The 127,727-nt window shown below is 38.3% G+C and overlaps 1 protein-coding gene across 6 annotated transcripts; it reads right to left on the reverse strand.

The window, feature by feature from the left end:
• Positions 1 to 36,253: 36,253 nt before the first annotated feature.
• LOC127449014 (septin-9-like) lies at positions 36,254 to 103,502 on the reverse strand. Of its 6 annotated transcripts, XM_051712079.1 has the most exons (13): positions 103,132 to 103,499; positions 97,157 to 97,345; positions 90,279 to 90,537; positions 89,141 to 89,490; positions 53,963 to 54,136; positions 51,201 to 51,329; positions 50,538 to 50,619; positions 48,865 to 49,002; positions 45,439 to 45,556; positions 42,004 to 42,099; positions 40,340 to 40,436; positions 37,673 to 37,724; positions 36,254 to 37,544 (listed from the first exon to the last, which is right to left on the reverse strand). In XM_051712079.1, exons 4-13 carry the CDS (start codon positions 89,424 to 89,426, stop codon positions 37,388 to 37,390), a joined length of 1,329 nt encoding a protein of 442 aa, XP_051568039.1. In that variant the 5' UTR covers positions 89,427 to 89,490; positions 90,279 to 90,537; positions 97,157 to 97,345; positions 103,132 to 103,499; the 3' UTR covers positions 36,254 to 37,387. The 6 variants fall into 6 exon arrangements, with proteins under 6 accessions (XP_051568039.1, XP_051568038.1, XP_051568042.1 ...); XM_051712078.1 differs by lacking the exon at positions 97,157 to 97,345 and having other exon boundaries at positions 103,132 to 103,502; XM_051712082.1 differs by lacking the exon at positions 89,141 to 89,490 and having other exon boundaries at positions 103,132 to 103,496.
• Positions 103,503 to 127,727: the final 24,225 nt, after the last annotated feature.

Consider the following 127,727-nt stretch of genomic DNA (forward strand, 5'->3'; position numbering starts at 1 on the left):
ACACAAACGCTGCTGCGTGCGTCTGTCTCTCTCTCGAACTGGATATATATATGTAGCCAAGTGGAGAAATTTTATGTAATATAACTCATAAATAGTCATAAATTGGACGTGGCTCCTTTAAGAACCGGAGTTTTGCTGCATCTGTGTTTTGCGACACCCGCTTTCTGGCACTCTCTCATGTTAGAGATGTGAAAACATACGTTGTGTTATTAGACTCATTATTATTAAAATAATCAATGTATCATTATTTTATGGCATTCCTACCCAGTGTTAGGGCTGGGAAATTTAACATGTTAATTTCTGTGATAAATAGTTGACTGTTTAATGCGATTTTAAACAGTAGCAGCATTCAATTTGTTTTACATGTGTATGTAGTCTCCAATAATGCATTGGCAATGTACACTTTAGTTTCTCGTGCCAATAAAGATTTATATTAATTGAATCTGCCCATTTGATCCTATTATTTAAAAAGTCTGGAACTTTAATTAAAGCATGTCCACAGATTTAATGGCATGTATACTGTGGCAGACACGCCTCTTGTTCATCGGAAAGCAGGAAGCAGAAACCGGGTTATCAACAAAAAGACTTTTAATAAACAAAACACAGACATAAAACTGCTTTTCAGCATAACAAAAAACACGTGCGCACACACAAACACTGCTGCGTGCGTTTGTCTCTCTCTCGAACTGGCCTCTCTGGATCTCTCTCCCGCTGATTGGGGCAACTCAGCGCCAGGCGTGCATCCTCACGGCCCGGCGACTCCCTCCTCCTTGTCACATATACATATACTTCTATCAAAGATTTATCCCTGTAAAAATTAAAAATAAACTTTTAACTAAATAATTAAAATAAATGATGACTAACCAATGTCTTGCAAGTTCTCCGAGACTGTATATATATATATATACAGTATACATATATATATGTAGCCAAGTGGAGAAATGTTATGTAATATAACTCATAAATAGTCATAAATTGGACGTGGCTCCTATAAGAACTGGAGTTTTGCTGCATCTGTGTTTTGCGACACCCGCTTTCTGGCACTCTCTCATGTTAGAGACGTGAAAACATACGTTGTGCAAGAGAGCTCCCGGTTTTGTTTATCGGTTGATAATTCTTTGGGTAAATATTAGGGATGCACTGATACCGATACCAGTATCGGTATCGGGCCCGATACTGAGCTCATGTACTTGTACTCGAACTCGAAAAAATACTCCGATACCAAAGACTGATACCTCTCGTGACATAATTGACAACTTTCAGTGCGGCAGCAGCAGACAAAATGTCAGTCTTAGTGGTGTGGAAATATTTCAAAATTAATGATGACAACCCACGCATGGCAGACTGCAAACTTTGTTCTTCAAAAGTATCAAGAGGAGGTACAAAAACTAGCTCATATAATACGAGTAATCTGATAAAACATCTGAAATTGAAACACAAAAATGAGCACAGAGAATTTGCCACTAGTGGTAGCACTCGGCAACAAACACTGCAGCAAACCATAATGAGAAGAGAGCTATAAAAATAACAGAGATGCTTACCCAATTCATTATTCTTGATGATCAACCACTGTCAGAGACTGTGGGAGTAGGGCGCAAAACAGTCGGCCACTTTAAACATTCAAACCTGGCATACTCTCGGTTACAGGATATTCAGATACAGCTCGGTCAACCAATTAAAAGACTCCAACAAGATGTGCAAACTCATTGGAACAGCACGTTCTACATGCTGCAGTCTCTGATTGAGCAGAAACGGGCCATTGGAGTATATGTGTCTTGAAAATGAGCTCCCTGCCACTCTAACAGCAAACCAGTGGAATCTTATGGAGAAGGTGGTAAAAGTCTTGGCTCCCTTTGAAGAAATGACTCGTCAAGTGAGTTCTTCAGATACTTTAGCCTCAGATGTAGTTCTTGCTGTCACTGTACTACAGGGATGAGGACCACAGAATCAAAACGATGAAGAGCACTTTGCTTGCTGCTTTGCAGAAGCGCTTCTCCAGCGTGGAGCAAAACCCGCTTTACGGCATTGCAACTTTACTCAATCCAAGGTAATTGTTTAATAATTTTTTTTCTTACTGCACAGAATGAATGCTTATTATATCATCATTGTTTTTTGTTCTAGGTATAAGGATCGATTCTTCTCCAACACAGACACTGCCAGGCAGGTCAAAGAAATGTTGGTACTGGAGCTGCAAAAAATGTCTGTTAGAGAGACAGCCACTGTAAACATACCTTGGAGAGGCCAATGTGCATCGTTCAGACAAACCCTTCAAGTACTGAGCAGTTAATAATCTGCAATTTCCAGCTCTGGCTCAAATGGCACAAAAATATCTTTCAGCCCCATGCAGTAGTGCGGAAAGTGAAAGACTGTTCAGCTCAGTGTCACACATTCTGAATGAAAGTAGAAGCAGGCTTATAGCCGAACATGCAGAGATGCTTCTGTTCCTTAAAAAGAACCTGCCACTTCCTTTTGAAAAATAATTCTAATTGACTGTCTTTTAGAATTTTCACCTTCAAAAACCTACTGTACAAATGCTGTGAGGAACATCCTTAGCTTATATAGCTTAATTCTTATGAACACTACTCCTACAGTTATAGTGTTGCTCACTTGCTCACCATGATTAAACAGTACACTGTTGTATTTCACTGTACTAAACTCTTGGTTGTGATTACATTGTTACACAGTGTTATGTTATAAACATTAGTTCTGTGATATTTGTTTGGAGCTTTTGGACAACTTTATGACAGACAGATAAAAAAATGACGATGTTTTTATTTTATTTTTTATTATGCCCTTGGTTTAGTAGTGGAGGTTATTGGACACTGAAATTTGTTTGTGCTTTGACAACTTTGGGACAAGCAGATAAAAATTATTTATTTTTTCATAATGTATTTTGAGTTACAGTTGTTCATAATTATAAAGAAGCTGCCCTAGGGGCCTGGGTAACTCAGTGGTAAAATACGCTGGCTACCACCCCTGAAGTTCGCTAGTTCGCTAGTTCGAATACCAGGGCGTGCTGAGTGACTCCAGCCAGGTCTCTTAAGCAACCAAATTGGCCCGGTTGCGAGTGAGGGTAGAGTCACATGGGGTAACCTCCTCGTGGTCGCTATAATGTGGTTTGTTCTCAGTGGGGCGCATGGTGAATTGAGCGTGGTTGCCGCGGTGGATGGCGTGAAGCCTCCACACACGCTATGTCTCCGTGGCAACGCGCTTAACAAGCCACGTGATAAGATGCGCGGGTTGACTGTCTCAGACGCGGAGGCAACTGGGATTCGTCCTCCGCCACCCGGACTGAGGCGAATCACTATGCGACCACGAGGACTTAGAGCGCATTGGGAATTGGGCATTCCAAATTGGGAGAAAAAGGGGAAAAATACCACCCCCCCCCCCGCAAAAAAAAAAAAAGCTGTCCTAAAATCATTAGTCTCACTGTGCTGTACTTGGAAAACTGCCACATCACAAAAAAAAGTACAGGTATCGGTATCGTCGAGTACCAGAAAAAAAATATTGGTACTCGTACTCAGTCTTTAAAAAATGGTATCTGTGCATCCCTAGTAAATATAAAATTATACACAAAATATTGTTAAATTGCATTAAATATGTGTTCACAAGTGTCATAAGTTAAAATTGAGTGTTTGTTATGAGATATTTTAAAGGATGCATATGGATTGCATGTGTGGAGTTTGACCACGTTTGGCATTCATGCAAGGACTGGGTATGTACATTTAGAATTAATCATATCTTATTTAATGATTTATAGCCCAGAGTGTTTTAGAGTTTAGTGAATAAATATAATACATGATATATGTGAAAACATGTGTAATGAGAATTCTATTGTTTTAAACTGTTGTACATGTAGCCGGTGGTTGTAAAGAAACAACACAGGATACAAAAATAACTTTTTGGGGTTTTATTCTAATGGCTGTTTTATAAAAATAGGAAAAAAACAGTGGTCGATGGGGCCGTATTGTATATTAAAAAAAAAATAATAAAGAAAATCCAGAGACTGAAATATGCTTTAACGAACAGTAGAGGCTTATGTCAAAATAAAATACAAACAGGGAATTAACTTAACCATATACTTCAACACATATTTAATACATGCTTATAACATTCACAGCATTTTATACATTTAAAACATGCTTAAAGGAATAGTTCACCCAAAAATGAAAATTCTCTCATTATTTACTCATCCCTATGATATCCCAGGTGTGTATGACTTTCTTTCTTCACCAGAAAACATTTTAAGAAAAATAGGAAAATTTCTTAGCTCAGTAGTTCCTTAAAATGCAAGTGAATGGCGATTTCTCTTTTGAAGGTCCAAAAGTCACAGACAATAAGCATAAATGTCATGGATATGACTCCAGCTGTTAAATTAATGTCTTCTAAAGCGATGTTTTTGTTTGTTTGTCCTGTGTTTAGTAATATTTTTCTAGTCAGTTTTACCAGGGATGAACTGCTGAACATTCGGCAGCATATACCAGACAACCTTTTCCTGGTTTTTGAATATTCTGACGTTTTGCTGGACATTTTAATCAGATGTGCAGCTGTCTTGTTTAAACGCGCTATGAGACGCAGGCAAGGGAGATGAGCAGGCACGCTGGTCAGGCTCTGTTAGCGCGGTTTTCGAATAGTGCTGACGAGTATTCATCTAGCGAATCTCCACTCTCTTCCTAACAAAACGGACGAACTATATCTCCTCACCCGTACAAACAAGGACTTTTCAAACTCTGCTGCCTAGTGCTTCACAGAAACCTGACTGAGTGAAGCCATTCCGGACAGCGTGTTACATCTGCTGGGCTTTCAGCTGTTCAGAGCGGATAGCATCGCGGAGTTAACGGGGAAAACGAGAGGTGGTGGAACATGCTTTTACATCAGTGGAAGTTGGTGTACAGATGTAACAACGTTAAAGAGGTTGTGATGACCTAATTTGGAAGCGCTCTTTATAAACTGTAAGCCGTTCTACTCACTGCGGGAGTTTTACTCGTTTATTCTGGTGAGTATGTGTATCACGCCAAACGCATGTGTGAACACAGCGCTGCAACAGCTGACTGATCAAATCACAGACACAGAACAACAATACCCGGACTCAGTTATTATTATACTTGCAGATTTTAACAAAGCAAATCTCACACGTGAACTGCCCAAATACAAAAAGCACATTACATGCCCCACCAGAGACAGGAACATACTGGATCATCGTTACACAACAATAAAGGATGCATATCGCTCTGTCCCTAGAGCAGCTTTGGGACTCTCTGATCACTGTCTGGTTCATCTTCTTCCAACCTACAGGCAGAAATTAAAATCAACCAAGCCAGTAGTAAGGACTGTAAACAGATGGACCAATGAAGTAGAGTGGGAACTACAAGCCTGCTTTGATTGCACGGATTGGAGTGTTTTTTCGGCTGCAGCCACAGACCTGGATGAGCTCACAGATACTGTTACATCTTATATCAGTTTCTGTGAGGATATGTGCATTCCTACTAGGACTTATTTCAAGTTCAATAAAGACAAAGATGCTTACAGAGGTGGGGATAAAGTCTTGTACAATCAGGCCAGGAACACACTGAACAAGGAAATCAGAGTGGCTAAAAGAAGATACTCTGAGAAGCTGAAAAACAAGTTTTCATCTAACGACCCTGCATCAGTGTGGAGTGGCATGAAACAACTCACAAATTACAGGACTCCTACCCCTAACCCTGTAGTGGACCAACAATTGGCTGACGAACTAAATGTGTTCTACTGCAGATTTGAAAGTCCCGATCTCACACCCCACACCCACTCTGACCTTCACCTCACACAAACACCAACACCTCCTGCAACCCCCCTCCTCCCATCTCCTGCTACTCAACCTGCACTTCAGATCTGTGAAGATGATGTGAGCCGGGTCTTTCGGAAACAAAAGACGAGGAAAGCTTCAGGCCCAGATGGCGTCTCACCAGCGTGTCTTCGATCCTGTGCTAACCAGCTGGCCCCCATCTTCACACAGATCTTCAATAGGTCACTGGAGCATTGTGAAGTCCCATGCTGCTTCAAATGCTCAATCATTATTCCTGTCCCAAAGACACCAAAAATCACAGGACTTAATGACTACAGATCTGTCACCCTGACATCTGTGGTCATGAAATCATTTGAGACACTGGTGTTGGCCCACCTGAAGAACATCACTGGACCCTTTCTAGATCCCCTTCAATTTGTTTATCGAGCAAACAGGTCTGTGGATGATGCAGTCAAAATTGGATTGCATCATATCCTGCAACATCTGGACAGACCAGGGACATATGCAAGGATCCTTTTTGTGGACTTCAGTTCGGCTTTCAACACCATCATCACTCTGGACCCCACTCACCCTGCCCATTTCCTTTTTTAACTGTTGCCTTCTGGCCGACGCTTCAGAGCTCTAAGCACCAGAACCGTCAGGCACAGGAACAGTTTTTTCCTCAGGCTATCCATCTCATGAACAGTTAAACTGCCCCATTGAGCAATAACTATGTGCAATACACAGTTTAGTCTTTTTTATACTCTTCTGCCATTTCATTCCTCTGAAAAAAAACAAAAAAACATTTGCACTGTACATAACAGATAACAGATTTGTATTAGATTTGCACTACGTATGTGTATGTGTGTATGTATGTATGTATGTGTGTGTCTGTGAGTGTATGTACGTATGTGTATAATTATTTTTTATTTTTTATTATTATCTGTGTCTTGCTGCTGTTTTTGTATTGTTTTTGGATTGTTGTACACTGGAAGCTCCTGTCATCAAGACAAATTCCTTGTATGTGTAAGCATACTTGGCAACAAAGCTGATTCTGATTCTGATTTGGTGCGAAAAAAGTTCAATATTTAAGTAATTTTAACTATAATCCAATGCTTCAGGAGAGAGTGGAGTCCAAGCAGTCTCTAGAGTATTTGTGTTGCCATGGATACCGAGGTAATCTCACATTCTCCACTCAGTTGAGACCTCCAAGATAAGCACACAAACACACCATTGTGAGTAAAGAAATAGATAATAACAGATCTAAACCAAAATCAACCAAGCTACTGTAAAGCGTTCCTTCTTCTCGTTTGTAAACAGCGCTGCTCTTCTGGCTGTGATGCACGTGTGTCAGTCCTCTCGCGTTTCAAATGCCAATGTGATTATGTCACTCGCGTTTTCCCCTGCTGACCAGAAGCATGATTTAGAGTTTAAAAAAAGTACTTAAATATTTATATTTTTTGCACCAAAAGCGATCGTGACACTTTAGAAGACATTAATTTAACAGCTGGTGTCGTTCGGATGAAGTTTATGCTGACTGTCTGTGATTTTTGGAACTTCAAAAGAGAAATCTCCATTAACTTGCATTTTAAGGTCCTACTGAGCAAAGACATTTTTATATTTTTCTTCAAATGTGTTCTGGTGAAGAAAAGAAGTCATACACACCTGGGATATCATGAGGGTGAGTAAATAATTAGAGAATTTTCAGTTTTTGGTGAAATACCCTTTAAATCACTCACAGTATTTTACTTATTTTAACTAGGCTTTAAGGACATGTATTGCAGTTTAAAACAATAGAATTCTCATTACACGTTTTCACAAATAACACGTATTCCAGGTTTTCACTAAACTGGAAAACACTCTGGGCTATAAATCATTAAATAAGATATGATAAATTCTAAATGTACATACCCAGTTCTTGCACGTGTGCACAAACGTGGTCAAAATCCACACATGCAATCCATATACATCCATCAAAAATTATCCATAACAAACACTCAACTTTAACATACGACTCTTCTGAACACATATTTAATGCAACTTATTTGCATTTTGTGTCAAATTTGATATTTGCACAAAGAATTATCAACCCATGAACAAAACCGGGAGCTCTCTTGCTCAGCGTATGCTCTCATGTTCTAACCAGCACACGTGTGTAACACAGCGGGCATTACAAAACTCTTAAAGGGGCCACGTCCAATTTATGACTACAATTAAATTACATGAAATTAATCAATTTGGCTACATTCTCCCCTGTTAAATGTAATTGTCCCTGATGACTTAATACATATTTTTCACTTCTTTAACTGCTTCTCTAAAGAACACACTACCCAGGCTTGTTAACACCTGAGAGAAGACTTCAGGACTGAGTGAAACAGAATTGCATGCTGATTTTGGCTCATTAAATGGGTTTGAGTGTATGCCAGCATTGGCTCTTTTAGATTTTCTTTGTGCTGGTACAGCCATTTTCATCTCTGGTTCAGACACTCTAGGAGCCATGCCAGTGTCAGGCTCAACCCTCTCTGGACCAAACACTCTAGGAGCTGTGTAATTGTTATACTCTACTCTCTCTGGTAGCAAACCTTGTTCAATGTTCCCTGAAAACAGTACAGGTTCACCTTTAAGGGCTTCAGCTGCTGACACAGGGTTTTCAGGGTTCACATTCTCTGTCTCTTGCAGACTAGGATATGTGACCTCTTCTAGCACAACAAAATCAAGATCAGAATGCACAGCCTGTGGTGAGGTATCCAGTGGTTACATATGGTGTTACATTATACAGGTGCATCTCAATAAATTAGAATGTCATGGAAAAGTTCATTTATTTCAGTAATTCAACTCAAATTGTGAAACTCGTGTATTAAATAAATTCAATGCACACAGACTGAAGTAGTTTAAGTCTTTGGTTCTTTTAATTGTGATGATTTTGGCTCACATTTAACAAAAACCCACCAATTCACTATCTCAAAAAATTAGAATATGGTGACATGCCAATCAGCTAATCAACTCAAAACACCTGCAAAGGTTTCCTGAGCCTTCAAAATGGTCTCTCAGTTTGGTTCACTAGGCTACACAATCATGGGGAAGACTGCTGATCTGACAGTTGTCCAGAGAACAATCATTGACACCCTTCACAAGGAGGGTAAGCCACAAACATTCATTGCCACAGAGTGCTGTATCCAAGCATGTTAACAGAAAGTTGAGTGGATGGAAAAAGTGTGGAAGAAAAAGATGCACAACCAACCGAGAGAACCGCAGCCTTATGATTGTCCAGCAAAATCGATTCAAGAATTTGGGTGAACTTCACAAGGAATGGACTGAGGCTGAGGTCAAGGCATCAAGAGCCACCACACACAGACGTGTCAAGGAATTTGGCTACAGTTGTCGTATTCCTCTTGTTAAGCCACTCCTGAACCACAGACAATGTCAGAGGCGTCTTACCTGGGCTAAGGAGAAGAAGAACTGGACTGTTGCCCAGTGGTCCAAAGTCCTCTTTTCAGATGAGAGCAAGTTTTGTATTTCATTTGGAAACCAAGGTCCTAGAGTCTGGAGGAAGGGTGGAGAAGCTCATAGCCCAAGTTGCTTGAAGTCCAGTGTTAAGTTTCCACAGTCTGTGATGATTTGGGGTGCAATGTCATCTGCTGGTGTTGGTCCATTGTGTTTTTTGAAAACCAAAGTCACTGCACCCGTTTACCAAGGAATTTTGGAGCACTTCATGCTTCCTTCTGCTGACCAGCTTTTTAAAGATGCTGATTTCATTTTCCAGCAGGATTGCCAGCAATTCTTCTGCCTCTAATATCCTACAGATATATCCTCCTATGAAGCCATTTCTGGCTTCAAGGCCCCTTGAAGTAGTGGAAGTAGATTTTACTGTGCTTGAACCTATAATGGCAGTGAGAATGTGTTAATTGCGATTGATGTTTTCACAAAGTTCACACAGACGTTTCCAACCAAGGATCAGAGGGCTGATACCACTCCAAGATCCTTTTGAAAGAGTGGTTCATGAAATATGCTGTGCCTGAACGATTGCATTCTGATCATGGCAGAAATTTTGAAAGTGAGGTAATTGCTGAGCTGTATAAAATGCAAGGTGAAAGAAAACCCGCACCACACCCTATTGCCCTCAGGGTAATGCTCAGTGCGAGCACTTTAACAGAATGCTCCATGATCTATTACGAACACTTCCCCCTGAAAAGAAAAATCGTTGGCCAGAACACCTTCCTGAGATGGTATATGCTTACAGGTACATCTCAATAAATTAGAATGTCGTGGAAAAGTTCATTTATTTCAGTAATTCAACTCAAATTGTGAAACTCGTGTATTAAATAAATTCAATGCACACAGACTGAAGTAGTTTAAGTCTTTGGTTCTTTTAATTGTGATGATTTTGGCTCACATTTAACAAAAACCCACCAATTCACTATCTCAAAAAATTGCCAATTTTTTGATCCACTGCTCCACATCATTATACATGCCAACCCAGAAGCATCATTGCCTCAACAGGTTTAGCGTGTGCTCATTGCCCTGATGTCCCATTCAACACTTTCAAGGACCTGTTCTTTTTAGACATGAGGGTAAGAGCAGCTGTTGACATTCACAACAATGTTGGTCATTCACAATGCGATAAAGCAAGCCATCCAGTTCTCTTACATGCTTCCACTGCTTTATCAGTGACAGTACCGAGTTTGATAGACCAGATCTGTCATGAGTGTTAAGCTTTTGTTTACATTCCCAAAATGTTCTGAAAAAACTGAGATTAAGATCTTTAATTTGAAAATCCTTCAGTTCAGCTGTTCTATAATCCGGCAGAGAAGGCGTACTTCTGTGAGGAATGCTGCCTTCCTCTACTCCACACTCTAAAGCACAAATCTGTCTAACACTACAGCACTTTTCACCAGTCATCACTAAGTCAGGCTCTAAGGCTGTTCCTTTGTTTATTATATTAGAGATGGCAATACAGTCATCATATTCTGCATCTATTAGGAGTGGCAGGCTCCCCTGCTGATGACTACCAATAGAGGGCATCAGCAGCTGCATTATGCCGTCCTGGGCGATATTTCACCTCAAAATAAAAGACGGGTAATTGAGCAATCCATTTTTGCTCAATTGCACACAGCTTGGCCGTTTTTAGATGGCACAGAGGGTTGTATCTGTGATGACCACAAACTTGGAACCCAGCAGATAACCACGGGATTTCAGAAATAGTCCTTTTGAGGGCCAGTAGCACAAGCTTCTTGTCACTATAATTTCTTTCATTCCTTTCTGCTTTACGAAGTCTCCTACTAGCATAAGTTATGACTCTCCTACACTCACCCTGCTGCTGGTATAAGACACCACCCAGGCCTTCACTGCTCGCATCAGTCTCCAATGTGAAAGAAATATTGAAATCTGCATACCCTTACATAGACGTAGAAGTAAGCTTCGCCTTCAGCAGCTCAAATGCTGGTTGGCACTCCGATGACCACAAAGCACTAAACTCTCACTTTGTGGTGCAACACTGCTTGATACACAGGTTCGCTAAATCATGGAGGGGGCCATAAATTCTAGAAAACCCCTCAATGAACTTTCTGTAGAAACTACAGAACCCTAAGAATGACTGTAATTCCTTAACTGTATTGGGAATTTTCCATTGCTTGACCGCTTCAACTTTAGCTGGATCAGTACCAATACCTCGAGCTGAGATCTGATGACCTAAGAAAGTTACTTCTTGCTGCAAGAAATGACACTTTTCAGGCTTAACTTTAAGACCTGTTTCTTTTAGTCTGTTAAAGACTCCTTCCAGTCTCTGCAAGTGCCCAGGGAAAGTGGGCGAGTACATTAGTATGTTATCAAGGTACACTAGCATGATCTAAAAAATTAGATCATCCATGGAAGCCTGCATAAGACATTGAAACTTTGAAGGTTTATTGCCAACCCCAAAGGGCATCAGAGAATACTCAAAGATCCCAAATGGGGTCTTGAGCTTGGTGATAAGTTCTCTGACTTCCCTATACTGAGTGGGTGGGATACACCTGAAAGGCTGGGCCACCAGTACATCATCTACCACGTGAATCTAATGTTGCATTTTGTCTGTGAAACCGAGGTCTTCATCCTCGAGAGCAAAGACATCAGAGTAATTCATCAACAAATCACTCAGCTCTGCCTGCTGTTCAGGAGTACCACCAATTTGTAACTTGTTGAGAAACTCTTTGGAGTTGTCTTCCAATAACTGACTGTCTTTTGTGTTTACACTGATCTCTTCAATATCAGCAGAAATGTTTTGAAATCTCACCTAACACGTTAATTGGACTTCACACTCTCAACACGAGACAGAGTACCAAGTCTGGTTCTGGCCTGTAACCAGATATCTTCTGGGGAGAGGTCCACAACCTGTAAAGGAAACAACAGTTTCTATGAAGACACAAGAGAGGGAACAACAATCAGACCGCCAGGTAAGGGTGTGTTTGCTGGTCCACCATTGTGCCTGTTCCAAAACAATCAAAAATAACTTGTTTAAATGACTGGCGTCCTGTTGCTCTGACCCCCATCATCAGCAAATGTTTTGAGAGACTAATCAGAGATTACATCTGCTCTGTCTTGCCACTCAATCTTGACCCGCTGCAGTTTGCTTACCGCAACAACCGCTCCACTGATGATGCCATTGCATCTACAATACACACTGCTCTCTCCCACCTGGAAAAAAAGAACACTTATGTGAGAATGTTGTTTGTAGACTACAGCTCAGCATTCAACACCATAGTGCCCTCCAAGCTAGATGAGAAACTCCGGGCTCTGGGCTTAAACAGCTCGCTGTGCAGCTGGATCCTGGACTTCCTGTCAAGCAGACGCCAGGTGGTTAGAATAGGCAGCAACATCTCCTCATCACTGACCCTCAACACTGGAGCCCCACAGGGCTGTGTTCTCAGCCCACTCTTGTATTCCTTGTACACACATGACTGTGTGGCAACACATAGCTCCAATGCCATCATTAAGTTTGCTGATGACACGACGGTGGTAGGTCTGATCACTGACAATGATGAAACAGCCTACAGAGAGGAGGTGCACACTCTGACACACTGGTGTCAGGAGCACAACCTCTCCCTCAACGTCAGTAAGACAAAGGAGCTTGTGGTGGACTTCAGAAGAAAAGACAGAGAACACAGTCCCATCACCATCAATGGAGCACCAGTGGAGAGAGTCAGCAGCTTCAAGTTCCTGGGCGTCCACATCACTGAGGAACTCACATGGTCCGTCCACACTGAAGTCGTTGTGAAGAAGGCTCATCAGCGCCTCTTCTTCCTGAGACGGCTGAGGAAGTTTGGAATGAACCGCCACATCCTCACACGGTTCTACACCTGCACTGTGGAGAGCATCCTAACTGGCTGTATCTCCGCCTGGTACGGCAATAGCACTGCCCACAACCGCAAAGCACTGCAAAGGGTGGTGCAAACTGCCAAACACATCATCGGAGGTGAGCTTCCCTCCCTCCAGGAAATATATACAAGGTGGTGTGTGAAAAAAGCTCGGAGGATCATCAGAGATTCCAGCCACCCGAGCCATGGGCTGTTCTCACTGCTACCATCAGGTAGGCGGTATCGCAGCATCAGGACCCGCACCAGCCGACTCCATGATAGCTTCTTCCCCCAAGCAATCAGACTTTTGAACTTTTGATCTCCCACGATCAAATACATCAGCCCTGCACTTTATTACTCTTTTATCTCACACCGGACTGTCATAAATTATATTATTATTATTATATTATGTCTCTCTTAACAACTGACTATCAACCGACAGCCTGAATGTCAATACAGTACAATACTGTATATTCTATATATATATATATATATATATATATATATATATACTTTTGGGTTTTTTTTGTGGTTTTTTTTATATATATTTTAATTTTTCATTTTTATTGAATAATGTGTATCTATATAGTAAAAAAAAAAAAAAAAAAAAAAACTAAAACAAAAACAGCGTATTGTATACTGTACAGTGTATGTTATTATTTGTATATTGTGTTGTGTGTAATTATGTGTATACTAGACTTTAAATTGTGTTGTGTTAATTTGATGTTATTGTAAATTGGTATATGTCTCATCACTGTCACGACTGCTATGTTGATTGGAACTGCACCCAAGAATTTCACACACCATTGCACTTGTGTATATGGCTGTGTGACAATAAAGTGATTTGATTTGATTTGATTTGATTTGATAAAAGGAAGCCTATGAGCCATCATTTAACATACTCTTTGCTCCCTTGACATTACCATTGTAATTGATGAAGCAGGTATGGGTACCATGTATTTTCCAACTACTCTGTGTAGGCTTCGCTTCTCTAGAGTGCTGGCACCCTGCATATGCTGAAATGCCTCATTCCAATCAGACTGTAACTTTCCACTTAGGGTAGTATCAAACTCTGCATGAACCACTTGTCTACATCTGCTAATAATGTTCATGCCAATGAGGGCTGATACAGTAGAAGAGTTTTGTGAGTCTCTGACTGCTAGAAAACCACACTCTGGTATCACACTAATACCCATGGTTTCAACCTCCAACTCAAGATAGCCTAGGTAAGGTATGTCTAAACCATTGGCAGCTGTAATCTTCACCCAACCTGCTTTGGACAGCATACCTTCATCCTCCCCAGACAAGTGTTCTCTGATGAAACTCTCAGAAATAGTACTGACATGGCTTCCTGTATCAAGTAAACAAGAGGCCATTACTCCACTAATCTTTAGATTAGCGACAGGACATTTTCCCACAGCATGCTGGAGTAGTCGATCACGACAAATATCGATGTTCGCACTGCCGATTTAGCATTCTTTGTGACAGTCTGGTTTTTTTTTTTTTAGGTACAGTATGTGTCCTACACCATTACACCAGAAACATATTGGCTGGCCATCATCTGCATCTTGGTTTTACTATGAGCCATAGGTTCTGACTTAGTGCACTGCAAAATGAGTTTCTCGACAGCTTGTGTTAGCTCTCCTATAGCTTTTCCTTGTTCTGCTACAATTTTTAAAACTTCTTCAAGAGTAGAGGGATTTTTCGCTGGTACACCAACAGCAGCGCACTGAGCTTCTACTAGACACACTTCTGTTGCTGACTAATTTTGGGACACGAGATTTAGGATCCTCAAGAGACCACATAAGGGCTTCATATCGCATTTCAATAAGTGTTGACTGTGGCTGGTCTCTCAAAATCTTACGAAGCTCCCTTCTAAGGCCTGTTTCTCTAATCCCCTCAATGAATTGATCTCGGATTGCCAAATTCACATTTGATATTGCATTTGATGATTGTTTCAGGATAGAACTCAGAATTTGAGACAATGCATGAGCGTAAGTACGAACATCCTTGCCTTCCATTTGTTTACGGCTGTAGAATGTTTGCAATAACTGAGACACACTGCACCTTTCTCGAAAAGTTTTTCTCAGGTACACAAAGAGGTCACATGGTCACTTTGGTTCATTCCCCCATCCGTAAAATATGACCTCTTCTAAGGCTGCACCCTTTAGGAGGAACAGTGAGAGGTCTAACTGATCCTCTGTGGTCTGATTTCTAGCATGTAACACACTGGGCTCTATTTTAAGAGTGCTAGCATTAAGCACAGCACAATGCCATAAGTCATAAGCACAAAGTCAGTGGGCATGGCCATGAAATTTTTGTATTTTCGTGCAAGCATGCGCTAAGTCTAGGTGAAGTAGGTTTGGCGAAATTGCCTGCACAGCACGCAAATGTGCTGGATTAAGTGCAATTGAATTCTGAGGTTCTTCTCTGGGATTTCCACCATCTGCGTCCTATTATAGTCCATACCCTGTTAAGCACCAGCGATATAAACAAAGACAGCGCATTCATAAGAAGTTGGTAGTGTAAATGGACTGTATGCAATGAATTAGAAGAATAGAAAATGTGCATTAACTGTGTCCTTGATGAATACCAGGCATATTTCTATGACAGTGACGCCCCTTTTATACGCATAGAAAATGTGATTCTCTTCTGAATTTGGATGTACGCTCAGTTAAATTATAGGGGTTGTAAGTATTATTAATCATTTTCATCTACTGACACACAAATCTTGGCTAGTATTAACAGTGATTGTATCGGCACGCACTTCACTTCTACTGGTCGATTCTGATTTAAAAAAATTAAATACATGTATTCAAACAATTCAATATAAATTTGTAATGTATTATTAATGTAAAATATTTCTAAATTCATATTACACTTGAAACTAAAAGAAAATATAATCAAAATAACAAAGTGGTACAAAAATCATACCCAATCCAAAAATGTTTGTCTCTCCTTCTCTGGTCCCATTTGCAGTGACTTAAAAATCAATCTCAACAACAGGTGGAAAATTACTAGTAGACTACAAATTAAATCATAAATACAATTGTAAATATACAATAATAATAATACATATAAACAGAACGATAATAAAAATAACTGAAAAAATAAACCATGACCTTTAGAAAGTTTAATACAAATCTCAAGCGATTACCCCAGAAAAATTGCCATTGTCAGGGACATTATTTGGTGTTCTGTACTTTCCGAATTTGGACATGAACTTTATTACCACATGGTGGTGGAATATCCAAACTGCAAATGCAGCAACTGAATTTGAACTTTGCAATGAGTTAAGAGGTGGTATTGAAATGTCTTAGCGCAATGACCTATTTTTCAGGAAAATAGCAAATTCATTAATTAATAATGCATTACCAAGACCCTCGCTTCAAAATAATTAGTAATTCCTTCATGTTTATGTGGTAACATTTGACTCATTACTTATGGGTTACCAGAATTATTTAAAAAGACCACCAGCAATATCAAACCTGCCAAAGTTAATAATTTGTAATGAACAGAGATATCCCAAGGAATACACAGGTTGGACACATACATCTGTAAGCTGACTATGATACTCTACCAGACACTGTAGCCATGATTTAGCGAACTGTTACATTCATAAATTAATTCCCATAAAGAACACACATGAGGTGCATGTTTCTCTGAAGGCGCATTTCATGATCATGTTCACAATAAAAACATAATCATTCACATTTTAGACACTGTTTATGTTTTTATTAGTAATTAATAAGAAGTTATTTTAAATTAGCCATAGTTAGTAGATAGTTCTCAATGAGGAAAATCAAATTCAGTAATTAGTGATTACATAACACTGAACTACCTCAGTCATCAGTTCACTATTACTTACTGATTGGTTAATCATGTTTCCATATTAGTAAATAGTAGTAACTAAAGTGCTAATGTAGTACTACTCATTAATCCTGTATTAATTCCTGCATAATTACCTAATAATGATGGACCATTATTCTAAAGTGTTAACGATATTTTTATGTCCTGTATTTCTTTAGAACCACCGGCTACATACAGTTCATATCTGGGTATGTCTATATGTCTGTGTTTCACCAGATCCAGACTCATAATATGTAAATATGCATACTATACATAGCAAAGTAAACAAGTACACACAATAAAATCTGATGTTCACAAACAGACACAGACTTAAAGACACAGAGAGACACGTGGGCCAGAAATGGCATGGCAGAGAGCAATGAGTATCATGTAATGAGCTAAACTTAAATCGAATGAACGAATGAATTACTACGGGAGTGAATAACAGCCAATAATGCAAATAAAAAATATAAAGGAATAAACAGTATATAGAACTTCAAACACTTAAGATTCAGCAAATACATTATCTTAAATATCCTAACAATTGATTATTTTCTGTCTCCTCACAAAATCCCTATATTTGACTCTTTTCACAAGATCAAAACAGTACAAAGGCAGCGTGATGTTACTTCATGCAGGAATCAAAGCAGATTAGTTAGAAAGCCAATATTCAATCTTTGAAGCCACTTATTCATACTGTGGCCCATCCAAGGGGGTATATGTTTCCTGCTGTGCATAAACAAATAAGGTTGAAAATGTATGGTAGCCGCACATAGAGCCTAATGAAATTGTGAATTGCTCTACCTCATTTGAAAAACAGCGAGAAGCCCTTAAGGATAACAAGAAGAAATGTGATTTCTCTCCTCCTCTTGCTATTTCTTTTCTTCTCTCTTTGTTCTTTATCCCACCTTCCCTGTCCCTCCACTCTCTCCCTTTCTACCTTTTACCCCACACATTCCCCCTCCCGATTTTTCTAATTTTCCTGAGGACAGAGCAGCTTGACACATGACATTGATTCCATCAACGTTTTCCATCTCGCCATTGCCCAGGCAACCGCATTTACCTTTTCTGTCTTTTTTTGCATATTGGTGCGAGTTTTTCTATCAGTGAGTGAACAAGTGTGGAACTGAGATGACAAATGTGCTCAGGTGGGGCAGCAAGCAGAATGCATGTGTGTGTGTATGTGTGTAAGTAATAAATGGTGATGCCAGGCTGAAGCAGAGCGACACAGCAGGACTGGGGGGGAAGGGTCGAAAGGGGAGTTGGATGTCAAGATGAATTTTCTTCTGTGATTGGAGAGTGGCCAGAGGAACTCAAACACCTTTGGTACTCCATTCACTCAAAAGCACATTTCCAAATGTTGGAATCAATTCTAAAAGAGATTTGGCCTTATCTGGATTGGATTTACATTCTGTTCCAAGTATGTGTTTTCAGGATGATGACAATGAATCATGACATTGTTGATAATGGACAGGTTAATATTGAATCTGTGCCTGCAGAACTCCACAGAAAGCTCTGGAGATTTCAACAGAATTCAAAAGTCTGTCATTGATATCAACATTCTACATATTCTCTGCCCCTTGCATGTTCATTTATTAAATATTTGGGCTAATTTGACAATGCTTTCATCTATCAATAAGAGTGTCGTACTCTCGAGTTATTTTAATGACTCTTCCCTTTGTGTTCTATTTGATATCTGGGAGACCCCAGGGCCATTTTAATAACTCAAAATAAATAAATAAATACCCCTATATTTCAGGGTTCATGGGAGGAGCAGGCGGCAGGAGCTCAGGGAGCGGAGCCACAGGAGGCGGAGGCTCAAGGGGCAGAGCCACAGGAGTCTCAGGGAATGTAGTCCCAGGAGGCAGAGCCGCAAGAGGCAGAGGCTCAGGGGGTGGAGTCGCAGGAGGCAAAGGCTAAGAGGGCGGAGCAGCAGGAGGTGGAGGCTCAGGGGGCAGAGCCACAGGTGGCAAGGGTTCAGGGGGTGGAGCCGTGGGAGGCGGAGTCTCCGGAGATGGAGCCACACGAGGCAACGGTTCAGGTGGCGGAACTGGTGGAGACTCAGAGGGTGGAGCTGTGGAAGACTCAGAGGACGGATCCACGGGGGATTCAGAGGGTGGGGCTGCTGGACACTGAACAGACTGGTAGCTTGTGTCTGACAGGTTTTGACAACTGGACTGAGCAAAGGGCAGACTGACAGCTGGTATGGACTGGATTGGCTCGTCAATGGTCACAGGGGACCGAACAAGTTCGAAAGTGGCTGGACGAACTCGTTGACTGCCTCAGGGAATTGGACAGGCTCAATGATTACAGGGAACTGGATGAGCTCGTGGACAGCCTCGGGGAACTGGACAGGCTCATGGACAGACTCGGGGAACTGGACAGGCTCATGGACAGACTCAGGGAACTGGACAAAATGAAACGAGAGTTGAGCAAAGTAAACAAAAACAAAGCAAAAAAAAAAAAAAAAAAAACAAGAACTCACCAAACTTCAAAGACATCAAATAAAGCAAGAGGAATGACAGGGAAACCATGAGGGCTATATATACACAGGAACTAATAAGGGTAACAAGACACAGCTGGGATAAATCATAGGGGAACACAGAGAACAGAGACAACAAAAAACAAACTTCAAACTAAAAGTCTTGACTTCCTAGCGACCTCAAGTGGCCCCTAGGGAAAATGTCCTAAGTGTTAAAATAGTGAGAGCCAGAGGGAGCGGCGACAAGTAATCACACAGGTGAGAGGTTGATGTATGTTTATGTGTGTGTTTAGGGTATTTGTATGTGTTAGTTTGTGCATTTGTTTCAGATGCAGTGCTGATATCAGTGTAAGAACATTATAAGTCTGCAAGGTGTGTTTCGAGAGGCCAGAAGCCCACCTTACCTCCACCTCCAATCTACTACTATTCAAAGTGCAACCAGGGGGAAAATTAATTTCTGATTGCCTGATTATAGTATCAGGTTTCGCTTGGAGAGTCTTTAAAATATTCCACATCTGCATTTCACTCAGTGTCACATTCCCACATACTTACAAAAGGGAAAGAACAGTAATGGCTGGAGACAAGGCTTCCCAGTCTCAGAAATAAAGATTGGCATTGCCAATATGTTGGTTGAAAGCAATTTCCACCTGAGCTGGTTCCCTCGCCAATTTCTCCTCTTCAGAACTGTGCTGTAGCCCTTTCTCTCTCAGACATTTGAGAGTGTGTCTAGCAGGTCCTTCAAATAACCAAGACTGAATGAACTCATCAGGTGAAGTTTCCACGTTCACAGCTGACAGTTTGATATGCATCACTGAACATACTCAATGTGTAAAAAACACATCTGTTTCCAAGATCTCAAGATTCGATGGGGGATTTGAAGAGTTTTTGGAAGTATTAGAGGGCTTCTGGAGATTGAGGGACCAAATTAGGTTCCACTGGCCTTTAAAAGCACCTCACCTGCTTATTCAGTGTTGAGTTTATTTTGATATGAAGATATACTGTAAGGCACAAAATACCCTGATAAGGCTTCAGCTGGGTCTACATAAACAAATTTGTTATTACCAAATTCATGAGGAGGGAAAAAGTACCCAGCCTGGATATGAATTCCTCCTCGAAGGCAACATTCTTATTTTTTGACTACTGAAAATGTATTCCCAGCGATCAGGTTTATGAGAAAGGGCAAATTTGCATAGCTACCATAAGAGAGTAAATCTGATCATATAAATGTAAATAAGGAAAGATTTCACATAAAAATAACTTTATTTGAAACAGGAGTATGCATGTGTGTGCGTGCGTGTGTGCGTGCGTGTGTGTGTGTGTGTGTGTGAGGGAGCGAGAAAGACATATTAAAGGGTGATAAGGTTGAGACACAAAGAGCTTGAGGGGTCTGTGAATCTGTATCTGACATGTCTCATTGTCTCAAAGCAGCATGACACACTACACCCAATCTTCCACAAGGGGCAGCAGAGATTTAATAACATACGTGCCCTCATGGTAAACTGATATAGCGGCTCAAAGAACACCAAAAAATAAAAATGATGTAATTGAGCCATTGCTATGCAACAAAGTAGCAATGTTATTTAACAATTATGTAAAAGATGCCTATATTGGAAATTGTTGACACAAAGGAAGTGGAGTGCCTACAACCCATTCAGCCGTGACTATATTCACAATATGGCACAGCCTTAAATGCCTTATTTTTTTTATAAAATGGTTACCACAAATATCAAGGACACAAATGTTCATTAAAATGTTTTTTTCTTTTTTTTAAATGACATCCATTACGATATATGCTGTGTCCAAATATGAATAATTCCCTACTATATAATATGCCAAAAACAGTATGCCAATGGACTTTTATGACCAAATACTCAGTATTCATAAAACAGTAAGCGAGAAATGCCTGGATAATACTATTTCCGGTGAGATTCTGAAGTGCACATCCACTGGACACTGTTCTATCCATGCCTCGGGAGCTGAGGAGATGTCACATTCAAAATCGCAATTTGGATGGCTCATTTCAACTGTAAGTGCTATATATAGCCAACCAATAAAGTCATTTCTTGTGCTTAAATGGTGCTTGATTAACAAAATTAGAGTAAATTATTTTCAAGGTTGTTGTTAATATGTAAAATACTCAGGTCAGTTTTACCAACAATAGTACTGTTTTACCGGCTGAGAAGTGCCATGTAATCAAATGCAGTACATACTCTGACATAACGTGATTTCAGACACAGCCATGGTCTCTGACATCTAAACAGTAACAGAATGTTGCCATGCAACAAGAATAACCATCAGCTATGGGTGCTGCACAGTGATACAAACAATAGCTCGGTGAAGAGGTCACAACTGTGTTTTTTTGTAAGTAAATTGATCAATCAGCATCCAGGACCATGATCAATCAATAAATTGATTCTAATAAAATGAAAGCAAATGCTGATAGCATACAAACTCCGCTAGTATAGATGACTAGATGACAGTTTACAGAATTTATGTTAGCTAGGAATTGTTACAACTGTATTAAGGTTACAACTGCACACCAAGACGTGATTATGAGAGACGAATCGTAGACGAATGGCCTGTACGCATATAAAGCGACGCAAATGACCGCCGTTAGCACATTCACGACTTTACAATAGGTGGCGCTAATCGACAAGCAGTTTACCCTGTTACAGTAGGTGGCGCAAAGCACCTTTCAGCTGGTCTGCCCTCTGATGACGGTTTTCATCAGTGATATGCAAAATAAACATTACACCTTTCTCTTTATCCATGTGTTTACTTCGAGTGCAAGACTGGCAAACATTAATTCAAGTAAATCGCTCCCCTCCAGAGAGGAGCGGTATGATATTTCTTTCTGCTGTTGAATCTAATTAAATTTTCAGCTGTCTTTTCATCAAAACGAGGCCAATTTGCATATGGGTTGGGTAACAGCCCTGCCTTCCTTTGTATAAAGGCTTGGAATCATGCCAGGAGACAGTCAAAGAGTAAGGCCTTGGTGCGGGAATGCTGTGCATGAATGTGTTTATTAATGTGAATGGGGTGGGGAAGAGGAGGTAGAAGGTGACATGCAGATGAGGTAGAATGGGAAATCAAAATTACACAAGTGAACAAATGGAAGAATAACAAACAATATGTGCATTTGTAAAATTGCCTCAAGGGTATTGCGGACAGAGCAAGGGGAGCTCTACCCCCCCCCCCAATATATATATATATATATATATATATATATATATATATATATATATATATATATATATACACACATATACAACAGTTAGTTCCGGTCCTCGAATCTGATTGGACGAGAGATGTTCCATGAGCACTGATGGTCTGACACCATCAGCACTCGAACGCTTCACTGTGTGTTCATCACTCCGCTTGTGTTCGTGCTGTTCTAAACTAAAGTGTAAGAGCAGTGCATATGTGTTAAGAGCTACTGTTTGTATTTTTTATTTTATTTTATTTTTTTACATTACATATTTTTTTTTTTACATTACATATGTTAGCCAGCAGGTGGTGGCAAAAGATCATTTTTGTGTGTAATATGAGCCAGTTGGTGACGTGAAGTGTATCCGTGTCAGCCACTGTTTACATACAACAGTGCTCCGTGATTGCTACTACACTACTAAAGCTAGGAAATAGCTTTAAACAGCTTTAAACAAACAACTTCAGCATTACGGCTCATCACAGCTGAGAGACACAACAGACTGACTGATTACAGAACTCAAGGCGCTTAACTCTTACCGGAGTTTCCACATTGGTTACACACTTTAAAATGGGGAGGACATTGCGGTTTCTATAGTGATCGACTCTTGCTCACCGGCTACCGTGAAATAGAAAGGAATACCCCCGCTTGGATGGCTATTTTACCACTGAGAAAGCTGATCTTCAGAAAGCTGACAGCATCTCTGCTTGGGAGTGGCAACAGGTGATCGCACACGCTCCGTCTCTCTCTCTCTCTCGCTCTCTCTCTCTCTCTCTCTCTCACACACACTCACACACACACACACACACACACACACACACTTGTTTATCCAATAACTTGTTAGAAACAGCACAAGCCGTGATACTATTTCTGAAGTCACATTTTTGAATTACTAACGAAGGCTTGGACGCATCATTTGGTTTGAACCAGCAACGGCAGATTCTGATCCGTCGCGTAAGAAAGTAGTTCCATGCACATGCGTTTTTATGACCTTACTCAGTTTTATCTAATTTTTTAAAATTTACTTGTTTATTGAACTGTTGTATATAAGCAATATCACACTCGCAATCATGCTATATGACCCTAAATCAGCACTGCTGTGATTGGAAATCACATTGACACATTGATGGCCCTACATCAGGTAATCACCTGATATCGCGCTCTTGCTTGTGTGATATTGCTTATATATATATATATATATTATAACTGCTTAGTTAACAAAAGTGTATAAGGTCATTAAAGTCCCAAGATATGTAATAATGTCAGTTTTTTTGTGCTTCCATAACTCATAGTTTTTCATTATTTCAGATCTATAAGTTTACTATCACAGGATATACATTTCTTTGTTTATTACAAGACATATGAGTACTATATTCCAAAAACTTTATCACGTTGATTTTCTGTGTAACAATGGTGAATTATAAATATTCTATTCAGTATGTGTGTACACATATATATTATGCATGTTATTTCTTACTCAAGGTGGCACTAATGTTGTAGTGATTGATTTGATTTACATTTGACATTGCTATTTGACAAAGAAGCAATGTGAAACAAAACTATAGCAAGTTTAACACAAGTGCTAGTTAGGTACACAGTATGATTTGGCTATTGCCAGTGTGTACTACTGAAATTATGTAAGTTGTGAGTTTATTTAGACTCAAAAAGTGCCTGAGAATACACATGCACTGGCAGCCAAAAGTTTGGAATAGCGAACTAGCGAACTCCAGGGGTGGTAGCCAGCGTCTTTTACCAATGAGCTACCCAGGCCCCCCTCTTTGCCCACTCTAACCTTTTCTTTTTTTTTCTGTTTCAAAAGTGGCTTTTTTTTTGCAAGTCTTCCCATAAGGCCTGCACCCCAGAGTCTTCTCTTCACTGTTGTACATGAAAATGGTGTTGAGCGGGTAGAATTCAATGAAGCTGTCAGCTGAGGACATGTGAGGCATCTATTTCTCAAACTAGAGACTCTGATGTACTTATCCTCTTGTTTAGTTGTACATCTGGCCTTCAACATCTCTTTCTGTCCTTGTTAGAGCCAGTTGTCCTTTGTCTTTGAAGACTGTAGTGTACACCTTTGTTTGAAATCTTCAGTTTTATGGCAATTTCAAGCATTGTGTAGCCTTCATTCCTCAAAACAATGATTGACTGACAAGTTTCTAGAGAAAGCGGATTCCTTTTTGCCATTTTTGACCTAATATTGACCTTAAGACATTTCAGTCTTTTGCATACTGTGGCAACTCAAAAACAAACACAAACACAAAGACAATGTTAAGCTTCATTTAACGAACCAAACAGCTTTCAACTGTGTTTAATATAATGGCAAGTGATTTCCTAGTACCAAATTAGCAGTTTAGCATGATTACTCAAGGATAAGGTGTTGGAGTGATGGCTCCTGGAAATGGGGCCTGTCTAGATTTTATCAAAAATGACTTTTTTCAAATAGTGACGGTGCTGTTTTTTACATCAGTAATGTCCTGACTATACTTTGTGATCAGTTGAATGCCACTTTGGTGAATTAAAGTACCAATTTCCTTCCGAAACAGCAAAATCTGTACAATATTCCAAACTTTTGGCTGCCAGTGTATGTGTAAATTACGTGCAGCTTAAGTGTAATGTGTAGCTCAATATGTTTAATAGCCAGTTGCATCCCATGACATTTCAGTGTGGAAGTAATGAATACAGTTCTATATTTGTTGCATCATCTCTTTCATTATATATGAAAAATAAAACATAAAAATGCATCAGAATCAGAGGTGGAAAGTAACGAATTACAACTATTCTCATTATAGTATTTGAGTAAATTTTTCGACTTTTTTTAAATATAAACAAATAATACTACTTTTACTTGAGTTGATTAAAAATTAAGTATTCAACTTCACTACAGTTATTTTTCACCACAATTACAAAGTACAAAAAAAAAAAAAAAAAAAAACATAATATTTCTGAATTTTTGGGAAGAAGAAATCGGCAAGTTATAAACGCTAAATCTGTTTATAAGCTAAAACGCGCTGTGCGTGGCACGACGGAAGCCCGCAGGGCAGAGCATCATGAACTGCCACTGGTGTCCTCTCTTCTGTAGCTTCTCCAAGACTTTCTGCCCTGTCAATATACAAGAACTGTAATGCTGTGATTTCTGCATATTTAATTTTATTTTGGAAATAAGACATTCATTCAGGTACGAGGGAATCATCTGAACACGTTTAACCACTGATCAAACTTCACTTGTTTTTAAGGTAGGCAATGTTTTAACTGTGTCAAACATTAACACAATGTAGTTTGACATATATGTGGGGATATCTTGTTTATTTGCTACTATATGTCTAAAACTAACTTTTTAAATACCTTAGAAAGATACAATGCCGATAGTGTCGGAAATTAATGGGGACTCGGGCAAAAATGCCACCGAAATTGACAAAAATATACCTGAAACTGCCCACGCAACGAGTTCCAGTGTTTTATTAATAATATCATATGTAGTTACAATTACATACATTGCGATCTTCTTTTGACTTTTCACTGAACATAATTTTTTTCTTGCCATCCGGTTCCTCACACCATCGTGCACACAGACGGGCTCTCCGCTTCTATCAGTCTGCATCAGTTTGGTATTGTACCCCTGCGTTAAATTCTGTAACTGTTCGCCCCTCTTTTCCAAAATAAACTGTACTCCTGATAAATAAACTGTGCTAGCGGGTAATACTCTCGCTCACGGTGCTGTACTGTACTTCCCTGCCCTGTGCTGCTGTTTATCCATGAGAAAAGCCTCACCCGCTAGAGGTGTGAAAGGGATGGATGTTATATAAAGAAGGGATGAGAAATCAAAAAACATAATGTAACCAAATGACACAATTTACTTAATAATAATATCTCAATATGTTAAATAACCATAATGTTAATTAAGACTTTATTATTAAAACTGTAATACAATAATACATATACAGAACAACCACTTTTAGTGTTTGAATCAATCATATCTCTCACTAAACACTGTGTGAAATGTTTATTTTTGCCTTATTTTATTTAGTTGGCATGTAGGAGTTGATAACAGTTTGCTTAATAATCTCATTCCATATCTGGATAATTGCTGCAATATCATAGAGGATACATTTCTTCCTTTATGATATGGCATTATATTAGTTTTGTACAGTATGTTAACTTAGCCAAAATACTTGGACATACATGAATGAGAATAAACCTGAAATAGGAATTTCAGGTGTTTCAGTCACAATACACATTATGTAGTTTAGAGATGATTTAGAGACATTTAGAATGGCTATTTCTATTTAAATAAATGTTGTATTCTTAAAATTTTCTGTTTGTCCAAGAATCCTCTTGCCACAATGCATGTCTTTGGCATTTAGAAGCTGCTAGTTTAGGACCTGTGAGGAGTCTGTTCCTCAAACTAGAGACTGTGTTTTTCTTGTCTTTTTGCTGTGCATCTGATCATCCACTTCCCTCTCTGTCCTGGTTAGAGATTCTTTTTTTTTTTTTTTTTAAATGCATGGAATAGCCTTCATCTCTCTAAAACAATTGACTTTAGGAGAACAATTAGAATTTCAGGAGAATTGTTTTTATTTTTATATTTTCCTATTTTTACACTTGCAAGTGTAAAGCAACTTGTAAGAACTCAAAACCTCAGCAAATGGGGAAAAACCCACTGTATTGTGATTTCCACATGATAGCGCAACCATTTTCAATTGTTCTGATAATAAGAACATTTTCTTGAGTACAAAATTAGCCCTTTAGAATGCTTTTGTAAGGAATAGGTGACACAGTATATGTTTGCCATCACGGGTAAAGAAAAAAATTGAATAAATACCACTTAATACAATTATTTGAAACTGTAATAATAATTTGCAATTAATGATTTTGGCAGTATTTTTGATAAATTTGATCAATTCTAGCTCGAGTCTGTGTTTGTAGCCTGCTAGCTTTTTTAGCATCGCTTATCTGTTTTCAGGTTTTAATCTTTAGTCTATGCCATTTTTCAGCATGCATCGTTTTTTCCCCCGCATTACTCTCTTATTGCGATTCAACTGCGTGCATTTTTCCGCATGCATCCGCTTTCTATTTTTATCGCAATTAAACTGCGTGCATTTTACCGTGCGTACCCATTTTCCCCTCAGTGTTACACAGATTATTACGTCGATCTCAAAGCACCACTTATCAAGAACAACCATAACAACAAACAATTGCATGAGGGAACAACCAACAACAACAAACAATTGTGGTAAGTCATGGCATCCGCTCATGTTATTGCTTCCTGCATTACATGTCACATGTTTACTATAGCTTCTTCCGACAGCAGTGAGGGATTTACATGTGATAAAATTAAGGAATTAGTCAGGCTGATGGAGAAGAGTAATGAGTTAGAGACATGCAAACAAATGCTAGTGGAGGTCAGTGAGAAAGAGAAGCTAGTAGATACTGTTTCGGATGTGGGTAGTACAGTAAACAACACACACACTTTGGTTCCAGCTGTAGAACCCCTGCAGCAGGGTGTTTAGGTGACATCTCGGCGGCATACTCATAGGGCAAAGCAACACCACTCTCCCGTTCCTGTTAGGGTTTCCAATCGATTCTCCCCACTCAAGTGATGCACTGATTGAAAGAGCCTTAGTAATATGTGATTCTGTTATAAGGAACATGGAAAAAGAGACTCCAGCCACTATTGTTAAATGCATTTTGGGGGCTTGGGCATCTGACATCAGATCAAATTTACAAGTGCTGGCTAATGCTAAATGTAGATTTTCTAAAATTGTTATTCATGTCAGCACTAACGATGTCTGGCTTCGCCAGTCGGAGATCACTAGGGATTATGTTAAAGAGGTGTGTGAACTTGCAAAAATGATGTCAGACACAGTAATATGCTCTGACCCCTCCCCCTTCCTGGTGACGAGGTTTATAGTAGATTAGTGTCACTGAGTGGCTGTATGTCTGAGTGGTGTCCGGAGAATAGCATGGGATTTATAGACAGTTGGAAGAGTTTTTGGGGTAGACCTGACCTGCTAAAGAGATGGACTCCATCCCTCCAGGGAAGGTGCCACTCTCCTCTCTAGTAATTTGGCTCATAGATTTAATAGTGATAGTATCTGACTAACTGGGGTCCAGGTCAGGAAGCAAACAAACTTGCTAATCTGAACATCTGCTAGCTGCCTTGAGATGTCACACAGGTCACATAAACTACAACACATATTGACTGTATCACCTAGATATCATATAGAGACTGTGTCTGTTCCCTGAACTACCAAACACAAAACCCTCACTAAATTATTTAGAAAAAAATTGATTAAGGTAAAACATGAAAATAACAAAAACATTTAAGATAAACATTATATAAAGGTAGGGCTACTAAACATTAGATCTAATTTTAAAATCAACCAAAGCACTAACTGTAAATAAAATGATTACAGATCATAGTTTGGATGTGCTTTGTTTGACTGAACCCTTGCTTAAACCGAATGAATATATTAGTTTAAATTAATCTACTCCCCCATGTTATTGTTATAAATATGAGCCTCGTCTGAAGGGTCGAGGAGGCGGTGTTGCTACAATTGAAGTTTTTGGTGTTACTCAGAGGATAGGATATAAGTTTAAGTCTTTTGAAATAATAATGCTTAATGTGACACCATCAGATACAAATAAAAAATCTCTGTCGTCTTTCGCCCTTGCTACAGTATATAGATCACCCGGGACGTATTCTGGTTTCCTTGGTGAATTTGCTAATTTTCTATCAGATCTAGTAGTTACTGTGGATAGAGCTTTAATTGTAGGTGACTGCAATATTCACATAGATAATGAAGATGACACATTGGGATAAGCGTTTATCAATATTCTCAACTCTCTTGGAGTCAGACAAAATGTGACAGGACCAACTCATTGCCAGAATCATATGCTAGATTTAATTCTGCCATATGGAGTTGATGTTGATACTATAGAAATTCTGCCACAGAGCAAGGACATCTCAGATCATTACCTTGTCTCTTGTATGCTGTGATCAGCTAACGTTACTCAATCTACACCACACTATCGTTTAGGTAGAACTATTTTTTCAACCACTAAAGATAGCTTCACTAATAATCTTCCAGATCTATCTCATACACTCGTAAACCCCAAAGCCTAGAAGAACTTGATGAAATAACAGAAAATATAAATACAGTCATCTCTAGCACTCTTGATGGTGTCACCCCCCTTGGATTAAAGAAAATTAAAGAAAAAAGCCCTGCACCATGGTACAATGATCACACTCATGCTCTCAAGAGAGCAGCTCGGAAAATGGAGCGCAAGTGGAAGAATACAAAATTAGAGGTATTTCACGGTGCATGGAAGGATAGTGTCTGTAGCTACAGACAGGCACTAAAAATTGCCAGGTCAGCATATTTTAGCAAACTCATAGAAAATAACCACAACAATCCTAGGTGTTTATTCAGTACTGTGGCTAAATTGGTTAGGAATAAAGCCTCAATTGAATCACATATTCCGTCGCAGCACAATAGTAATGACTTCATGAATTTCTTTACTAATAAAATTGAAATCATCAGAAATAAAATTAGAATAATGCAATCATCTGTCAGAGTACCTTAGAAAACAGTGTCTCATAATTTTCCTCACGAGCAGCTTCAATCCTTCTCTGTCATGAAGAGCTAACAATACTTATTAAAAAAAGCCACAACATATATGTTAGATCCAATACCAACTAAGCTCTTAAAAGAGGTATTCCCTGTAATCTCAGAACCTCTTCTTAATATTATTAACTCCTCGCTATCCTTAGGACATGTCCCAAGAAACTTTAAAATGGCAGTTATCAAACCGCATATTAAGAAGCCACAGCTTGATCCTGGAGAATTGGCTAATTATAGACCGATTTCAAATCTTCCATTTATTTCAAAAATACTAGAAAAGGTAGTTTCCTCCAAACTATGTTCATTTCTACAGATAAATAGTATATATGAAGAATTTCATTCAGGATTTAGGCCCACCACAGTTCAGAGACTGAGTTACAAATGACTTGCTCCTATCATCTGACCGCTGCATTTCTCTTCTAGTGCTTTTAGATCTTAGTGCTGCCTTTGACACCATAGATCATGACATTCTCTTGAATAGTCTTGAGAAATATGTTTGCATTTTTGACTTGCATTAATGGTTTAGGTCCTATTTAGCAGACCGCTACCACTTTGTCTATGTAAATGAGGAATTGTCAAATCAAACAAAAGTTAAGTATGGGGTGTCACATGGATCAGTTTTAGGGCCTCTGCTTTTCTCCTTATATAGTATGCTTCCCCTGGGTGATGTTATCAGGAATCGTGGAATAAGTTTCCAATGTTATGCCGACAATACCCAACTTTATATTTCTTTGAAACCCAATGAAATTTCACAATTCTCCAAATTAGCAGAGTGTATCAGTGAAATAAAAGAATGGATGGCCAGAAGTTTCCTTCTATTCAATTCCGACAAAACAGAGGTACTAATAATTGGACCAAAAACCTCTAAAAATAAGCTGCAAAAATATAATTTGACTCTTAATGGATGTACTGTTGCATCGTCTTCTACAGCAAAGAACTTAGGTGTTATATTTGATACTAATCTGTCCTTTGAAAATAAAATTTCCAATGTTTGCAGAACAGCAATCTTCCACCTCAGAAATATTGCTAAGTTACAACACGTGCTCTCTGTTGCTGATGCCGAAAAACTAATTCATGCATTCATGACCTCAAGACTAGATTATTGTAATGCATTACTGAAAGGATGTCCAGCAAGTTCAATAAATAAACTTCAATTGGTTCAAAATGCAGCAGCCAGAGTGCTGACTAGAACTAATAAATATAATCATACAGTTGTGCTCAAAAGTTTGTATACCCTTGGAGAATTGGTAATATATGTACCATTTTTAAAGAAAACATAAGTGAGCAGGCAAAACACATTTCTTTTATTTCTTATGGGATTCATATTCAACTGTAGGTTATAACAGAATGGCACAATCATAAAACAAAATATGGCAACAAAGAAAAAAATGAAATGACCCCTGTTCAAAAGTCTGCATACCCTTAGTTCTTAATACTATGTATTGCCTCCTTTAGCATCAATGACAGCGTGCAGTCTTTTGTAATAGTTGTCTATGAGGCCCCAAATTCTTGCAGGTGGTATAGCTGCCCATTCATCTTGGCAAAATGCCTCCAGGTCATGCAAAGTCTTTGGTCGTCTTGCATGAACCGCACGTTTGAGATCTCCCCAGAGTGGCTCGATGATATTAAAGTCAGGAGACTGTGATTGCCACTCCAGAACCTTCACCTTTTTCTGCTGTAACCACTGGAGGGTCAGCTTGGCCTTGTGCTTAGGGTCATTGTCATGCTGGAAAGTCCAAGAGCGTCCCATGTGCAGCTTTCGTGCGAAGAATGCAAATTGTCTGCCGGTATTTTATGATAACATGCTGCATTCATCTTGCCATCAATTTTCACAAGATTCCCCGTGCTTTTAGAGCTCACACACCCCCAAAACATCAGTGAGCCACCACCATGCTTCACAGTGGGGATGGTATTCTTTTCACTATAGGCCTTGTTGACCCCTCTCCAAACATAGCGCTTATGGTTGTGACCATAAAGCTCTATTTTGGTCTCGTCACTCCAAATTACAATGTGGTGGAAAATGTGAGGCGAGTCAAGGTGTTGTCAGGCATATTGTAACCGGGCTTTTTTGTGGCATTTGCGCAGTAAAGGCTTCTTTCTGGCAACTCAATCATGCAGCTCATTTTGTTCAAGTATTGTCATATTGTGCTCCTTGAAACAACCACACCATCTTTTTCCAGAGCAGCCTGTATTTCTCCTGAGGTTACCTGTGGGTTTTTCTTTGTATCCCGAACAATTCTTCTGGCAGTTGTGGCTGAAATCTTTCTTGGTCTACCTGACCTTGTCTTGGTATCAAGAGATCCCTGAATGTTCCATTTCTTAATAAGTGATTGAACAGTATTGACTGGTATTTTCAAGGCTTTGGATATCTTTTTATATCCTTTTCCATCTTTATAAAGTTCCATTACCTTGTTACACAGGTCTTTTGACAGTTCTTTTCTGCTCCCCATGGCTCAGTATCTAGCCTGCTCAGTGCATCCACGTGAGAGCTAACAAACTCATTGACTATTTATACACAGACACTAATTGCAATTTAAAAAGCCACAGGTGTGGGAAATTAGCCTTTAATTGCCATTTAAACCTGTGTGTGTCACCTTGTGTGTCTGTAACAAGGCCAAACATTCAAGGGTATGTAAACTTTTGATCAGGGCCATTTGGGTTATTTCTGTTATCATTATGATTTAAAAAGGAGCCAAACAACTATGTGATAATAAATGGCTTCATTTGATCACTATCCTTAAATAAAAGACAGTATTTTTGCATGATCAGTCATATTTTCAAAATCAATGCCAAAATTTCACAATTTCTGCCAGGGTATGTAAACTTTTGAGCACAACTGTATTAGCCCCATTTTATCGTCGTTACATTGGCTACCTGTTAAATTCCGTATTAATTTTAAATTTTAACTACGTACAGATCTTTGAATGGTCTTACTCCACAGTACTTAAGTGACCTTCTACCACGCTATATTCCATGACATTCATTACAATCGCAAAATTCTGGCCTGTTAATAGTTCCTAGAATATCAAAATCCACAAAAGGAGGTAGATCCTTTTCCTATTTGGCTCCTAAACTATGGAATAGTCTCCGTAACACTGTTCAGGACACAGACACACTCACTGAGTTTAAATCTAGACTAAAGACTCATCTATTTAGCCAGGCATACACCTAATTTATCCATCAACTCACAATTAGGCTGCTTTAGTTAGGTCTGCTGGAACCAGAAACATTTATCATGATCTATAACTCTACAAAAAACTGAATGGCATCTACACTAATACTATTCTGTTTGTATCCCTGTCTCGGCCAGATCCAGCTCTGTTCCTGCTTGATGTTGGACTCCACTGCTACATGTCTCTGAGTGATGATGACTAAATGTGGCCGGTGCCAGCCAGACATCACTTCAATCTATTACGATGGACTTCAGAGGATGAACTGATGCCAACTCCAACCATAAGACATGGGATACTTCATATGCCACTGCCTGAATGTTGGATTTAGGATAGACCTCACCGAAATGACCAGCTGGTTGAACTGCGATGCACCTCACTCATCTCTGCCTGCATCACTTTGGTCTAATGATGGATTACACTCCTGAAACAGAATACGTAGACTATCAATTACTTGCCAACAAATGCCTTCATCAGCCAACTAACAAAGGACAATGCATCTATGTATACACCTGCAGTTAATCCAGAATGGACTTCAAAGACATTAGTCATTAATCTTACAGTTCAAAATAAATCTTTGTTTAAACACTGGCCCTTTACACTTACTTCATTTACTAATTTTAAACCATGACTTGCACTACACATAAATAAATAATATTGGCATTATATTCATGTTGTTTAGCCAGAGGGGAACTGGCCCCCACAGTGAGCCTGGTTTCTCCCAAGGTTATTTTTCTCCATTAACCAACATCTTATGGAGTTTTGTGTTCCTTGCCACAGTCGCCTTCGGCTTGCTCACTTATTTAATTATTTATTTTTGTACACAATTTACAATTACACATTGATGAATCTAAGACTTTATAGATATTACTGTTTCATTTTCTATTAATGCATGATTTTCTGTAAAGCTGCTTTGAAACAACGCGTGTTGTGAATAGCGCTATACAAATAAAAATGACGACTTGAAATTAATTCATCCTTGGTGAAAGGAAGCATCAATTTCTTTCAAGAACAAAAATGTCTTTGTGTTCTAAAAATGGAAGCGTATATACTATATATAATATACATTTCAAGTACCTTGTCACGTAATTACTTGAGTAGTTTTTCGGCAATTTACTACTTTACTCTTACTTGAGTCATAATATTTCTCAGTACTTCTACTTGTACTCAAGTGAATTATTTCTTCAGCAGCAGTACATTTACTTAAAAAATCAGTACTCTTCCCACCACTGATCAGAATATATTCTATTCTATTATTTTCTAATTGTCTTGAAAAAGTTTTGAAAATGTGACACTATCTGGGCATTTTGTAGATCTACTGTATTTGAGGTTGATATAAGTGCAGGTCACTAAAGACCAGAGTATATAATAGTGTTTGGTGAAACACATTTAAGGGTTAAAGGGCGTGATTTGGGTAAAGAAAGTGGAACATGATGGCTGTTATTTTAAAAGAAACTATCTATCACTGATAGACAATTTACTATTCCCTCCATGAATAAATATATCTGTATCTATATCTATATATCAAATGTCCATCTGCAATGAATTAAGAATTTAACATTGAATTTAAAAGATATGTAATCTGAAAGGACAGGTATTATCAGCCACTTTTGAAATAGCCTTTTAAATAAACTATTTTAAAACTCTAATAAAGAACTTAATGACTTATTTTTTACGTTCTTGTAGCTTTCTGAATGTACATTCATACCCTGAGATACAAATTAGTTAATTTATTATCAATTTCTCTCACCCTCTGCAGGAAGCTCCTGGTGAAATGACATTTTGATTATTTCATAGCTGGCTAAATAAAGGACTAAATAAATTTTTCCCATTTTCATTAGGCTTCTATACAGACCACAGTCTGCGGTATCATCTCGTTTTAAAAATTACATTTTCACCGTGGTATTCTTACATTCAATTCAGCATAATTTCCTCATGATCATTACCGCAGATAGCCTACTTGAGTGACATATTACCTCCTGATTCACAGACATTCACCTACATGTGCCGATGTGCAGTGCAGAAACAAATCACAATCCCAGCAGTCGGTTAATTCAGCCATATAATGAGTGTCCATTTTCTCTTACAACATTGAATGTACTGTGTGAATAATAATTTTTTTTTTTTTTTAAATCCATTCAATAAAGACTTTTTACCAATAACATATGCATGCTTACAAAAGATCAGATACAAAATTAGATGACAATAAAAAATAGCAACCTTTATTTTTTTCAAATCTAATATGATAACTCTGACCTTATACTACAGCAAAATACAATAAGGTGTATAATATAAAATAATCTGTTTTAAAGTACATCTCAGTCTAAAGGACATAATCAGGGTCAAACGGAACACTAGAATACTGTGAATTATTTTTGGTTTCCATTCAGTAGGGATGGAAAATAACGTGATTGACTCTAATTTTCTGACAGCCATAAAAGCTCATATGTTATTCTAATGTAATGCTATCCACTGGCCAACACTTGGTGGGACAAAATTGTGTTGTTTTGTTAGCTATCTTATTAAAAACACACCAAATTCAGGCCCTACAAAGTATGCAGAGAGACATTCTTTAAGCAAAAAAAATAATTTAGACAGATCATCTGCAAACAGGTAAAAATATTTTTTAGGTCCATAAGATGAGCCCTTTTTACCATTGTAAAAAAAATAAAAAATAAATGAAAATAAAAATAGATGGCTTATGTCCAGGACACTTTGTGATTATTAACCAAATTATTCAGCTGCCCACATAATTGTCCATGATGTGGTTTTCCACTAATAAATGCATAAAATTAATATATCACAGTGGCATTTATACAGAATGAAGAGAGGGATAGAATGGTTCAGAACTTGCTTTACTAAACACCGATAGCCAAAATAAGAAGTTAAGAGATAAAAACACAGAACATTTAATAAGTATAGGTACTTTGAGACTGAGGGTCACTGTGATGACATTCTGGAAATCTAAAGATGTGACCTACAAAAACCATACTATTACATTTGGGTAACATGATGTGCAGTATATAAATACATAATTCTTTACAAATCAAAATATGAATGTTAGCCTAAAAACAAAAGGACATTTATTTTGTTTTACACATGTAAAGGCCTTTACAAATAAAAAGCACAACAATAATTACAATAATAATAATATAAATGAACTATGCCTAAAAAACACAGAAACAAATGCAAATATGGCACAAAGTACATGAACATATCAAAAATCAGTGAAGATACCAGGGCAGAGATACTACAAAAAGGGGGCTACTAAAACTGCCTTAAAATCTGTTTACACTTGATTAAAAAAGTTTTTAATTAACTACTTTCATCAAGCCTTATGTCTGAAATGAAGTGACTGCACAGGGTCAAATATTATGAGCAAACATTTTCTACAGTACAGGACTAATACACCAGAAATAATTTCCCACGCTTGTCTTGGATCCATGAAACTATGTGTCAAATTTTTTCACAGATTTATTTGGCTGAATACACTCTAAATCCCCTAAAGCAATGGTCAATATTTAAAAAAAAAATTTTGTTGTTGTTTTTAAAAAAAATGCTCAACAGTCATACGATGATCATCAAGTTCCAATTTAACCAATGATTTAAGCTTTAAGCACTATGGGACGGTACACTTTTGACAGATGTCACTATTTCCACTCTGAGTAATTCCTTTAAATGAGGATATTGAAAAGACACACTAGCACATCTGTAATAAAATACAAAACAAATAAATTACAGAACATCACATTTTGCAGCAGGCTTAAATGTGCCAATCAGATTAATTTCCACACATCAGAAACACATTTTTTTTTTTGGGGGGGGGGGGGGGGGATCAGTGGTCAGCTGAAAGCACCAGACAGAATGATGGAGGAAGAGTGAATCAAGGAAGAAAATGTTGATGTTGAATATTTAGGGACTGACGGAGAATCAGATGGACAGACGAATGGATGGATGGACAGATTGACGTTTACATTTCATGGGAGAGGATTTCATGCTCAGCTATACCGTTGGCGTGGATTGCTGGCTGCCCATTTGTTTGTGTGTTGTTCTCATTGAATCTGCGTATGCGATACATCTCGTAATGGATGCTGCTTGTGATGTCTTTGATGTTCTGCATGTGAGTTCTGAAAGAGGATCAGGGAAACAGATGGAGAGAAGAGAGGGAAGGAAGTTGGTAGTGACCTTCAATTGAAATTCACATCTTCCTCTTTACTAACAAATGAAAAGAACTGAAATGCAGAATTTTAATTACCTGATGAGCAGGTCCCGCAGATAGGAAAACTCACAGTGTGCTGTGTTCTCAACTGCAAAAATAAAAAAGAATGTTGTTTTAGTGAATAGTGCAGCTGAAAAAAACAAACCATTAACAAATACTTTTTTTTTTTTTTTAATATGGTACATTTATTTCATTTTAATATTAATGTCTTGTAGAGTTAACTGTCTGCCACTGTATGTTTCTAAGGGGGTTGTAATATCGCTATAATGCTGGAGGGTTGGTAGCATCTTTTTTGCCATTAGATGGCAGTGCTATAACACAAAAACGAGAGATGCCGTTTGAGCAGCCTAAGTCTTCTTAAAGTAACAACACATTACATAGGGCTTTACCAAGAGCACTGTAAAAACTATTCCACTTTCTTGTAGAGCGAAGATGTGCATGAATTTCAGATTCTGCCGCATTCACAGTTATTAAAACAAAAGTTTCTAATGTGCATGCAGACACTTTAAAAGTCCCTGGAAGGAAATGAAAACCCATTTGAACATTTGAAGGGAGCTGACAGTGGTTTAAAATAAGAAACAATATTTTTTTATGTTTATTAGTGGTGGTTAAACAGCCCTGAGTCTATTTAGCAATAGAGGGAAGTGCATTGTTTTAGATAATTAGATATTATGTTAAAGGGTTAGTTCACCCAAAAATAACAATTTTCTCATCATTTACTCACCCTCATGCCATCCCAGATGAGTATGACTTTCTTTCATCTACTGACCACAAACAAAGATTTTTAGAAGAATATCTCAGCACTGTAGGTCCTTACAATGCAAATGAATGGGTGTAAAAACTTTGAAGCTCCAAACTCCACATAAAGGGCAACATAAAACCACTCCAGACAACTCTGGTGGTTAAATCCATATCTTTTGAATCTATGTTAGGTGTGGGTGAGAAACAGACCAATATTTAAGTCCCTTTTCCTTCACTTTCACTTGTTTTTGGTGATTCACATTCTTTGTGCATATCACCCCCTACTGGGCAGGGAGGAGAATTTATGATACAAAATGACTTAAATATTGACCCGTTTCTCACCCACACCTATCATATCATGTCTGAACACATGGATTTATCCACTGGAGTCTTATGGATTACTTTTATGCTGCCTTTATGTGGATTTTGGAGCTTCAAATTTATGGCAACCATTAACTTGCATTGTAAGGACCTACAGAGCTGAGATATTCTTCTAAAAATCTTCATTTGTGTTCTGCAGAAGAAAGAAAGTCATACACATCTGGGATGTGAGGAGGGTGAGTAAATTAAAAGAGAATTTTCATTTTTGGGTGAACTATCCCTTTAAGGTGCTTTGGAAGACAGTGCCCTAACGAGGTGCCAGAAAAGGCTGCCTGTGAAGTCATTGACTGACTAGACAGTAGGCAGTGAGGCAGCAATTTAGCTGCCTTAACCTTTGGATACAGCCAGAGAGTCTCAGTTTGGCAGTGAACTTGAAGAAAAAAAGACAGAGAAAGGTATTTAAAAGAACTCGTCTTTGGATTATTAATGCAACCACGTTATTTCCCCAGGAGCTTAGCCTTTTCAGCAAATCAGGTCACTCAGCGGACATTTTTAGAATGCTCCCGGGCAACTATTTTCTATGTAAACAAGCGGCATGACAGTGCAGCTCCTGTCTACTTGAATGGGGAGAGACCAACATCTCCAAAACGGTTGGTCAAGATTACAATCAAAGAACATATTTTAAATCAGCAGTAATCAGCATCTGAGTACCTCAGATCACTCTAAAAAACGAAATTTTCCCAGCTTGTTCAACTAATGCGCATACACATTCTCGAGTTGATTGACAGACGATGTCTGTATCTAAAAGGTGATTGGCTCTTTTATCTTTAGGGTGGGACTTCCTTTCCACATACGTTGACGTTGGGTATTCCAGTTTCTCCCATTCATTTTAATAGAAGTGACCCATTTCTTCTAAATAGTCTCTGGCCCCCCACACAAAAAACTATTACACTGACGCTATCAAGCAGACCGTTTCCACTTTCAACCAATACAACATATCTTTTTAACACCGTGCTGTCCATGCAGGGTTTAGCTTTCTTATTACAATATTTTATTTCTAAGAGTAAGAATAGTTTGAATTCTCATTCCTCGTACTGAATCTATCAGTGTTTTATTTATTTATTTATTTTATTCCTGATGGTATCAATTCAGATTCTATCTCCACTGTGTGATTTGATTTGCTCTTGGCAACAAGAAAAGGAATTAGGTTTCATAGACACAAACACCACAGAGCTAATGTGTGAATAATAATCTGTCCATGATGTCATTTTGAGAGCACAGCACAATTATGTGATCTGGCTCTCACTGTATGAAATTTTAAGAGTTTAGTTCAACTGTTTAAATCCTAAAAATCTGTTCAAATACAGTAAAACAAATAAGTCGATGGAGGATGATGTGGGCACGAGAATAAAAAAATCCTTACAACCAAACACTGCAAATTTAAATTAAGAAGAGGGCCAGTATACACCAATCCAACAAAGCTTACTGCCAGAGGGGATGTGCAGATGTGTGTTTGGGCAAGAGAAATTTAAAAGAGAAGAGTGGAGAGGGAGAGAGGCTGAGCACGTGTGTGTGTGTGTGTGTGTGTGTGCACGTGTGTACGTGTGTGTGTGTGTGTGTGTGTGTGTGTGTGTACACTACCTTCTACTGTCCCCCATCTTGTTTTCCTGCCCAGAAGTCTTTTTCCATTGACCTGATATTCCTGATCACTTCCCACCACAGCAAAAGGGATCATCTCCTACAACAGAGACATAAAAACAACAAATAGACATTATAGATATTATTCCTTTTTAATGATATGGAACCATTTATTTAGGTGTCCAATTACAGATATGCAGAACCCATTTTTAATTATTGTTTTAATTGTGCTTTGACAAAATAATACATAAATAAGCATTAAACTACAACAATAAAAAACATTCATTATGAAAACCTCCTTCTTATTGATCCTACTACTATTGATGATGATAATAATAAGAAGAATAGTTGCTTTGAGATATAAATCATTGCCAATTCATTTTTTTATGTTTGTTTTGGGCAATGTCTAGCTTTTAAGCTTTTAAAGCTAATTCTATCTTACTTGAAAAAAAATAGCAATGAATGCTGTTATCATCATATTTTCCTGATAAACAAACAGTGGTGTAATGGCATTTTTGGGTGCAAGTCTTTAGAGGTACACCAAATACCAGCACTTATCAGAAGACTCGATGTTGAATAACAGTTTACCAGTTAAGTGCAAAAGTGTGAATATTGGTAAAAGATCCTGATCACACTGATTGTCGACATCTCTAATAAAAATCCTAGATATATACTACTGTTCAAAAGTTTGGAATCACCATGACATTTTTATGTTTTTGAAAGAAAATAATAATTGTCTTCACCAAGGATGGTTTAAATTATTCAAGAATTACAATAAAGACTTTTATAATGTCACAAATTACTATTTCAGTTTAAATAAATGCTGTATTCTTCAAACTTTGTTCATCCACTAATCACTTTAACACTAACAGGCATTCTTACCAGCAGTTTTTTATGATATTCAAGTGAAATTTCATCCCCTGTTTTCTGAAGAACTTCTCAAAGATGCATGGACATTATTGTCAGACTTTTCTAACAACAGTTCAACACTTTGAACTTTGATTCAGATATCCACAATACTCATTTCTAATAATTTACCACTCAGTCTAAGTTATTTTGCATATTCTACCCTTTTTTCGTACTTGACAGTTTCAGATGTGGCTTTTTCTTTGAAACTCTGCCTAAAAAGCCAACATCCCAGAGTCTTCACCTCACAGTTGCAGATGAATCTGGTGTTTGGCCTGTAATGTGTCTGTTTCTCAAACTAGAGTCTCTGATGTCTTCCACTTGTTGTGCATGTGGGCCATCCACCTCTCTCTCTTTCCTGGTCAGATCAAGTTTGATTTTTTATTTTAAGTCAGTAGTGCATAGAAGAGCCTTCACCTCTTAAAAGAATATCAAGAGTTTTTAGAGAAATTTGTTTCTTTTTTGGCCATTTTTCTGACCAAAAATTTGACATAAAATAGCTATTTCAAACAGTAATAATAATTTTCAATGTTGGTAATGCTTTTGGCAATATTTTTGATCAATTTAATGCATCCTTTGTGAACAGAAGCATACATTCCTTCCAAAAACAAAAATGTTTTCGTGATTATAAGCTTTTGAAAGGTAGTGTAGCCTACAAATACAACACTTGGAGTAAAAAATTAGACAAGACAGTCCTTCATAACAGATACTATAGGAGTGATTGTATGCTGGAGTAAAAGAGATATGATATGTGGACATACCCTGATCTTCTCATTAATCATTCTGTCCTCTGCATCTTCATCAAACTCCTTTTGAGGGTAGACCTCGATTTCATTGGCTCGCAAGTCCTCTCTTATCTGTGGACACATAAACACACACACACACACACACACACACACACATCAGAGAAAATCCATGAATCATTGTTCAGTTTCTCTGACATCTATGGAAAACATGCATGAATGTGCAGGCACAGAAGGCCTAGTAATCAATTTTCAAAAACAGAGAATGATTCATTTTAGAAAAATAATGACAAAATGAGTAACTAAAAATTTCAGTGTGGTAAAACAAAACAGGTAAAGGCATTCGAGAAACACGACACTAACATTAATGACACATTCTGTAAATAAAGGGTCACCAGATGTCTGACTGAATAATTGTAACCCACATGACTTCAGACTTCTGGCAGTGAAGATTTAAACTTGCCATTGGCTGCCTAAAGAACCAATGAAAAGAACACAGATGGAGAGCTTTCAGCCAGCGGGTGGCTTTAATGAATGACCACGAATCAAAATTACACCCTTCACAGAATTGAAATGGATTCGAGCCTGACATTAAAATCAAATAAACCAGACATATGAAGCAGGTCCAAATCAATATGCTCAGGAGCTCAGGGTTGAAAATAGAGTCACCCCACTCTCCTGTCAGGTCACAGGCTGAGTAGAGCAGAGGAAAGGGATCCAAGGATTGTGTGTTGTCCACACAGCCAAGCATAACAGTTGCGTACAAGCCTGAAGAGCTTCTGGAGCCTGGGGTTTGTTCTGTTTGGCAGATGAATCAAATGTATGGAGGAATCGGTATCTTGGACGCCTAGTGAGTTTCCTCTGGCAGCATTTGCACAGGCAAAACCAATGCTGGGTGAAGTATGAGAATGATACAGTTGCTGTCACACAGGGCCATCGTCATGGAGGATTACTGGGAAAATTGTCCCAGACCAAATGATGAACGGGATCCACTAAGATCATATATGAAACAGCCTTCTCACTGAAGCCAGGGGAAAGGGGGTCCCATCCATTAAAGTTTTGTCCTAGACCATGTGATATTAAACAATGACCCAGCACTCATGCACTACCAGAGTAAAAGTTTCACTGAATAAAAACATTAAAAAGTGCACTCAGTAATTTTTTTCCTCATTAAAAATGTTTCACCTTTAAAAAAATAAATTGTACTTTTGAGAAATGTTTAAAACGCTGTGCACTCACATGAGACAAAGACTTCAGTCATACCAGCAGCCTTATAAAAGTGTTTTTATTTTACATGGTTTTTATTTTACATTTATATTGTTTCTCATGGGGGCTGTGCTTTATCTTGGTAAGCCCACAGTTATTAGAAACTTTCGTTCTCACAATACAATTCATTATGGCTGACTGCAAAAAGTGCATTTCTTTAATAGCATTGCCATTGGCAACCAAAAACTATTGCTTTTGCATGATGCTTCATCCACACCACTAGGTGTCCATGTAAGTCCGCGATGACTGCCATATTGACTGGTGCAACATACACAAAAAAAATAAAATAAATAAAATTACAGAATTTACCTTTAAGCAATCATTTAAATTGTTCCTATATATGCATCAATTAAATCATATAGAGCAGAATTCATGCCACATTAAAATGCAATCATTACAGAGGAACCATTTGATATGTAATACACTCATGACATCGCATTTTATTAACAACCTGTGGAGATTGTGCTACAACGAAAGGCAAAACCTTCATTACTTTTGTAATGCTGCCTATCTCATTATTGAAAAACAATGTATGTGGGCTTGTTTAAAAAAAATAAATAAATCTGAATTCTTGCCAGAATGATAATTCAACCTTGAAATGTAATTCAACTCTTCCATACAATCAATGCTCAGATCACTGAAAATTAACATACTGTGATACCTTTTTAGTGTTGGCTAGCCTATTATTGCTCTACACTAAAGTTACTGAGCAATGTATGCAATGTAAGGTCCAGATGTTTCCATATAAGTGTGCAGTTTTAAAGGGTCACTAAACCCACCTACTTAAGCCCCAGTTTTTCACACCTCAGACTGACAAACGAGTCTCGAAATGGGCGGGAAAATATGTAAATATGTGGGCTGGCGGGAAGAGGGAAAACGGGAGGGGGTCAGGGAATGGACTGCAGAGCGTTTTGTGGAGTGATTTCGATCTGACCATGGTGTTTAGTGTAAAAGCCTGCTCATGTCTGTTCCCCAAGTCCTGTTGAAGTCTCGTGTCTGCAGAACAGCTGTTACGTCCATAAGTTTAAATTCTCCGCTGTAATGCCAGCTCATGCATGAGGCAGCGCTGTGATTGGATGGAAGCGTTCCTTCTCATGAATGATGTGGAAAAACTCGCAGAATCTAGTAATGTAAATATGTGCTGTCCTACCAACCATAACTCGGTGTTTACGCATTTACCTCATTTTTGTGACATTGCTTCAACTTTCATTTTGAAACCGGAAGAATGAAATGGCTCAATAAAATGAAATAAATAAATAAATAACCACTTTCCCCTTAACAACAAACATAATGAGTGCTATCATTGTTTTCAGTGATGTGCAACCTGTACATATCTGTTCACATCTCAAAAAATGTGTTGGGGTTTCACGGCCCTTTAACAGCAGACCTCCATATACCAACTCCAGCTGCCCACTGCTGGATATATTCTGTAAACCTCTACCAGCCTGTGAAGTTCTGCCAAGTTATTACAGCTTAAGCTGAGGTTGAACAAAACACAACGCGCCTCACTGGCCCATGAACCCAAGAGAGTTTCAACACAAACATACTCAGACAAAGATTTAAGGCTTTTCCTGTACATAATTGTGAAGATATTATTTTATTTTTTTATTTGCACACATCGGTTCTTCAATTTATGGGTGGTTACAGAGATCCATTTAAGCTGAGAAAAAAATGTGTACTCTATTATTATAAAATAAAAAACCACTAATGGTATAATAACATATACACACATACTATTGTACCTGCCAACACCCCAAGCCAACAGTGTGGTATGTTACCCAGCATACAAAGACAGAAGCTTATACTGAAGGATTGGAAATGCTATGAAGAACGCTGAGAGGGGAAATCTAACCCAAGCAGTTCTGACCAAATTTACACCATCAGGAAGGTGATTCCACAGATGACATTATGTTATCACAGTGTGTAATGAGGTAACATGCCAGGAAACCTCCATCATCCTACTACTCATATAGCTACTGGGACAGGTGTGGCAAAATGCCTTCAAATAAATGGAAAACTTATGCCAGATGCACTTTCTATGGTGTCCGGGATGACTGAAAATACCCTCACCAGAATTTGACAAGTAGATGAATTAAAAAGATCTAATAAAAAGTGAATCAATATACAGTATGGTTGGAAAAGAGCCACCATCTACATTCTGTGGAAAAGCTGAAATGAATTGCTCACCTTCTTTTTGAAGAAGTCTCTCTCCTCCAGGGTGAGTGTGTCTGCCTTGGCAATAACAGGGACAATGTTCACCACTTTACTCAGGTGCATCATAAACTCAATGTCAATTGGCCGCAAACTAAAACAGGGACAAAACAAAGCAATAAGACCCAAAGTGGACAAACTGGAGGTAATGTTAGGGAAAGCCTCAGAAAGAGTGGTCTCTATTCCTTGCTGAAAAAAAGCAGGTTAGCTGATCTCTCAGTCTGACCAAGCTGGTCTGTTATGTTGGCTTTAGAGAGGATTGAGGCACTTGGGAACAGGTCAGGCCAGCTATACCAGCTTAAGCCAGCTAAGACCAGCAAACCAGCTTAGGCTGGTTTAAGCCATTTTTTTTACCAGCAGGGAGTAAAATCAGTGATATACCGTTTACAGTATACTGTAGGATGCTATAACCTTCAGTTTCACATTCTAACAGGTGCAGCACAAAAAAATTAACAAGGCATTAAAAGAGTGATAAGCATTTATTACCAGGTTGAGGCTAACTTGCATACCTTTCACCTGTGCTTTTGAAATGGTATCACTTTTACTTTTGAAATTATTACATTGAACCAACTGGTGTGTGTTTATGTCTGCTTGGTAGAGAAAGTATTGGGAGTGTACAGTATTCACAACCGCAAGGCACAAACAAGCAACACTAAGATCTTTATTAACTCACATGACACACAGCATTTTGCCTTTATAAAAACTGGAAAAAACGAACACAGAGTCTCTTAGTCCCCCGAACAAATAGATGTCACATTCTGGGCTGGCATACTATCACATGGAGATGACTACTGTGCAGAAGGGCTTTGAACATTCTGCTGTCTGTTTAAACACGCAAAATATACATGTGCATACAGAGAAGCATGACATTCAAGCATTAACCTCACACAGTATTGCAATGTAGGCCATTCTAGCATGTGACAGCCCAATACCAATAAGAAACACCTTTGTAATATACACTTAAGTTTATGTGCTAAAGTTTACTCTACCAAGTACAGTGAGCCTAGAGTGCATTATTAGATTTAGCTAAATAATGCCATCTTTACACTGTTAAGGCAGAAGAAAAGCTGCGTCTGAAGCAGCACATTTACATGAAAATTGTTCTTTGTAACACGAAGGCAGCATAAATGCATGTACACTGGAACTGAGTAAATAACATTATGGCATCAAAGTTTTAAATATGAAAAAAGGAAAATGTTAATATAGAAACATAAAATTACTGTTCAGTGTGTGCTACGTATCTCATTCTTTTCTTTTCTTTAAACAAGCAGTGTCATTAGGCTTTTAGTTTTGGCCACCGCTTGATGATTGTCATCATCTGCTTGTCATAACAACAATAGTTAAAGGCAGATTTAGCATTTTATTTGCACAGATCCAAAGCAGCATCAGAGCTGCTTTTGATAACAGGGGCTGAGGTGAGTCACAGCTGGCATATTTTAGTATGGCTTTTATGTGACACTGATGTTATTAATGTTTACATGCACATCAATATTCCTCTTTTAATCAGTATATGGCAATAATCTGTTTGCTAATGCATCATGTACAGCAAGGGTGGGGAACGTCAGGCCTCAGGGCCTTTTAAGGCCTGCAAGACTATTTTACCCTTCCCGCGTGGCCGTTTGAGAAATAATTTGAAAAATGTGGCAATGTTGAAAAAAATGGCCGTGTTTCAATTAACTGTATAAAAATAAATAAATAAAAAAAAAATACAATTAATGATTCAAAATATTTTTAAATGATAATGCAAAATACTGTAAAATAGACTCATAGTTATTCTTTCATAGAGAGAGTCACCATTTGCAGTGGACACTTTCGTTTTAATTCCTGTTTCCCACAAAACCACATAAAGATGGTTACCAACCAGTCTGACATCCACAAATGCGATTATACAAGTCTCCACAATGTCTCAGTTACTCAAAAAATTTGAAATGTTCAAGAACAAACTTTATGGCAATCTTGCAGCCAGTGCTAACAGCTGAATCTGAGATATGAAGCTGTTGTCATGGTTGCTATGGTGGATATAGTTCACCATGAGAGAGAGAGAGAGAGAGAGAGAGTGAGTGACAGGGGCTTCCAAGTCAAGGTGGGGGGGATATTTCAAATCATTATTATAATTTATGACAAAATACTATATAGATATTCTAAGATCAATATATTTTTTCAGAGCAAGTGTGTAAGAAAACAAAGTACTAAGGCATTAGGTCTACAAACATTATTTTTGTACGACCAAAATGCAAACTCAGAACGAGCAAAGAACATGTTTAAAATACTCAGTACCGAAGTCCAATGAAAATAAATGAAAAACAAGTAAAAAATGCAATATATTGTATCACATTTTTTAATCACAATATACTAAACATAAAAAACATTATTGTATTGCACATCCATACAATTGCAATCAATACAATATTGTATCACCAGGTCCCTGCTAATTCTCACCCTACTTTTGAGGTAAAAGGGGCTATTTCTAGGACTTAAGGAAGTTTGAAACACAGGAACTGAAGTCTGTTTGTGACTCAAGTTATGTGACATATGGCGAGACAAGCAGCTGTTGATATACAGTATCTGTACAAGCACCAGCTGCTTTGAGACAAGAAGGAAGGGCCATGTCTAATAACGGTGTGCACACATCCCAAAACACACTCAGATAGAAACACTCTCTTTAAAAGCTGGTCTTAAGAAACTGTTTTTCATGACTATTTTATAATCCACATTTGGCTGGACAATCTCAGTTTCAGTGTTGATGTATCTTGGCTTTGCAGGGCAGAGCAGTGTGCATTATCACACTGTAAAATGTAGAGAGTGTGTGTGAGAGAGTGTGAATGAATATACATTATCATTCAAAGGTTTGGACACACTCGACTGAATCTGTTGGTGCATTCCAAAACGCACACTTCTGCACTATTCTATGGCATTTTATAGTAGTGCGAGTAATTGTAATATAATTATAATTAATTATATTTATTTAGCACACATTATATATTTGCACATATATAGTGAAATTCTTTTTTTCACATATCCCAGCTAAACTGAGGTCAGAGTGCAGGGTCAGCCATGATATGGCGCCCCTGGAGCAGATAGGGTCAAGGGCCTTGCTCAAGGGCCCAACAGTGGCATCTTGGCAGTGCTGGGGCTTGAACCCCCGACCTTCTGATCAGTAACCCAGAGCCTTAACCACTGAGCCACCACTCAAATTAAGACCAGAATTACACACACACACACAAAAAAAACACTGTAACACGAAAAAATTTACGTTTGCTTGAAGGTGTCTGGCACTTGTTTAAGTGAGTTTTCATGGACTTAGCTGATTGTGGTGTTTGTGAGTAAATATGTTTGCATGCCTACACATGAGTGCACCTATGCATGTTTGTTTATGTGTTTGTTTGTGTGCATGTGCCTCACCAGTGTCCGGTAGGAGGAATGAAGTATATGCAGCAGTGGACTCGTGAGTCTGGAATCCTCTTCTTCCTGTCGATGTTGATCTCTTCCTGTAAATACTGTTCGTACTGTGCATTAATGAATTTCATGATGGGCTGCCAACTGCAAACAGATTAGACAGACAGAGATAGCAGGAAACATATGAGATCTAACAAGGCCTACATGAATTCAAAAAATAGTTGAAATTCAGTTGAATTTAGTGTTTCAACTCCATAGTAATGGACCCATATAATATTTGTCCTTCCTGTTCTGCAGTACTTTTGAGCTATGTAACATTCAAAAAATGAATATGCCTGTGATGTAATTCAAAGAAGTACTTTTATAAAAGGGCATACTAGGCTTTCAGACATACACTATATGGCCAAAAATATGTGGACACCCCTTATAATTAACAGGTTTGGCTATTCCCGATATTCCAGTGAAGAGAAATCTTAATGCAACAACATACAGTGACATTCTAGATAATTCTGTGCTTCTAACTTTGTTTCAACAGTTTGAGGATGGCCCTTTTCTGATCCAGCATGACAATGCCCTGTGTACAAAGCAAAGTCTGGTGATGATTTAGTGATTCTGGTTTGGAAGAACTTGACTGGCCTGCACAAAGCCCAGATCTGAACCCTACTGAAAAACTTTGGATTGAATTGGAACATAGAATGCGAGCCAGGCCCCATCGCCCAACATTAGAGCGTGGCCTCACTCATGCTCTTGTGTCTGAATTGGAGCAAATCCCTGCAGCCATATTCCAACATCTTGGAACATGGAATGTAGAAAGCCTGCCAAGAAGAGTGGAAGCTGGGAAGACCAACTCAATATTCAGGCCAATGATTTTGAAAAGAAATGCTCAACAAGAACATTTAAGTGTAGTGCTTTTGGTTTATCTTACATGAGGGTGTCAACTTAGGCTTATTTTGATGTATTTTTGTCCATCTTTTGATTTTGACAATATAATGGTGATTTCTGTAATTTTATCTAACAGGATAAATGCTTTAAAGTGAGTCCGACCGACTAATACCACAGAACATCACAGAACTTGTTTTTCCATAACACACACACACAAAACAATTTCCACTTCCTGGAAGACAGAGACATGAGAGACCTGGCTTTTGTTAGTTAAAGTGTTACAAAACACTGACAGAATGAAAAGTTTTTGAGGAAATTGAGGAAACCCATAAAATAATTACCAATTAAAACAATATTCCAAAGAAAACATACTTTGTTTTTGTGATTTTTGTGTGTTTTGGGGAGGGTGGGGGATTAAGAAACACATGGAATATTTCTTTATAAAAAACCAGATTTTCATTGTAGAAGTTATTACATAGCACATAGTGACAGAGTGGCAAAAAAATTACATTCACTCACATCGAAGCAGTGAAATAAATTAAAAGTCACCACAAGGTTCACTTATTTGTGATATTGTGATGAAACAATTAACTAACATGATTGTAACTAATGTGATTTTCATCAATGTGTGCGTTTCATATTTTATCTGAAATATATACACATATTTCATGAGGACGTGTACTACATAACAGCAATGCCCCCAATATTGGCCGCTGTAGTACACAGAGGCATCTGGTTTATATTGCATTGTTTCATAGCAGATATCAGCACTGACTGGTGAATAAGGAGACACTGACCAATTCTCATTGTTTATCTGGTCTCCAAAGCCTGGTGTGTCAATGACAGTCAGCTTCATTCTCACTCCTTTTTCCTCGATGTCTGTTTAAAAAACAAAAAGAGTTTGGGGTTTGAGGGACTGAATGTGCACTAAAATTCATGAGACAGTGGGTCTGTTCCAAAACCTAGTGAGTGTACTCCGGAGGCAGAATTTTAAGACGTCATAGGCACGCTCCTGATGCGAAGGCTGTTCCAAAAAGTACTGCAGTTATCTTAATTATGCTGCCTCTTAAGATATCTCGTTTTGGCCAAATTCTAAGGTAGCATCATATGTATCTTCCCCGGGTAGGCGATCCCAGAATGCACCATGATGAGCCGAATGGACGAAGCGAGAGAAATTTTTATTATAAATGTACTTACTGTATAATTCATTCACTACAGAAAAGTGTCGATAAATAACAGTTTAATATGACACAAAACTGACTATTATACCCAAAATGTTTGTGTGCTATGTGTATTTATGCTCATGAGAGGATCACGTCCTTTCTCTTGTGTCACTAGTATTGTAATCAGTTGCGAGTCGAGTCTCCCTTGCGATGCGTGTGAGGAGTGCTATATTGCTCCTCAATGGATAAGATATTAAAGTTTCAGTTTCAGTTCCGTCAGGGTGAAGGTCTATTTACCGTGGCTGATGGACTTGATCTCAATGGTCTTGGGGATTTGCTCTTCCTCTGAGGTCTTCACAGATCGGCGGCTCACTTTAGATTTAAAAAGTGTGTTCATCAGTGTGGATTTACCCAGACCACTCTGACCTGCAAACATGGAGAGATTTATTTTCTTATGTGCCCTTTTAAAAAAAACAAAAAAAAAAAAACAGATGCATTTACAATTATACAACAGTTAGTTCCGATCCTCTAATCTGATAGGACAAGCAGCATTCCATGCTTCACTGTTTGTATCACTCCTCTTGTCTGTGTTACTTTGCAGCATTCCAGACAGACTGTCAATCTATCCTTTTCTTGGTCACACAAAACAGTTTCTTCTTTTGGAACTATTTTTGTTAGCAGAGCAAAAAATTGAAAAAACAACTGGTCATATTGGGTCTAAAATATAAGTTACTCAATATTAATTTCTTGTTTACAGAACTGTTGTATAAAAGCAATGTCACATTCACAATCGTGCTGTCATACTGAATATCAGCGCAGCTGTGATTATCTGCAGACGAATCACAGCCATCTATTTAGCTCTTCAGAACAGTAACATTTTTACACATACATATGTAACCTTTCTCCAAACACACAAAAGACACACATTCAATGGAGTGAAGATGGCAAAAGAGATGCGGTGTGTGTGGCCGTAAGTAGCATAATCGTCACCCCCACAAGCTGAACTGACCCACCAGCTGCCCCCTGGTCCATTCAATGACAGACACAAACACACACACACGCACACGCACACACACACGCGCACACACGCACACATACTATAAAAGAGTGCTTAAGAGGAGGTTAAACAGAGGACCTCTCATTTGACATACATGATAAAGCAGGAACAAAAGGGGCAGCTGGGATCAGTTGAGTGAGGCAGCCGGGCAGTTGCTCTCAATATAGAGAGCAGAAACCATTTGGGATTAGTTGTTTTTGTAAAAGCATTTTTTAACATATTATTGGGCATGTGAGTTAAAAACAGTTCGCTCCTTGGACAATAATTTGCATCTTAAATCCTAAGGAATAATTAAGTGTATCTTGCTAAATCCTTCTTTGATCTTGATATCTCACTCCTACCTTTTGTACCACCATCAAGCATGTACTGCAATGGAGGTATCTGTGCATTACCAGCTTAATGATAGCCTCATTAAACCTCCGAGTATCTTGGGATGGCTCTCCTAGGAGCACTTGGCATTAAAGTAATCACACCTGTTGCATTGTAAGTTTTGTTTAGCATGTTGTCAGGTAAACACCTGAAAACCATTTCTGGATTTTCACAAACCACAAGCTTAAGAGAGCTGATCAGATTATTAAAGGTGTACAAATAGACAACAAACCTCAGTAGAGTTTTGGCAAACTCTGACAAAACCACTCATCGACTACCAAAAAAAACACAAGCCTTTGAATAGAGGGATCTACTCAGAAACAAACATTTAATGATTTAGTAAACCCAGTAGACTAATGGCACTTTTCCACTGCATGTTACGGTTCGACTCAACTCTGCTCGCTTTACTTTTCTGAGCTTGCTTTCCCACTGCAGTATAGTGCATCCTCAATGTGGGTGGGATTATAGGCAGATCGTCATAGTTGCGCCACCTCTTCGCGTCACCCCATCCAGCTCTCGTTGGGTCTTCTCCTTGGCTACTAACGAGAGGAAAATCTGCACCTTTTTTATTGACCATGGCGTGGTTTTGCGCACAGCCATTTCTTTTTACAATTCGAAAGTCACGTGAACAAATGATACTGCTATTATTGTTGCTAACTTTAAAACTAGCGGGTTGATGTCCCGTGTCGCAAATCCAGTGACGCTGGTAGTGATGATTCTCTCTGACCAATCAGTGATCTGCAGGGTTTTGACGTCACATTTAGTATCGGCTCGGCTCGCTTGGAACCTCAACCGAGGTGGTACTAAAAAAGTACCAGGCACCAGGTACTATCCACAGTGGAAAACCCCCAAAAGCGAGCAGAGCCGAGTCGGTATCGTGCAGTGGAAAAGCCCCATAAGAGACTACATACTTCACATATTCACTTCCCAATGCAGTGGATTAGAACAAGCATCAACACTTTGACTCAGACACACAAAAGCTTTTGTCTCAGTCCTCACAGCTAAAGGCTTCCAAAAACTTAATGTGCCAGTTCCTGGAAACAGGCCTGCCCATCCAGCCCTTGGCTTTTAATGGTAAACTAATTTGGCTTGCTGTCTCGGATGGAGGGGCTCGAGATCGAGACTTGAATGGAGTAAGGAAGGTTAGAATATTGGAGAATTAGGTGGAGTTGGGGAAGAGGCGACAACATTAAAACCCCCTGCCTAATATCTCTGTTGACCTCTCTCATCAACAAGGTGTTTCCATCCACAGAACTGCCCCTCACTGGATGTTTTTTGTTTTTGCCACCATTCTAAGTAAATTCTAGAGACTGTTGTGTGTGAAATTCCCAGGAGATCAGCAGTTACAGAAATACTCAAACCAGCCCATCTGGCAACAACAATCATCCATGCGATTATCCAATCAGCCAATCGTGTGGCAGCAGTGCAGTGCATAAAATCATGCAGATATGGGTCAGGAGCTTCAGTTAATGTTCAGATCAACCATCAGAATGGGGAAAAAATTTGATCTCAGTGATTTGGACCGTAGCATGATTGTTGGTGCCACACACACACACACACACACACACACACACACACACACACACACACACACACACACACACACACACACACACACACAATCTGTACTCACCGACAACCATGATGTTAAACTCAAAGCCTTGTTTCATGGCTTTCCTCCTCATCTGTTCCAGGATGGCATCGATACCCACATAGCCAAACTCTGTGTTGGTCTTCTCACCCCGGTCCACAGGCGTCTTTCCTGCATCTGCCATACTGCCGTGAATACCTGTGATGACCTCTGACCCTATTGACAATGAGAGAGAGAGAAATGCAAAGACAGAGGAGACAGTTAGCATTCTTGTGGTATCTAAGTTGTTTCTGGCTCGAGCAGTTTTGTATGGAGCATGAAATTTGCCAATATTAAATAAATAAATGCAGTGACAAAAATGAAAATTAAAACCCCATTAACAACTTAATTTTAATAAGTTTCTGCAAAATATGCAGTAAAAGTACAAATAAAATAAAATAATTACATTTTCTTTTTCATTTTCACGGTGACAATGCATCATCACTGTCAAATTAAGAACTAAAATGCAATTGGTGATTTGACATTCCATTTTCACAACAATCTTGAGGCAAGACTGCCAATATTAAAATGAAAAGGCAAGAAATTGCAAATTCATATTTTACAAAGCAAAACATTCCTTTTGTTATTAAATCAATGCTTAGCCTACTGGTAAATAAAACTATAGGTAGTATTGGTAATCATCTCAATGGAACAGAGATAGCACTGACTTAGGTGAAAATACATTCATCAGACACATTCTTTGAGCTTGTGAAGAAGACTTTCACCACTGGATTTTATCTCAACTTCCAACACATTTCAAGCCTTCATGGCTTGACATTGTCAGTCCGGATTGTAGAACCCTTCTGATTATGCTGTATGCCAGGTCCAAGCAGTTCAAACGTTTCAATTAAATTTTGCTGCATTAGGAAAGACAACACTTAGTACATATTAAGTTTGCTCTTATATCAATAAATCAAAACAAATCAGACATACAGTACACACAGTATATGTTTGCTCTGGTCTATTTATCCCTGTGAGTAGCTACTGTTGTATATGCCTAAATAACAATAATAAACCATTTATGGTTTATGGAGTGTTTTAGTATGAATGTTTTTTTGTTGCATATTTTTTGTTGTTCAATAAGCCAAAAAATATTTTATATGTTTATTATTAGCTTTTATTATTAGCCTTAGCATGCTGTTTGAATAATAGGCTGAATTATGTTATTTGTTGTTGTATAAGGTTCATTCTTTAGTTTGATACAATTGTTTGAATCTAAAGTATTAAATATTGGAATATTAGTATACACAAATTTTTGTATATTAATGAACTGTTTCTATATCATGGATTCTCGGCATTTCTCTCAGTTCACTGTCAAGGCAGGAAGGCGGCTAGCCTAGCCTATGTCTTGAAAACATATAATTCGTTTTAATGGACAACATGACATGAAAGATTATAAAACATTAGCATGCACTATGGTCATCTCTCTCCAGCTCTTCCGCACACCTGTCTCTCTCTCCACTATGCATTAGAACAAGATCCTCTGCATGGTAAATGCTGTAGATCTTCCATATTTCTTTTGTTTAATTACTGTTATTGATAGATTAAATTAATAACGGCAAATAACTGATGACTTATCAATAACAACCTTAATATACACATATACTCAGGGTTGGGGTGTAATGGAACACATGAAACGGGATTACGTATTTAAAATACAAAATATAAGTAACTGTAATCCACTAAAGTTACAATTTAAATCATTGGTAATTAGAATACAGTTACATTCAAAAAGTATTTTGATTACTGAAGAGATTACTTTGCATTTTATTGTCATTTGTTTCATTTAATATTTAGTCCTTTCAGATGGAAAACATTTATACATATAAATTATGCGATCCAATGTGCATTTGAACTGTGGTGAAACACTTTCTTATGATGTGTTACATTCATATGAGCAGACAGAGAAGTAACTTTGAAGTAAGTTTGGAGCAGAAGAAATACAAATAAACCTTGTGTAAATTGTCAGCTTTATGATTGGCTAGAAATAACATTTTAGCTTTTTTAAATGCACATGTTACCAGGCACGATCATATTTTTATCAAGAAAATTCACGTTGGATCATAATTTCTTTTTTTCTAGTAAGACCTTTGATATTAGGACAAAAATCTTATTCTTGATAATAATTTTTGTATTGTTTTCCTGTAAAAATATAAAACAATCCTAAAACAAGATCAATTTGATATATCTTGTTTTAGAAACAGCACTGCATAAGATATTTATGTTTATCAGAGAATGTATTTTTAACGTATATTTTGTCTTACTGTACTGGCAGAGTTATTATTGTCAAAAGAAGTGAAAAAATCTAAAACTAATCCAAAGTATTTAGAATATGTTACTGACCTTGAGTAATCTAACGGAATACGTTACAAATTACATTTTACAGCATGTATTCTGTAATCTGTAGTGGAATACATTTCAAAAGTAACCCTCCCAACCCTGCATATACTGTATCTCCCTTGCAACATCTTAGCGTCCCCTAGTACTGAGACCCACTGTACTGAAGGACCTCTCTTGAGCACCACTCACTCATGTCCATAGAATTTACATATTGGCTTTGAAAATGAAAATTGAAACAGAAAAATAAAAGATAAAATAAAAAATAAACACTAAAAATTTGCATTTTAATTTAAATTCTGTCAATGTTAACATTAAGAAAATGCTTTGTAAAAATGTCATTTGCATTATTTTTTCCACATTTGCCTATTCATTTTAATATTGGCAGTCTTCCCTCAAGATTGTAATGAAAATGGAGTGTAAAGTCATTTATTGCATTTAAGTTTTCAATTTGACAGGGATGATTCATTGTCACTCTGAAAGTTAAAATGAACATTTAAAGGTGCAGTATGTAAGATTTAGAAACCCTTGTTATTAATGACACCTGTGGCAGTTAAGTGAACTGCAGCCTGTTGCTCGTGATCGCACACACACACTGTATAGGGACGCGAGCAAGCATGACTCCATAGGGAAGCAAGACTGAATGCGATTCACCAGCATCATGATCGCAGATGAGGTAGCATAATTAAAATTACACAGTTATGATTGTTTTACTACAAACTTTGAGACTGTATATTATATTTGACTCTCCAGTGCTGGAACAGGCCTAAAACAAAGTGTGGATATAACTCTGACTATGCGAGACTGTAGTTTGAAGTAATCACTTTTCTTTGCATGATACATTGACTGCATTTATATGATAGCCTATGTCGGTGTTAGCTAGCTAGCCAGCTTTATCAATAGCTGTTAGCTAAATTTGGTGCATGATGACAGTAGTTGTTTATAAAATGGACTGTTCATTATAAATATGTTGACAATTTAATATTGATGTGATTCCATCACAACTGTCATTTTGATATATTGATGTCCTATTGTTTTATAATAATAGATTGTATATATTTTCTGTATAACCAAGTTACGTTACACTAATGAATGGAGCTTTTTGCATTATCTTGAACATTGTCTAGCATTCATTTCATGTGTTATTGTAGTTTACCTTATATATAATGACAGAGGAACATTATGTCAGTTACTGTGAATCAGCATACCTGACTTTTAGTATAAAGAAAAGATCGTTTAAATTATTTGAAAGTTACGAAGCAAAGTAGCTTGCAATTCGTCAGCGTTAGCAGGCAAGATCAAGTTAGCTAAAATTACACGGATCAATCCTTATGGCACTATATTCCACATGCTTTGCAGTTATGTAAGCTTTCCTGTCCAATAAGAAGAATGCCAATTCAGGGTCGGTTTTGATCCCCCAAACCAAACGAAGGTCCCTCCGGGAATCAAATGTCCTGCCGATGTTCACTCTAGTTTTCACTCGACCACGATCATGTTCCCGCTTAGCCAGATGGGATTCAGTAAATGTTTTTTTTTTTTTTCCTCGGAATTTGTGTAGGAGTTGGTGTTGTGCTGTGAGCCGGACGTTTGCTGGATTCCATTTCTAAGATAACGTTACCTAGTGTTGCAGTTTGTTGACACTGTTGAATAGCGGAAGAGAAGCTACTGTCTGAGGCAAGGCTCTCGGGAGCGCACATAAACGTCACATTCTTTGGATTTTCCCAGCAAAAGCGACCCGCTCCCTTCACATGAAAATCAGTCTACAGGCTTTAATAGGCAACCTAAAAAAAAGGCGAATATTACATGAAAAATTTTACATATTGCACCTTTAACAATGTAATTTTATTTTGGCACATATTTTGCAAACACTTTAATGGTCCACTACATGTGGGTCAACCAAACCAAATAGCAATGTTCACATGATGTTTATTTAGCTATTAAATAGTCAATCTGTACCTCTAACTTGTGTGATGGTATTTAATTTTAAAATGAACCTAATTCTTGGTTTCACTAAAGTTTAGCCAAATGTTCAACACCAGGTAAGGAATAATGTCTTAGTTTGTTTCTGAATTGAGCCCGGATGTCAGAACACATGGAAATAAAGTAAAGCGGAAAACCCACAACATCAAAAACGGTTATCTCAGATTAATGAAACACCCACATACATACACACATAACATACAGTAAAGTACATGCATACATGCATTCTATACATCAAAGTCCAACATTTATTTTCTAGATCACCATTATTACACCCATGATCCACATGATAGCTACAAAGACAAAAATCACTTTTTATCAAGCTCTTAATTTGTTCCTCAAACTCACAGTAACCTTGTAGGTAAATTCTCCTAAAATGATCACCTGATAATTGACTTCACCAAAGAAATGCTAAAATCCAAATCAAACCACAACCTTACCCAGAAGAGAAAGGATATTTTGTCTGAAAAGCTGATGAATTTGATGAATCTATAGCTTAAAAGTTATGCTTAGAAGTATGTGTGTGTCTGAGAGAGAGCGACACACAACTCAATATGTGAGAGTGGGTGGGGACAAGATAGCTATGCTTTTCTTTTAAACGACAAAATGTTGCTTCCTCTTTTCATAGTGTCTAGACACTTGCACAAAACCTTTACCAAAGAACAGAAGCACAGCTAAAAGAAAGAAATTTTATATATGTATATATATATATATATATATATATAAATACCGTTCAAAAGTTTGGGGTCACTTGCCTGAAATGTTTCTCATGATCTTAAAAACCTTTTGATCTGAAGGCATATGCTTAAATGTTTGAAATTAGTTCTATAGACAAAAATATAATTGTGCCAACGTATTAATTTATTTAATTACAAAACTAAAATGTTACAAAAAATTTATTTTTTGATTTGGATGACTTGGACCGAATAATTAAGAAAAGCAGCCACTAAGTGCCCAGCATATAGATGGGAACTCCTTCAATACTGTTTAAAAAGCATCCCAGGGTGATACCTCAAGAAGTTGTTTGACAAAATGTCAAGAGTACATTTCTGCAAAATCTAGGCAAAGTGTGGCCACTTTGAAGATGCTAAAATATAACATAGTTCTGATTTATTTATTCTGGATTTTTTTAGTCACAACATAATTCCCATATTTCCATTTCTATTATTCCATAGTTTTGATGACTTTATTATTATTCTAAAATGTGAAGAAAAAAAAAAAAAGAATGAATAAGTGACCCTAAACTTTTGAATGGTAGTGTATGTATGTATATATATGTTTTAAAACTTCTTGTTTAGAGAAATCATAATTTTTTCTTATATTTAATAAGATACAAATACTAACATTATGTCTAACATCTCCTTTTGTGTACCACAGAGGAAAGAAAGTTATAAGGGTTTGAAACAACCCCTTGTGGTTAAGTAAATGATTACAGAATTTAGTTTTGGGGTGAACAACTCCTTTAAATGGATAGTTCACCCAAAAATGAAAAATCTCTTATCATTTACTCACCCTCTTGCCATATCCTAATATAAGCAATATAATAGGTGTGGGTGGAAAGTGAAACTAAACAGGCACCACATGTGACTTTCAGATGTAAAAGTGAAAGTGGAGATTTAGAGTTAAAAAATACTTAAATTTTGATCTGTTCCTCACCCACACCTATTATATCGCTTCTGAAGATATGGATTTAAACAAGGGAGTCATATCGATTACATTTATGTTTCATTTATGTGAAAGGTCTGATCACAATTCAGCTCCAAAAATCAGAGCTGAGATATTTTTTTAAAAATCTTTGTGTTCAGCAGAAGAAAGAAAGTCATACATCTGGGATGCCATGAGGGTGAGTAAATGGTGAGAGAATTTTCATTTTTGGGTGAACTATCCCTTTCAGTGTGGAGCTGGGAATTAGCAAAATAAACATGCTGTGAGCTGATGAATTTCAATGTGCGTGTCTAATCCATTATTCAAATTATAAATGCATTTTCCGGTCACTGGTCACCAACGTGACTGCGACTATGGTCTCTCACACTAAATACTTTAATCTCATTTTTCACTTTGTCTTTTTATACCCACTAATCTTAAAATAATTGTCCTATAATTCACCTCACTCTAAGCGTGCATTGCTTGAGGAGCACTAATTAATAGGGTTGGGAACCGGTTCCATTCTATAAAAAATACCATAATCATATGATCTTTGACTTTCAGTTCCGTTAACGGTTCTCCAGAGTGCAATTTTCTACCGATGCGGCTGGAACACTGTCCTGAAGTACTCTGACAGTGTTTCCAGCAGCACATTTCTGCAGCAGCGCTTCCCTCTACTGACTCTATAGCATTAAACACACAGCTCTACCAGTGTATTTGATTCCCGATTGAACAAGTCTCGAGATGGCTCTTTTGAATCTGTTGCACGAAACACACACGCTTCCGGTATAGTTTGATTCCCAAAAGAATTATTCAAAAGGAGCCGGTTCTTTTGAATCTACAGTGCAAAAAATCTGTCCTCTGCACTGCAATAACTGTCTGGTTTGGTTCAGCTACAAAATCAGACATCAGAAGTCTACAAAGGACAGTTCGGACTGCTGAGCGGAATATTGGTTGCCCCCTGCCCTCCCTTCAAGAACTGTACACTTCCAGAGTGAGGAAAAGGACTGGAAAAATAGCTCTGGACCCCATTCACCCTGCCCACTACCTTTTTGAACTGTTGCCTTCTGTCGATGCTACAGAGCACTGAGCAAAAGAACCGTCAAGCACAAGAACAGATTTTTCCCTCAGGCTATCCATCTCATGAATAGTTACAACTGCCCCATTGAGCAATAATTATGTGCAATACACAGCTTGGTCTATTTATATTTATCCATCATGTCCTACCTCTATATAACAGATTTGTATTTGTACATACATATAAACTCAGCAAAAAAAAAAAAAAGAAACGTCTCGTTTTCAACTGCTTTTATTTTCAGCAAACTTAACATGTGTAAATATTTGTAAGAACATAAAGAGATTCAACAACTAAGACATAAACTGAACAAGTTTCACAGACATGTGACTAACAGAAATGGAATAATGTGTCCCTGAACAAAGGGGGGGGTCAAAATCAAAAGTAACAGTCAGTATCTGATGTGGCCGCCAGCTGTATTAAGTAACGCCCAGCATTGAGATTGCCTGCAATGACAACAAGCTCAGTCCGATGATGCTGTGACACACCGCCCCAGACCATGACAGAACCTCCACCTCCAAATCGATCCCGCTCCAGAGTACAGGCCTCAGTACAATGCTCATTCATTTGACAATAAACGCGAGCCCGGCCATCACCCCTGGAGAGACAAAACTGCGACTCGTCAGTGAAGAGCACTTTTTGCCAGTCCTGTCTGGTCCAGCAAAGGTGGGTTTGTGCCCATAGGCGACGTTGTTGCCAGTGATGTCTGGTAACGACCTGTCTTACAACAGGCCTACAAGCCCTCAGTCCAGCCTCTCTCAGCCTATTGCAGACAGTCTGAGCACTGATGGAGGGATTGTGTTTTCCTGGTGGAAAACATTGTTTACAGATCTTTATTGTAAACGGTTTAAAGTTATTTGGATTTTTACAAAATTATCTTTAAAATACAGTGTCCTGAAAAAAGGACGTTTCTTTTTTTGCTGAGTTATATATATATTAGTCTTATTGTGTATTTCTATATATACTTATATTTTCTATTCGCTTTCTATTTTTATTCTTTTTTTTTTTTTCTTTTTTTTTTTATATCATCTCTGTCTTGTTGTTGTATTGTTTTGCACTGGAAGCTTCTGTCACCAAGACAAATTCCTTGTATGTGTAAGCATACTTGGCAATAAAGCTCATTCTGATAAAAAAAAAAATAAATAAATAATTAAAAAAACACGGTGCTTCCGGTATAGTCCGATCCCGAAAGAACCATTCTAATGAGCCGGTTCCTTTGAATCTACAGCCTGAAATATACAGCGCTTCCATTTATAGTCTGGTATATAAGTAATCTTATACTGATGTGCAAGTTATGAATGTCCAACTCAAAATTAAATAAGAACTGTTGGAAGTCTCACAAGGCTGAAGTACAACATTAGGCTACATGACACAGTCTAAACTGTCTCTGGAACTGTTACTATTTATTTAATGATGATCTGTGTCTCTATTAAATCAAGCAGTGCAGTTACTGGCTGATTGTTCATATGACAATGTATAGTTAAAAATACAATAAGTTTTGTTGTAATAAGTGGAATTTTATAAATCAATAAATTAATTAATGACATATGCCATCACATTTCTTATTGGTTTAGATTTATTTAAAATATAGTTAGGATCTATTATTGAATTGTATTTATGTCTCTAAAAAGTCTGCAAACACACCTTTTACAAGAACTGTATTACATTTATTTCTGATTGGTTATATCTGCTCTATAGAAATCTGAAATGATCTCATTATTTGGTAACAGACAGCAGAGGGTAGTAAAAACAATAAAAAATTGCAATTCTCATTTTCAAATTATTCTTTTTTTTAAAAGGAACTAAAAGAATTACTGGAACCATTAAGGAACCAGAATCGTTAAGAGGAATCGGAACCGAAATCGTAAAATTCCTTACAATTCCCAACCCTACTATTTAATTTATCTGTATCTGTCCAAGAAAAGCATTTCAAACCTATATAAAAAACACCCACTCCCACTTCAACAGCCCCAATTTAGACACACACACACCTGAATAGCTCCCAAGGTAGCTGTGATGTTTCAATAACAGTCCACTTTCCACATTACAAATGAAAACAAGGAGACAATAGAACATATTGCCACACCAAGAGCAGAACCAGGAAAAGCAAACCACACCCCTCAGGCTCCGCCTCCTTCCTCAACCTCTGCAGACCCCGCCTTCTCCTCAGCCTCTGACTCTGAACACGGTATGATTAATGCAGTCTTTCAGATTGTTTGAAGTTTTGGCAAAAACTCCTAAGAGCAATTAAAATAAAATGATAGGGTTAAGTAAACCTAATCCATCAACGAGTTTTACTGCTGAAGCCTTGAACTTTCCATTCCACTCAAAGCAGCTCCATGGTTTATCGCGTCCTATGTATTTCATTTGATAACCCAATAGTCAATCACATTTGAAATCCACAGTTCATCCTTGAATGAACCACATGTTCTTAATGCCAAAGTTTAATGTTATGCCTGTAAGTTTAGCCAATTATTGAATCATAGAGGCTGAGGTTCTTCATCAAATCCTTAGTACACAGTTTTGGGTAAATTGATACAGTACGTTGGCTGATATGGCGTTGTAGACTTAATGACTCAAAAACAATAGTTTTAAGCTACCAATGTCATTGTGAAAATTTTCAATTCAGCCATGATTAATTTGTTCTTTGAGCAAAAGTGTCAGGTAACTCCCATCAGAGGAACTAATGGAGGATGAGCCTACTTATTTACTCAAAATGAATGCAACAACAAACATGATAAAATTAACTGTTGTTTTTATCAATTTACCTAACTGATGTAAAGATGGAAAAATATGTATTTTTATTTATCATTTGTACACAGTAGTTCAGGTGAGTTTTAATCAATGTATGAATAGGTATTAATGCCACAAGATGCTGATGGTGTAAAAGCTCCTCTGAACTGTAAACTGACTAATGAAAATGGATATTCAAATCATTCAGCAACGTCATCTGCTTCCATCTAACTGTGTTTAAAAAATAATAATAATGAAATTGGAGGCAAAATTTAATATAACAAGTGTTGTGTTGTGCTGGTGATCAGACAGATTATAACGCATTGGTAGTTATCAACAATTTAAGATATCAAGGAGAGATCATCTGTGTACGGTAGCATAAATACCAGAAAAAAAACATATGATAATAAAACATCATATTAAAACCCATTGCAATCTTTCAATACTTACATATCAGCCTCCCCAGAAAATTCCCTCACGGACCGTCACTGAGAGTTAGGGTTCGTTTACACGACAACAATGTATTAAAACGGAAATGTTTTTCCTTTGCGTTTTTGAAAAGTTTCGCGTACAGATGACAACGTTGTCAAAATGATCCCCGTTCACACGGATCCGAGAAAACGACTAAAAACACTGTATTATGCATGCCAGGCCAGTAGTTGGCGATGTCACTTCAATGTAAAGAAACACTACGCTCCTGCGCACATAAGCATTCTTCCACAGAGTGGTGAATACAAACAATGAAGATGGCGAAAGCATCGAGCAATTTTGTCTGGACGGACGATGAGGTTGCTTTATTACGACAATTAATTTGCTGGAGAAGCATCAATAAACTCAAAATCTTGAGCAGCACAAACAGTCCTGTAGTCCGCCATTGTAGTTTTGAATGTCTTGCACGTTGTTTTGAAGTACTCGCGCGCATGCCTATAGACTGAACACGTAATACGCGTGTGCATGACCTCATCATTTTCACAAATTCGCATTTTTGTATGTTTAAATGGAGACGATAACGGTATCATTTTCAAAAACTTACACTTTGAAACCCGTTTTCAAAAGTTTGCTTTTTCAGGCCCCAAAACACCGTTGTCGTGTAAACAAACAGCCAAAATGCATAAAAAGTTTTCCGTTTTTAATTGAAAACGTTGTCGTGTAAACAGCCCATTAGAGAGATAAAGTAGTATTTGGCTAGGCGTGTGATCTCAACACGGCGGCCCCCAAGAGGCAACCTGTTCCATGTAAAATAAATGAGCCAGTAATCACTTTTACTAGGCTACTGATATGACTGCAGTCTTCATCTAATGTGAGTGTAAATTAATTTAAACATTTTTTTTAAAATACGATTCTATTCTTCAGGGGTAAAACTTTCAAATGAAGAAAAATTGCTAAGTGCACCTTCAAGTATGAAGATTGTTTCTTGTTTAAGTATTGTGTATTGATAAATGTAAAGAAACAGCCTTCCATGTAAATATGTTGAGAGCATGCCAAATCCTTCCTGTAGGGCACCCATATCTGAGCTGCGACAGGGCTGTCATTCTGCTGGCCAGGTGGGTGGGAGGAATCGCACTGTGTGGGCATGATAATTATGGTTTAATACACAGATACCAACTAGCATTTGTGCCATTGATTGCATGACTCTCTTGCCCCTTAGGGCATGTGCTGCCAGCACCTGTTGTGTGACATCTGATGAGAGACAGTTACAGAGTCAGGCATGAATAGGAAAGGGAGGAGTGACGAAAGCATAGTATCAATGCTTTTAAATATAAATCAACTCAATTAAATATGAATCCACCTTGTGGTTGTAATTTAACATTTAATAATAGTGAAATGTAAAATGCCGTTTCATAATCAATATCAAGGATTATCTAGAATAATCTTGAGCGATTAGACTTAAAGCATGACATGTGGATAGAACTCCACAGAGAGATTAAAGGATACACTAAATCAAACAGACCTCTAAAGGAATATAGAAACAAATACTTATAAAGAAAATGACACAAAAGTTAGTTTTAGTTCTCAAGTCTGATTGGACGTGGCATTCCAAGTGTTTTTTTTTTTTTTTTTTTTTTCACCATTCAAGGCCAGAATGGCCTCTTTACAGCAATACACCAATTTCAGAGAAATGGCAATTTAAAAATCACATCTCAAGATACTGGTTATGCTGTCTTATTTGCAAAGTTTGTGGCCTATATTTTCACTAGCATGTGTCAGTGTTCTGACAAACAGGAAACAGGGTCTACCGCTGAAGTGCATCCCTGCACATGCAGGCAGACTAAATTTCATGCACATTTTGTGATTCTTAAGACTCTAAATGTCAACTTTATGTAACAACTGCATTGTCTTAATGCTGATACCACTGCCTTATATTTTAAAAGGGAGTTTCCAAAGAAACTCAAAGAATTGATGTGCTTTATTAATTAAACTTATTTCAACTTTATAAATGATCAAGTATATTCTAATCCGTTCTGAACAGTATGCATTAAGTTAGTCTTTGTATTTGCAGTTTGACCACATATGATATACATGTATACATGATATATCATGTTCATCTATAAGTATGGCTTGTTTTGTCTTATCTGAAAATTACAACATTCTGAAACATCCAAACATCCCAGCTACATCCCAGTATTCCACAGGTCTAATTTTTCCAAGGAGTTCTCCAACACCACAGAGAACTCCCTCCCATCTGAAATCTTACACATGGTTGATTTCCTGTTTTCAGTTTAAGAACTCAGTAGTTTGTGTGTTCCCCCTCTGAAGCCGATCCAACCCCGTACAGAAACCAAAAAGCCACAGAAAAAGCCCTGAAACAAGGTCATCTAACAACAATTCATTCTTCATACACAACATACAATTGGATTCTATCTTCATTCTGAGCCAGGAGGCTTGGGAATTTGCCCATGTTTAGTGGTCTGTGGTATATTGGACTCTTTGACTGGACTTTGGTCTGGCAATAAACATTCAAAGTCAGGAGTGAGCCAAACGTAAAACATTTGTAAAACTAACAATTAGTGTCAACATCCAATGATGCCTAGCAGACCTGACAGTTGCCTTAAATGTGTAAATAAACGTTTATTGCTTGGTTTTACTTTGTTTCTCTATCCCTGCATTTCTATGGCTGTTAACGAAAAGAGGGTAAAAATACAAAAAAGATTTTAGGTTTAGGAAGTTTAGTCATACAGCCTTATTTGCTGGCAAGTGGAAAAAGTAAAAGACTGAAAAACATTTTCACAAAGTGACCAAATTTATCATGGTTTAGGGATACTATGTGGCTCCAATCACAGCAAAATTATCACAATAAGTAAAAGGAGAAACAGGCAGAACTAATGCTGAATTATCTGTTGAGATGGAGAAACACATAGTCCCATAGATGTCGTCCGATGAGAGCTCTCAGAAAGAAAGAAAAATCATACAGCAGAAGTATGAATTTCATCAACTTTGGTTGAAATGCTCAATCTGAGACACTCTGTCCATTCTTTTCATTCTAAATGAGTATGAAACCATATGGTATACCCAGATCATCAAATCTGACTGGTCTCAGATCAGCAAGCTTGGCCTGTCTGTGTTTCATGTTTCAATCAATCAGAAAACACAAGATGCCATTTCCATAAATCCAGGATGAACCTGGAGGAGGAAGTGGTCATAAAGTTTTCTGTCTCTATCTGTCTGAAGCTGATATATGGAGCCTCAAGTTACATAGAGCGTTTCTAGAAACTCTGACTAAAAAGACCAGCTGGAAGACACTGATGAATATTACATGCTTCCTTTCTTCATGTGTGCACCAGATGCATCAAACACAAGAGCTAGAAGTTGACTTGAGGATATATCACAATGGCAGAATCAATGCCAGCAGGAAACCCTTATAATTGTGGTGCTTTTCCTTTCAGATTCTCATTAGGTACATTGAGACTGTTGTGACAGCATGCATCATATTGCTAAACCTGCCAATGCACAGCCTGCATGGATAGATGGATGGATGGATGGACAGGGCTACTTTCATCCCACACTTCATGATCCACATCCCTGGGTAAATTGCCTCTAAAATCTCCCTAATTTTCAAAAGTCAAACATAACAGTACCTACAATACATATGTTGATTTCATGAGTTCACATGTTCATGTAATCTTTGAAATGAAGAGAAGGTAAACATATGTGGCTCGCTGTCCATAATGGAGGGCTCGAGCTTGAGACTCGACCCGAGCCTGAGGAACCCCCTATACATCCTTTAGTGGTAACTACTAGTCAGGAAGGTGGAGTTGGGGTGGCAGAGGGATGCCAGATGAACTGTCGCAGGACTGAGATAAACGGCGGCTTATATTAGCTTATGTTTCTCCCAAACTTTTGTTAAGAACTCCGTGTGTTGATATGGTGAGGTGAAATCTGGTGCTGAGCGAGATGAAGAATGCTACTGGTGCACTCATCTTTTATTCCTCCAAGGCCCAAGAGAATTCAACCGATTCCATTACACGTGGCAGATGGTGAGAAAAGGTGTTAAACTACTGTTTTCTACACATAAACTTCAGGAAAGAAAAATGTAGGCCTGTCTGAGTAATGAGAAGAACAACATGGAGAACCAATGTAAAACCCTTTGTGATGGGCAGAGATAACTAAATGTTGGATCATAAGATCTTTCAAAATGAAAATAATGTGTTTTACAGATTGTAAAAGTTTGATCTGGAGCAAAATGAAGGATGGACATCTTACTTTGTCTCTCCATATTAATAAGAAAGCAGTTTACATCTAATTACATCTGATTTTCCAAGCATTCTGCTGTCCACTAACATGTCCATTAATAAGATGTTCAGCAGTAAACTCATTTAACGCAGTCTTGATTTTTGCAAAAGCCACATCAACCAGACAACATTCTCTTGAACTTCTACATCCTAAAAATTAGTTTACAGATGTTTGGAATTCAATAAAATTCTAGCAGTGTATATCTCATTAAGAGCACTTTTCGGTTTTAAATTTAGGAATAATAAGCAATGACCTGAGTATGTTCCTTTCCATGATATAAAAACACAATAGAATTTTATCTAGCATTCAGAAGATCAAAAATGAAGAACTGTAAAGAAATGTTGAGACCTTGCACATTTTAAAATGTCCAAAACATTTATAAAAATATATCTTAGAGATATATCTATTGTGAGAGAAACAGATCAATATTTAAAACTTTAACCATTAATCTTTGCTACCGTCCAAATCTTCTATGTGCATCAACAAAAAGGCCGTGTTCACGCGACCTCTTGCGTGTTGTGTCTAACACGCAAGAACTGAGACATATGTGAAAAATACTGAAGCACAGTGTTGTTTACAACAGAGGAGGAGGAGGAACACTGTACAGAAGCTTCATTGGTTTTGCTATAGGTTTGTATTTGTATCTGTTTCTCCATCTCTCAAGTACTGTACATCACTTCTTGCATGGACATGCCAACATGCTTACGCAATGAGAAAGGCCACGTGAAATTGACCCTCTCCTGGATGCACATATGAACTCTGGCCGGAGGTGAAGATTAATAGTTAAAAAAGTTTTAAATATCGATCTGTTTCTCTCACACACCTATCACATCACTTCAGAAGACATTAATTAAACCCCTCAAGCACCTTTGTGCTTTTTGGAGCTTGGACCCTGATGACTTGCATTGTATTGACCTACAGAGCTGAGATATTTTTCTAATATACATTTTTCTAGTTTGTCATACACATCTGGAATAGCACGAGGGTGAGAAAATGATGAGAGAATTTGTATTTTTGGGTGAACTATTACTTAAATTAAACTTTAATCAAATACCTCTCAGCGTTGGGGTTGATGAGACTAAAGTTGCTATCTCATTTTCAGTAATGATGTTCATGATGTTGCTTTTGTTCAAACACACTTGGACCTGCTTCAGAGGAGGAGGAAGAAAACAGCTGCATGTAAATAATACAGGCCAGTGGCTTTCATTTGGTGGGTCACAGTTCTGTCCTGATAGGATCGCCCTTAACCATAAACAAAACTATGCAAGATAAAAGAAAATATGACCCAGTCTACATTACTGCAAGTCACCACTTGATTTCTAATGTAAAATCAGGGTCCTGAAGCAAATCCAGTTGAAAAGCACTGATACCAGTTATGCTGCATATAAAATACTTTTTTTTTTTTTTTATGGCAGCTGTTCTACAGATGTGAATGTATTTTGGGTGAAATAATTCAGCTGTTGTATGAGGAAGTTGTTTTATCTGAAAGAGAAACTCTGTGGAACAGGTATCAGATAAACATGATGTAATTGGAGATGACAAGTATTTACAATTGGTTTACAACCATGCTCACAGTAAATTGAAAACTGAAAGTTGGACTGCTAGATAAATTGCTCACTGCTGTTACTATCAAATAAGTAAGAAAAAGAAAAAAAAAAAAGGTATAAGTAATCTGACACTCAGTGGCAAATAGAATCAAGAGTTAAACAGAGGAAAAGATTAGCTCTATACTGAACACACAGTGTTCCACAAATCTTCCATTTTAAATCACACCACTAGTCAAGTGGAAGATAATGCAATGCAAAAATATTAGAATGAATGCAAGGAACACTGGTATAGGCACTTAGGCAGTCATTCAAATATTCCTGATTGGATATTTATAAAACACTCAGACTGAACATCTGCAGCTAACGACAAAAAAGCATGAATGTGTGGGGTTCTGGGCCAGTGTAAACTAATTAAAAGAACAGATTACAGCATAATCAAAATGTCATCTGATGGAAGAAACTGAGAGCTGTGCTGACAGATACCCCACACAAAGAAAAGAGAGGGCCAGAAGGACTACAGAAAAGGAGGGGGTTGGAAGAAAAGTAAAAGGAGGGGGTTCACTGAGCTTATATCTGTTTCAATGCACAGAAAAACAAGAGAAAGAGTGGTATTAAAACACAGTAAAAAAAACTCAAGCCAAAATCTCCTATTCTCTTCCTCTCTCCCATTTCCTTTCCTCACTGGCAAGAACACAGCAAGGACACTTGGGAAACTTGTACATGCAGCAACACACACACAGACACACACACTCACGTCACTCACTCTCTTGTAAAAGCATTACAGCCAGCCAGCTTGAATGAGACTCTGGAAAGAGATGTAAAACTCATGCAGAGAAAGCCTATTTTAAAAGAAGAAAACTGTAGAACACATTGTGACTCACCCTTCCTTTGCAGCTCTTGCTGTCTTTTTCTCTCTTTCTGTCCCTCTTTCTCTGACTCAGCCTGCAACACCAGCTGGACTCACAGCCACGCCCACTCCAGTGTCATGTGACCCCAGAGCAGCCAAGCAACACTCATCACGCATTCATACAGGCTGTAGTAGAATCTGTCATGGAGAGTGTTGTGTGTGCACTTGTGTGAGAGAGAAATGCTCTTGCCATGTATGACAGCAATGTATGACAGTAAATATTTTTCACTAAAATATATACATATACAGTATGTCTCATTTTTATTATAATTAATATTTTTTGCATAAATGGACCTTTCTGAAAGCATATTTAAATACAGGGAATCATAAGAACATAGAGCTAGACTACGTCACAATTCCAGTGGGTCTGAAGTTTACATACACTAAGTTAACTGCCTTTAAGCAGCTTGGAAAATTCCAGAAAATGATGTAAAGCTTTTAGGCAATTAGTCAGTTAGCTTCTGATAGGCTAATTGAAGTCAATTGGAGGTGTACCTGTGGATGTATTTGGAGGCCTACATTCAAACTCAGTGCCTCTTTGCTTGACACCATGGGAAAATCAAAAGAAATCAGCCAAGACCTCAGAAAAATAATTGTGGACCTCCACAAGTCTGGTTCATCCTTGGGAGCAATTTCCAAATGCCAGAAGGTACCACGTTCCCCATGGGAACACGCAGGCATTATACCACTCAGGAAGGTGATGCATTCTGTCTCCTAGAGATGAACGTAGTTTGGTGAGAAGTGGAAAACTATCCCAGAACAACAGCAAAGTACCTTGTGAAGATGCCGGAGGAAACAGGTAGACATGTATCTATAGCCACAGTAAAACGAGTCCTATATCAACATAACCTGAAAGGCTGCTCAGCAAGGAAGAAGCCACTGCTCCAAAACTGCCATAAAAAAGCCAGACTACAATTTGCAAGTGCACATGGGGACAAAGATCTTATTTTTTGGAGAAATGTCCTCTGGTCTGATGAAACAATAATTGAACCGTTTGGCCATAATAACCATCGTTATGTTTTGGAGGAAAAAGGGTGAGGCTTGCAAGCTGAAAAACACCATCCCAACCGTGAAGCATGCGGGTGGCAGCATCATGTTGCACTTCACAAAACAGATGGCATCATGAGGAAGGAAAATTATGAGGATATATTGAAGCAACATCTCAAGACATCAGCCAAATTGACAATGACCTCCAAAGTTGTGGCAAAATGGCTTAAGAACAACAAAGACAAGGTATTGGAGTGGCCATCACAAAGCCCTGACCTCAATCCAATAGAAAAGTTGTGCGCAGAACTGAAAAAGCATGTGCAAGCAAGGAGGCCTACAAACCTGAGTCAGTTACAACAGTTCTGTCTGGAGAAATGGGCCAAAATTCCAGCAACTTATTGTGAGAAACGTGTGGAAGTCTACCCAAAACGTTTGATCCAAGTTAAACTATTAAAGGCAATGCTACCAAATACTAACAAAGTGTATGTAAACTTCTGACCCACTGGGAATGTGATGAAAGAATGTAATCACTCTCTACTATTATTCTGACATTTAAAAAAAAAAAAAAAAAATAGTGATCCTAACTGACCTGAGACAGGGAATGTTTTCTACGATTAAATGTCAGGAATTGTGAAAAACTGAGTTTAAATGCATTTGGCTAAGGTGTATGCAAACTTGTGACTTCAACTGTATACTGTATGTTATGTATACATATAGGCTATTTTAGTAGATGGGCAAGAATGCAAATATGTAAAACGCAGGAAGTCAGTAAAAAGCATAAGACAGTATTGCATCTTTAAAACGTTAAGTAAAAAAAAAAAAAAGCAAAGATCATGGTTACAGTATTAAGGTACTTACAATGGAAGTGAATGGAGCCAGTCCATAAATGCTAAAATACACACTGATTCTAAAGTTTGGCCACAAGATGTAAACGTTATACATGTTCATGATATAGTGTGATAAAATCACCTACAAACCTTATCTGTGTGAAGTTATCCAATATTACAACTTTGCTACCATGACAGCGAAATCCTGTATAACTTTGCACAGACAAGGCCAGTAAGCAATTTTATAGTACTAAAACCATGTTAACACATATCATGTTTGCATCCTGTGGCTAAAGGACTACCTTAAAAACTATGTGTATTTTAGGGTTTATGGACTGCCCCTTTCACTTCTGATTTTTTGTGGCAATCAACATTATCCCACAAATGCTGTTGATTGAGCTTAACTTTTATTGAACCGAGAACATTCCTTTAAATGGATCGAAAAAACAAAACAGAAGAAGACATGCTGTGATTCTGCAGAAAGCAAACAGACACAGATAGAGGGAGGCCAAGCCATGATTTAGAGTACAGGAAGTAGTCTGTGTCAGGGATGCATTAGTGCATAATTCTGAACACATCTGAGAAAAGCTACATTCTGTTCCTCGGGACCAGTCATAAGCTTATTGGAATTTGTAATATAGACCATAGAGAGAGAGAAAGACAGGGAGAGGGGGAGGGGATGGTCTGCTTCCTGTAGAGATTTAGATTTCTTTTCTTATCTTAATTACACACACAGATAATGACATTGGTCCTTAGAGCTTTGACAACATAATTTCCTTTTCATAACAAGCTAAAACATCCAAATAATACTTGCCAGTCACTGCTCTTTTCACAAAAGCAACATTTTCCTGAGATTTCCAGATTCTAGAATGGATTATTTGTTATTCTACAATGATATTATTTGTGTTGTTTTCCTCCCAGGAAGTTATCAGAGAGCAGTTAAAGGTTTATCACTATCTAGTGGCAAAATGGAGAAACACCAGAGTCAAAGAAAGACAAAAAGACAGAGAGAGGAGTTAGAAAGTGTAGACCAGAGGCGGAAGAACCGGGACTGTTCCCAGTGGGCCGGCCACGAAATGGGGCCGCAATATGATGAAGAGGGCCATGATAAGCTGAAGAGAGCCGCGAAATGGTGCCGCAATATGCCAAAGGGGGCCGCGATATGCAGAAGGGGACAGTGAAACATTGCCACAATCCACCTACAAAAACTCCCCCCCCCTCGACAAATTTTCTCTAGGGCCAAATTTTGTAGGCTCTCAGGAAGTAGTAAGTGCTATGCAAGATTAGACACTGTAAAATATTGAGAGGCATGTTTACAGCATATGGAATTGATTTTACAGCTTTTTTGATACAGAGGCAGCGAAGGTGACTCATTCTTAAAGGCTTTGGAGATTTAGCTCAGAGATGGGACAAGACTGCAGATCAGTCTTATTTGTTTAAAGCTTGAGTTTTGCATTTAATGCCTTTAATGTCCCCCTGGTGTCTTTCTGTCCAACACAACTGAAATACATTTTTAGTTTGAGGGTTATATGTGGTTATAGTAAAACTGTCACCTTCAAACATCTTAAAAGGTTTCAATGGTTCGATGAAGTCATAAACCAAGGTCAGAATTTAATATTGCTCAATAGAAGCATTTGAGTTTGATCTTTTAAGTTTTCCTAAGCTAATCTAGTGTGTGTGAAAATATTTAAGGCTTGTGATTTACACTCACTCAGTATTACTAAAGATCGCGCATATATTGAAATATTTCAATGTAAATTATCTGGTAGCATGCACTTCCTAAAAGTTACCCAAAGCTTAGTGCTGTTTGCTTTTTCATCAGCTCATTTCTTCACTCTAGAGACTGAGTTTGAACAAGTTCTACACCATAGATAAACTTTGAGGGTTTGTGGTTAAAGTTGCAAAGTAATTTGTTTAAATTGGGGTGTTTTTCTAGTGAGTTATAAACCACTGAAGCTTTCCCAGCTGCAGAGCAACAATCATCACTTTATGTATTCAGCAACTTCCTTACAGCTAAAAACTGGACACTTTTGCCCAAAGCAAAAGAGTTAAAAACAGAAAAGGAACCTTGGGACAGTTTGTTCTTTTGTTTAAAGCCTGTTTCTCCGAGGTGTAGTAAAAGACAGTGTATTGTAGCCATGTTTGTTGCTAATTCATTCCAGTTGTGCGGTCACTTGCTGCACTAACATGGCTACAGATACTCACGCTACAGTACCACATCACAACTCTCATGGATCTCAACATAAGCAGCCATGTTGTTCATTGGGCAGCTTTGGAATCACCAGAGGACAGTTAACCTCCAAGAGGTGGACAGGAAAGTTCATTGGGCAGGAAATATTGAAAGCGTTTATGACTTTTTTTCAATAGCCAATGTTCAGCCATGAACCATGATTTGCTATTCGCTGGTTGCAGGGGGAGGGACATTTTCACTCTAGAGAGCATTTGAATGGATAAAACAATTGTTGTAGTGAAGCATGAGTCATCAATATTTTTGGTCCGTTCTCTTGGAATTAAAGACTGTAAACTGTAAATGCATACATATCTGCTCACTAAGAATTTCAAAAATGTTTAGCAGTACACAAGCATATAGATAGACTTAAAACAAACACACATGGAGTAAAAGCCAATAAACTGAAATTTCAATTTAATAATTTAATAATCACACCTCTCTTTCTCTCCCACATACACCAAAGCTTTTTCAGTGTGTGTGTGAAATTGAGCAAGTGTTTAAAGGATTTTGCCACGACAAAGAAAGAGAATGGGGCATAAAAAGAGAAAGATAAAAGGAAGCAGGCACAGAGAATATCTAGGATTATACAAAAAAAGTGGGAGACTAAATTCAAAGACAGAGGGGGCACAAGGATAAAGTCATTTGGAGGGAGAGGGTCTGCACTGTGGTGGGAAACCAGTATGACCTCTGACCTCTCTCTTGCCATATAAAGTAAAAACATGTTTCCGGAAAGTTCATCAAGAGAGGACTATCATATTTCCAGTGACGCTTCCAGTTATTTCAGCTCAACTCTTCCTAGAGACAGAGTGGTCCTCTATAAATATTACACACAAATCTATCAAATAAATAAATAAATAAACATAAAAACTCAAGTTTTTGTTTCTTAACCTGACACTGCACAGTGCAAGTAGGTCTATGTTTGTTGCATATGTCCTTCTTGGATTCAGTAATATATTAGTTCCCCAGACAATTAAAGTGTACTAAAATTAACTGCTGTAAGCTTTTTACAAGTTGTTGATATGCTGATAATGAAATCAAAGTATTATTGCATTAAAATAATATTTATCATAAAAGAGCGTCTTGTTTCTATCTTATACCATGCATTTTGTCATGTCCCTGAGGCACTTTACAAAATGTGTACCTTGAAAAAATATAATAAAATGTGCACACTGTCTATACATTTTGTCATGAATGTAAACATGTATTTGTGTTCTTTTGCTGAGAAAGATATATTACCAAAAAATGCTTTTTTTTTCTTTTTCTAAAAACAGGCTAAAAACCCTGTGGCAGGGTTGAGTCTGAACTCAACCGTCACACTAACCACTTTCAGCCTGCAAAAATGTTGGTTCCACCCATATGTGACATTATTAACCAGAAGTGACATCAATTTATTAATTTCATGCATGCTATGTGGTCTTCTGTCCTACACCACATGAGGAACAGTGACCATTTTGAGCAAAAAAAAATAAAAAATAAAAATAAATAAAAATAAACAACTGTCAAAAACACTTCTTCACTGTAAACCTCTTGATGGAGTTATTCACTACATTTATGAATATTCTAAAAAATATTGAATAGTCAATATATTATTCCTTACAAATTCTATATATTTACTTAAAAATATTTTTAAAGGTGTTAAAAATATGTGAAAAAAAAGTAGCCTAGTGGTTTGAGAGTTGTGATGGGGTTGAGACGAGTGATATTATTGCATTATTAAAATGGGAACACAATTAAAAATCAATGTATTGTTTGCTGAGCACAGCCCGACATGTTAAGAGTTAACACACACAAAAAAAAGTAGGGGTTTAGTTAAAAATCTGAATTAAATAAATTAAAACATCAAAATAATGAGACCACAGACACACAATTTGCCTTTTTGTAGCTTCATCACATAAAAATAAGAAACTATCATAAATGTAATACACAAATTCATTACATGTCATTAAATTGGTTTGAGGGACACAGAAGTAGTAAGCAGATGTTTCTTTTTATAACAAGTATTGTGCAGAAACATTTTCAAAACACTTCCATTATGTCAGAGACGAGACTGAGAACAAAAATTATCCACATTAGAGAAAAATAATAAAAGAGCTTTGATGTCTGAGGTGGAGAATATGATTTGTTGGACGTTTAATGTGTGCCTAATGTTGTGGAGTATTCAGAGAATTAATGAAATGTAGATAAAAAAATTTAAAAAAGAATTCAAAGTAAACAAAATTACAGAATCCCAGTTATGACCCATGAGCAGGGCCATTACTTGAACTCACACACTGCAAGAAATTATTTTCTTAATCAGAATTTTTGTCTTGTTTTCCAGTAAAAATATCTAAAGATTCTTAAAACAAGCAAATTGGCATAAGATAGTTTGTCTTGTTTTCAGAGAAATGTAACTAAATTAAGTGAGGTTTATTCTTAAAACAAGGAAAAACGATTTGCCCCAATAGCAGATTTTTTTCTCTTGTTTTAAGCATAAATTTACTAAATGTTATTGAAATTGGGCTTAGAATTAGCGCTCTCATGAAAATTAGATAAGACGTAGTCCACCATGGTTGTTGCACATAGCGCTGCACATTGTGCGGCCATGAAAATAGAGCCCTTAATATAATACTTTGATTATCAAGTAAATTTATAATTTTAAAGAATAATAGATATTTTTACTAGAAAACAAGACTAAAATACTAATTAAGATTTTTTTATTATTATTTTTATGCAGTGCAGGCATGGATCCTGGTGTTCACAAAAGGGTGCATGGGGCGCTTGTGAACACTCTTTGTAACCAAAAAAAGACAAATGGGACCCCCTATGGTCTTGTGGACATCACGAAACATGTACAAGTGAAAGCCATGAGATTACAAATCCACATTAAGCATGCCATATGGGACAGCATCTTGGAATGGAACTGTATTAATGCAACAAACTTTAAAAATGTAACAGTTGAGTAATTGTGCAAAACTGTGCAGTTAATACTGTATATTGACTGTATATATAGAAGGAAGTGGTTGTGCAAGGGAGAGGTATTGCTTAATGTGGCTTCTGTCTGGCTTTGCATGTAAAGAATCACTAGTCTTAGTCACTTGTTTTTTGCTGCCTCAATCATAATAACAGATGCTTCATCAGCTCTCTAGTCTCTTGTAATGTGATTGCTGATGGGTGGAGTGTTTTTTCCCAATCGTTTTCTACTTCCCAATTAAAAAGACCATCATACAGTATGTTGTGTTTTAGATGCTGGTCAGCATCTTGCTTCTTTACTAGCTTAACCAGCAAGACTTCCTTACTCAGATTCAGTGGTTGGCCAGCATGTTTTGCTGTAAACATCTGTTTTCTGGAGTTTTTTGTCTAGTGAAATTTCTCTGAAATATATATATTTTTGTATCAATATTTCATCAGTGGAATGATCCTAAACACTTGATTCACAACCCACTGAGGAGACTGTAAGTCTATCCCTCACAGCCTCATTGTCATTCACATCAGAAATTTAAGATGGTGCTGCTGTGAATAATGTCCATGCTGGCCACCAGCTAGACAAGCAACAAACCAGCATAAACCAACCTGGACCATCATGGAAATTCATGCAGATCTAGGCTGAACTTTTCAGCAGGTTTGCCTCTGCTTCCATCAATCTCAAGTTGAATGTGGCTTCAGAAAACAAACCAACTGAGCATCACTCTTGCACAGCTCTATTGCAGAATTCAGATGCACTTGAGTACAACAGAAACAGAAGAACAAGGAAAGAAAACAATCTTTGTATCTTCCTTCTCCTTGCAGATCTTACACATCCACTCTCTATCACACACACACACAGGATGGGTCAGGGAGCCAGTCAAAACACTCTGCAGTGGGCCAGAGACTCTGGAGCACCAGCATGAGGCTCTTGGTTGATGAAACCTATTTGTCACCATTTTGACAGCCCCTCTCGCTCCTGCATGGACTGCTTGTTTGGACCAATGGTCTGGGGTATGACCCTTCAGAAGCTGAAGACACAGCACTACTTCTGTGTTATAGCCCCAAGAGCTCTCCAATAAGGTTGAGTCACAGGATCTGTAGGAAGGACCCAGGGATTGGGATCTGACCATATTGTCAGGAATAGATCCCACAGTGAATGAAGCCAGTTTAGAACTGTTTAACACTAAGGTAAACAAAGGGTATTGTCAATTGACAGTTAAAGTTTATTAAACAGTGTACACACATATACTTGGTTTAGGATAAATTATGATATGTGGAACCATATGTCAGTGTTTATATCAAATCAAAATAAAAAACAAAACCTATCTCTGTTCACACAGAGTCCATAACATCTTAAATGTCAGATCAAGGGGAAATAATTGTGGTAGCAGATGGAAGGAAGGTTGTGAGGCAGGCTGAGATGAGGTTGCTTCCTGTCCAAAAACGTAATGGAGAGGAAGCAAAACTGTCACACTCACAATACACAACTATAATTAGATGTTGCCTTTTGCTGTGATCGTGAAGTGTATTGGGTAAATACAAGACTGTAAAAACCCAGCTTTTATATATCACTTATTATATATATTTATATATATAATTATATATAAAAACTTTAGCCGATCTCCCTTGTGGATAGTGAATACAGTAAATACAGAAGCCAATAAATCAAATAAACTGAGCCAAATGATAAAAAAATAATGGCTTTCCATAAAAATAAAATAAAAAAATTATAATATCTTTGTCTTGTTTTTTAGTAAAATATCAAAATGTCCATCATTTATGAACCCCTCATGCCATCCTAGATGTGTATGACTTTCTTTCTTCTGCAGAACATAAATTAATTTTTTTCGAAGAATATCTCAGCTCTGTAGATTGATACAATGCAATTTAATGGTGATCAGAACTTTAAATCTCCAAAAATCACATTAAAAATCTAAAAAATGTACATAAGCAGCATTAAAGTAATCCATATGACTCCAGTTGTTAAATCCATGTCTTCTGAAGCGATATGATAGGTTTGGGTGAGAAACTGATTAATATTTAAGTAAGAACAAATAGTTTTCCTAAAAATGTATGTCTTCATTTGGGGATAGCGGGAATAAATTGTGAAATTTTAAATAATACAGAAATAAGCTATAGAAAGTCAGATTTTTTAAATTAAATTGTTTATAATGTCTCTAGGAGTGTTGGTTATTCATGTTTTTGAGACGTTACAGATATTATAGCTAATTTTCTGTAAAGCTGTTTTGGAACAATTTGTATTGGGAAAAGCACAAATAAAAAACTATACAAAAAAATGATTTGACTTGACTTATGTTACAATGTTATTTTCTACTTTGGCAACAAAATCGTCTTGGTTACTGTCGTAACCTCTGTTCCCTGATGGAGGGAACGAAACGTTGTGTCGATGTAGTGACGCTAGGGGTCGCTCGAGAGCCCCAAACACCTCTATTCTTTTGAGAAAAGGCCAATGAGAATTGGCGAGTGGAATTTGCATGCCACTCCCCCGGACATACGGGTATAAAAGTAGAAGGAATGCCCACTCTCATGCAGGTTTTATGTTGAGGAGCCGAGACAAGGTCCGGCCATTTCAGCGGCTAGTACAGCGTTGTGGCAAGAGGGACACAACGTCTCGTTCCCTCCATCAGGGTATGGAGGTTACGACAGTAACCAAGATGTTCCCCTTCTGTCACTCACTCGACGTTGTGTCGATGTAGTGACACTAGGGGTCCCTATAGAAAAACGCCACAACAGGTGAACCGTGTTACGTGAACTGCTGATGCAGGTGCAAGCAAGCTGCTGCGTGCGTAATAGCAGGTGCATCAGTCTGCACGTAACCTCCCCCAACACCCCAAAAAGACATCATGTAGTTCCCCACATCCCTGAGGGGGGGAAGCGACATAACTAGCATGGGAGCAGGCCGTGCCAGCCGCGGCCTTTTCTCTCTATGTTTTCTCTCCACAGAGTATTAGATCCTGCTGGGGCCATCTAACACTATTATACGCATCGGGGAAGGTGTTCTTTTCTACTCCTATTCTTTCAGGGGGAAAAGACCCCGTGGAGACCACATCCTGCCCAAAGGGGAGGTCAACATATGGCAATACGACATGTGGGCTCACCATCCGCACATGGAAGGGGCGCAGTGTTAGGTCCTGCCTCAAAGGGGAGGAGCTCTACAAACATGGCGGCCAGGGGCAGAGAGGGCCCTGCCCAAGGGAGATGCGGGTCTGCCGACAGGGAGACCGTACTGCGGAAAATACATCACAGGGGGTTACCTGAGTAATCAGCACCTGTGGAGCACCTATCCCAGTACAGGGCATATTAGTACCCGTAGTGGGTCTGGCTGCGAACTCCTCCGCCGAATTCGCGATCCACGGGGCTAGGGAGGAGGGACATCCAGGGTCCATGACTTCGTGAACACGACTGGGGGTAAAAGCGCATGCTTTCGCCTCAGGGAAGGGGAAAGGCGCTATACGCAAGCGATACCCCCGACCAGTTGTTCCGTATTACCAAACTCTACCTGTTCGTACCTGATGAAACCGGCTCAACCCGGAGACTGTAAAATCTTGCAAAGGTATTGGTTGTAGCCCAGCCTGCTGCTCTGCAGATGTCTGCTAGAGAGGTGCCATGGGCCAGTGCCCACGAGGATGCCACACTTCTAGTAGAGTGTGCTCGTATTCCCAAAGGGGCGGGCACGGCCTGGGCCTGGTATGCCAGAGCGATGCCATTCACGATCCAGTGGGCAAGCCTCTGTTTGGAGACAGTGTTCCCTTTCCACTGTCCGCCGAAGCAGACAAAGAGCTGCTCAGAGCATCTAAATCTCTGTGTGCGATCCAAGTAGGTGCGCAAAGCACGCACCGGACACAGCAATGACAGGATTGGGTCTGCCTCCTCCCAAGGCAGCGCTTGCAGGCTCACCACCTGATCCCTGAAGGGGGTCGTGGGAACCTTGGGCACATAGCCCGGCCGGGGTCTCAGGATCACGTGAGAATCTGCCAGACCGAAATCCAGGCAAGTGTCGCTGACAGAAAACATTTACAGGTCTCCAACCCTCTTGATGGAGGTGAGCGCAATCAGGAGGGCCGTCTTCAAGGAAAGGGCTTTCAACTCGAGTGACTCTAGCGGCTCAAAGGGGGCTCCGTGAAGGCCCAGGAGGACTGTGGAGAGATATCATGAGGGGAAGAGGTGTGGCCTGGGAGGATTTAGCCTCTGGGCACCTCTGAGGAACCTAATGATCAAGTCGTGCATCCCTAGGGACTTACCGTCCACTGCGTCGTGGTGGGCCACTATAGCGACTACATATACCTTCAAGGTGGAGGGGGACAGCCGCCCCTCCAGCCTCTCCTGCAGGAAGGAAAGCACTGACCCGACACACATCTCTGGGGGTCTTCAGCTCGGGAAGAACACCAATTCGTGAACAAGCGCCACTTCAGGGCATAAAGCTGCCTCGTAGAGGGTGCCTTGTCCCTGAGAAAGAAGGTCCTTCCTCAGGGGAATCTGCCAGGGAGGTGCTGTCGTGAGGAGCGTGAGGTCCGAGATCCAAGTCTGAGTGGGCCAATATGGGGCCACGAGGGTGACTCATTCCTCGTCCTCCCTGACCTTGCACAGGGTCTGTGCAAGTAGGCTCACTGGGGGGAACGCATATTTCCGCAGCCCTCGGGGCCAGCTGTGTGCCAGTGCGTCTGTCCTGAGGGGGGCTCCCGTCAGGGAATACCAGAGCGGGCAGTGGGAGGATTCCTGGGAAGCGAACAGGTCTACCTGTGCTTTGCTGAATCGATTCCAAATCAGCTGGACCACTTGGGGGTGGAGTCTCCACTCTCCGCTCAGCGTCGCCAGCCACGACAGCGCGTCCGCTGTAGCGTTGAGGTTGCCCGGGATGTGAGTGGCCCACAGTGACCTCAGCCACCGTTGACTCCAAAGGAGTAGATGGCGGGCGAGTTGCGACACGCGAGGAGAGTGTACACCGCCTTGGCGATTTATGTACGCTACTGTTGCTGTGTTGTCTGACCGGACCAACACATGCTTGCCCCGGATCAACGGCAATAGCAGTACAGCCAGCAACTGTAGGCAGTTGATGTGCCAACCCAGTCACAGTCCTGTCCAGGAACCGGTGGCTGCGTGCCCATTGCACATGGGGCCACAGCCCAACTTGGAGGCGTCTGTGGTGACCACGACACATCTGGACACCTGCTGTAGGGGAACTCTTGCCTGCAAAAACATGAGGTCTGTCCAAGGGTTGAATAAGTGGCGGCAGAGCAGCGTGATAGCTACGCGATGTGTGCCGCGGCGCCATGCCCATCTCGGGACTCGAGTCTGAAGCCAGTGCTGAAGAGGTCTCATATGCATCAACCCGAGCGGCATGACCGCCACCGAGGAAGCCATATGTCCCAGGAGCCTCTGAAAGTCTTTCAGTGGAACCGCTTTCCTCTGCCTGAATGGCAGTTTAGCACCAACTGAACGCGCTTGCTTGTAAGGCGTGCTATAATTGAGACCGAGTCTAACTCCAAGTGGCGTTCTTGACCTGCACTGAAGTGAAGCAGACGACGCTGAACCGGGGCGGGCGCCTGGTGAACTGAATTGCGTAGCCGAGTTGGATGGTCCTGGCCAGCCACCGCGATGGGTTGGAAAGCGTTGGCCACGCATCCAAGCTCCGGGCGAGGGGCACTAAAGGGACAATCACGTCTGACGTACCTGGAGGTGGGGCCTCGCGGCGGGGAGGAGCAGGTGACGCCATGTCGAGGAGTGTTGCTTTGTCCCGAGGTGGCTGCGCTGAGGGGAACCTCGAAGCACTTACCTTGCTCTGCGTACCCGGCATAAGGGCAGGTTAGCGACTGAGGAGGAAGACCTCTCGGGTCGTCCTTGAGACTCGTCACAACCGGTTGGCTGTAGGCATGGCGCAGCCAGGCATGCGAAAGCGGGGGGACCGCGTTCGCGGGGCCCTGGCTGCGAGTGCTCAGTGTCTGGTCGCTGTGACAACGGCAGTGACCCAAGGAGTGAGGAAACCGCTCTTTTTTTGACAATTTGGGTACAAAATTGTGCGAACAAAAAAGAGAAGGAAACAAAAGATTTACCTCCCGGCCCTCCACCGGGGGATGGAGTGGTCTGGATACCAGCTCCATAGCGGACATCTCGCTCCCTGGGTTGTCTGTCTCAGGGGCGTTTAGGAGCCTTCTGGGCAGGATTCGAACCAGTGTCAGCCAGCATGGGAGGTGGGCACGCTAACGAGGAGGCTAAAGCCTACAGCCCCTAGTGTCAGTCGCTAGTGTGCCTCTTGAGGCCAGGGGAGTGAGGTTATCACATACCAGCTGGCTCCCGTTACACAAAGTAACATTTATTTTAACAATGCTATCAAAGTGGATAGCAGGCACAATAACGCCACTACAATATTGGCCGCCATCTTGATTGTTTTGGGTTGGATGGATCACATGACTGTCACATGACAACAAATACGTCATTGTTTTCAAAACAAGCTGATTTGATTGCATTCAAATAGTTTTAAAGCAATCTTCATTAAATTTGTTACATTCAATGCTTATAAAATGTTGCTTCATTTTAAGCATTTTTGTCAACTTTTAAAAGAATAGTTCACCGATAAATGAAATATCTGTTATTTATTAATCCTCATTCCAAATTCGTTCCAAACCTGTATATTTTTTTTTCTTCTGTCGAACACAAAAGTAGAAATGGAAGCCAAAGCAATAATTTTACCAGGAAGACTCACAGTAGTAAGCTATTTCGTCACTCATTCATGCATTTACATCATCCTATAACTTTGCAGCTTTCATTCCACAGAGCCTATATTAGCCATCTTCTCTGCCTTACCTGTGCAATGATATGTACGTGACCTCCACCGCCCCATCGCCACCAGCTAGGTCCCTGTCCGCATTCGGGGGGTAGGCTCCTCGCCCCCTGCCTCCTCCATCGGCAGGATCTGACGGTTGAGCAACTACCTATATCGGACCGTCGGACAGGGACTTACTTACTTACTTAAGCCAAGACATTCATTTTAATCTTAATAAACATGTTAAACTCATAATGGCTACGAGTCTTTCTGGTAGAATTGTAAACTCAGTCCCCAGTCACTTTCATTGCATCTTTTTTCCTATGGTGACTGAGGCTAACATTCAGCCTAAATGCCAAAGTATACTTTAATCAGATGTGAATACAAGGCGTATGCATACAGGATGCGTGATGCCAATTTCATCATCAGTAGGGTGCTCGAGCACCGAATGTGTGTGGCCCGGTTTCTTTAACCGTGCATACTCTGAATGCGCAGAATGTGCATGCGCTTGGAATTATTTGCACTAATTAGTGGATCCACAAGGTGGAAACACTCACAATTGAGCCTTTGCTGGTCAGAACCAATTTAAGTTGATAATGGATTTAATAAAACATGTCCCAACAGGAACCAGACCTTTCAGATGCTAGGGACACAAGGCACACAGCGTGCTAGAGAGCAGTGGGATGAAAAAAGCAAATCAACTTATAAACAGATCAGGTAATGGATGTGTGTGTGTGTATTATTTTGTGTTGTTGTGCATGTATTAATGATGAGGGGGAGGGGCTTGACCAACTTTAATTAAAACTAAATGTGTGAGTAGTTGTTTTAACAAGGCCTTGTTTCCATCTCTCAAGTCTGTGACTGTACCTTTGACATTCACAGGAAAATTTGTAAGGCAGGGTTATTTACCAGGTTACTTGTCGTTTAGCAGACATTTTCTATCCAAAGTGCATTACAGTTTGCAATACACAGGCACAGTCCCTTTGGAGCACCTAAGATTAAATGTCTTGCATGAGGGCCACATAGGGTCTCAGAAACTTTGAAGAGTTGTTTTTGCCAAGAATCAAACCAGCAAACCTTACTGTTATCATTACAAATACTATCCATTAGCTATCCCTGGAGAGAACAGAATGCATTATCACAGGCATACTGATAAATACAAAATTCTTTACTCTAATCAAACAGACTTCTACTCTTACAGTTAGTCTGTAGGGAAAACACGACACCCCCAGATAATAGTGTCATATCTGATTCAAATTATGTAATGCAACCACCTAATAAAGTAAAACAAAAGTGTGTGAGACATATGATGGCAATTCAATGGCAATAATCCACGCACATTATTGACGCGTGATAGATTAAAGCCACGCGAGGAAACGGTAACAACCCGCATGCTTGTTTTAAACCCTTGCGTGCACGAAATTCCCTGTGCGTGCAATACAACCTTTCGAGCGCGAGGAAACCTGCCGCGCGAGCAAGGTCATTCTTCTGCCTTTGCTCGCACAAACACCTTTTAGTTTTGTCAGTCGTGGGGCAGGCTCTTGCTATTTTGTTTGTAACCTCAAATATCATTGTTTATTATCTTTTTCCAGAAGTCAGTTGTGATTGGCTCCCTGTTACTACAAAGAACCATAAACTTGCCTGTGCTTTGTGAGAGACATGGCTTCATCAAGGGACCCTCTGCATGTTAGTCATTATTACTTTATTTGTTGCTAATAACAGGGCTGATTTAATGTATGCAAGTACTGTGTATCTTTGGAAGGCACTTTAAAAACAGGTAGGTTACTAGCTAGCTGTTGCATTCTTGTGATGTTACTATATACAGAACTGTGCAAAAGTTTTAGGCACTTATGAAAAATGTTGCAGAGTGAGAATGTCTTCTAGGGGCAGTGGTGGCTTGGTGGTTAAGGCTCTCGGTTACTGACTAGATGGTCAGGGGTTCAAGCCCCAACACTACCACGATGCCACCGTTGGGCCCTTGAGCAAGGCCCTTGACCCCATCTGCTCCAGGGGTGCCGTATCATGGCTGACCCTGCGCTCTGACCCCAGCTTGGCTGGGATATGCAAAAACTAGGGGCAGTGGTGGCTCAGCAGTTAAGGCTCTGGGTTACTGACTAGATGGTCAGGGGTTCAAGCCCCAGCACTGCCAAGATGCCACTGTTGGGCCCTTGAGCAAGGCCCTTGACCCTATCTGCTCCAGGGGCACTGCATCATGGCTGACCCTGCACTCTGACCCTAGCTTAGCTGGGATATGTGAAAAAAAAGAATTTCACTGTATATGTGCAAATGTGTGATTTATTATAAATTATAATTAATTAAATTATTTTAATTATAATTATAAAAATAATGCCATCAATAGTTTTCATTTATCAGTTAACTTCATACAAATTCCAGTAAACATAAAAAAGCTAAATCAATATTTGGTGTGAACATCTTTGTCTTCAAAACAGCACCAATTCTCCTAGGTACACCTGGACACAGTTTTTCTTGGTTGTTGGCAGATAGGATGTTCTCAATTGCTTCTGTCTCTTCATGTAATCCCAGACTGACTCGATGTTCGGTGGGGGGCTCTGTGGGGGTCATGACATCAGTTGCAAGACTCCCCGTTCTTCTATTCTATTTAATTACCAAAAGTTTCATGTGTCTGTCACTGGGGAGAGAGGAAGCTGTATGGGCCATCACCTGGTGATTAATGATACGTAACACCTGTGTCTCGTTACAGTGACGATGGAGATGGGCTTGAAAAGGCCGCCGAGAACACCAGTGAGGAAGAGAGTCCCAGTCACACTGACCTGCCAGATCGTGAAGCTAAATGCTGCAAAGCTGTTAACCTTAATTATTTATGAGTTTATGTTGTCTCTTATGACTAAAGCTAGAGTAGATACCTTGTTGTGAAGCTGAAGAGTAAATGCACTGCTGTGAATCTGAAAAGCCAAAGACTGTTTGTTAGACTGGGAAACTATTAAAGCTTGATTTACCTGGACTGCCACCCTGCTTCCTGCTTCCTTATTGCTGATTCTTCTACACTAATATATCATCTGACTTATGTCATTGCAGTTGTAAGACACTTTATATTTAATTGAAAAGTTTTGAGCCCAGAAAACTAAATCATAGCCTTATTAACAGGATGTTGCAAAGTGTCTGCGTCTACATTGGTGACTTTAAACCACAGATTTCAAAGTTGCTATTAGGGGACTATTGTAATTGTAGGTTGCACACCTGCTGTAACCTCTACTACTAAAAACATGACTTAGGTTAGTTACATTAAAATAAAATAAAAACTTCCAAAAAAGTCCTCATAAATTTCAAATAAAACAGAAAGCACTCCTCCACTCTAACCCCAAATATAGACAAAACTGACAGCATATCAGTTTCATTTAAAGCTCCTTAAATAAACAACATCCTTCATTATAACCTTTTACTTTAAACTTCAAATTAAGTCTGGCATAAACAGCCTTTGTGTTTTATAGTTTGAACAACAAATAGAATTAAGGTTTTGAGATATTCCTGGGTGTTTAGTCATAGCAGCTGCATTGACTTTCATGACCACTTCCCTTCTCAATCGGAACAGTTCTTTTCTGCCTCAGGTCCTCTGTGATCCTAAGTTACCACAGTATGTTTATGACGTGCAGGCTGTCTGAAGCACAGCTGGACTGAAAGGCTCCAGTCCAGACAGAGTAATAAGCCTGTGGCTGCCTCACAGCTTTCTTCCACTCATGGCTCATTTGCATCTTGTTAATTTCTCAGGGACGGTATAGGGCCAAAATTCAATGGTCCATTCAGGTTCATTTGTCAGTGTAAGTTCAGTGTCCAGCAGAGATCAAACTACATCTACCAACAGGGTCGTTGGAACCATTTTAACGGCTTCTGGGGTTTAGCACCCTTTGCTTTATATCAAATACTGGGCAAACAAAGTCAAAGTCAGTTTACTGTCACTTTTACCCAATGCAGAGCATTGAACAAAAATAAATGAGGTTTCTTTGGGAAACTACAGTACAACATTTATCATACATCCTAACAGACATGGCACAAAGTGAAATATAACATATAATAATACAGTAGATATCGATATATTGTATGCACTATCATTATGTAACATCACCTAATTGAGATTTATGAACCAAGCTGATAAGATTTATAATGTTTCTCCCCACTTTTCAGACACTTCCTATGCTCCTGTCTACCAGCAGATGCTAACTGGACAGCAAAACCTTGACCCCTTGGATCCAACCACAAAAGAGTAGGGCACCTCAGGACAGACCACTAAAGCAAAGAATGCTTAAAAAATAACTTAAGTGCACCACTACTGTTTCAAAAACATTGAATTTACTTAGAAATATAAAAAATAATTGCTATCAGTAACAGAAGAAAATGGACCAACTGTGAGGTTTTTTAGAGCATCATTCCTCAGAGAAATATAGCTCTCAGAAAGCATTCATGTCATTGGCTTAGTACTTACGATGTCCATCAGCACCAGGAGATTTCCGGCTGGCATGATTAGATGATGGACACCTTGTCATAACTAGTGGATGATGATGACTGTCATGACCTCTGACGTCTGTTGCTTTGGTGATGCTGATTTCAGGCTTTCTCGCTGATCCATCTCCAGGGCTTGGTGGCTCGCTTCTCCTGAAAGTGGTCTCTGGGAGTTTAGCGCTTGTGTGTGGAGCAATGTTAGAAGCTGCACGTGTGATGGGAGCAATGGTTTCAAGTGTCTTGCTGAAGGTGACAGAGTGCTTCTGCATCTCAGGGGTCTTACTGGGGCCCAAGACATCTGGCCTCTTCAGACCAAACCGAGCTGTGCCAGGACTAGGACACAATAACACTAGAGTTACATTTCAGCTATTACAAAACTGGGACAAATCTGGATTGAATTCTAAGAACAGACTTAAATCTAGTGATAGACCAATATATTGGTCAGGCCAATAAATCAGCCAATATTTGGCCATTTTAAGATTATAGATTTAAAGATTAAAGATCATGTTCACATGGCCGATTAACAAGAGTATTAACTTTCCCTTATGACTGTTATAAAATCTACTAATACATTTGTTAATGAATAGAAAACAATTTCTGTTTTAAACTTTTGTTTTGTTTTTTTGTTGAAGAAACTCTGTGTACATCCGATTTGCTGTTGTTGAATTGTATTACGTATATCAGCATTTATAGTGGCCATCCTGCTCGCTTGATATCTGTTTTGGCATCGGCCATTGAAAAACTCATATCTGTTGCCCACAACCTGAAACATCCTGATTGAAAAAGAGGGAGAATCCAGAGGCACTTTAAATTGTTTTTGGTTTTCCCTCATACTGTAAATCCTAAAAAAAAAAAAATTTAATTCCAGACACAAACCAGTTTGATGATGACTTGAGCTGTGCTGTAGTGAGTCAAGTGTTATTTTATTCTGGCTGTGATATATCGTTTAATCGTCATTCAGCTCTCACTCTTACGAATGAACTTTCAATGCAAAACCACACAACCTGAATTGCCAATGAAGGCAATGTCGCACAAGATAATTTTGGTTTCCCCATAAAGTCTTTCTAAGAAATTGACAATGAAGTGAAAATTGCAACTATACACCATATTTTAGTTTGTACCTGGGAGAGCCATCTATGGCTTTGCCATTGTTGTTGGATGTGACGTCAAAGCCCAGCTCTGTCCTGCATGGTTCTGGGGTTCTCACTTTGGGCCTAGTAGTGTCAGGGGTCTTGGTGCCATTGGAGCCCAGTTCATAATACCGGCCGCTGGATGGAGAAACAGCAGAACGCTGAGAGTTGGATGGTGCTCGCCGTGTAAGAGGCGAGGAGGAGTGCGGGGAGGAGTCCACGTCGTCAACTTCAAATGAGCGTTTCAGAGCTGGAGAAACAGCATAAATTACACAATCTCAGTGTGGCGTTCATTTTGTGATATTTCCTAGAGTTCTAATAGTCAATAGTCAAGTTTAGACCCAACCATCAACTTACAGAAAAAGATACAGGGTTCGATTTATAAATGAATAAAAAAATACAAAACAAGCCATTAATTTGTAGTCAACCTAACAATTTTCTTTTATAGTGTCAGCAAAGTGAAGGAAGGCTGAGGGGACACAGACTGTGTGACACACTGCCCAAACCCACAGCAAACATTCTGCAGATTGTAAGAGTCAGTCCCAGTGACATGTTAACCAGTGTGCCCATATAAACCCAGAAGGGTTTTTCAGTAGGGTGAAACTGCTAAATTCAGGGCTCTGGCCAAAGATCACGCCTAAAAAAGTAAATGTGTGAACAAAATTGACATTATTAGATATTGTGATTGTAAAAGTAAGCAAAATACTGAATAAAAAGCTGAGAGAATATGAGCTCAGTATCACAAGCATAATTTACTCAGTGTATCCTCTGTGAGCTATTTACAGAGTTGGTAATGCTTTTCTCAGTCGATTCATTCTGAACTGATTCTCTTGAATCATAATTTTGCTTTTACAAAAATGAAAATGCAGAACTTTGAGAGCCAAAACATACAGTAAGTAAATGTGTCAGAACAACTTCATGTTAGTGCATATGTCATGATTCTGGTAATTATGTTTTTCTTAAATTAATAAAAGAGCCCTCTCATCCAGTCACATATTTTCACTGCAGTCAAACAATACTTATCTAAATGAAGTGTAGCAAAAATATGATGAAGATCCAGCAATGTTAAACAAATCAATCATCAACAAATGTTTGATTTCCCATGCATAACCCTTGATCTCTTCCTTTATTGCTGAATCAACCCAACAAAGTATTTTGATTGACCTGTTATTTTAGCAACACCCACTTTTTTATTTTTTATTGGTTGCTTAAAAAAAAAAAAAAAAAAAATATATATATATATATATATATATATATATATATATATATATATATAATTAAAAAAAAACTTTCATTCTACATCTGTACTTACTGTAACCCTCTCTCTCTTTCTGTGTTTTATCTGTGTGGCCTCAACCACTTTATTTGTACCAATAATACTTTGATCCTCTAATGAACAAATTTGAGAAAGACAACACTCTTTGGTCATATTCACTCCTCAGTGCATCAGAAGAAATCTCAATCTGAAACAGTCATCTGACTCACAAATTAAAAAAAAAAGACCAACTCATATCAGGTCATATCTTATCCTGTAGATAGTGAAGTTGTCTGTTGTGGTAAAGTGTACTGTTTTCGCATGCCTGTCTGAATGCAGAGGTCTCATTTGGGTAGCAGTGCCAGTGTCTTTTTGGAGTGTTGTGGGTCTCTGGATGCCCAGAGGAGCTGCCCTGGATCTGTTATTGAATTAAGCATTTTACTTGACTTTCTAAGACATGACAGAGTAAAATTAGCATTGTTGGGCCTCATGTATTCAGATAGAAGACAAAGGCAGGCCTAACAGTCATAAAAACATTCCTCAAGCCCCCACCTTCTTAGTCGTAAATTTTACTGATAAAAATTGCGCAAAAATCAAACAAAGGGAGTCCAAAACAGACTACAAATCCATGAAGCCTTGCTCACTAAAGGATCGAGCACTCAACTCCAATTGGATGAGGCACACAACAGAACGTCCCTCAAACATGACATCATCAGGACTTCAAATAATTCTGAAATGCTTCCAAAGTTGCTTCCAGCGACTTAGTTCACCGAATACGGACGTAGCTTTTTGCTGCTCTCCGGTGCAGCCTCGTGGCATAAGGAAGTAATGTCCGACTTGAAACTGTGGCCATACAATCTCCATCTCGCTGGACGAGTTGAGATTACTCTGTGTTCAACCGAACACTCTAACAGATCCGAAGGAGACCGCCGAGCAATTCGCATCTTCATCCGTTGGCCTACAGAAGTGAAGAGATTAAAGATTTCTCTTCCATCTTCAATCAAGTCGACATTTCTGAGTTCTCCGCCAGCCCGCCGAGAATCAACAGCCGTACCGCCCGCCGACAGTGCGAGGAAACGCCCCCCCGTCATCACCCGAGCCTCAAGGAACCGGGTCAAAGTAAAAGGACGGAGGAAAACACATTCTACCTGTGTCCTCATGCGATTCAAGTAAGAGGTTTACGTCTGGGCAGAGATAGAATATTATAGTGTGTTATTCTTGTGTTTCAAGGTTTTTGCTTGTACAGTTTATGGACCGCCATGTCCGCTAATTATTAATACTCAGGGTATTAATTATCACGAATTTGTTTTGCTGTATTGTGGTCCAACCAAATTGGACTGTTGTGCATTTTCGCCATCGCGGGTGAGACAGCAACTGAGTTCATCCATTAAAGAGTCAAATAACAAGGTTTACGAGCCCCGCTCGTAAAACCGCATCTCTGAGTGATGAACACGGCTGCTTTATCTCCAGCTATCGCGAAATCAGCTTTCGGGCTGTCACTTAATCATCTCTCTCTCTCTCTCTCTCTCTCACTAACCACACTGACACACACACACACACTGTCACACACACACCTTATGTGTTATAGGATTATTTTATTTCCATATCTAATCATATCACTGTTTAGTTTGTAGTTGTAAGTCGGAAGTTCATTGACTGCATTGTATTAATTATTTATTTATATTACTGCATAAATAAACTTCGTTTATATTACAAAGAGAAGTGTTTTGGTTTGTTTTGCATACGCCTGTGTCATGCTGATGGGATGTCAGTGCTCGGATTCAAACCTTCATTCATTGTTTTTTTTCCCGAAAATCGATATTCTTCAGATGTCGATTTTCCTAAGAAAACAATCTAATATTGAGACTGTTTTAATATTTGGTTATTAGTCCCTGATTCCAGGGTGGTGCCCCGTCAATGTTAATCCTTATTAATATTCTATTGATTTTTGATAATTGATAATTATCTTTGATTGAATTTGAATGATCAATAAGCTAGTGTTAATTTTAATTAATGTTTCATCGATGTTAACAATTAACGATTATCTTTGATAACTGTTGATTTAAAGGATTAAAAAAAGCTAACATTGATTCTCATCAATGTTCTATTGATTTTAATAATTAATAATTATCTTTGATAATTATTAATTATTGCTAATAACCAAACTTGCTCCTAAACGTAGCACACTACATTTACTGGAGTCCCATATGAGGTTTTAATGAGTTAGATACAATTAATTAATTTAAATATTGATTAATAACTACAGAAATAATTATTAATTATTTCTGATAGTAACACTGATCTAAACAACCAGTAAAGCCCTACAGCATGTAGTTAAAATTGTGTGAACAGTTATTTTGTCTATTTCTGCTTTACTACTGAAATAAGTTCCGTACGAAGCCAAAGCAGGATAATCTTCTGCATGTCTCAGAGCATCGCACAGACTAGCTACCTGTGTGGTACTCTCCAAACACAGACAGGCAGATTGAGGCAAACAGTGAAGCATCCAGGACATTGATTGGAACAAGCGGCATTTCAAGAGTGCATCCCAGAGCACTCTTGAAATGCCACTTGTTCAATCAGATTGGAACAGTTTTATAAAGAGTCAGTTTCAAGCTGCTTTGGTAGTGTAAATGTAAGATGAATCTTTTGACCTCTGTTGTGCAATGACTACCATGTTGTTTGCCCATCTTCTTGTTAATGGAAAACTTTGAAATATGCCCTATTTATGCTAATCTAAAGAAGAGGCCGTAGTGTTGTGTGACAATTTATTTTGACCTTTTAGTTTAATGGCATCTGAATAAATGGTTAAACACAAGATTTACTGAAAGACAGTATACGTTTCTCACATCAACAACTCACACACTTGATTGCAAAGTTAATAGCTGTCTGTTATAAACTTTAACAATAGATAAAGTCTGAACTGCTCATTTGAGGGTCTTACTCCCTTTCTGTATATTTTGTTTTATAATCAAATCTGGATTTGTGAACATGGCAAAAATATAAATTACAGTCTTTAAGGGATCACATGCATGTCCGAACCACTCTGCCACTGGATTCAAAATCCCACCACCTAGTTGTTTTTTGAAAACACAATCTCTCTAATGTTGGACCAGATATTCCAGACACAATCTTTCCCAGATACATATATGGGTTTGCCAAAGTGCCTGCAACATTTGCAGTGCTTTGAAAATCCCTTAAGAATTTCTCACACTCAGCAACCAAACAGTAATGAATTATGCTTGTTATAACACCATATTCTACATGACGACATCACGTTATCGTTCAGGTAGAACTATTCTTTCTGATGGTATTTCTGATGGAAGATGCTGTAGCTTCACTAATAAGCTTCCTGACCTGTCTCAAATACTAAGCATGCCAAAAAGTTCAGAAGAACTTGATGTAGTCACAGAAATCATGGATACAGTCTTCTCCAGCACTCTAGACAGTGTCGCACCCCTTCGATTAAAGAAGGTTAAAGAGAAAAGCCCTGCACCATCGTACAATGATCACACTCACGCAGTAATAATGATTACATGAATTTCTTTACAAATAAAATCGAGACCATCAGAAAGAAAATTGGAATTATGCAACCGCCTGCAATAACACCTCAAAAGCCAGTGTCTCATAGTATTCCCTACACGCAACTTCATTCCTTTCCTTTTAAAGGTCAAGAAGAGCTAACAAAACTCGTACAAGCATCAAAACCCTATACCAACTACTGGTGCTTTCAAGTCATGTTGGAATAATCGTATTTGCGAGATGAGCACACATGAAGGACACCACAAAGTCGTAATTAAGTGGGAAACTCAGGATAGTAGTAATTCAGTTTTGCTTGTGGATTTTTACTGTGCAGCTTAGTTGCTATTTTTTTTTTTTTTTTTTTTACTGTTAATGAAGAATAACAATAAAGCTTACCAGAAAATAAGACTAATTTTAGCTGGATTAAGAAGTGACAGGTTTGTGCAATAAAATTACATTTCCCATAATTATATGTTGCTGCATGAGAATGATAAAAAAGATAGATAAAGCATTAATTACACACCCAATGCATGGTGTCATATCTATATTATTTATTTATTTTTTTTGCATTGGTAGTAAAAAACGCTTCCTGTCTTTGCCAGTATGAGAATGAGAGAGAAAAAATTATGGAATTGCAAAACAGGTCTGTTCTTTCCAACTAAAATCACTCTAATGCTTATCACATCATATTTACGACCTCCGACCTTGTAAGTCTGGACTTCCCAGTAGGACTTGAATGCACCATAAACTACTGAAAGAGGTGTTTCCTGTAATCTCAGAGCCTATTCTCAATATTAATAACTTATTGCTATCTTTAAGACATGTACCCAGAACTCGTCCACGCACGAAACTTGAAATGACACTTAATGCTCAAGCAAGACTGTTTTGTGAAATGAACGTCTCCCAAACAGACATTCAAAAATCATAATTTTTCATATGAATCTACAAAGGAGGTCTATAATACCTGGAAAAATCTATCTAATAATATTTGCGATTTAAATGTTGCTTGCAATAAATTTTGTTTCGTCAGGGTACACGGTTATGCTGCGTTCCATTCAAGTTGTGGGATATTCCTACTTGATATCTCCGACCATAAATGCATTCCATTCCCCGATATTCGGAACTGCAACGTTCCTGTTAGCTTAGTAGGGGTTTGACTCTAATTAGAGATGTCTCCTAGCAACCCAACTGATAAACAATGCTGCAGCGCTAGGATTTGTAAGGTGTGCTTTTTAATCTCGTTATTCATTTGAACTGCACAATGAGGACTTTAATAGCATCTTTTTATTTTATTTTATTATTTTTTTTGTTACAGTATAATTTTCTGTAAAGCTGCTTTGAAACGATGTGTGTTGTGAAAAGTACTTTACAAATAAATTACATGACATGACAAATAATTGTCTCACAGTCTTTATCTAAATAAATAAAACTTCAGAGATGCAAAACCCCACAGATTAGCCTCTCAGAGAGCTATCTGTGTACTAAAACAGTATGTGTTTAAAAGTTACATGGACTAACATTTAACGCTGGATCTGCAGCAGTTTGTTTGTGCCAAGCACAGTCCAAGAGCTCCTCTTGACATTGGTTTCTAAAGAAAAGCCAACAAGCTTTTGAGGGATTATGGGAGCACTCTGCTTGTCCATCCCACACAGCTGGAATGATAGAATTAAAAAACAGAGAAAAAAGAACAACAACAAAAAGAAAATCCATGCCAGAGCAATACAAGAGCCTGTTGTTGTCCTGGACAAAAAGCTTCTCAATAAAAATGCACCGTCCTCAGAGGTGACTGCTCTTAATGCCACTGAGATACTCAGAAATCAACACCAGTCAGGACTGAGTCAGCTGAAGCAACAGATACACCAAACAGACCTCTGCCACACACACAAACACATATACAGTATATGGACAGACAGAAAGGGAAAGGCTGACATCAATCAAACTTGTGGGAGGCTGTACATACAACCTATATTCAAAAGCACTTTTCAAAGCAGGAAAAGTAGATAATAGTGGCAAAATTATACCTTCAAAATCTAATATATAATTCCCTCATGGTGTGTGTTAGTGAAATTTGACATAATGTAGTTGTTTATACCAGTCAAGAGGGTCTTCCTTGTGCCTCCTGCATCAAACAAGTCACTCCTCAAAACAAATCCCAAATTTGGGGCCTCTGTTTTGTAGAAGTAAAGCTGGAGTGCGTGTCCATAAGTTTAGAAAGAAAGCCTCCCCCTCTTTCTATCTCCCTCTATCCCTGCCTCCCTGGGGTAGACACCATACTTCATTGCTGAAAAAAAAGAAAACAGCTTAGATCAAGCTGGTTTATGTTAGTGCTGTTTTGGTGCTGGTCTATCTGTGGACCAACATAGCCATGTTGTTCATCAACAAAAAAAGAAATGCTGGTCAACCAGCATAGTCTTTATGATGAAGATGGTTATCTTATTGAGGCTTGATGGTTTTTCGAATGTTTGTTATATTTTGTACCTTTATTGCATAGTATAGTGGACAAGGAAACAGGAATGACTGGGGAGGGGGATCAGGACTGGAAAAGAGCCTCAGGTCAGGATTCAAACTCAGGTTGCGAGCACTACCCATAAGGCTACGGCTCTGACAAGGGGAGGCTTGCTGGTTAAGCTCATTAAGAAGCCTAAAAGGGATACTTGCACACCAGCATCCCATGTTCAGGACCAGCATTCCCAAAAAACCTAACATATTCTGGTGACCAGCAATGCTGGATATTTTAACAGTCACCCAGCAGAAGCTCTGCAATTTGGACCTTAAGCAGAAACACATCAAAAAGATAAACACAACAAAATGTAAATATGCAAATCATTTGTCTTACAAACAAACAAACAAACAAACAATAACCAAACACACCCAGATGGATGAAAAGGTAATTGAAAAAATGTTATTTGTAAATGTAAAATTACCTCAAGTCACTCAGTCGCTCACCTCAGCAGCATGTAAGTCACTATACTTAGACCAAGGCCAACCTTATGTTTAAGATAAATCAACCAACCTTCACAGACACTTAATTTTTAATGGCTTTCCAACTCTATGTAGAGGCTTACAGCAGTTTCTGGGCAGAACATAAATTAAAATGGACCTATACACTCCTTTCTTAGAACTGAAGAAGCTTTAGCTCTCATTAGTTTCATTCTTTAAGTAAGGGCCTTTAGTAAGAATTATGGCAACAAAATACTTAAACAATAAAAGCATATTCATTGACAAAATGTTTTACGTTTGTAATCTTTTTTTTTTTTTCTTTTCTTTTTTTTTACCCTCAGTGGATATTATAAAGGAAACTGGGGCAATCCTTAAGGAGTAGGCATGGGGAGAAGTTGCTATATGATTCTCAATGTAGGAGTTGAATAACTATAACCAAAATACAAAAACAAGGAGAGGTAAATAATAATAATAATAATAATAATAATAATAATTTCCCTTCCACTTGAATAACATTCAGTTGATAAAGATTAAATATTTCACCAGCACAGAGCATGACAAAGTCAGGATAAATTCTCCCCTGAAAAGAATAGAATTGCTGGTCTCCACCAGCTATGTTGTGTTTTGTGTGCTTGTCCCCCAGCATGTAATGCTGGTTTGTTAGTGTCCCCTCCAGTCTTCTTAAATAGCTTTACCAGCTTTACCAGAAAGACCATGCTGGTCAACCAACTTCATCAGCTAGTTTTACTGAGGAAAAGCATGGCTATGCTTGTCCACAAGCTAGACCAGCACCAAACCAGCACTAACTAAACTAGCATTAACCAGCTTAGACCAGCATGGGAATTGCATGCTGGTCAGGCTGGACTTTTTAGCAGGGCCAGTGGCTTAAATATTTTTGGGGACCAAGTTGAGAGCTGCTGCAAATGTAGAAATCATTTGCAGATAAAGGCGTGGGCAGGCAGATAAAATTAAACTCTGGAGGTCTGTGTTTGAGTCAGTAACCTGATAGATCAAAATTAATAAGGCCTGACCTTTTGAGAAATACTGTCCCTTAAGGGAGCATTTTGAAATAAAGAGACACAACAGAAATCTCTATGACAGCTGTCTAGCAGTGCTCTAATGGTCTCACTCATCGCATTTGCATAGGCCCGTACAGTACACACAAACAACTACCTCCATTGTATAAAATAATTACTGTGTTATTGGTCAGAAGGGACAGGGCAGTGCTGAGAGAGATTTGTGTAGCCACTTTGACTCTCTGTTCTAAAACTGCAGCTTTCTAAAGCCATCAAACACCAGCTTTTCTGAAGGGTAAAACTGAGGTTTTTGTTATAAAATAGCAGCTTAACAATTACTGACAGTGTGTTGGTTTGTGTGTGTGTGTGTGTGTGTGTGTGTGTGTGTGTGTGTGTCCACATATGAGGTCATGAGTCCTTCAGGATATCCCATACGCCACTTCAATGGAACAAGACCAGTACTTCAGCCTCCCATTTAGAGGTCACTGAACACAGGATGTTCACTTTAAAGTCTGAAATAATTACACAAGGGTATACAAGCATGTGATTACATTGCTGGATGAGTGATTGTGCTGTTACTTTCAAATGCACAATGCATCCACAGATGCTGCCTCTGAACACATACTATACCTAACATTATAACTAGGTCATGACAGAAACTCACAGAGAAATTCACGTGTTTATACACATGCAGGTAAAAAGAACACTTAAATGCAATAAGGTTCTGACATTTTGAAGTGTGACTTAAGGGTCTGAAATGGTCTTTTTTTGTAGCAACTTTATATGCACACGTATCCATGGTTTTCCAAAGCAACCACTGGGTGGCGCCATGAAGATTCTAATTACCGGTGTTCTATTTCTGGTTTCGAGACTTAATGTACAACTACCAAAATGAGCAATTCAGATGGAGAACAACAACCATATTTATTTTTTTTTTTTTAGTAAAAATGAATTTCAGGCTCAACTTGTACTGTTGTTGGCTGTCATGACAAAGATATCAACATAACTAACCATCGCTTCATGACATCTACACACTCAAGTGAGCCACTGTAAAAAAAAAACAAAAACTGTCATCTTGACTCTGTGAAGTATCGACACTACATAGCCACATGTTTTTTGACAATTGTTACAAATGTAATACCTTAACCCTTGTGCGTCAATAAAAAAAAAGTTACTCTGAGGACCTTCGAGGCCAAAAATGTCTGCGTCAAAAAACTGCCATAATAATATTATATATTAATATTATTTTCCACTTTCAATTAGTTAATTTTACCAATATCAGTCCTGATCATAACTACCAAATATTCATTTATTTTTTAGGATTTTAACCCCTTAAATGCCAGTTTGTTTATATAATGCCACTGTTGTTATTTATAAAAAAAAAAAAAAAAAACACAAAAAAGTAATTATTTTACATATACTAAATGCTAAGGGGCATTTATTTATTTATTTATTTTTTGATTATCACAGTCTGGGATGTCAATGATTAGCAACAACATTGATTTTGATCAGTGTGCAGTGTCAGATAAAACACACACACACACACACACACACACACACACTCAGGACCTTAGAGGACAAAAATGTCCGTGTCAAAAAACTGCCATAAAGATATTATATATTAATATTAATTTCCATTTTCACTGACTTGATTTTTTAACCAACATCAGTCTTGATCATAACTACCAAATATTCATTAAGTTTCAGGATTTTAACTCTTTAAATGTCAGTTTGTTTACATACAGTAATGCCATTGTTGTTTTTTCACACACACACACACACACACACACACACACACACACATTTCTCAATACACATATACAAAACACACTCTGCCATCCATACCAACACACCCACACAATTTTAGCTGCATCATTTATTCAATTGGCCTGCAGTGCTCTATAATACAGCAAACAGAAAATAGGAAAAAAGCATGTATTTGCTCCATAGAAAATGAGAAAAACATGAGAAAAATGGCGAAATCTGGTGGAAAATATATATATTTTTTAATTTTGGAATGAAAGCATAATATCATACAATTCATGATTTTATGCTTTAATGGCACTGGGATCAAATATTGCAGTTTTAATGGGTTTCAATGGGGACATTTTTGTCCTGAAGGTCCTGAGTGTAACTATTTTGTGTACACAGTGTATTATAGATGTATTATAGGAACTGAGGTTGAAATATGCACACCTTTGGCAAAATATACGCCATTGGCATTAACAGCCAAAATGATCGGGAAAAAAACACAAATGAAAAAGACAAAAATGTCCGGAAGTTGCACGAGGGTTAAACATTACATTACCCACTAAGAATGCTGCTGCAAGTGAAAACACTGGAGATCGGAGTTTGAAAACAGTCGAATCGTGGAACACTTCCTTGTTCAGGAAAATGGTGCATATACACACATGGTTTGTTCTTTCACTAATCCAGCTACTGTGTTGATGAATGTCTTTAAAACGATTACAATTTAAAATCAATAATAAAACACACATCATATTAAAAACTGATTTTAAACAAAACTGGACTTTAAAAGTATTAGTGATCCAACACAACTGGTGCTCTCTGTTCTACAATAAAAAAAAATAATAATAAAAAAATGCTGAGCTTTATAACTGAGCTGCATGTACGAAATGATCAGTGTTTCTTTTGGTGCACTTGTTTTAATTCTGCTAAGGTGTTGACATGCAATGTAATCTTGAATCTAAAAATGTGGGCACAAGTGAAATCACTTTCAAAACAAAGCGGTTTGTTACTTGCCATGGCAACACATGCACACCAATGGCTAGGTAGAATCAGGAAGTAGCTCTACCCACAACTTCCTCGATAAAGCTGAACTTAGTGTTCGGAAATCTGTTCCCAACCCTGATAACCCACACATACACTCCAACACAACAGGTTTAATAAACAGGTTTACACACATACTATATGAACACCTCCTACAACAAAGACAAATGCTCTTACACTCTCACAGAATGAGTTTCCTTGTCATTGTGATCACAACAAAGAAGAGTATCAGCATATTGGAATCTGTTTAATACACTATTTGGCTGCAGAAACGCTCCAACGCCACTCAGTGGTCATATGTTAAACTGCACAGCAGCCCAAATTCAGAACAAACCTACAATAACATAATAGATGCATATATTTGTTTTTCTCAGTATTCTCAGTTGACTTTTTGACTTTGTGCAGCATTCTGCACAAAAATACGACATTGAGTGTTATGTGTGTGAAACCATAATGCATGGATAAATAAAATGGACTGTATCATACGATACACTGTATTAGGCTAAATACAAAGCTTGTGTGGCATTGCCGATAAGAACAGCTGATGTTACAGGAGCTCCAGTGATTTCAAGCACGCCACACAGCAAACCCCTCCCTGCACAGCTGCTCTGTGGTGTAGTACTGACAAAATCCTTATGGGAGATTCTGCTGAGTAAGGTAAACTCTCTCACTCACACACTCACACACATGCTCTCTCGTAATACAGTCAAATAAATCACTAGGGAGGTGTCCACATTAAAAATAAGTATATTTCTGTCAGTTCTTCCCTTAAAAACTGAACATTTGATACATCAGTTCACCTGATCGCATAGCATTAAAAAAAGAGAAATACCTTAAATGTAGAGCAAGTGAGTTCAGTTAAGACCTTAAATATATGAGAAAAGTGAAAAAAGCAGGAACTAAAAAAGGTTCCGCTTCCTTACTAATGAAATCACACCCTTTGTCATGTGTTTTCCTTAACATAAAAAAGCAAATTCAAGATTCTCATAGCCAACAATTTGTGCACTTTAAAACTTCTAGAAAAAACACTGAAAGAACAGAAAAACTGGCAAAGGAAAAACAAAATGACATAGTAAAGGCTTACTGGACAAATACAGAGCTAGTATTTAGTCAATTTAGAAAGCAATGTCAGAAACTAAGAGTACTAAGAGTTTAACTGTGCTTGATTACCACCTGCCCTACCCTCCGCAGATTAGAAATTACAAACAAAGTGTTTTAAAATTAGACTAATGTATAACTTTCAGACCACAAATCTATTCCCTAAGTTGCTTATTGTCAATTCTTTTAAACTGAAAGTAAAGAGAGAGAAAAGGTTACTTACCAGCTATTTTGTATCGCTCCATAACTGAATTATGGCTCCTAACAGCCACATGTGGTTTCTAGCATTTCTCCTCCTCTCCCTTTATTTGCAGACTTCCCCTTTTGCTTTTTTCGACAGTTTAGTCACTCTCCCCCTCCTCCTCCTCTCTCTATCCAACTCCAACTCTTTGCTCTTTTTTCTTCCTCTGTTTTTCTCCCTTTCTTTTCTTTCTTTCTTTTTCTCACTTCCCCTCTTTCTCTCTCATCTTTTCCAGAGACTGGATTTTAAATCGTTCCAAGTATTGATTGCAGTATTGCATTGACAAGTGTATCCAAAGTATTGGCACTGACATGTGCTAATCATATGGCTTACTTCTTTCTTCTATCGTCTTCCCTCTGACCTCCTATAGCACTGAAGCTGTATTGTGTGTCTTAAGATGTGGACAAGCCATGTGACTCTTTCTGAAATCAGACTCATGTACGCAATGTGAAGGAAAATGGGGGAGCTAAATATAGTTTTACTCTTAAAGATATGAATCGTAATTTTGAAACATGTATAAAATCATCACCACTCACGTGAGATAAAAAGCTGTTTTATTCCACATGGAGAGAGTCCCCTCATGGTGGCTGCCATGTTGGGATCACACGACCAGCCGAATACTACTAGCTTAATCTCAGTAACTGCCTTGTTATTGGACACTTTCACTCCACTCATGGATTAAATAAATTATGGCTGACTATAAATAGTGAATTTCTATAATGGTATAAGCAACTGAAAACTATTGCGTTTGAATGATACTGCATCCAAGCCCCTAGGAATAAGTCAAGTATAACACAACATAAAAAAAAAAAAATGAGTGCAACTTTAAAGTCAAATGAAATCAAAACTAACCCTATTTACTTTCTTAATGTATGTTCTTGTTCTTATTGTAAACATTACATTGGTGCATGTTAACCAATAGCCAAATAGCTATTTAGGCATTGTTTTAACAAACTAGTATTCGGTCTGGCTCCATTCTGGTATATAGTGCCCACTAAACTTTTCATGATCCAATCAAAGGATAAAAACAAGTCCCATCACCAGTTGTGTAGCCAAGGGTGGGCCGGGGTGGGCCTTGGACCCACCCAAATTAGACCTAGGCCCACTCAGAATATTAGAGATTATTTTTCTATTTAAAATATATATTTATAAAATAGTTAAATGCATAATTTCTGATTTCGCAAGTGTGAAAGAACTGTTTGAATGCACCACCTTTGTTGTTAAGGAAAATTTGGTAAACAAAAAAAAAAAAAAAAAAAAAAAAAAGAAGAAGAAAAAGAAAAGAAAAGAAATTAGGTGAAAATTTGGCCCATCCATTTTTATTGAGGCCCACCCAAAAGTAATTTCCTGGCTATGCCCTTGCCCATCACAAATTTGTTTCTTGTTGAAGAGAGAAAAAAAAAAAATGGTTTCTATCCTGTTTCACTCAATCACATTACAAAAGTAAAATGGGTTCTGAATGGCAATTCACTTTCACTTAAAGGAATAATTGGGAATAGTATGGGAAATAGAGTGAGCCAGAACACAGATTCGAACCACAGTCGCTCAGACAACAGTACACATTCACACACCATCTTTACACCCCACGCCACTGCAGTGAAATCTGCTTAGCTTGTTGTATATTTCTGTGGTTCCATCAGACTATTGGGGTGCAAATAGCTGCATTGTGTGGCAGATGCTATTTACACCGGGGTACAAATAGACACTCGAAAAATGAATAGCATTACCTAACTTAAAGGAATAGTTCACCCAAAAATGAAAATCATCTTATTATTCACTTACCCTCATGTCATCCCAGATGCGTATGACCGACTTTCTACAGCAGAAAACATATTAAGATTTTTAGAAAAATGTTGAAGCTCTGTAGGTCCTTGTAATGTAACTAAATGGGTGCCATCAGGCTGCTGGCTATTTGACGGTCCAAAAGGCATACAACAGTAGACTTCACTGCAATGGCGTGGGGTGTAAAGATGGTGTGTGAATGTGCACTGTTGTCCTAGCGACCATGGTTCGAATCTGCGTTTTGTCCCACTCTTTTTCCCATCAGATTTCCTGTTTCCACTCTTAATATTTCCTTTAATACTACTTAAAATAATGGACAAAATTTAATATAAATGTTGATTTCAACAGTGAATGTTGAGGAGTGCAGAGAAGTGTTTGATCTGGAGGCGGGGTCTATTGATCGCACTCGTTCCCACTGCTCGCTATCGCTTGTGTGTAGATTGCATCACTGTACAGTAATATTGTAGTAACCATGTTTTTTTGTTTTTTTTTGGCAGAAAACATAGTTTTAATGCAGTTAACCATGGTGTTACTACAGTAATATGTTGTTAATATAGTAACCATGATTAATTTTGTATTTACTGTAAATTTACAAAAAAATACCATGGTGAAACCATGGTTACTGTAGTAAAACCAAGGTTATTTTTTCTAAGGTAAGGTTAAGGTTAGGTTTAGCAGTAGGGGTTAACGTTGTGTGTAGTGTTGGGTTCGAGTCCACCTTAATCGAGTCCTAGTCAAGTCCGAGTCTTTAAACAATCGAGTCGAGTTGAGTCTGTTCAAGAATCTGAATTAAAATTGTAACCGTAAACTCAACATCAATATTTTAAGCTTATTTTAAACTTCACAACTAAGAAAAAAAGTTTGTCGATATAAATGTAACAAAAACACCAATGTTGCTTTTCATATATATATATATATTTTATGATTGGTATCCTGCTGAACAAACTTCAAAGTGGTTTCAGAATGAAAGCATATGCTTTAGATGTATGAAGCCAAAACTGTCCTTCAAAACACTTCTTATTGCGTTCTGTTGACATTTCTATTATTTGTTTTTCCCCTCCACTCAAACATAGACTAAAGAAAGTGGAAGTTACATTAGTCATTACAACCAAGGTTTTTATGTTTCAAATTTTAATTTAGTTTTTATTTCTACTTCATTTTCAATTTGTCAATTTAATTTTAATTTAGTTTTATTTAAAAGTATCCCTATCTAAAGAAATAATAGTCTATACTGAGATTACTTTCTGAATCTTTTTCTCTATCTGCCGACTGATCTGGGAAAATACAGTGCATATGAATGTACTGTGTCACCACAGTAGTAATTAGTACTCGCTGAGAAGTTACGGGTCACGATTTGACTGCAAATGCTACATCCAAAAACACTGGAAAAGCCCACTGATAATATTAGGGCCATATTGTCATGGACATGATTTTCTAGTTAATTTGCGGGAACCCGCACAATGCAGGGCAGTTCTGTGTGCTGCTTGTGTACCTAAATCCCTGATGCATCCATGTGCTAGGCTAGCCACAGTATCCACCTTTTTCACAGGCTGTGAAATTACCCATTATGCTTAGCACGAATTTGAGTTTTTTGTGGCATTGGCACAGTAAAGGCTTCTTTCTGGCAACTCGACCATGCAGCTCATTTTTGTTCAAGTATCGTCGTATTGTGCTCCTTGAAACAACCACACCATCTTTTTCCAGAGCAGCCTGTATTTCTCCTGAGGATACCTGTGGGTTTTTTTTGCATCCCAAACAATTCTTCTGGCAGTTGTGGCTGAAATCTTTCTTGGTCTACCTTGACTTGGTATCAAGAGATCCCTGAATTTTCGACTTCTTAATAAGTGATTGAACAGTACTGACTGGCATTTTCAAGGCTTTGGATATCTTTTTATATCCTTTTCCATCTTTATAAAGTTCCATTACCTTGTTACACGTCTTTTGACAGTTCTTTTCTGCTCCCCATGGCTCAGTATCTAGCCTGCTCAGTGCATCCACGTAAGAGCTAACAAACTCATTGACTATTTGTACACAGACACTAATTGCAATTTAAAAAGCCACAGGTGTGGGAAATTAACCTTTAATTGCCATTTAAACCTGTGTGTGTCACCTTGTGTGTCTGTAACAAGGCCAAACATTCAAGGGTATGTAAACTTTTGATCAGGGCCATTTGGGTGATTTCTGTTATCATTATGATTTAAAAAGGAGCCAAACAACTATGTGATAATAAATGGCTTCATATGATCAATATCCTTAAATAAAAGACAGTTTTTTTGCATGATCAGTCATATTTTCAAAATCAATGCCAAAATTTCACAATTTCTGCCAGGGTATGCAAACTTTTGAGCACAACTGTATAAAGCACATAGTCCATGCAATAGACAACACTGCTCAAGAACTACAAGAAACGGGCTGTTTGTAGTCCAGCCATTTCTTCCGTAAAGTATCTACGTCAGTATGTAACACATTTGCATAATGCCCACCTAAGGGCTACTTTGGCCTGCCCTCAAACAAATGTAGTTATAGCAGAGGCCAGGACGAGTTGGGTTAGTGTTTTCGCCATGTCGAAAAGATGCTGTTTTCTTCACTGCAAAAGCAAAACCTCGTTGTTTGGACTTCCAAAGCCAGACGAATTGAAGAATCAGTGGTTAAAATGTATTTTAATTATTTAGCAGTACAAGCACAACCAATGCCGGATTTTCAAGATGGTTACTCCTGAAAGATGGTGCAGTTCCCACTTTGTTGGGACAATCTGGCACTTCAGGATCACAACCTGTAAGTATGCTTGATTATTTGTGGATTTATCTGCCACCGAGAGTTCAAAAGCGGAGTTTTGTGCTGTAGCTACAGTGTACAACAAGTGCACAGCTGTAGGCTAACCTGCTAGCTAATGTTATTGTGTTGAAATAGTTTTGCTAATCAGCTGCAGGCCCACTTTTACCAACAATTGTGTAGAATTATGGCAATTGTTTGTTGTTCTTACTATCATGAATAGTGATCAAGTGTGGAGATTTATTTATTTTTACAAACGGTAATTTTATATCTGCAATCCACGGCAGTGCTCGGCTAACTTGCTAAGTAATGTTATTGTTTCGGTAAGGGTTTACTATTCAGCTGTGGGCCAGCTTTTACCTAAAACTGTTAATCTTAAGAGTCTTATATAATTATATAATTACAAGCTGTAATTTTACGGCCGCTATCCATGATAGTCCACGGCCTACTTGCTCACTAACTCTCTAATGCACCTGGTAATGTCCAACTGGGAGTAAGCCTCTGTTCTCCGTTCATAGCTCTGACGACAAAAGTTCAGCTACACCCATTCAAGCAAAAGATGACTAACTTAGATGCACTACATGTCTTTTATTTGAAGCTTTGTTAGGTTCACAATGATCAACAGTGTACTTGTAAGAAAGCCACAAAATTAAAACTTACCACTGTGAAACGTCCTGCTAAAGTCGTGCTTGCGAAGGTGGTTCGGGTCAATCAGCTTGTTCTTCCAAACTTTCATTATCGGACTCGGACTCAAACTGGTATGACAAAAACCGATGCCATTGTTACCATAGTTACAATAGTGTTTACAGCTGTTAAGGAAGCCTGAAACTCAGTTATGGTAAGGGAAATTACATTTCCGACACAAGCTCTATGTGGTTGACCAATCACAACAGACTAGGCCCGCTGACAAATCAGAGCAGATTAGGCTTTTCGGAAAGTGGGGCTTTAAAGAGACAGGACCTACATCAGAGCGTTTGAGCCAGAGCATGAAAATAGGTTTAGCAGCAATGTACATTATGGGAAAAATAAGGTGTTTTTTGAACATTAAAGCATGTAAACCTATTCTAGTAGACCCCCAAAATAAAATCATGAACCTGTAAATTAGCATAATATGGGCTCTTTAAGTTTTTAACGACGATGAAACTGCAATACGAGCACCGTCTTGGCTGCACAGACAGCACACGCAATTTTACCAGTTGTCAGGTCCCGTATCCTGTGAAACTGCCTTGTTTAGTTTCTATTACGTTGGATAAATACCCGTCTTTATGTCTTTGTTGTGCCAGCCACCTCGGTAGTCGATGTTATACAATAGTCTCTGTAGTAACATTCAAACATATTGGTTGACTGATGAGTGTGCCTGTGCACGTGCATATGTGTGTGTGCATACGTGCATACAGCTGCGTGCAGACAGAGATGTGTTCATTAATTTATGTTTTGTTATTTATTTATTTATTTAGTTGCATCACAAATGTCATAGACTCAGCTGGACTCTGAAAAAATTCCTGAGTCCTAAAGGCTCGAGTCCGAGTCAAGTCCGAGTAAAAATGCATCTGAGTCCATGACGAGTCCAAACTCGAGTATCCCAACTCTAGTTGTGTGTCTGTGGGACTCTAAATAAACACAATAAACACACTGCAGTGATGCCCATACTGTATGTTTGTATTTAAATATGGGTGCAAATAGTATCTACCATTATTTGCACCAGGGTTGGGGTGCAAATAATATCTGCCACTATTTGCACTGGGGTGTAAATAGCATATACCATTATTTGCACTGGGGTGTAAATAGCATCTGCCTTCTTTTTTTAAGTGTGTTGGTATGAAAGTCACAACTGCAAATTTTACTGTAACATGACTGCACTGACATGGCATGTTTTTAAGTCAATCATGTGGTCTCATTTTATTCATGGCATTAAAGAAAACACAGAAAGGACCCACAGAAAGGCTGTTCCATATTGTACATCGCATCTAAGTGTGTTCAGCGGGAGACGCGGATATAAACACAGAGACAGTGCGCGAAAGTGAAAGCCGCCAGGGCAGCGCACACGATGATGAAAGAACTGTTTAAACCCCCAACCTCCCCCCACCCAGTTGGACAACTAACTGTAGGGGGGGGGCGTTGAATTCGTTTTGTACCGGGCCCAAGAATTTCTAACTGCAGCCCTGCTTAAAGCAGTGACATTCAGTAGCTGCCCATAGTCTGCATGTCATTACTCTAAACAAAATTATGATGTCCTATGACCTCTGAAATTAACCTCACACCTCTAAGGTCAATGGTAGTTTGGGACTCTGGTTATTATGTGTGCAAGACATTAGGATAGACCTCCACTCCATTTCCAAAGGGATATAAAAATATCACTCAACCACACTGATGATTATTCCTTCTGGTTCATAGATGACGCAGGAGAAATAAGCCTATAATAATCAGGTTCTCGAAATAATTGGCTTTTCCAGAAAGTACAGTATTTATTTTGCTCAAACATGCACTTAAAATAAATCTTTCAAGGAAAGACATGCCTGGAGTCTAAATATGGTATAAATGGTTCACTACTCTTAAAACTGTTTACTATGTAAAGCATACTTAGCATAAGTCTAGTTTCTCTATTGAGCTTCAAAATGTAGTGAAAATCAAACCAAACTAATCTTATGAATGCACAAGTATCACAGTGGAAATGGAGTGTGCAGCTATATGGAAAGACATCAGATAAGAGGTATATTTAAGTAGTAAATCTGTGTTTTCAAAAATCCCAGTACTGGGGTTTGGACATTTGTTAATGGCAACAAAATAGCTATGAAAGGAGCTTAACCAACAGGTGAAAAAACATTCAGGTGACAAGAATGTAATCAAATATGCAAGATTGGGGCTGTATGAATCGACCAATGATCTCAATGTCTATGGTGGTTACAGCTCCTGGTGATAACTATATAATCTCCAGACATCTTCCATTAATGTTCATGTTTTAAACATGAAGATACACAGGCATTACACAAATGTACCCAAGCAATTAAGATGAGTAAGAATGCTACATGGTGGATGGGTTTAAAACTGAGTCCGGCAACCACAGCCTGTATGATGTCACTGGAATTAATAGCACAGTAACAGGGATATTTATAGTCATATTCTAGGCACATGTTCATCTGGCTGAATCTCAGTGCGGGAAGAGCAGCAGCTGTTGGGGAAGATGGGAAAGGCCGTAAGCTTTTATCAGTCAATGAAATAGACAGGGGAGATCTCTGCCATACATTTCAACACTCCTATCAAGCCTGATTCACACATAACACACACACACACACACACACACACACACACACACACACACACACACACACACACAATCTTCTCCAGCCTGATATTCAAGCACATTCCTCTTGCATGAATGAAAAGCCTGTAAACACATATGTGCACACACACGCATTCTTATATATATATATATATATATATTTTTTTTCAGCAAAGAAGATGGACACATGCACGTGCATGCAAAGGCATCCATGCACAAAATAAAGATGCAGATAAATCCACAAATAGCACAGCATCAGTGCAACTAAAGTACACATGCCTTGCAGCCCAAAACACCCTGACCTATAAGCAGGACTCAAACATGCAGATTTTGTTATATAAGCATGTGCTGTTTAATCACTAGTCTGGTGATTTCTGACGGCAGGGCTGAAGGGCAGTGTTACCTACTGAACAGAGAAAGCAGTCAGAAAAGAATGAGGCATACAAGAAAAAGGGTGATGTCATAAGGGATGGAATGAAAGGACGTGGAGTGATTCAGTGAACAGAAAGGGGGGAAAAGGGGAGGGGGGGCTGGGGAATGTGTTCATAAGTGCATATAGGAAACACATGAAAGAAGACATGGAAAAAGTAGTAGGATAGTATCTCTATAACCTGCAGCAACCATATTCTTCGATGCCATGTTTTTTTTTCTTAGATGTGCAATGTGTCTGTTCTTCTTTTGACCCATCTGGATAACCAGATTTCATGTTCTGCCTCTAATAGATAATGAAGCACTAGATTAGTGCAGACTGGTTTCCCTCAGTCTGATGGCTGCCAAGTGTTCTCAAAACGACTAATAATAAAACAGTTGGCCTGATGGTCACCAAATGTAATGAGAAATGGATATGTGATTTAAGATAAACCGGAGACAGGATGTTTCTCCTTCTTTGTAGCCTATATTCTCCCTGAACCTGTGTTTTTAACATGCTCTGATACTAAAAGCATAAAATCTAATATAACAAATATTATTTGAATTATAATGCAAAAAAGAGATGCAAAGTATTCATGGAGAAAAAAAATGGAGGAATGCTGTATATTTTCATTATTTTTCATATACCTTTCACGAAGAATTCTCCAGTTACAGTGCAACTCTATCAACTTGTCATCTTTGACAATTAACTGGAAAGCCTTCTAAACTTTAAAATGACACTCATTGCTGAGGCAATAGGAAATGGTCTCTAATAATCATGAATTCATGAAAAAAGCATTTCCAAAATAGTATTTTACTATTTAAATGTGGTTTTTATGGGTTATTATTCTAATGTGATTTAGTACAAATCAGGCAAATAGTGTCAGTCTTATATACTTCTGAATTCAGAACAGCCTTTTCATCGGCAGAAATGTTATGTTGAATTATGTTGTTCGTCAACGTGCACTATAAAAACTTTTTTGAATTTACAGACCTCATTGGAAAAGTTTCTCACAAATTAAAATGTTATCTGAACTGATAAAATGTAGTTGTGAAAACTTCAGTTAACTTAGCTGAACTTTAATTAGATGTAGTTATAAAAAAAAATTGATTTTTGTAAGCTGAACTTTAAGGCCTGCAGCTGTAAAGGTAGTATTCAGTAAACCTGAATTCTTGGCATTGTAGGAGGGTCTCTTCATGAGAGGCAAACCTGCACATTTAAAAGCTTGATCAGGAGGCACATAAATGTCAATGTTTAGCTCGCAAACATCAGTGGTCACACTTAACAAACATGATAGGTAAAAGATCAGCTCTTAACATCACCACACAGCTATTAACTAACAGTGATGTCAAAAACAACAACAACAGTACAAATAAAGTCTCCAAATAGCAACAATTAATAATTAAATAGAGCCTACAATATTAACCTCATTATTTATTTTGGGAGCTGGCAAATCTTTGTTTGTTTAGACAACTTTGTTAAGCAGTTGACATGGCAAATACGCTTGTTAATTCAACTTATATGCAAGCTGATAGAATCACAACTTAACATGTAACATTTTTGTAGGCTGTAAGTTGTCAAGTCAAACTCATCTCACTTTGATACAACTAAACATCAAAATAATTTGTAATTAATTAATTAAAAATTATGGGGCACTTTAGGGAACTGACACAACGCTAATGTCTAAATTTACAGAAGCATAGTCTCCTCATGTGGAGTTTGGTCACAGACTCCACAGACTTGGCCACACTTTTTTGGCAGTGCCCACAACTCTTAATATGAAAGCACTAAGCATGACCTTGAGAATTATGTAACTATTAATTAGAATGACAATCTAGGCAATCTGCAGTCTTTAAGCATTAGGTAATTTCCACATTAGTGGTGGCTATTGGGGCAGTGATGGCTCAGTGGTTAAGGCTCTGGGTTATTGCTCAGAAGGTTGGGGGTTCAAGCCCCAGCACTACCAAGATGCCACTGTTGGGCCCTTAAGCAAGGCCCTTGATCCTATCTGCTCCAGGGGCACCATATCATGGCAGACCTTGCACTCTGACCCCAGCTTAGCTGGGATATGTGAAAAAAAAAAAAGAATTTCACTGTATATGTGCAAATGTGTGATAAATAAATACAATTATAATTAAATTATATTCTAAGAGAGCATGTGTAGATGAACAAAGCATGATTTGTTAATCATTTGAAACATTTATGATGCTATATTATATGTAGCTGGTGGGTTGAAAATAATCACCATAGGATACAAAAATATCTTTTGGGGTTTTATTCTGATGGCTGTTAATAAAGAATAAAAGAATAAAGAAAATACAAAAACTGAAATATGGTAATGAAATACAGTGATGAAATACAACAGAGGCTAATGTTAAATGAAAACACAAAAGTTCATTAGCCTACCCATTTGCTTCAGCATACATCATCTTAATACTTGCTTATATCATCCACAACATTTTACACATTCAAGTACTTGCTTAAATCATTCAAAGTATTTTATGCATTTTTAGCCAGGCTTTAAGGACATGTATAACAGTTTAACAAATAAAATTCTCATTACACATGTTAACTCAATTGGAAAACACTCTGGGCTATAAATCATTAAATAAGATTTTATTCATTCTAAATTTACATGTAGCCAAGTGGAGAAATTTCATGTAAATTAACTCGTCATAAATTGGATGTGGCCCCTTTAAGAGTTTGCAACACCTGCTTTCTGGTACTCTCTCGTATTAGAAACGTGAGAGCATACGTTGGGCAAGAGAGCTCCTGGTTTTGTTCATCGGTTGCAAATTCTTTGGTTAAATATAAAATTCTAAACAAAATGTTGTTAAATTGCATTAAATATGTGTTCACAAGAGTCATGTTAAAATTGAGTATTTGTTCTGGATCATTTTTGAAGGATGCATATGGATTGCATGTGTGGAGTTTGACCGCATTTTGGTGCACATGCAAGGACGGAATATGTAAATTTAGTATTAATCATATCTTATTTAATGATTTATAGCCTAGAGTGTTTTCCAGTTTGCTGAATAAGTGTGATGTGTTATATATGAAAATATGTGTAATGAGAATTCTATTGTTTTGGACTGTTGTGAATGTCCTTAAAGCCTGGTTAAAAAAGCAGAAGATGCATGTGTTAAATGCATAAAATGCTGTGAATGATATAAGCATGTATTAAGGTGATGTATGCTGAGGTATTTAGGTAGGCTAATGCTCTGTTTGTGTTTTCTTTTGACATTAGCCTATACCGGATTTCTTTGAACCATATTTCATTTGTGCATTTCATTGTACCATATTTCTTTCTACTGATTTTCATTTTGCTGAAATTCACCGAATAATTTTTGCTCTCATTTGGGACATTGTTCTTTTTGAGTCACATTTACAAATTGTCAGAAAACTCCTGTATTGTAATCCAATTTTTCATTCTTCGAATAAGTACAAAAACACAGTTTTATATTTTATTTTTTATTCTCTTTTTCTATACTGCCCCATCGACCACTGTTTTTTTCTTTGTATATCAGCTGTCAGATTAAACCCCCAAAAGATATTTTTGTATCCTGTGACGATTATTTTCAACCCACCGGCTACATACGTACCCAGTTCTCACATGTGTACATAGAATATGGTCAAACTCCACACATGCAGTCCATATGCATCCTTCAAAAATAACCCATAACAAACACTCAATTTTAACACAACTTTTCTGAACACATATTTAATGTAATTTATCAGCATTTTGTGTAAAATTGTATAATTACCCAAAGAATTCTAAAACAATGAACAAAACCGGGAGCTCTCCTGCACAACGCATGCTCTCATGTCTTCAACATGAGAGAGTGCCGGAAAGTGGGCGTTGCAAAACTCCGGTCTTAAAGGGGCCACGTCCAATTTATGACTAGTGTTAAATTACATGAAATTTCTCCACTTAGATACATATAGACATTATATGTTTGACAGATTCACGTTCATTACAGCTATATGTAACAACTCTATATTTTTCATTAAATCTTTTCAAGTCAAAAAGCCAATTACAGTGACCCCAAAAAAGGTCTCTGCTTCATGTTGTGATATGTTTCACCTGCATAAGTCCAGACTCTAATGTTACTTTGCCCTTTTGAATCCTTCTAATTAAATGAACATGCACTCTTTAGACCATATTTGTAATGCTGAACATCAAAAGATCATAAAAGAGTGGCTGTCCATTATAACTCCTCCCTCAGCTGATGAAGATATGGTTATGGCCTCAGGATCAGTTCCCTAACAAGCATCAGTTTGTAGGAATGACTAAATGTTCACGCCTAATGACTTACCATCAGCAAAGAACAATAACGACATGACCTGTTTTTCTCCATCTGTTCACAAGCATGCTTTATCAGAGCTATTTATAGATAACCTATGGCCCAGCAGCGAATGATGTCATATCGAGAAAGAGTGGATGCTGCCAGTCTGAAAATTTTCATTTCAACATGAGTTCTAAAACTAAAAATAAAGATAAAACAAAATAAATACAATATTGACTGAAAAAGTTTGCATAAGGTCTAGACTGCACGACTGTAGCAATAGTGAGATTCCAGGAAAATTAGCTCACTATTGTAGCAATCTCAGAAGAGGCAAGAGACTGCACAGACCTAATAAGTCATGTATGAATCACTTCCCGTTAAAAATGTTAAAGCTGATGTGTGTAATTTCTGTGCCACCAAATGGAATTGAAAAAATAAACTTTGTTTTCAAAACAGCTTTCTGAATATGGCCTCCATCTGCCGTTGGTCAAACAAAGATATGGTTCCGCACCCAACTCACACAGTTGGTTGAGTAATGTTGTTTGGGCGGGTCTAAGCGGGTCACTCAAAACAAACAGAGCAATTTTCAAAGCGTCAAAGAGACAGTGCTTACAGTTTTTGAAATTAACCTATGAATGGCTTACTAATAGTTGCCTCTACATATTAAACTGGGATAGGAGAAAGTATTTTTTTTAACACAGAAAAAGTTAGGCCTACATACTTCAGCTTTAAATCCAGTCTTGCAAAGAAGTTCCTCTGTCTCAGAGGAGATGAGGGAAGCAACTCTTTGATAATTGTACAGCCTGTATGTGTAGGAGTTTTTTTTTTCAATATATGAATACAATTATGCAACCCAACAAATGTTTATTTAACGTGATAATAAAGGCATCCAAACAACCTCCCCAGTCAGCTGCTGATAAAAGAATACCTGACGTGTTATCCAACATGATCACATGGGAAGTCGGCATGTTACTTCCGAATAAGTTCCAGTGACATCAGCCACATTATGCTGAGTAATGGACAAGCAGCATCAGACATTTTTGCATTGGTTCAAGTGTGTTTAACTTCTCCTGTGATGGAAACGATAGCATGTTGCATCAGCAGCCTGGATTCTTGTCCCACATTAAAACCAGGGACTAATATTTTTGCCTAATCAATGATGAGAGTGATTCTGAGATTTCTTTTTTTCTTTTCTTTGAGATTATAATGTTTTCTCCACTCACAGTTAGGTTTAATGTTGGGGTTTGGGTTTGGGGGTTGAGTTAATAAAATATGCATTACTTTTCACTGTATTGCATGCTTTACAGCTAAAAAGTACTCGCTTTTGGTGCCCCTCTGTGGGCATTTCACCCAGAAACTGGAGCTAACATGTGCCCTTACATTCAAAAACACTTCCTGCTTTGACCACTAGGGACAAATAAAATTTCTGTAAGCTCAGATCAAGTTTAGCTCAAGAAAAACCAACCTACTGTTTCAGAATTCGCTGTAAGATCAGTCTGTTATCTTGGCTGTTTAAAGGTTGACACAATGTGTCATCTCTTAAGTTAAGTTATAAAGTGGTAAAATATAAAATTCTAAATAACCATTAAAAAAAGAAAATTCTGATTATAGACAATCTCCATAATGCAAATGCAAACTTTGAAATTATGGTCTTTTGATTATTTGCAGTGAGTTTTTTATTATAATTTTGTTTTCTCCATAATGCTCTGGAGCACTTTATGAGTATGTGCAAAGGAAAATTAGTGTATGCAGAGAAGTATGGATCTGTAGGTTGTCTAAACATCAAAATATAAATACAAAATATAAAACAACATAAACATATTGAATTATGTCTAAATATGAATTTACATATTGCACCTAAAATTTGTATTGAACCCAGTGGAGATGTTGCACTGTCAAGCGACTTAGTGTTAATAGTGATCATCATTGTTAAGGTGGCACAAAAGGGCAATTGATTCTTCAGCAGTCACTCTCAATAAGGAGTTTTATTGTACATGGAGAGCAAAGGGGGAAGCAACTTAATTCTTAGTAAAGTTGTACAACTACTGTAAAAACATGTTGAGAGCAGCAGAAAGACACACATCCTGGACCCCAAGGCCCAGACCGAATCAATTAAAAGTGATAAAATGTGCTTAATGGAACTGAGCGTGCTACACTCTTATTGGTAGCAGAAAGTATAATCAGATTGGCCAAAATATAGATAAACAAACATGCAAGGGGTGGGAAATGTGTAGAACCTTTGTAAAAGACAGATGTTGCAATTCTGTGGAAATCTGCAGAATCTTCTGCGGGATCTGAATGCTCATTGTGCAAACACATTAACAATTACTACCTCTATGGTAAAATCAAAATTTAGAAGAAGAAATGAACTTCTGCAGTTGCTTTTAGCCGCATGATGAATAATTTTGCAAAAATCTTTAATTTCACCATGCCAGGTTTGACCTTTTGTCTATGCTATGGTATGACCTAATTTTTACAACTAAGGATAGCAAAATGTGATTTGCATATATTACAGCATTATACAGCAAGATTAATCTTATCTCTGAAATGGATAATTTTAATGACCTGAATCTAGTGCTTTCTATAATAGTTGCCCAACTATGAGTTTTGTTCCTGAAACACTACTACTTAGACCAGTGGGTCTTCTTCTGCCATTTTTAGCCATATAAAAGATGTACACAGGACAGAGTGACTTATTTCATAACATTAGGTTACCCCTAGAGAGCATGCTATATATATCATGCTTTCTGCTCTCTCCTACACACACACACACACACACACACACACACACAGTATATCATTCAGTTAGCAGCAACTGTCTGAAGACACATATCTGTGTTCACACTGAGAAATGCCTGTTCTATTTTCTTCATGCACCTTCCACTGCATCTATATAATTTCAACAGTTTCAACAGAAGAAGCTTGTGCATAAATGAGTGCAGCATTTTAGTTCACTAATAGTTGTTTGGACGTCTGCAATTCAGATGTCAGAGTGCACAGAATTTTATTTTTAATGGTAATTTAAATATTGCAATTTTTATCTTTAGTACTAATTTAGTTGTAGAGGTCTGCTGGCCCCATACTTCATTATATTAATAGAACCCTCAGATTGGATCATATATATAAACTCAGCTGTGTTAAACTCTTATCCACCCAGTCTGCGGATAATGATGATGCCTTACCTTGATGCGAAGTAGTTTTCTTCATCTTTAATAGATAAACCACTTTATTTTCAGCTGTTGAAATTTTAAACGTAAGACCGCGGTCCGCAACGTCTGTTATTAAAGCGACAGGGTCTTTCGGCGTCCCGAGTGTTTGCGCGTGCTGCTCTTGTTTTCCAGGTCTGCAGACCGCCAGCCCGCATTTTCCACTTGTCTAGAAAGAGAGCGTGATACGTGATAACACACTATGGGTGCGCATAGGCTACTGCAAGACGGACGATAGAGGTTTAATAACTCACCACTTTTGGTATCTCAACAGTTATCTCCTGGACAATTTACAAATTATAGTTTTTGTTTTATTAATTAAATAAATAAATTCACACATATATATATATATATATATATATATATATATATATATATATATATATATATATATATATATATATATAAAGCTATTTAGAGCAGTTCAGTTCATATGGCAGCAGACTTTTTGAAATACAGAATTGCAAAATTAGTGAAATACTTGCGACAAACGTTATTTGAATATAAAATATGCAATTAAAAAGATCAAATAATTGTGTAATCTACTTAAATATTAAGGACAAGATACATAGGCTATTTTACAGGACTGAGATGTGTTTACTACAGAATATAGCAGATCATATTTCATTATCCTTAAAAGTGTCATGCCACACTCTTTTTTTAATAATTCTATTATTAGATTACATCATGATGGCGCCGCGGATGGCCGCCTCAGTGTGGAGCGCTTCTATTGTTTTGTTGTTTTTGTTTGTTTTTCCCGTGTTTAGTAATTTTTTTCCAGTCAGTTTTACCAGAGACTAACTGCTGAACATTCGACAGCATATACCAGTCAATCTTTTCCCGGATTTTGAATATTCGGACGTTTTGTTGGACATTTTAGTCGGAGGAGCGGCTGTGTTGTTTAAACGCGCTATGAGACGCAGGCGAGGGAAGCGAGCAGGCGCGCTGGTCAGGCTGCGTCGGCGCGGATTTCGAACAGCGTTGCCAAGCATTGATTTTGCGAATCTCCTCTCTCTCCCTAACAAAACGGACAAACTACATCTCCTCACCCGCACATACAAGGACTTTTCAACCTCTGCTGCCTTGTGCTTAACAGAAACCTGGCTGAGTGAAGCCGGACAACGCGTTACATCTGCCGGGCTTTCAGCTGTTCAGAGCGAATCGCGGAGTTAACGGGAAAACGTCACACTTTTACACCAATGAACGTTGGTGTACAGATGTAACAACTTAAAAGAATATGTGCTGTCCTAATGTGGAAGCCCTCTTTATTAACTGTAAGCCTTTCTACTCGCTGCTGGAGTTTTCCTCGTTTATTCTGGTGAGTGTGTATATCGCACAACAGCTGCCTGATCAAATCACAGACATGGAACAACAATTCCCGGACTCAATTATTATTATTCTTGGGGATTTTAACAAAGCAAACCTCACACGTGAACTGACCAAATACAAACAGCACATTACATGCCCAACTAGAGACAGAAATATACCGGATCACTGCTACACAACAATAAAGGATGCATATCGCTCTGTTCCTAGAGCAGCTTTGGGACTACGTATCTGATCACTGTCTAGTTCATCTTCTTCCAACCTACAGACAGAAATTAAAATCTGCTAAGCCTGTAGTAAGGACTGTAAAGAGATGGACTAATGAAGCAGAGCTGGAACTATAAGCCTGCTTTGACTGCACTGATTGGAGTGTTTTTGAAGCTGCAGACACCAATCTGGACGAGCTCACAGATAATGTAACGTATATCAGTTTCTGTGAGGATATGTGCATTCCTACTAGGACTTATTTAAAATTTAACAAGACAAACCATTGTTTACAGCAGAGCTAAGGCAGCTTCGTTAGGCCAAAGAGGATGCTTACAGAGTTGGGGATAAAGTCTTGTACAATCAGGCCAGGAACACACTGAATAAGGGAATCAGAGTGGCTAAAAGAAGATACTCTGAGAAGCTGAAAAACAAGTTTTCAGCTAACAACCCTGCATCAGTGTGGAGTGGCATGAAACAACTTACAAATTACAGGACTCCTGCCCCCAACCCTGTGGTGGACCAACAACTGGCTGACGACCTGAATGTGTTCTACTGTAAATTTGAAATATCCAGTCTCACACCCCACACCCACTCTGACCTTCACTTCACACAATCACCAACACCTTCTGTAACCCCCCTCCTCCCCCCTCCTGCTACTCAACCTGCACTTAAGATCTGTGAAGATGATGTGTGCTGTGTCTTTCGAAAACAAAGGATAAGGAAAGTACTGGGCCCAGATGGCGTTTCACCTGCATGTCTTAGATCCTGTGCTAACCAGCTGGCCCCCATCTTCACACAGATCTTCAATAGATCACTGGAGCAGTATGAAGTCCCATGCTGCTTCAAATGTTCCACTATCATCCCCATCACAAAGAAACCAAAAATCACAGGACTTAATGACTACAGACCTGTCGCCCTGACGTCTGTGGTCATGAAGTCATTTGAGAGACTGGTGTTGGCCCACCTGAAGGACATCACTGGACCCTTTCTAGATCCCCTTCAATTTGCTTATCGAGCAAACAGGTCTGTGGATGATGCAGTCAACATGGGATTGCATCATATCCTGCAACATTTGGACAGATCAGGGACATATGCAAGGATCCTTTTTGTGGACTTCTGTTCGGCTTTCAACACCATCATCCCAGCTATTCTCCGAACTAAATTACACCAACTCTCTGTTCCATGTCTATCTGTCAGTGGATTGCCAGCTTTCAGACAGACAGGCAGCAGCTTGTGAGACAGTGGAAATTCACTTCCAGCACCTGTACAATCAGTACTGGTGCCCCCCAGGGATGTGTGCTCTCCCCACTACTCTTCTCCCTTTACACCAATGACTGCATCGCCAAGGACCACTCTGTCAAGCTCCTGAAGTTTGCAGACGACACCACTGTCATCGGGCTCATCCGAGATGACGATGTGTTTGCATACTGAAGGGAGTTTGCTGGCTGTCTGGTGCAGTCAAAACAACCTTGAGCTGAACATGCTCAAAACGGTGGAGATGATTGTGGACTTTAGGAGGAACCCCCCAACACTGTCCCCCCTCACCATTCTAAACAGCACTGTGGCAGCAGTGGAGTCATTCAGGTTCCTGGGCACTACCATCTCACAGGACCTGAAGTGGGAGACCCACATTGACTCCATTGCGAAAAAGGCCAAGCAGAGGTTGTACTTCCTTCGCCAGTTGAGGAAGTTCAACCTGCCACAGGCGCTGCTGATACAGTTCTACTCAGCAGTCATTGAGTCCTCCTCTGCACTTCTATAACTGTCTGGTTCGGTTCAGCTACGAAATCGGATATCAGAAGACTACAAAGGACAGTTCGGACTGCTGAGAGGATTATTGGTTGCCCCCTGCCCTCCCTTCAAGGACTATATACTTCCAGAGTGAGGAAAAAGGCTGGAAAAATCACTCTGGACCCCACTCACCCTGCCTACTACCTTTTTGAACTGTTGCCTTCTGGCCGACGCTTCAGAGCTCTGAGCACCAGAACCGTCAGGCACAGGAACAGTTTTTTTCCCCCTGGCTATCCTTCTCATGAACAGTTAAAACTACCCCTTTGAGCAATAATTAATGTGCAATGCACAGCTTAGTCTTTTTATATTATCCAATACATCCTACCTCTTCTGCCATTACATTCCCTTGCACTGTATATAACCGATTTGTATTTAGGTTTGCAATACGTATGTGTATGTGTGTGTAAGTATGTATGTATGTATATGATATATATATATATATATATATATATATATATATATATATATATATTCATATTCATATTTATGTATATGTGTATATATGTGTATATGTATATGTTTATATGAAAGTATATGTGTGTGTATGTGTGTATGTATGTGTGTATATATATATATATATATATATATATATATATATATATATATATATATATATATATATATATATATATGTGTGTGTGTGTGTGTGTGTATATATATATATATATATATATATATATATATATATGTATATGTATGTATGTATGTATATATATATTTAAAAGTCTTGTTGCTCTTTTTGTATTGTTGTGTACTGGAAGCTCCTGTCACCAAGACAAATTCCTTGTATGTGTAAGTAAACTTGGCAATAAAGCTCGTTCTGATTCTGATTCTGATTCTGATCTTCCCCGAGGTCCACTTATAAGGTCAGTAAAGTTTCTTTTGTTTTTGTTTTTTTGCATCAAAACAGTCATAATTTATTAATATATTATCTTTTTCCACCATTGTCTCTGGCCCTCTGTCTGAAAGCTCGGTTTAAAGCCATCTGGCCCTTTAAGATTTCGGTGTAAACGCCCACTGTTCTGATTGGCTGACTTCGTGCCATTCCTCAAATACAGCCATATTTGAAACTCAATCGAAAGAAAATGAACAAACTTTACATCATAATTTATAAAACTACATTTCAGGGTTAACACATAACGTACAGCCAACACATTTCATCTGAATGTATCAAAATGTTCACAACAACTATCAAACAGTTATGACATTTGAAACATTTCTGTTCTGAATACGCAAGTGTAATACTTTCAACAGGCCAAAGCAGAGACGCTGGTCTTCACAGGAATGACATCTCACATCTTCCATGTTTGTATACACGCAGAACGGCATGTGTTTCTCTGAGACATCTGCGGCAGCTGACTGAGATGTGTTTTTTAAAGTTGCGCTTGTACCGCTCTTAAAACGCAGCGCACATCGCCAGAAACACATCAAAACAATCAAAGACATCCATATAGTGCATGCTTACAAAGAACCAACAATTAAATATAGCACAGATAGGTGCAAAAATGGTCCAGGACGCCCTCAAAACAACAGGAAACAGCGCAGCTGAATAAAACACCATGGAGATCTCCTATATAGTGTTTGAACTTGATATTGCATCTTTTAAAAGTGGTGCAAGATGCATGATAACGTTCAAAGCCATTTAATCTAGTGTAGATTTAAAAAAAAAATCCAGATAGGCACATGAAGGTGTCCTGTGTACGTCCACTTTGCTGTAGATGAATCTCCCATGACAGGCCTTCTCTCCTCTTCACCTGTGTGACTGACTGTGTGACTGAGCTCCAGTGGGCGGGACCAGTGGTGCAATGATGAAAAATAGGCATTGATGTCTTGCTGGATGTCACAAGTTCCACGAATTCCAAACGGCCCGTTTCTAGAGCCTGGTTTAAATAAATGCTATTTTTCTATTAAGGAGGAAGTTACTTACAGTATGTATTTATAGCACAATGACCTCTTATATGTCAAATCATCAAGGAATATTTGATTCCTCATGTCATGACCCCTTTAAATGAAAATGCATACTTACAAAGCATTGTCACGCTTTGTTTTTTGTCTCCCCATCGCAATTACACATATTTGACCAGCAGAGGATGCAAGTATGTGGTGTTTGTATCCTTTTCCAAGGCATTTATTTAGAACAATTCAGTGCTATGGATAGCCTTTCTCGTCCCATGACTCCCATCACTATACACAAACTAAGTTATAAACCACTAGAACATTTAGCAAATCATTCTAGCCAGTCATAGGCTGTAATGTACACTCACCCCCTTGAACATTTTGTCATCCCGTCCGGCCCACCCACAACTCGAATGGCCCACAGCTCCTGTCCATGAGTTAGGTTTAGGGGTTATGTTGGGTTAGGACTATTCCGACTTCGGCCACTGGGAGGGGAAATACGGAAAGCATTTTAAGTGACATTTAAATAAATAAAATAAAAAATAAATAAATAAAAAATAAAAAACTACAACAAATGTTTCTCCTAAATACAAACTCTTTATAAAAATCCTTACCTCCTAGCCCCAGTTTCACAACCCCATAATTCCATTTTTCATGCAAATTTCATAAAACTAAACCAATAAATATTTATTTTATTGACACAATTGTACAAGCAAGAATATATTTTAAAAGATGTCAAAAGATGATACAGATGATCTGAACTTATTCTATTTTTATTGCTTTCACATATTTGACCAGCAGATGGCGCGATGTTACATGACAAATGTGCACTTAAAATATACTTTTTTAAATTGATTTAGTCCAGTCATTGATACCTGGCTTCTCTTTTAGTGCTAATTGTAATTCTACATGCCTAATTTCTATTCCCATCACTACTATAGAAAGTTCTTGATGATACATGACAACAGCACAAATGTCTTTTGTTTCCTGCAGAAAAAAGGATGTATATGAAAAGCTCTTGCAATCCTTACAATCTTCAAACAATCAAATTTATGGATCAATAAAACAATTATGAAATGCCATATCATGTTGACAATTATAAAAAGAACATACTATTTGACAGGGGAAAAAAGCAAAAATGAAAACACCTACTAAAAATACAATAGACAGATACACATTTATGTCTAAACAAAAACTTTTTATGGCTTTATAAGACACAAACAAGTGCATTTTAAAAAAAGCAAAAGTTACTTTAAAAATAAAAGTTAACTTAAAAATGGATTTAAATAAATAAAAAGGAAATAAAAAGTATAAATATCAAAATATAAACTGTAATAAAATAATGCAGGCAATATGCAAAGTTCTTGATGGTTAGTGCTTAGTCTATGAATCTGCATAGGTAAACAGGTGTTTTTAGTCTGGACATGACTGTGCCTACTTTTGGGCCACATATGACATCTTCTGGTAGCTGATTCCAGCTGTGAGTCTCACCTTGTTTGCAATGAACCCAAGGTATTTCTAAATGAATAAAGTTCAGGAATGAAACATTACATTGCAAAAGCTGATACAGTAGGTTCTTTGAACTTGTTATCTTATAGCCAATTGGCTCAGTCTCATGTGATATATTAGCCAATCAGTTTGCATAGTGTAAGCATAGGTCCTTTTACATGTAATCGGGTAGCCAATCTACTTGTGTACTCTCTCTTTAGCCCTCTTTACACTGCAATGATGGCACAGAAGCTGAAGTGGCAATATTTATTTACACAGACTGTTTAATGCTGCTCATTGCTCAGCAGTGGCATAAATGCATTTATGCAGTAATTACAATTGCATAAAACATACGAATGTAATGTTTTATATATAAAATTATGAATTTATAAATATTTAATTAATTAAAATATGAAACTGTACTTTTGTGAAACTAAATTATGAAATATATGCTCTGTCATGACAACAACAAAGTTTAAGTCTGCTCTGATGCTGCATTTCATTTACGCAAAATCTAAAGCAGAATTGACTTTGATACTAGGGGCTGAGATGGGTCAGTGCAGACATCATTTAGTCTAGCTTTTATGCAGCATTATGTCTTTCCACAGAATTTTGAGCAGGCATAAAGCAGCCTTAACTAGGTTGTGTAAAGACACCTTTAGACTAACAATTTGGTAGAACCATGGTATTCTTTGAAGTACTTTAAAGCACCATATAAATACAATGGTATGTAAATATGGTAATTATTTAAAAACGAACCATGGTAAGACCATGGTATTCTTTAAATTACCTTAAGGCACCATGTTAATACAATTACATATGAAGATGGTAATCGTATTACCATGGCAGTACCATGATATTCTTTGAAGTACTTTGAAGCACCATGTAAATACAGAATGGTTCATAAATATGGTAACTGTATATCAAAGTACCATGGTATTACCATCAGATATGTAAAGGATAATGTACAGCTGGTAGTTATCGCACAATAAATCCTGACAGGGTGATCAGGACGACGCAAAATGGTGGGGCCTTGTATCAGCCTGAAGGGGTTTATGTAAGGGATAATATACAGTCAGCTGGTTGTTATCACACAGTATTACACAGCTCTCTGTAATACTCAATTCTGATTGGTCAGTGGTGCCATCCAGAGAAATAAATATACATAAAACAATGATTTGAGTTGAAATTATTTTATTAGCTTACTTGTAGAGATCGCACAGTGCTCCGAGAAGCAGGAGAGACGGCTTGCAGTACCCGGAGAGGCGGTCTGATAGGTGGATGTTTGGTTGTTACAGAGCAATATCGGAATGCTGGATGGTGCCATAGACCAATCAGAATTGAGTATTCCAGTGAACTGTGTTATAACACATTGCTATTGCCCAGATGTGCACACACACACAAGGAATTTGGCCTCTGATCAAAAGATTCTAGTACATATAGAAATACAACAGCTAGACACAGAATTACAGGATACGATGCACAGTATATGTACACAAGAGTTTTTATACAGGAATATGCAAAGGATATTACTATATGTTCAAATGGGTATGGGTTTGTAGAGGTACCTAGTAGTATAACTGCTAGCGCTCTTTTCCAGTGTATTAGAAAAGCAAAATGTGTCCCCCACTGTGATGGCCTTCTCCGCCGTATTGTTCGTGTGTATGTAGAGTGTGTGTGTGTTGTCTTTTTCTCTTTCTCTCCCTCTCTCTTAATCGCTCTCAGGTGAAGGCAGGGGCGGTACTAGGGTCAGTGGACATTCAGGGATTAGTCCAGACCTCTGTGGATATGGGGCCATATACATAAACTTGAATACATCTATGATGTGTTATTTATATAGTAAACTAAAAAAGTCTTACTAACTTTTGTCTCAGGTATGCTCGAAGGTCAGAACCTGCATGCTTTTAACATCTATACTTTAAAATGCTATTTTAAAAAAACACAATTTTGTTCCTTTCGGCTTTTCGTAGTTTGGCACACATTGTCTACGGCTGTATCCAGTTTTCATTGATTTGTCAGATGCTTAATTTACAAGAAAGCAGGTTGTAAACAGGCTGTATAGATGAAAAAAAAAAATAGCTAGATTGCCTAAAGTTTGCTATGTAAATCCCGGAGTTTTACATAATTAGTGGGAA

Source organism: Myxocyprinus asiaticus, chromosome 12 (assembly GCF_019703515.2).
Source record: "Myxocyprinus asiaticus isolate MX2 ecotype Aquarium Trade chromosome 12, UBuf_Myxa_2, whole genome shotgun sequence".
Lineage (NCBI taxonomy): Eukaryota > Metazoa > Chordata > Actinopteri > Cypriniformes > Catostomidae > Myxocyprinus > Myxocyprinus asiaticus.

Coding starts and splice junctions, on each gene's coding strand:
- LOC127449014 (XM_051712078.1), bottom strand. CDS start 103,153: ATGGAGCGATACAAAATAGCTG. Junction 51,330..53,962: donor GTTTAACATCATGGTTGTCG/GTGAGTACAGAT, acceptor CCATGTTTGCAG/GTCAGAGTGGTCTGGGTAAA. Junction 40,437..42,003: donor TGATTAATGAGAAGATCAGG/GTATGTCCACAT, acceptor TCTCTGTTGTAG/GAGATGATCCCTTTTGCTGT.